Here is a 121,896-nt window from a genome sequence, read left to right on the forward strand (position 1 = left end):
CGGATCCCCAACGTGCGCGTGTGTGTGTTTCGCAGCGCGAAACACACACATACTCATTTATGTTGTGCTTGCCTGCCACGCTGATGGACGCCTATGGTGATTTAAAAAAAAAAAAACTTTGCATAAGACGTTTCCAGCCGGAGTCATTATAAGGGCGAATGAAAAGGGGTGGCTGGATGAAGGGATGATGATCAAGTGGCTGAGACAGGTCTGGAAATTCGGACTGGCGCAACTGAATTAGCGGAGCTCTTTAATGCAGAAACAGAGGATGAGGACTTTGAAGGGTTTGATTAATGCAAAAACTGAAATAAAGTACAATCAAACTAAGTTTTGCTCCCGCTCTATTTTTAAATAAGCACACTTGTGTGTGTGTTCTGCAGCGCGTGTGTGTTTTGCATGTCGGGAACCGAGGATGCGCCAGCCGTGGGGTTGCGGGGCCAGTGCGCCGCATCCCTGGGCAGATCCGGCTGAAATGCCGGCGGTCTTTCCCCGGGAGCCTCTGCTACCAGCCCCGGGTCAGAGCCCCGTCATTCCCTGGCGGGTTGGACCGGGATCCCCCGCTCAGAACCTCCGGTTAGGAACCCCGGATCCTCCACAATGGGGATGCGAGGGATCCGACACAGTGATCTCGGGCTAAATTTTCCTGGTATTTCTGGACTCCGTCCCAGGTCGGATCAGCTTCGGCCTCCAAGATTTTCAGCGATATCTGTCGGTTACAAACCCCGGTACCGGATCCCCGACATGCGCGTGTGTGTGTTTCGCCCCGGGGAGAGACGGGACCAGCGCGGTGGAGATCCACACAACGGGTATGAAAAGTCGTCATTTATGTTGTGCTTGTCTGCCACGCTGATGGACAGAAACGCCTAAGGTGATTTTTAAAAGAAAAACTTTGCATAAGACGTTTCCAGCCGGAGTCATTATAAGGGCGAATGAAAAGGGGTGGCTGGATGAAGGGATGATGATCAAGTGGCTGAGACAGGTCTGGAAATTCAGACTGGCGCAGCTGAATTAGCAGAGCTCTTTAATGCAGAAACAGAGGATGAGGACTTTGAAGGGTTTGATTAATGCAAAAACTGAAATAAAGTACAATCAAACTAAGTTTTGCTCCCGCTCTATTTTTAAATAAGCACACTTGTGTGCTTGTGTGTGTTCTGCAGCGGGTGTGTGTGTTTTGCCGCACGCGTGTGTGCAGCTCCGTGTCTGTAGACTGCGCATTTTGGGTCGGTGCGCCGTATGTGTGTTTTAAAACCAAAAATGACACTGAGGGTGCGCCTTTTCACACGGTGCGCCGTATGGTCGTGAAATACACATTTTTTCTTGTTTTAACATATATAAAGTGGTCTCCCCTCAGCCTGCCAACTCAGAGAAGATGAAATCCCATGAAAATCTGCAAGGTCTGTTTCCCCCCGCCCGACTGAATCCCCCAGTGTCATGTGGTTTCTACGGGCCGTTTAGATTTGTGCATTTTCTTTACGTCACCAAAATGCAAACCATGCCCTCGGTCTCCTCCGCTGCTGAAACCACGCCCACCACTCTCTCCGCCGGCTGGAGCTTCAGCCATTGTTCATAAGCGGTGGCTGTTTGAGCAGCGAGGGACAGTAAAAATGAGGTTTTGCCTCGACATTTACCCTGATAAAAGGATCAGTAGCAGCAGCACGGACCCGGCAACTGCACACGAGTCAGCAGTAAGTGACGTTAATTTTTTATGTTATTTATATTTGTCTATGAGTATGATCTTTGCATGGGCTAAGTATTTAGCTTAGCTCCGGAGCTGCTGGAGCTGCTCATGGACCGGACCGGTGAGGAGCCCCGGGCCCCGGCGGCTCCGGTGTTAGGTAACACCGGAGCTCTAATAGTAATACATTTTTCTTCTATTTATGGTTTCAGGTCTTCCAAGCACCTGAAGCTGTTCAACGACACCTTCAGAAGATACACGGTCCTTCCTTGAGCCAGCAATAGTGCATAAATGTTATTTATATACAACTTGCTGGTTAATGGTTCCGCATTTCACCAACGCAGAGCCTACGGCGTAGGGTACGCGTTGATTTAACGCAGAACCGTAAATCAGGCTTTAAGATCCATTTACACCGTGTAACTGAATGAGAGCGTCCGACTATCGCGTCGAGCTGCGTGACATCGGATGCTCTCTCTCCACACTGAAACCGTTAAACTCGCGGCCAGTTAGGACATTCCAATACAAAAAAATAAAGCAATGGAATTTATTTTGTCGCAGAAGCTTCTCGCATGGGACACGCTTTGTGTACACAGCCGGCTGCTCTCCCCGGAGCTCCCTCCCCTGCTACACGTCATTCAAGCAGCCAATCAGCGCAGAGCCTCATTATCATAGCCTCCCCGCCCCTAAAATGAAGCACAGAAAAAGGGGTTAGAAGCGGTAAAACTAGAGACATGGCCCACAGGCTGAATTTCTGTTTTATGTAGAAAAAACAAGCTTTAGATTGTTTTTAAGACATTCAAAGCCTGTTTAAAATATACATTAAATGTCATAATAGGTCCCCTTTAAATATCCACTGGCCTTACATAAAATACATCAAAACACAACAATAAAAAACTGTTTTCTGAACTTATCAATATGAATCTGTCCTTCACAGGATAAGTAAAATGGATCACTGCAAAAACTCAAATTCTTAAAAAGAATATTTGTCTTATTTCTGGTTAAAATGTCTCATTTTAGTAAAATTAAATTTTAGGGGGGGTACCCCCCTCATCCCCCCATAAACAAAGGCTGTGCTGTATACATGCATGCTTTCGGGAGAATCACTTACACTTACTTTGTCCATGTCTGGACAAAAGTTGGTGTCGGTTGCACGTTGGTTGACGAACTTTTGCAGCCAGCTCAGACGTCGGACGATCGGTGGACAAAACAGCCCATCTGCTCCATCTGCCCTGCATTTTCCGACGAGCTCGGACATACCGGTCACGCAATTGCTTCCACTTAGGCCGCGTTCCGACTGCCAGCCAATATCCGATTTTTAGCCCATCCAGATTGAAACTGAATGACTCTTTTGAAGTCTGAACAGTCCCAAACCGCATGAGATCTGATTTTTGCAAACCAGATCGAAACCACCTACGGGAGGTAGTTTCATATCGCATTTGGGCAGATGTGTCTCAGTCTGAACAGCTCCAAACACTCAGATCGGTTTTGACTGTCCGTGACGTCACTCTACGCGACGCCAGACCAGACCCATGCACAAACCACCCGCCCATTTCGAGTTGTGGAGCTACGTTACAGGTGCCTGGTGCGCCTGACATGCTCTACACCCCTACTAGACAGTGCCAGGGCCACTATGCTGATGTGAGCTGGCTCCATCTTGTTATTGTTTTTGTTGTCGCAATTACATGACGATACACGCGCTGGGTGACGCCTCCGCTCCGACGTCGTTGCTACGGCAACCCGTCAGATCAGTCAATGATGTGGCCCAGTCTGAACAGAGCCAGATGCGATTTGGACACTTGCTAAAAACAGTGTGGACAGTCAGCCCTGAAAATCGGATATGAAAAGGAATCTGATATGAATCAGATTTGCCTGCAGTCTGAACGCGGCCATATTCCTGCATGTCTACATATCAACACCCAGGATGGTGCTGATCTCCCGCCAGCTGTTTTGGCAGGCATGCTTGTCGCTGTGCAGTAGCAGACTCACATCATAAATATGTTCATAATTGCGAACCTGCTCAGCCAGCTTCTCTTCAAATGAGTCCGCCATTTTCACAACTACAACACACGTTGCGGTCGTTGTGTGGGCGTTGTGGAACGTGTCACGTGACCACGACCAGCGCCTCTAGCGGGACCAGCGACACTAGCGGCCAGAGCGAGAACTGCAGGTCACGTACGCATTCAGTGTCTTTTGGAGAACGTGCCTGTCGACGCGCCAAATAAACGCAGGATACGCATGATGTCACGCGTACGCGTTCTGAACTGCAAGCATAGGCTTAAAAAGTGTGGTAACAAGTTTATTTGTTGTTATGTTTTTAAATCCAGATTGTTCCATGATTCTTGCATGGTAAATATAAAACACATTAAACAAAGCGCTTTCACAATTTATTAAATGGCCTATTTTGCCTAAAGTTAAAGAAATACATTTTAAAATTATGAATAAGGTCTATTCTGAGGCAGAATTTCTTTAAAAAGATTTAAATTTGAGGTAGATCATTGTTCCCTCTGCAAAAAGGATGAAGAAACACTGGATCATTTGTTTTAAGAATGTCCTTTGTCTCATTGTTTCTGGACAGACATATGTAACAGTTTTGGATCCGTTGTGACAAATGATGAGTCATATGTTGGTTTTCTACATTTATTTCTGCATAAGACACAAAAACACATTAATAAGTCTTCTGGACCCTCTTTTTACTCCTTCTGCTCCCCTCATCAGAGCAAATCAGCACTGTGTAATTTAATTGATTTTCCTCTACAATGCAGAGAAATACACTCCTACATTTTCTCAAACAAAAGCTACCAAAACAGACAGGAAAATAAAAAATGCCAACATAAATGGATAATTTCTTAAAGAAAATCTGTTAAGAAACGCAGCAGCAGTTCCCAACGCAACTTACCCTCATCAGAGCAACGCAGCACTGTGAGGAGCTGACATATTTATATATTCAGAAATTATCCATTTATGTTGGTATTTTTGGCGCATGTTGTATACTTTAAATGCCACAGACATTACGTGGCTGTTTTGTGTTGTTTTGGTGATTAATATGCTTTTTGTGGATGTTTTTGTTTTCGCGCCTTTTTGTATAGCGGCGGGCGGTGACTGGTTTAAACCAGCAGGTGGTAGTGTGGACCAGACGGCGCTGCAGAGACTCTGACTGCTCACTTTCCCCTTTTTGTTTTGTTTGTTCAGGGAGCAGGAGGAGTAAAAAGAGGGTCCAGAAGACTTATTTATGTGCTTTTGGGTCTTCTGCAGGTATGTTTCCTTTGTCAAATTAATTGTTTTCATTGTGTTTACCCCATATATACGGTGTTTTATTTTGATCGTTGGGTGTCACGGTTCCCATATTGGCTGTTATGATTTAGCGATTTATTAGTTAAAAACAGTATTTTCCTGTCTGTTTTGGTAGCTTTTGTTTGAGAAAATGTAAGAATGTATTTCTCTGCATTGTAGAGGAAAATCAATTAATTTACACAGTGCTGCGTTGGTCTGATGAGGGGAGCAGAAGGAGTAAAAAGAGGGTCCAGAAGACTTATTCATGTTTTTTTGTGTCTTCTGCAGAAATAAATGTAGCAAAACCAACCTATGACTCGTCATTTGTCGCAACGGATCCAAACCTGTTCCACTGGTGCCGTGACCCTTCAGATCAGCTTGATGCTCATAGCCGCGGATGCTGTGCTGCTGTACTGATCTGCGTTTCAGGATTATTGTATTGTCAGGTTTGGATGGACTGTAGATTTTGGCGTAGTGACCTTTTTTTTTTTTTCTTGCATTTGTGACTTTGCTTTCTGTGTTAAAGCGACACTACGTAACTTTTCCACCTTAATATCATATTTCCAGAGTCATTGTGATGGTACATCAACTTACAACAGGTTTAATGACACCTCTGTCATGGTCTGGGGGGGGTCTGTTTCACATTCACTGGCACTATGTAACTTTGAGGAGCATGGTAGGAACCCTGCCACACTAAAAAACTACAAATCGTTACGACTTTGACTGCTTTACGGCATACGTCACTTCCCCCTCCTTCCCGATTCGCAGTCGAGACGAAAATGCGCGGGGCGTGGAGCGCAGCTCCGCAGGAGCTGTTGCTGCGTTGCGGCTGCAGCAGCTCCACACAACAGACGTGGGGAAAGATCCTAATGGTTTAACTTTTCAACGGTTTCCTGCTCGGAGGCAGAACCATGCAGGCCAAGTATCTGATATAACAAAGTAAAAGAGTGAAAGAGTCGTCGGCTCGCTTTGGATCGCGGCTGTAACGACCAAACACACAGTAAAGCCTGAATTATGGTTCTGCGTTAAATCGACGCAGACCTACGGCGTAGAGTACGCGGCGACACGCAACGTACGGTGCGCGTCGCCGCGTACCCTACGCCGTAGGCTCTGCGTCGATTTAACGCAGAACCATAAACAGCCTTAAACCACAAACACTCACACAGACCGGGTCGGATCAAAACACAGGTTTTATTCCCCACTTCTCCAGCTAAACGCAGTTGCTGGCCAGCTCTCTGCGGTCCAATTAACCCCAATCTTCAGATAAAGCTAGTTTGTTGAGGAAAAAATATTAACTCTTATTTGTAGCTGCAGAGGAAAAAAATAATCTCACGAGGAAAACAAAAATAATCACGCCTCGGAGCCTCTTCAGCATAATATAGCAGTCAAAAAAAAGAAAAGAGAAGTAAGAGGGATACAAAACATGTACTGTATGTTGTACTATTATACAAATTTATTGAAACACATGGCTCTTCAGTAGGGATTAATTATTATTATAATTAATAATAATTAATAATCATTATTTTCTCCATATACCGCTCCCTGGCTTCCTTGTTTAAGGTATCCCGGTAAATTCCAGTTCCTTTCCAGCAGTTTAAACATATTTTTTTTTGCGTTCTGTCTGTTCACTTGGTGAAACAGAAAAGTGTCCCGTCTCCTCTCATCAAAACAAATGCAGCGACGGGACAGGAGTTTTCCGGCAATACGCGCTGGTGCTCATGGGAAACGTAGTGTTCTTTCTGGTAAAACAATACCGCTTTTGTCCAAAAGATGCCGCCAAACTCAGAAAAGCTGAAAGTTATGTTGTGCTGCTTTAACTGTTTCTGTGGAAACAAAAAAAAAAAAACACACAACGCAAGTGCTTTTGATGGTTGATAACAGCAGCTAAATTAAATATGGATGGGTTTAATACTTTTAAACGCAGTTTTAAACGCAATTTGAAAACAAAAATGATTAAAGTGGGTTTTCCAACTCTGTTACACATACACAATTGGATTTCTCTTAAAATGAATAATGTTCCACCTTTTGAATTAAGCCATATTATTTTCTTCATGGGTGATTTGGAATTTTCTGTTTCTGATATTATTAATATAATGTTGTTACTGGGTAAGTACTATATTCATTGTGCCAAATGGAGAAATTGTAAACCCTCCTTCCGGGATTTTATTAACGATTTTAAGATTTTTTTCACATGTCTCAAAAGAGTAGAAAACAAAAATGCAAGTAAAATAAGTCTAGACATTGCTCGTTATTTGTTGTTCTAATTTAATAATTCATCTCCTTTTCTATGCTCCATTATGTGAATTTAAATGCTTAATTTATTTTGTTATTCCTAAGGAACTTTTTAATTCTTAGAGTGGCTTGTTTTTTTTTGTTTTGTGTACTCCTTACAAGAATCCCCATTTTTTATTTTCCTTTCTTTTCATATTGCATTTAAATTGATATTTGTCTATTATCTTCTTTGAGACCTGAACACTGACCTGCAGACCAGCGGAGGAAGACTCCGCTTTGGTCCTGCTGCTGGACTCCTGATCCCGGTCCTGGTTCTGACCCCGGTCCTGGATCTGGTCCTGGATCTGACCCCGGTCCTGGTTCTGATCCCGGTCCATCTCCTCCAAACTCGTGTCCACCACTCGAGTGTTTCCTGCTGGTAAATGTAGGATTATCGTCCCGGAGACTAGAATGTTGTATTTAGAGGGAAATGTTCGACATTCATTTGTCAGAGAACCTCCCGCGTCCAACTGCCGCGGGGCTACTGCGCATGCTCCTGATTACTGTGGCATGCTGGGAAATGTGGTTTTCATGTCACATTCGTCATGATATTGCCGTTGTGTTTACTAGCAACTCGCATCCTATTGGAGCAGCGGGATCACGTGACGACCGCGCCTCGACCCGCGGGCCAAAATCTTCCTCCGCTCAGAAGAAACTAGTACCGTTTTGCGGCCCCGATCTCGGGACTCTTGGGGGGTTTTGAGCTCTGGACTTTTACTGATAAGGTAAGCATGAATCAATCTTTTTGATAATACAGACTGTGTCGTCTCCAAAGGTGGGAGCGGGATGAAACGATAACGGAGTTCACCTTACGGCCAATTCTCTCTCAGCTTGATCCAGCCTAGCGTTAGCCTAGCCGTTAGCCGTCAGTGCGAGTTGTGCTCTTATCCACCTTATTCCTAGCCCCCATGAGGCTTTGCGCGAATTGTGGGTGCTACTTCCGATGCTGCCGGAACCGGCGTTTGTTTACATGCTGAGTGAACGCGTAAACCCTCTTTCTCCGAGCGTTGGGGATATAAAACATGTGGAAACACCACCTGTCACAGCTCAAACGGGACAATATCATCTTACCTCTGCCTCCTGCTGTTGAGGGATGGGAGGACGACCTGAAGAAGTGAAGAAATGCTTAGAAGATGAGAAGTATCTCATTCTTCCCAATGGGCAAAGTGGATACTCCTCCAGGTGGGTAAATATTGTTACTTATAATCAGTACTCGAGATGAGGGGGGATGGCATCCCCCCTGAAATAAAACTGGTCCAAATCCCCCCCCCCTGTAAAACTGCCATCCCCCCTTTCCATCCCTTATGTCATTTCATCAATGAATGTGGTTTTACTGCTATTTCAACATTTAGAGTCATCACCAGAAAAATAACACCAGAAAAATAACATTTGACAATTTTCACCTGTTTCAAGTAAATTTTCACCTGAAATAAGTAAAAAAATCTGCCAGTGGGACAAGATTTATCTTCTCATTACAAGCAATAACATCTTGTTCCACTGGCAGATTTTTTTACTCATTTCAAGTGAAAATCTACTTGAAACAGGTGAAAATTGTTGTTTTTTCCAGTGATGTCTTGTTTTAAGTGTAATGAGATTTTTCTTTTACTAAAATGAGACATTTTAACTAGAAATAAGACACATATTCTTGTTAAGATTTTGAGTTTTTGCAGTGATCAATTTTACTTATCCTGTGAAGGACAGAGTCATATTGATAAGTTCAGAAAACTGTTTTTTATTGTTGTGTTTTGATGTATTTGATGTAAGCCCAGTGGATATTTAAAGCTTACAGAAGGCTGCATTTAACTGCTGCTATGTCATTCCTGCAGTATTTCTGCAGCTGTTTTTGGTCAGTGCTATTGTTTGTAATATATTATATTATTTGTAATCGGCACAAATTATCTGTCCCCATATGTGAACCTTCATTAAGACAAACTGTAAGCCATCTTTTATATTTATTCTTTCAGGTCCAGCTGGCAGTGATGTCCAAGCTGGTTATCTGGACACCAACTGAGCACCTGGAGTTCCACATTTCATTTGACAAAGACTTCAGATACACACATGAAACACCTCCAGAACCTTTCACACATACTTCCAACATTTGTTAGATGAATTTGTTGCAAAGAAGATTCCGCTCTGCCCCTCTGTATAAAGCTAGGGGGAAAACAGTACAACAAACTTCATTTTTGTTTTCATTTTTATTAAAAACAGAACCTGAAAGATCCCCTCCTGACATATTAGGACATACAATATAGGGACATGAATCAAAACATTTTAACACAAAAATATTGTTTAACAAAAGCACATTACATTTGTGTCTTACTATTTGCACTTTTATTTCCTCAAAAAAATAACAATTGCAGCCGGACCTCAGTTGTTTTCAGAAAATGTTAAATGAATGAAATATGTAAGTATGTTTTAGTGCAATATTAAATGTCTTTTCACTTGAAATAAACTCAGCTCTTAAATTCACTTAACCAGCACAAATCTTGAGCATTTTGTCAATTTTGGGCACAAAGTTAATTGGCCCTGTTGGAGAAAGAATCTTGTACACCTTCAGGTGCCTTATTCAACATGAATGCAGCCATGAGCAGGTGTGCTTGTGACCTCCTCACTGGTCAGCTGGCATCCTTTGCGTGTGAATGCTGGAATGATTAGCTTCCCCCTACGCTCCTCCAGCAAGTCTCTAACTGTGAAACCACGGTCACCCATCACCTCATCTCCAGCACGTAAATAATAGAATAGGTGTGGTCCTCCATCCCTGGGTCTGACCACTGTGTTTGGGCATCACAGGAAGCTTTGGTGTTGATCACAGCTCCTCCTTCTGATCCATCTGGTCAGGCTCATCTGAGGGAGCAATACAGTACACAATTATTAAGATAAGATATGATACATTAGGGTTTTCCCTACCACTATAACACCCCCAGCCCCCTCATCAAATGTACCTGGGGGAAGACCCACAACCCCCCCCACCTGCAACCACATCACCTAAGCCCTCCAGAAGTTTAGGAAAAACCCAGTACATTATCACAGCTACGATTTAAACTTTAATGAACAAAAAACATTTTTCTTATCAACACGTCTGTAGTGAAACTATTGTAGTTTTATTCTAATGCTGCCCTGCAGTCCGTGCCATAAACGCACTTTGTATTTTAACTGCACAGAAAATAATAATAAATAATACTAAAGGTTGTCATTACCGGACAAATACTACAATGCTGTGTCCTCCATACACCTGAAATCATACCTTATCTTCTCATGACATTACACCTGAAATCACACCTGATGTTCTCATGACATTAACCTGAAATCATACCTGCTGTTCTCATGACATTAACCTGAAATCATACCTGATGTTCTCATGACATTAACCTGAAATCATAACTGATGTTCTCATGACATTAACCTGAAATCATACCTGATGTTCTCATGACATTAACCTGAAATCACACCTGATATTCTCATGACATTAACCTGAAATCACACCTGATATTCTCATGATATTAACCTGAAATCATACCTGATATTCTCATGACATTCCTGTCAATCCTTCTGAGGATTCGGCGTCTCTCCGGTGGTTTGTCGGATCCCAGCCACAAAGTAGGATGCAGGTTTTCCTCCGTAACACGACGTACCCGAGCTCCGCAAGGACATTTTAGTAAATGCTACGGTTGATAAATATGTTAAACATTAAATGACAGAAAACAAAACCGTAACTTCTCTGCTAGATTGAAAGCAAATTGCTTTAAAATAAACCGCTGTTCGCGCTCAGCTGCCATGGTTAGTCAATGGCTTTATGCTACTTCCGGCATCTCACCGGAAGTTACACCCATAACCGTTTCTACAGTAGAGCCCCCAGGAATAAGGTGGATAGAGCTGCATCAGTCAGAGCTGCACTGATGCTTCTCTAGAACAATAGAAACAGAAGAGAAATAGAAAGCCTTTATTATCATTAAACTGCTACAATGAGATTAGGCAGGAGCTCCGTAAAAGTGCACATATGCAAAGACTATGGAAACAAAGACTGTGTAAACAACAAAATGAGAAACAGGAAACATAAATAGAGGACTGTTTCAGAAAATTAGAATATTGTGATGAAGTTCTTTATTTTCAGTAATGCAATTTAAAAAAAAAAAACAAAAGTGACATACATTCTGGATTCATTACAAATCAACTGAAATATTGCAAGCCTTTTATTATTTTAATATTGCTGATTATGGCTTGAAGTTTGCACTTTAAAATGTTCCCAGCAGGCAACACTCGTGTTTGGAGGAGATGGACCGGGATCAGAACCAGGACCAGGATCAGATCCAGGACCAGGATCAGAACCAGGACCAGGAGTCCAGCAGCAGGACCAAAGCGGACTCTTCCTCCGCTGGTCTGCAGGTCAGTGTTCAGGTCAACGTTCCCGCTCCTCCTTGGTCTTTCTGTTGCTGCTGATCATCCAAACGCTTTATTTCATTGTCAGTAGTTTGAACTGAGCAGCAGAAAACACAAACACGTGACCTTCCCAAGAGACTTTTAAACTTGTCTACGTCTGAATATATAATATATATTGCAGTGGCTATTTGTCCTCCAGGTGAATTATAGAAAAAAAAAAGAAAATAAATAACTCAAAGTATCAAACTATAATAAACAAACGGCCACTGAGACACCTAGGGAGTGGATTTACTCTGGATATAAACAAAGTCCTGAGGGGCTAGCCCCTCAGCTCAGTCGCCATGTGTTGGAGTTCACCCCGGTGAACGAGAGGGTCGCTTCCCTGCGCCTTCGGGTCGGGAAGAGGTCTCTGACTGTTGTTTGTGCCTACGGGCCGAACAGCAGTGCGGAGTACCCAGCCTTCTTGGAGTCCCTGGGAGGGGTACTGGATAGTGCTCCAACTGGGGACTCCATTGTTCTACTGAGGGACTTCAACACTCACGTGGGCAATGACAGTGATACCTGGAGAGGCGTGATTGGGAGAAACAGCCTCCCCGATCTGGACCCGAGCGGTGTTTTGTTGTTGGACTTCTGTGCTAGTCACAGTTTGTCCATAACGAACACCATGTTCAAACATAAGGGTGTCCATCAGTGCACGTGGCACCAGGACATCCTAGGCCGGAGGTCAATGATCGACTTTGTTGTCGTTTCATCTGACCTTCGGTCGCATGTCTTGGACACTCGGGTGAAGAGAGGGGCTGAGCTGTCAACTGATCACCATCTGGTGGTGAGTTGGATGCGCTGGCGGAGGAGGAGGTTGGACAGACCGGGCAGACCCAAAAGGATTGTGAGGATCTGTTGGGAACGTCTGGCCGAGCCCTCTGTCAGGGACATCTTCAACTCTCACCTCCGAGAGAACTTCTCTCGGATCCCGGGGGAGGCGGGGGACATAGAGTACGAGTGGACCATGTTCTCTGCCTCCATTGTTGACGCGGCGGCTCAGAGTTGTGGACGCAAGGTCTCCGGTGCCTGTCATGTAGGGTGGCCATTTCCACAACACCAAAAAGGAGGACACTTTGCCGCATTTAGTGAGAAAAGAAAAAATCGCAACATACAACTCTAATGTACTACCCACTACAATATAATTTACAATACCACAGTGATTCTGAGGTACGCTGTTCATCACAAGACAATTTTATCTATCATATATGTGTATGTGTAAGTGAAAGGTGAAAAGTCTTTGTTCACACTATTTGAATTTATTCAATACATTCATCATTCAAAGTGCAGTACCAGTACAGCAGAACATGTATGGTCTGAAATGTGCAAATAATAAATTTACATAAAAATAAATAAATGTTTCCAAAAAATACATTCCAGTTCTTAAATTCATTAAATTGACATAAAAAATAAATTAATGCAAAAAATACACATTCCAGGTCTTAACAAGCATAAAGAACATTTGTTTTATGTAAACAACAAAATACTGAGAAAAAACACCATGTAACAGGTAAATATCGACCTGAAAAATGTGTAAAAAATGTAACGTATTTGTGTGTGTGCAGCAGTCTTCAGTATCCTGTTCTCAGTTTCCTGGAGTCCGTTTCACAAAGCAGGTTTAGTGAAAACTCTGAGTCTGTTAACCCTGAAATGAGGGAAACTGAGTTTTTTGTTTCACAAAGGGAGGTAACTCAAACCAGAGAGAGAGGAGTAACTCTAGCCTGTTTCACAAAGAGAGGTAACTTAAGCTCTCGGTCAGTTACCGTAGTAACAGGGTCTCTGAACCTAACCTGGTTGCTAGCAGGTTTTCTTCAATAAACCCTGAGTTTCTCTCTGTCTCCTCCCTCAGTGGCGTCAATTCAGCCAATGGGCCTTTACGCAATACGCATCTGTTTTCTGCACCATGGACAGCAAGCGGCAGAGTTAGAGAACAGGAAAAGTATCTGACAAACGCAATTTAACTCGTTCACTTTATTCACTATGTCAGTGCAACAATATCACAGGGACATCCGAGTTTAACTTCAACTAGTTAAAGTCCAAATGCAAAAAGGAGAGGGAGAGTAAAAAAAAGACAAATATTTCCCTTAAACAGATTTATAGGAGGATTTATATCTTACTTTAAGATGTACTTGCATAATTAATCCATCAGTGGCTAACAGCCTCGTTAATATCTTCTGGACCCACCACTTGCCTTCTTCCTTTTTTTTTTTAAATTGCGTGGTTGTCTGCTTCCTTTTCATTTTTGTAAGTTGGTAACACTGCAGAGCGCGCTAAAAACGAGATTGATAGCGACCACTGTCGTCAGGGACGCTGGGACATAACATTTCAAGATATGAGGGGGGTACAAGTGTTGGGAAAGATAATACGTAGTGAAATCCATCATGTTGTTCTGATATGCATTTGTAGTTATTTTATATGTATTAAGTAATATGATAAATTAATATAAATAGACACAGAGTAATTCCATAAATGTATTAAAAAAAAAACATTTACATTTTCCCCTGAAGCCGAGGTGTGGCAGCTGCCGTACACAATTGACGGCCCTGATCTAAATGACAATAAAATTTCATTCAAAACCATTCCATCTGTAATATTATAAGACAGTGTGCTTAAATGTTAAATGCATACTGCATTCAAACTTACACATTGACTGCAGCAACTTTCTCCCACGCCAATTGTCTCTGCTTTGCTGCTGCAGCTGTATGCACGCCATATGCACGTATTAACACTTCTAACTCCAGTGGCGTGAAATATGTGGATTTTCAGATGCAAACTAATGTTTCCTCAAAGGGATTTTGTAAATTGAAATGTTAAATAAAGTTTAAAAAAAAAAAAAAGTATGTGGATCTTTTGTTGTCGCCGGTTGCCATGGTGAATCGTTGTATCAGGGCTCCATTAATGCTGGCTTTTGATAGTTGAGGCGCACGCGCTTAACTCCAGGTGAAACTACTTAGAGTTGAGTAAATTAACTCAAATCCGCTGTTTTGGAACCGAAAACTCAGAGTTTCCGATCTCAGAGTAGATCAACTAAGAGTTCAGGATCAGACTCAGAGTTTGTTGAACATGCTTTGTGAAACGGACCCCTGTTCTTCATTATGGCCTCAGCACTCAGCAAAATCCACCTTCAGCTGCTGCAGCAGCTCAGGAGACAACAGCACCTTCAGGTTCATCATAGCCAAGCCTCCACTGCAACAAAAAACATAGCAAAAATACTGTTATCAACCTTCAAAAATCTGTATTGTTTTAAACCTAGTACATATTCATTTCATAAAGCCCATGCATAGAATCAAAATGTTGCATTACAAGTATTAAGTGTATATTTGTTTAATTAAATATAGTACACAAGTAACAAACAAAAGATGACAATATTTTACTCACCAAATAATTGATCCTCTATCTGCAATACTTCTGGCCTTTTCTGGCAGCATCCAAAATTTTTTGGTTTCCAGGGAACTTCTGGTACATGCTTGTGCAGGGAAAGGTGAAGTTGACGCAAACTTTGCCTGCCTTAACGCTGTCCACATCCAGACGATTCCTCTCGTTTCTCCATGCAGATGCCATCATTGAGAAGACTCGTTCTGTGTGTGCATTACTGCATGGGATGGAGAAAATGTAGGAGCTGACCTTCCTGAAATTCACAAGTGGTCCATTTGCTTTGGAAAACAGTTTCAGATACCGCTCCTCACTGGGCAACCTTCCATTTCTGGAGAGCTGAGGGACGCTTCCACTATGGCATATTCCTCGTACAGTCCATCCATATCAATGTCTTTCAGATTGCAGGCCTGGACAGTATCACTGTATTCTTCATATGGCACAGCAGTTGTGAGGCCAAGCTTTCCCATTTTGCAATGAAAGCTGTTCTCAGAGAAGTCATATCTTTCACTTATGTATTTCTTGGCACTTTCATAGAAATCAAGGAAGTCCATCTGACGTTTCTGTGCCTGGTTAGGGGGTAGCTGCTTGAGCTTGTTGTTCACAACAAAGCCAAAGAACCTGTCCTTCAATCTTTTCTCAAGTTTCTGTTTCAGTTCAGTCATCACCTTAAACACAGATGTTATGCTGAAGGACTTGGCCTCAAGTGCTTCAATGGTGTCTTAGAACAGTTTCAGGATGTGACTGAGGAAAAGGAAATATGTCTCAGATACCTCAGTGTTTTGTTCTCCAAAGCATTTCCACAAAATCTTGCTGCATTCCTCTTCACCTTGACTCTGAAAGTAGCTGGTCAGAGGCCTCCAGTACAGCATCCTGTCAATAGATGGAAGCAGGGACAACCATCTTGTCACGACATGCCGCAGCAGATTGCATTCTTCTGCTTCCACAAACTCACAGAATTCCTTCAGTTGTGCTGTTCTGCTTGCTGACATGCTAAAGTGGCTGTGAATCTTGAGTACAGCATTTTCAACATCAAAATCCTGTTTTCCTGCTGCATATCGTGTTGCATTGTGGAGAATATGGGCTAAACAGTTTGCAGGTAACACTTCCTTTTGTGTCAGTTTCAGCTTCTGATAAACACTGTTGTGTTTTCCATTGTTGACGCAGGCGTTATCTGCTGCATAAGCTGACATGTTTTGCACATCTAGACCAGACTTCTCCAGTTTAGCCAGCAGCTGGTTTGTTATAGTCTCTGACGTTTCTTTGCTGTCACTGTAAAAATCTAACTGTGCATGTTGCACGCCTTCCTCAAAGTGGAAATATCTCAGTACAACTGGAAAACACTTGGTCGTACCTTTGTTTGATGCATTGGTTGCCACAGAAAAAGGCAGATTGTTTTCTTTGATGTAGTCTGTATGTGTTTGTACAGAGTAGGGCGCTAGGACATTCTCACACAAAGCCTTAGCTTTTGTTTTTCCACAAGTCATACCCTTGGCTATAGATGAGTCACTGAAGATCTCTATCAACTTTAATTCCACAGTCTACACTCCTGTATGACTGGTGATGCTTGACTGCATGATACACTTTACAAAGTTCTGCAGCGGATATCTTGTCATCTTCAGGGGATGACGCCTCCCGGAGAAACAACCGCAGGGAGGAGGTGCCCGCATCCCGTCTGTTGCTCTTGTGTTTTTCTGTGCCAGCATGCCTCTCAACAGCCGTCTTGCCTTGTGTGCTGACGTCCACATCACAGCGACACAGTGTGCAATAAGCATGCAGATCGTCTTTGCTACTTTTGCTTATAAATGTATGCTCCTTTGACCATTCCGTGTTGAACGAAGTCCGTCTTTTCGGCATGCTAACATTTAGAAACGAGACGACACATGGGAACAGGGGGCGGCTTGTTTACATTTTCAACCAATGAGAAATCAGGGAATTGAGTGAGACCGCTTTTACCCAATCATATTTTAAACCAATCACTGAAAGTCTTACATCATTGGATGATTTGCAGCGTTGCCTTCAAGTGCAACTCCAAAAAGGAGGACAAATAAGCGTCCGGCTTGAGGCTGCGCAGGACGCCGGACAATGCATTTAAATTCCGGACTGTCCAGCCTAAATCCGGACGTATGGCCACCCTACTGTCATGGCGGCAATCCTAGAACCCGGTGGTGGACACCGGAAGTACAGGATGCCATCAGACTGAAGAAGGAGTCCTACCGGGCTATGTTGGCCTGTGGGACTCCTGACGCAGTAGATAGGTACCAGCAGGCCAAGCAAGCTGCAGCTCGGGTAGTCCTGGAGGCAAAAACTCGGGTCTGGGAGGAGTTCGGGGAGAGCATGGAGGAAGACTTTCGGTCGGCCTCGAGGAGATTCTGGAGGACCGTTCGGTGCCTCAGAAGGGGGAAGCAGTACTCTGCCGGCACCAATTACGGTGTGGGTGGGGAGCTGTTGACCTCGATTGGGGACATTGTGGGACGGTGGAAGGGTACTGGAGAAGAGAATACGGCCGATAGTTGAACCTCGGATTCAGGAGGCAACATCTTTTCCCATTGTGATCAGTGGAGGTAATTTTACTGATTGTGTTTTCTTTGATTTTCTGCCTTTTTTCACAACCCACTCCTCTTCACTGTTCTCTTGGCTATTATCCTCAGATTTTGGATGTGGTAAAATCCAGTCATCATCAGAAGTGTCATCGTCACTGTATTCTTTAATCTGTTTTACCCAGGGGTTAATTTGTGCCGGATCCTGCCGGAACAAGATCCGGCACCTCTCGATTTTGGCCTCCCTGCGTTCCGGGACTTATTTGGGCAGATCCGGCACCTCTCGTATATATATAAAACAATAATAATATAAAAAAGGTTTTTTTTAATGTATGAAAAATAATAATGTGCATAAATTCATTTACAGAACAAATCCCAAGCATTTCATGTTGTTTATAAAGATTTAACGTCATTTGAAAGAGTCGGAGATTTGTTGATGCAATGAAAAGATGGGCCAGCAAACCACGCCCCCGACCAAAAAAACTTTGGAAATTTGCTGGATCTGGGGAGCAAGCAGCGAGAAACGCAAACATGTCATAAAGACAGCTGAATTTACTGTCTTTTTTCAAAAAGAAGGAAGAGTTGCATGATTCTTCAAAACGAATCAGCAAAGCAACAAGCCGCGATTAGGGCATCAATGTGGTCCTTGCGCCGCGGAGCACATAGCCTACACATGAATGGATTTGTGTCGGTTGCTGTGGATTATGTTCTCACTACAAATAAAAAAACCGGCTGAAGCCCCCCCAAACTTGATCTCAGAAAATGAAACGAAATAAATGAATTAATAAATCAAGCCTTTATTAAGACACATAACACTAGGCTATAAAAACAGCATTCAGAAAAAGAACAGTTTGCGCTCCAAAGGGCTTTCACACTTTTCCAAAAGTGGACCTTCTCTCAGTTGACCTGCTGATGAATTCTTCAAGCAGGGCCGAAACATCGCATTCATCAATAAGGTCACTATGCGCATTCATAATGGCCAAATGCGTGAGTCTTTCCTGCTTCATAGTATTGCGCAGCCAGGTTTTCAATCTGCGCAAGGCAGAGAAAGAGCGCTCGGATGCCGCGACAGATATGGGCAGGGCCAGACAGAGCTTTATGAGCTTCTCCACCTCCGACAGCATGGAGCGGGTTTGGGGCTGCAAGGTGTGGAGGATGGACACAACATCCTGAATGGTGATAACTTCTCGCCCCCTACACACGTCCCTCAGTATGTCCAGCTCAATGCTTAGCTGCTCTCGTGAGAAGGGGCTCAGTTCCGGGGAACCCACATCAACCTGTTTCCCTTGGGCCGCCTCAAGGACTGCCTGCTCTCGCCCTGCAGCTATGCGGAGTCCCTCCTGATCAAAACGCCGCTCCACCTCTGAGCGCACCACGTCCAGGGCCTCAAACATTTCCCTCTTCCACAGGCTTGGATATTCTGCAATATTAAATATAACATCAATTAAATAACAACCAACCAATAGTTTACACATGGGCTGCTTATTTAAGCTGGGTCAAACTTTTTTTTTTTAAATTAATTAATTTCAAGTTCATTCATTAAGTTCAAATTCATGAATTTGGTTTGTTATGAAAATGAAAAATACACAAACCGTTGTTTGTGTATTATTAATTGCAGGCTCATTTCTCAAATAGGCGTACGTGGATGTACAGTATTATTGAACTATTGTATCGTTTTTTTATGTCATAATCTATGAATAGATACATAATATCTGTCTGTCTATATGTGTGCGTATTTTAGGGGTGGGAAAAAAAATCGATATTTCAATATATTGTTGTGCTCTCTGTTTCAATAAATAATCGATATACTGTCGGCTAATATCGATATTTTATTACAACACACATAATGGTTTACGCGGTTGTCACCGCACTATTGTTCAAGCTCTGCCCCGCCCGCCCCCGCTGCCCTCGTGAACAAAACAAACATATCAAAGCGGCCGCCTGAGAAACCAGCTCAGAAAATACAGAATGGCCGGTTTACTTCGTACAGACAGCGGGCTGAGCAGCACTGTTAATGCTGGAAGTTACTGGTGTTTAAGCTGCCATGTGCGTTAATGTCCGCTCACACAGACAACCAGCTGCGTTAAGAAACGGACCCCGCTCCGCTCGCGCTCCACGTGAGGAGAGCGGCTCGCGTTACACCAACGCAGAGCCTACGCCGTAGGGTACGCGGCGACGCGTACAGTACGGTGCGTGTCGCCGCGTACCTTACGGCGTATATCTGCGTTGGTGTAACGCGGAACCATAAATCAGCCTTTACACACGACACGGACACACTCAGACACACGCCCACCCGTGCAAAACCAGTGTTCAGTGCTTTGGATATTTCAGCTTAAATTTAAAAATGTTATATTAGTTCAATGAAGTTCATATTATTTATATTTATTATAGCTTGTTTGGTTTCTTCTGTTATCGGATACAGTTTGTCATGATAAGTGAAACATGCCTGATGCTTCATGGCAATATGTGTGTGTGGTGACAGAATAAATTAGACAGGCTAAAAGGATATTGGAAAAGAAGGCATATTGAAAAGCCTATTTGAGTTATTTCTTAGTTATTTCACAATAATTATTTGTGAAAGTATTATTTCACTAGTTATTTTACAGTCATATAATTCAGGCAACAGGGCAAACATTTTTTTTAATAACACTAATCCACATCAATATCGGATCAAATCGAATCAAATGGTGATAATAGATTCTGAATCTTAAGAATCGGATCAATTCTTGACATTTTAATAGATACCCAGCCCTAGGAGGCAGTGAGGAACTATGCAAAATTAAGTTGCTTACTGACTTTTCAGTATTAGAAACAAAGCAGTGCACTGTCTTGGTTTATATAAAACATGTTATTAATGTTCATGCACTTTAATTTGTCCAGTTGTACAGTGTTTACATTTACAAGCCTAGGAGACAGTGAGGAAATATACAAATGCACTTTCTTGTATGAAGTTTTAGCATTGAATAAATGCATAACTACAGACGTTTTCCTTTTTATAGGTATTTTTTCTTTTTCAGTCCCATATATCGTGATATATCGCTCTTACCGATATATCAATATATCGATATATCGAATATCGAAAATATCGTGATATTATCGATATCCTGGGCCACATATCGCCAAAGTATCGAATTGGGACTTACCCGTATCGTCCCACCCCTAGCGTATTTGTTGCATTATTTCAACATATACAATTACAGGCTGATGAGTTAAGCTATGTGTTATTTAAAAATACTGTTGGCATTATTATTATTTATTTATTTACCCTCTATGTTCCCCAACTCCCGTTCCTCCTCCTCCGCTGTATGGCGAAAACGCGCTGGGGTCTTGCTCGTGCGCGCTGGATGAGGAGGCTTTAAGTTGTAGCGCTCTGCGTACTGCTTGGTCTTGTCCACAAGGTCAGCGAAGGTGTCATCCTGTCGCAGTGAGTTGAGTCGCTGGCAAAGAAGTTTCGCAGCTTCCACTGATCCAAGGGCTGTGACCTTGATGCCTTGCAGTGACCGAGCCACGGATTCACACGGAGTAAACATGGTAACGCAGGTAAACAAACCAAAGACTGTGCGCGTAGTGGTGCCCTTTTTGAGCAATCCTGCCACTTTGGCACGCGTCTCCCCCTTGACAGTCCTGTCACTCTCCAGGGTCCTGAATGTCTGCAGCATCTCTCCATAGCAGGCCAGCAACCGTGACAGTGCCACAACTCTGACGCACCACCGAGTTGGACACAGGGCAAGCAGGTTTATCACTTCTCCACATCCAAAAAGAGACTGGTATAATGTTTTTCTCTTTGCTGAATCATTAATAACAACAGTGACTAAATCCAGAGAGTGATTTGCGCAGTGAACAAACACGGAGTCAGGACATGTTTCCTTTAATCTTGCCTGCACTCCCGTGAACCTCCCAGACATGTTGCTGGCTCCATCAAAACAGTAGCCTTTCAGCTTCTCCATTGGTAAATTGAGCCGAACAAGGACATCTTTTTATGCACAAAAACAGCATCTCTGCTGTTGTGTCTGGGGGGTTGTAAAAGCCTAGAAAGAAATTCTGAATGTCCAGATTGTGATCAGCAAACTGTATATTGCATGAAAACTGTTCTTTGCCACTGAGGTCGGTGGTCCCATCAGCAGTTAAGCCAAAAAAAGGACTTTGGGATGCTTTAGCTCCGATTTTTCTCTGAATGTCATGCGCAAACAGCTCCAGAATTTCATTTTGGATGCTGCCAGACATCCAATTGTCTCTTCTTTTCATCCAGTTCTCCAGGTCAGGATCAGTGCGTACCCTTTCCACCATTAGCTGCCATAACACCCCATCCCGATTTGCAGCCCCTCTCAGAGGGAGTCCCTGGCGCCCCAGGAATCTTACGCAGCTGAAAATGAGCTCCAGCATTTTCCGCGCTGTTCTCTGCTCTTTAGCAGCGGCCTCAGAGAGTAGTGCATTAATTGGCGTTGTTTTCAATGCAGCCAATCTTTGCATCGCATCTAAATGAATGCGAGTCTTCTCGTGGTCTCTGATCTTCTCCGTTGCTTTTCTCTAATTTGAAAAGCCTTTATCTTTCAAAAACAGACTGTCAGTGTCTGACCCGACCAACTTGCTTTTGACAGCTGACCTGCACACACCACACACAATGCCATCACTGACCGCAATGTACTCCAGCCACCGCCACTCTCTGAACCAGGCGGCCTTGCAGGAATGACTGAAGTTCTCACCGCTGAACTTCCTGGCAGGAAAATTGTAATCCTGTGGTGGTTTGAATGATATTGCCTCTTGGCTAGCACCGGGTGGCGCTGGGGAGGGAGGACGAGGACCGCCGGGTCTTTCGGCTGCCTGCTGCTGTCCGGTTGCTGGGACACAGGGTCCAGGTGTCTGTCTCGGACGTTTAGCTGGGTCAGGCGGTTTTAAAAAAAAATCTGAAATTCTTTTCTGAGACATAGCTGGTTCATTGAACTCACATTGTCATGTAAGCTAACAACAATGCGCGCGATCATATCAAAACAACAATGCCCGTGAAACAAAAGACTTTGTTTGTTTATTTAGCCTACGTCACACTGAGCTGTCAGATGCAGCCTGGCTCCGTACAGTAGCCTATGCCAGGCTGCATGTCACATAGCCTAGATCTGTGCATTATGAGATAAATGTAGTAAGTCAGACAAATTCAGTTTAAATTCAGATTCTTTATTTTTATTTTTTAAGCATAATGCTGTGGGTAGGGAGGCTGATGGGGGGGGGGGCGGATGGGAGGGAATGCGTCCGCACCCCCCGCACCCCTAGTTCCGACGTCTATGTACGTTTCCCATGAGCACCAGCGCGTACTGCCGGAAAACTCCTGTCCCGTCGCGTGCATTTGTTTTGAGAGAAGACGGGACGCTTTTCTGTTTCACCAAGTGAACAGACGGAACGCAAAAAAAAAGATGTTAAACTGCTGGAAAGGAACTGGAATTTACCTTAAACAAGGAAGCCAGGGAGCGGTATATGGAGAAAATAATGATTATTAACGGTCTGGATCCATATGAAATCCCTACTAAAGAATGGAGCTCCTCGTCGGAGCACCACTCTTTAGAAGGATTTACTGCCGCAGTTCTGCACAACCCACGTCTCCGGCTACCTTGTTTAGGAGTATTTGACAGCTACTTTGGTAAATGTTTGACTCGCCATGTGTTTCAATAAATTAGTATAATAGTACAACATACAGTACATGTTTTGTATTACTCTTACTTTTCTTTTCTTTTTTTTTGACTGCTTTGAAGAGGCTCCGAGGCGTGAGCAATATTTTTTTTTTTTCTCGTGAGATTATTTTTTTCCTCTGCAGCTAAAAATCAAATAGTTAATATTTTTTCCTCAACAAAATTAATCGCACCGCAGAGAGCTGGCCAACAACTGCGTTTAGCTAGAAAAGTGGGGAATAAAACCCGTTTGAATGATCCGACCCCGGTCTGTGAGTGTTTGTTTGTGGTTTAATAAACCCGTGTTTTGATCCGACGCCCGTCTGTGTGCATGTTTGTTTGTTTACTGAGGAACGTTATGTTTGGTCGGACTCGTTACAGCCGCGATCCAACCGAGCCGACCACTCTTTTACTCTTTTAATTTGTTATCTCAGATAATTGGCCGGCCTCCGTGGTTCTGCTTCCGAGCAGGAAAGCGGTGAAAAGTTAAACCATTAGCGATCTTTTCCCCACGTCTGTTGTGTGTGGAGCTGCTGCAGCCACAACACAGCAACGGGTTACCAGCTTCTGCGGAGCTGCGCTCCAAGCCCCGCCCATTTTCATCTCGACTACGAATCGGGGAGGAGGGGGAAGTGATGTATGCCGTAAAGCAGTCAAAGCCGTAAAAAATTGTAGTTTTTTAGTGTGCTAGGGTTCCTACCATGCTCCTCAAAGTTACATAGTGCCAGTGAAGGTGATACAGACCCCCCCAGACCATGACAGAGGTGTCATTAAACCTGTTGGAAGTTGATGTACCATCACAATGACTCTGGAAATATGATATTATGGTGGAAAAGTTACGTAGTGTCGCTTTAACTGGTTCTTTAATTTCATTCTTGTCTGCGTTGTGTTTTCAAGTTCTTCTAATTGAGCCATTAGCTTTTTATTTTGATCTGTAAGCAAAGCTATTTGGGATTTCGCATTACGGCAACGTGTACTTTCCTCCCTCCAAAGTCTGAGGGAGTTGAAGTGCTAGTGTCCATTTGTTTGAGGATTTAATTTTTCCTTTAAATTTTCAAATCTAATCCGGTCGAATGTCCCACTTGGGGGAAATTTTAGGAGACCGTCGACTTTAGTTATTTTAACCCATGTTTTAACAAACTTAATACTATTGGTACCATAATTATCGTACATGTACTTAATAGGACCAGTCAAATCTTCCTCTGACTCTCTACAGAAAAAACTTCCCATTTTTCTTTCTGTAAGATCCCTCCCAAAACAACCTTTAATTACAATTACTTTTACCCATAAATCACTAGCTAATTCTTCCAATCCAGGGCTCCAGACTAACTTTTTCCAGGATTGATGAGTGCCAGTCTCCAGAAAAAAAAGATGACATGCGGAGCTGTAAACTCTCCTACTCTGTTAAAATCGTCCTGTGTTTATCCTCATATTTTCGTTTGGCCGTGCATTTTTCCCTGCCATTTTGAGAGTGCACCACAAACGCAAAATTCAACACGAGCGCGCGCCCGTATGGTTCAACGGGTTGAGCAGACTTATATAAACCTTCCCCTGTACAGCGACGCGGGTTGGATTCCAGTCGCTGCATATTTTTCCCCCACTTCCTACGTGTCTGTCTTTCACTGCACCATCAAATAAAGTCGCAAGAGCCGCATGACACCAGGCAAAGAGCCGCCGGTTGCCCATCGCTGCTATAGTTCGTTTCATAGCGTCACTTTATGGTCAAACGACACAGCACTTTCTACTCAACATCGACTCTTGAATCCTGTAACCATAGACATATATAAAGGCCTTTATATATGTCTATGCCTGTAACCCCTAATCACGTGCACAGTTCACATGTACTAAAAATGCTGCGCTATGGTTACTGGCGCGCCCCCCCAACCCCGCCCCCCGCCTCGCAGCGCGCATCCAGACACACATGACAGGCACACACACACACACACACACACACACACACACACACACACACACACACACACACACACACACACACACACACACACACACACACACACACACACACACACACACACACACACACGCACGCTTCCGCTCCTCCACATTATTATGAAAAAAAAGAAAAAGAAATGGGGGTGAGGGGTGGATTTGTAAGTCGCACTGGTGCTCCTAGTTAAAAAACTATGTTGCACGGCCTCCAGAAAAGGTCGCAAAATGCGACCAATTGGTCGCAGTCTGGAGCCCTGCAATCATCATTCTACTTCAGAGAATACCAATCATTCCTGTTGATGTAAGGAGAGCAAGTCAGATCCTTACTGAAATGAAATATATCTCCAAGTATTTGGGAGTGCAAATCATCCCCACTTAAAAAAACAGTTCCTCTACATATATGCCTATTTCCCACAAAATTTCCAAACACTTCTTATGGACCTCAAGTCCTGCATATGCTATAAGTCCCACTGGACTATTCTCTTGGTACCCAGACCAACCTGGCACTCTGGCCATCCTCTCTTAAATGTTACCCGAGATATTAAACCGTTTTTTAGAAGAGCGAGTCAAATTCTAAGGCAGGAGAAGCAAAACATTCTCACAACATAATCAAATTCAAGTGTGATGACGTCAACCTTTCTCTGGCACTCCAGTTCACAGACTTTCGACAACAACCCAGCAACAATAATTTGGGATTTTGTAAATGGACCCCTTACCTCTGAATAATTTGGATAGAAGTCACTGGTGTGTTGTTGGTCTGGAAAAAGGAGTTTCCATCGAAGGTCTATTGTCATCCGGGTCACGGCACCAAATTGTTGAAGAATAATATGGAATCCAGTTCAGGAATCCGCTGTGGGGTTGAGAGTTTTATTCAGTAAGCCGGCGGTGAGCAGGACCAGCACAGATCGTGTCTGAATTGGTGTGCCGACCCAGAGTGGTTTGACAACAGGACTTTTATACAGTTAAGTTCAAAGCACAAAAGGCAGGAAATACACAAGCCAAGTGACAGACGAAAAGCAATTCACAGTCGGATGTGATCTGTGGACAAATGTCACCATCGGGCATTTGCAGAGGAGGATTAAGGTAGTCATGCGCCCCTAGGCTATTTTTTCTCTGGGGCCCCCCTTATGCATCATGTTTTCCCAGAAATTTTTTTTTTTGTGCCATGTGTAACAGTGCACATGGCAGTAGCACTCATTTACTATAACAGCCTTTAGTTGTAACAAAAATACTACAGAAAGCCATTTAAAGTACATCTGCAAGCTTAACAACCATTAAGCTTTCTGAACCAAGGCACATCTGCAGCAGCACACACACACACACACACACACACACACACACACACACACACACACACACACACACACTCACACTCACACTCACACACTCACAGAGGCACGAATCAAGCAGTGGGGCAGAGGAATACAATTTCAACGTGTGTGTGTGCGCGTGCGTGCGTGTTGCAGCAATGCAACACAACTGCAGCCCAGTAAATAAACACAACTTACTTTCACAGGGCTCTCTTTCTTGTTTTCCTGGATTCATAAAGTGTTTGATGAGGCTGGTAAAATCCAGTTTTCTAAGAATATCACTCTCAATGCTCATTAAAGACGATGATTGAGTCTGTTTTGGCCCATTGTGGATCTCAGTTTATTCTTTACAAGTCCAAGTTTTGAAAATGAACGCTCCCCACTGCCATTGCTAACAGGTAAAGTCAAAAAGAGTCTGTTGCTCTCAACCTGTCACAGCCCGACTGCTCACCCCCCCCCCCACACACACAGGTAAAATGAAGTTGGTATGTCCTACACCCCTGTTAATTAGTTTGAGCTTCCATCTTAGTCAGATGACAAAGCAGTGGAGAGTCAAAATGTATCCTCTACCATCCTTCTGATTACACCTTTGATTTGGCACAGTCTGTGAATGTTGTAATATTGAAATGTTTTTCTACACAGTAAACTGATCATTTTGATTACTATGTTTAATAATAATAATAATAATGACTTGGATTTATATAGCGCCTGTTTGTTCAATTGTCACTACATTGTTTATGATGAGGTATGGCATGGTCAGAATGTCCATATTAAGGTAATTTTGCAAAGATGGTCATACTACAATTGGTGTTTATCTAATGTAATTACTGTGGCTGACATTTATTGATGTTTCTGTGTCGCTTTTCCTGTTGCAGTTTCACTAAAATACTTCAACAATAGATACCTAAATTATCCTTATTGTGTCAAGGTCTGTATTGGAGTGTGTTTAGCTCGCTGTCTACACTGTGTACTGCTTACACAAGGTCAGGGCAGAAGAAGTGCTGAATGATGACATTTTGAGTTTGTACAGAATCTCAAGGAATTTCTATAAACGATTTATGATTTTGTTCTGAGGGTGGGTAGCTTTAGCCCTTTACACTTTTGTTTTAAAATATTGAGATGTTTTATGTGAATATTTATGGCTGTCAAGAGCCATTGATAACAGAACATGCTTAACATAGCACTCAGACATAAAACTCTTCATTGTTTCACTGCGAACATAAGAGACAGCACTTGACTTTAACTGAAAACGGATTTGTCAAGTCAGCCAACAACAGGCTCTAAGTCTTTTTCTCTTTCCTTACAGAAACATAAAGCCAAAGAGAGAAAAAATAGGAGGGATAAATTCCTCACCACTTCACCAGGTCTGAAGGTCCGAAAGAGGATTCATACTGAAGAGAAGCCGTACACCTGTGATCAGTGTGGGGCAGCTTTTACCACATCAAGTATTTTAAGGCGTCATCGGCGTATCCACACTGGAGAAAAGCCGTACAAATGTGATCAGTGTGGGGCAGCTTTTACCCAACAAGGTAATCTAAGGACTCATCAGCGTATTCACACTGGAGATAAGCCGTACAGATGTGATCAGTGTGGGGCAGCTTTTACCGAACAAGGTAATCTAAGGAATCATCAGCGTATTCACACTGGAGATAAGCCGTACAGATGTGATCAGTGTGGGGCAGCTTTTACCGAACAAGGCAGTCTCAGGCGCCATCAGCGTATTCACACTGGAGATAAGCCGTACAGATGTGATCAGTGTGGGGCAGCTTTTACCGAACAAGGTAATCTAAGGAATCATCAGCGTATTCATACAGGAGATAAGCCGTACAAATGTGATCAGTGTGGGGCAGCTTTTACCCAACAAGGTGATCTAAGGCGTCATCAGATTATTCATACTGGATTTAAGCCGTACAGATGTGATCAGTGTGGGGCAGCTTTTACCAAGTCAGGTGATCTAAGGAGTCATCAGCGTATTCACACTGGAGAGAAGCCTTACAGATGTGATCAGTGTGAGGCAGCTTTTACCCATCAAGGTGATCTAAGGAATCATCAACATATGCACACTGGGGATAAGCCTTACAGATGTGATCAGTGTGGGGCAGCTTTTACCCACCAAGGTAATCTAAGGAGTCATCAGCATATACACACTGGATTTAAGCCTTACAGATGTGATCAGTGTGGGGCAGCTTTTACCAGACAATGTAGTCTAAGGCGTCATCAGCGTATTCACACTGGATAAAAAATTGTCTGTGATCAGTGTGGGGCAGCTTTTACTCGGAGAGTTCAGTTAAAGGTACCAATTTAGACATGTTATGTTGTACTGAAAAAAAAAGTTTTTTTTTCAGTTTCAACTGAAAAATTTGTTTAAATTTGATTTTTCACCAGTTTCTGTTCCATTGATCCATTGTTCCATCATTTAAATAAAAACGTTCTTTGTTTGCCTGCTGGATTTCAGTTTCCTGCTCACTGCAAACTCACAAGACATCGGTTTCAGAATATTAGAAAAGAGTCACACAGTAGTGCGTTTTTCATGTGTTTTTTATCACCATATCTACTATTTGTGCTGGATTTAAAGGGGACCTATTATGAAAAACACGTTCTTTCTTGCTTTAACATATATAAAGTGGTCTCCCCTCACCCTGCCAACTCAGAGAAGGAGGAAAGCAACCAAATTTTGCAGTGTCTGTACAGCCGCCCAGATGAGCCATCCAGTGTCATGTGACTTTTATGAGCCGATTCTGCTCCTGTCATTACGCAATGACGGGAGCGATTTCCATAGGTCGGCCTCCGCTGCATGAAACCATGCCCTCAACTAACTCCGCCGGGACAAGATCTCCGCCATTGTTTCGAAGTGGTGTATCGTGTGGCTGTTTGAACAACGAGGGACAGTAAAAATTAGGTTTTGCATCAACATTTACCCTGATAAAAGGATCAGTACCAACAGTACTGATCCTTTAAACAATTGTTTATAAATATAAATTACTGCATTAAAATGCATTTATTTGCCCTCTAGTGGACATATAAATTACTGCATTTAAATGTATTTATTTGCCCTCTAGTGGACACATTAATTATCGCATTTAAATGCATTTAAATGCATTTATTTGCCCTCTTATGGTGATTACTGCATTAAACTTACTTATTTGCTCTCTAGTTGACATATTAATTACTGCTATTTTTTTAACATGTTTCTTTATTGGGTAGTCCATGTAGATTATATTACACAATAAACATTTTTTAAAGGGTTCGACAGAATACCCCGTTTTATATTTTACCACACACAAAAAAAAACTAATAAAATAAATAAGGACACAAAACTTAACATAACAAACACCCCAAAACACACACACTGCAAAATACGTAATTATAAACAGGTCCCAAAGTAAGTACCAATTACCAATCAAACTCTGACTGAAGACAATAATAATAGGAAAAATAAAGTAATAAAATACAGGACACTCAAAACAACCACAAAAAAAAAAATAAGATAAATAAATAGAAATTTAAAATAAACAGACATGAGAGGAACCCTAAAAAAATTAGACATGTTTAGCAATATCATACTTCCCTGTAATTAAATTAAATCAGATTAAATTAATCTTCCAAGGATGCCAAAGAGTTAAAGGAGCTTGAGGCCGGATTGTGGCAGGATTTATGAAAAAAATCCGTATACATTTTAAGTTTTCTAGTAATAATGTCAGATGAAGCGTTCCAAACCCAAAAGAATGAGCCCTCTAGTGTATCTCTCCTTTGCCTTGAACAGGCTGTGTGCTGCAAAATGTGCTGCAATTCGGTCCCGAATTTCCCGCGCTGTCCTGCGGATGTGACGTCAAATGACGCTGCATGCGCGTTCTCCCCATTCTCCCGTGCCGGCTTCGCTGTTGGCTGCAGTACCCCCGACGGCCGTTGTGGTGAAGGGTGGCGCTAATGACTCTCATTTATTAAAAGGAGCCTCATGCTCCTTTAAGCACACTGTCTTATAATATTACATATGAAAACAGTGGCGGAATGGTATTGAATGAAATTTTATTGTCATTTAGATCAGGGTCAGCCGCCACACCTCGGGGAATTTTTTTTTTTTTTTAATACATTTATGAATTACTCTGTGTCTATGTGTATTGATTTATTCTATTCAGTGTTTCCCCTAGAATTTTTTTCAGGCTCGGTGGTACCCACCGGGCCCGTTCTCGTCTGTTAAGGTAAAAACCCTTAACAGACGAGACGCGTGGGACGGCATATTGGTACGCGCCGACGCGCAACGTACGGTGCGTGTCGCCGCGTACCCTACGCCGTAGGTTCTGCGTTGGTGTAACGCAGAACCATAAAGCAGACTTGACGCTCACACGTCTGCCGGCGCTAGGACCCCGCGGACGCATGGTGTCGTCGGGCTGTTTTTTCCTTCATGCTTCCCTGCAGCGTCACATGCAAACACAAACACGTACATGGCAGAAAGATGTTGTCTGTCGCCCGCCATATTTTTTGATGGCGGCATTGTTGGCTAGCTACAAACTCGATACATCCCATAATATAATAATATGCCCGCGCTCTCAGCAGCGGTACTCGCATCATTACTAGGCAACGAAGCAGGTTGACTCACGTTGCAGAACAGAACAGCTGCAGAGGCTCCTAAACCTAAATGATCATTGATTTTTTTTTTTGTAGGCCTGGCCGGGGGTCTCGTTGGCCTGACGGCCCCGCCAGGCCTATACAATGGTAGGGGAAACACTGCTATTACTTAATACATATAAAATAACTACAAATGCATATCAGAACAACATGATGGATTTCACTAGGTATTACCTTTCACAACACTTGTACTCCCCCTCATATCTTGAAATGTGATGTCCCTGACGACAGTGGTCGCTATCAATCTCGTTTTTAGCTCTGCAGTGTTACTAACTTACAAAAATGAAAAGGAAGCAGACAACCACGCAATTTAAAAAAAAAAAAAAAAAAGAAAGAAGGCAAGTGATGGGTCCAATATTGCCCCAGCAGCAGAAGATACTAACGAGACTGTTATGGCCCTTTTCCACTAGTACCACCTCAGCTCGCTTCTACCCGCCACGCCCCCGTCTTGTGCTTTTCCACTACGGGCCAAGGCGGGCCGAGCCGCGCAAAGCAGATACTTTTTCTGTAACCATTCTGCCGAGGTTCTAACCGGGCTGAGACGGCACTATATGACGTCACCACCCTCCACGCCACTGATTGGTCGGGGGGCGGGGCCGTCAGATGTTTGAATCAGGAAGCGGGAGTCAGCGCGAGAGCGACTCGCGGCCCTTGCTTGCTGCGATTTTATTATACAGCGCAAACGTCTGTTTCGTGATCCAACTGAGGTGCAGATGTTCATAAACCTGGTGGCTAACGAGAGAATTAAAAAAGGGATCTAGACGGGCTGTTTTACTCTCAGCCGCTCGTGGCTCCAGCTGATTTCTCATCAGCACCGACACGAACAAAGGCTTGCGCAATCGAGTACATCACAGCAGCTTCACCCCAACCTGCCCACCTCTCACCTGGGGGTGGAAAAACAAACGGGGACAAAGCGGGTAGAGGCGAGATGAGCCGTGTCGGGCTGAATAGGTACTAGTGTACTAGGTAAAATATCAAATCACCCTACCCTCTTATAAATCTGTTTAAGGGAAATATTTTACTTTTTTTACTCTCTCTCTTTCTCTCTTCTGCTCCCTCCCTCTCCTTTTTTTCATTTGGACTTTAACTGTTTAAAGTTAAACTTGGATGTCTCTGTGATATTGTTGCACTGAAGTAAAGGATTAAAGTGAACCGAATGAGTTAAATTGCGTTTGTCAGATACGCTTTTTCTGCTCTCTAACTGCCGCTTGCTGTCCATGGTGCAGAAAACGGATGTGTATTGCGTAAAGGCCCATTGGCTGAATTGACGCCACTGAGGGAGGAGACAGAGAGAAACTCAGGGTTTATTGAAGAAAACCTGCTAGCGAGCAGATTAGGTTCAGAGAGTCTGTTACTACGGTAACTGACCGAGAGCTTAAGTTACCTCTCTTTGTGAAACACGCTAGAGCAGGGGTGTCGGACTCCAGTCCTCGAGGGCCGGTGTCCCTGCAGGTTTTAGATGTTTCCCTGCTTCATTGCACCATGATACAAGTGGCTGTGTCATCAACAGAACTATCCAGACTTTGATGACAAGCTGGTGACGATGATTAATTAGAATCAGGTGTGTTAAAGCAGTGAAACATCTAAAACATGCAGGACACCGGCCCTTCTGGGATTCAGTTTGACACCTGTGCGCTAGAGTTACTCCTCTTTCTCTGGTTTGAGTTACCTCCCTTTGTGAAACGGAAAACTCAGAGTTTCCCTCATTTCAGGGTTAACAGACTCAGAGTTTTCACTAAACCTGCTTTGTGAAACGGACCCCAGATTTCCATTGAAAACCTAACCCACGGACTCTGGATATCATGTTTTGTAGCTGGTGTGTATCCTAGTAAACTCTGAAGGGGCTTATCTAAGAATGATAGCTCGATAACTTTCCATTTTGCAAAATATTCCTGATCACTGAGTATCCTGAGTATCAGCAGTCTTATTTGTGATACCAGATAGTAGTCCTTGAGGCTTGGAAGGCTCATCCCTCTTTGGCAGTTGTAAGGTTGTGTATCTTAGAGGGGCCTTGCCACTCTATTTTAATCGGGATATTGACTTATCCCAGTCACAAAACTTGTTATCAGGGATTGGAATAGATAAAGACTGAAATAAGTACAGTAATCAGGGCAAAATCAAGGGGCAGGGAAGCCCATCTATCCAGATCCTCTTTTATCTTTCCAGTAATATGGTTATAATTATTAGTGTATATTTAGGATATGTCATTAATTAGTATCAGCAGAAGTATTTAATCATTGTTGAGTCCTAGTAAAAAACGTGTATTCATTTTTAAGGTCTGGTACTGGGGTAACACAAAATGATGATGGGGCCCTTGAATATTGTTGCCCAGGGTACAGCGACGTGTTAATATGGCCCTGACTGCAGCAGACCCCCGTGACCCTGTGTAGGACTAAGCGGGTATAGAAAATTAATGGATGGAATATATAATTGCAATTTTTGCACACCTCGGTATGAGGAATGGGATTTTGTACAGCTTAATATACAGTTATCCTTGTACCAAGTATTTTTTTTTTCTTAAACATTTTTATACTTTCAAGTCCATCCTGTAGCGTTCATGTTAAAGTCTTTTCCAGACTTTTCTCTGTACATATGACATAGAAAATACACACGCACTTTTTTAGACAGCAAATGACACACACACTTTAAATAAGACGTTCGCAAGATGTCTTTTGACAGCAGTACATGCTTCCTTAAAATGAGTGTGGACCTATTTTTCCTGAGTAAAATATAATTATGGTGGAGGCATTTCACTTTCTTAAGATGTTCTTCAGGTCTTGAAGGTAACAGTTAGAGGGAATATGAATGTTCAAGATAACATGAGAACCTGCAGATGGAAGTTGACTGAAAACCATTGGAGGTGCAGAGTTCAGTAAGACTACAGCTGTGGTCGTACATGCAGGGATCCTGGATGGAAGATCTGGAAGAGGACCTTACATGCTACTATATGATTTCATGTATCAAGATAAGGTAAGATCAAGATAAGATAAGATAACTTCCCGTACCAAAGCGCACTCGAGGCAGCCCAGCATTTGTGCAGCAGCCCCTCCCTGCTCCAGTCATACCCCTTTTACACCAAGCTGGTTCCAGGGCTGGTTCTGGGCTAGAGCCAGACTTAGCACCAGTTCTTTGGTTTTACACAGCCTAAGCACCGGCTCCTGGCTCTCAAAACTAGTGCTAGGCACTGGCGGTTCTAGGATTTTTCTGAAACAGGGGCCATTATGGGGCCAAATGTAACCTTCAGGGGCCAACAGTATTAAGCCCCTTTCACATAGAGGGCGCAAAGCAGCGACCGCCGCCGGCTTTCCCATTCATTGTGTATGTGCTACCGCGGCACAAGAGTGGAACGCTCTGCTGGCGAGCTTGGTGGCGCGGGAGAGGCCACCTGCCACGGGCGTTTCACCTGCCTGCGCCTGAATTGAACATTTTTTAATTTCACCGCGCTGTGAGGGCATCTCGGTGCGACCAATAGGAGAGAAGATGGTTGTCATCCTGCTGAGGACCCACTCCCCAACAGGCTGTCAAACTGCTCCCTGTTCAATCTGAAGTAGACCTGGTCCTCATGGAGCTGTAGCTCCAACGAGCCTGGATTCCCCCAAATCCTGTCTTCTCATGAGGATTTCATTGACCCTCCTTGCTGCTGCTGCTCGTCTCCTCCTCAGAAGAACTAAAGCCAGGGCTTGTCTTTGACTTTATTTCAAGTGAAAATCTACTTGAAACAGGAGAAAATTGCAGTTTTTTCCAGTGATGAGTCTTGTTTTAAGTGTAATGAGATTTTTTTTACTAAAATTATACATTTTAACTAGAAATAAGACAAATATTCTTGTTAAGATTGTGAGTTTTTGCAGTGATCCATTTTACTTATCCTGTGAAGGACAGAGTCATATTGATAAGTTCAGAAAAGTGTTTTTTATTGTTGTGTTTTGATGTATTTGATGTAAGCCCAGTGGATATTTATTTACTGAACAACCAAAGCAGAATAAACACGGAAGAGCGCCGTTTTTAAACAACGGAGCGTTGAAGACGGCGGTTAAGTTAGCAGACTCTCTTATTATGAATCCATTTATTTAATAATGGATGTAAAACAGAAGCAGCAGTGGTCTACGGTACAATCCACCAACAGTAACGTCTGCGGGCTCCGTGCCCGCCGATGCAGCGGCAGCCTCGTCCGAGCCCGCGGGGAAGCGTTCCAGCCCTGGGACGCTTCCCCGGGGGCTTGGACGTGAGGCTGCAGCTGCTGTCCCCCGGGGCTGCCGGCTCTCGAGTCAAATTTCTTAACAGGCGTTATTTGGATAAACTGAGCCCAGGTTGGGGATCTTAAAGGGTTACTTTACCTGAAAAAAATATTAAAACTTAATAAAGTGCCATATTAACAGCGCTACAGCAGGAATTAAAACAGCTTTTAACTGTCGGCTTCCTCATATGGTGTGACGATCGACGCAGAGCCTACGGCGTAGGTTACGCGGCGACGGGCGCCGTACGCCGTACCCTACGCCGTAGGCTCTGCGTCGATTTAACGCGGAATCATAAATCAGCTCCGGAGCCTGCAGTCAGCCAGAAATTCCGAAATTTTCAGAGCAAATTTCTTAACAGGCGTTATTTGGATAAACCGAGCCCAGGTTGGGGATCTTAAAGGGTTACTTTACCTGAAAAAATATTAAAACTTAATAAAGTGCCATATTAACAGCGCTACAGCTGAAATTAAAACAGCTTTTGGCTCTCAGCTTCCTGATCAGGGTGGGGATGAAAACGAGGGGGAGTGGTGACGTGATGACGTGGCTCTCTGGCCAGCTGCAGGCCAGCACCAGCTGTGTAAAAGCAAACGGTTCTTACTTAGAACCAACCGCGAACCGGCTCTAGCACCAGCACTAGCACCAGCCCTGGAACCAGCTTGGTGTAAAAGGGGTATCAGAGCTGGAGATGTTCACTCCATAGGCTTATACACTTAGATGCCGCATTCGGGCCTGTCATGCACGTCAACACGGCTGCCAACTTGGGCCAGGGTTTCTGACAAGCAGTTGGACCAGTCAGATCGCTTCTCGTGTCCCAATGTGCGTCTGACACCAAAATGCTAGACGTTTGTGCCACATATGGATGTTATTGTGAAAGAAACACAGAAACCAAGAAATAGGGAGTAAAATTTGTTTGTGTAAGAAGTTGTTTCATCAAATCAAATCAAATCAAATCAAACTTTATTTATAAAGCACCTTTCATACAAAAAAAATGTAACACAAAGTGCTTTCCATAAAACATAAACATAAAATGTATTAATGCTCCCCCCCCGCCCTCCCCCTCCCCCCCTCCCCACAGACACACACAGACACACGGTGCAGACATGGCTAGGCACAGAGGATCCAGGTGAGGAAACGGTAACGGGGAGCCGTCCACGCCAGGAGGTCTCATAGCCCGCAGCTACAAGGGGGGGGGGGGGGGGGGCCCACAGAGACCATCCCGGCCCGGACGGAAAGAGGAGTCCACACCCCAGCGGTGAAGCCGTGGTGCAGAGCTGCACAACCATCCAGGCCAGAACCACCCTCAGGACGACCCCCTGCAGGCCAGAGTCACTCCCAGCATGGAGGCTCCCCATGAGGAAACACTGGAGCTAAAAGCTACAAGAAAGCAGGATAAGATACACTAAAAGAGTTTTAAAAAGTATAACATAACATAAAATCCTAAAAGTATGTCTAAAAAGCAAGACATTAAAAACTAAAGGAATAAGACAGTAAAATGTATAAAATAGACCATAAATAATGACTAAAATATTTAGATAAAACATTAAGATAAAACAATGAAAATAAAATATGATAAAAAAGGATAAACTAAATATAAAACAGAGCAGTAAGATCCAATAAAAATAAGGGTGAGCATAAGAAATTTAAAAGAGTTAAATGAGTCAGTTAAAAGCCTGATTAAAGAGATGGGTCTTGAGCCTCTTTTTAAAAACATCAACAGTCTCTGCGGCCCTGAGGTTCTCCGGGAGGCTGTTCCACAATCGGGGACCATAAAAACTGAAAGCCGCCTCCCCGTGTGTCCTGGTTCTAACTTTTGGTATGGTTAAAAGGCCAGCACCGGAGGACCTCAGGGTCCGTGAGGGTTGATAGGGTAAAAGTAGTGCAGACAAATAAGAAGGCCCAAGACCATTAAGACACTTAAAAACTAGTAAAATAACCTTAAAATCAACCCTGAAGCGCACGGGGAGCCAATGCAGCGATTTTAAAACAGGTGTAATGTGCTCCCGCCCTCTGGTCCTCGTCAGCACGCGTGCGGCTGAATTCTGTAATAATTGTAGATTGTACATGTTCTTTTTGGGAAGACCAGAGAGCAGGGCGTTACAATAATCTAAACGACATGAGATAAAAGTATGCATTAGCACCTCCGTACTAGCCTGAGTTTCATACTATTTAACTGTTATGAACGTGTTCAATGTGATGTATCTATGAAACTAACGTAAATAAAACTAGCTCATGTTAGTATAAGAAAACTAAATGTGTTTTTGTTAGAAAAACATCAGTACCCGGGTGCCCGGGTCCTGGCGGGGCTCGCCGTGCAGCTTGGGGGGCTACCTGGCGGTGCTGGACCCCCCGGGGAGGGGGACATGATGAGTGAATGAGTGTCCTGGTCTTTGTCGGTGAGTGTGGGTATGAAAAGCTCCTGCGATGGATGACGCACACATTTTGGGCCTCCATCGGCAGGACAAAAAATAAAAATAGATATTATTATAATTATAATAACATGGATGGTTATTATTATTATTATTATTATTGTTATTATACTATATTATTATTATTATTATAGAATATGGATGAATGGGATGCCTGGGTCTGGGGCCCTCCGTCGTCGGGCCTGCGCAGGTGTCGCCCTGTTGGGGGGTTCCCTCTGAAAAACACGTTTTCTCTTACTTTAACATATATAAAGTGGTTTCCCCTCAGCCTGCCAACTAAGAGAAGGAGGAAAGCAACCAAATTCTGCTTTATGTGTCCACTAGAGGGCAAAAAAAGCATTTAAATGCAGTAATTAATATGTCCACTATAGTTCAAATAAATGCATGTAAATGCTGTAACTTATATGTCCACTAGAGGGCAAATAAATGCAGTAATTTACGTGTCCACTAGAGGGCAAATAAGTCATTTTAATGCATTAATTAATGTGTCCACTAGAGCATTTAAATGCAGTAATTAATAAGTCATCTAGAGGGCAAATAAATGCATTTAAATACAGTAATTAATATGTCCACTACAGTGCAAATAAATGCATGTAAATGCTGTAACTTATATGTCCCCTAGAGCAGTGGTCCCCAACCTTTTCTGTACCGCGGACCGGTTGAATGTCTGACAATATTTTCACGGCCCAATGTAAAGTGTAGCTGATAAATACACACATATATATATATATATATATATATATATATATATATATATATAAATATAAATGACAAGATCGGCATTAAAAAACTGTGGTATTTTCTCTATAGTAATAATAATAATAATGAACGTAAATCCACTGTGTAATCATGTGCAACTTTATTAGCGGTGTCCTCGTAACGTCACACCAACAACAGAACATCACATGAGCAACATCGTTTCAACCCCAACACAATGCAACACACTCTGGTCGCTATGGTAATGTTTAAATTCAAAATAAGACACAACACAAAAACAAAGTGCATGAAAATGCTCACTAATCACAGCAGCACTGAATCAGTGGGAGCCCTGAGCTTGTTTTCCTGCAACGAGACGGTCCCATCTTGGGGTTATGGGAGACAATGATACCCGAAGTGTGCTACTTAGGTCCAGTCTGCTCCGTAATTTGGTTTTGGTTGCCGTCACTGCAGAAAACCCAGCTTCACACAGATACGATGTTGGAAATGGCAACAGGGTTTTCAGTGCTGTTGTGGCGATCTCGGGGTATTCTGCCATGACTTTCATCCAGAACAACGGCAGAGTTGATGTCTCGAACAGATGTTTAAGGCCCCCGTCATTTGCGATCTCCAGCAGTTGATCTTCTTCACACATCGACATGCTGGATTCACCCGGTTTGTTGACAAATGGGTTGCGGATCCATTCCTTGGCAGTTCGTGGATCTTTTGTGGTTGGGAAGTAGCGCTCAAACTCTTCTGACAGGAAGGACAGGTGTCCGTGCACCAGCTGGGAGAACGAAGGTGCAGGCTCATTCTCATCCAAAATCCCTGTCAGTGTATGAAACATGCCAAATGCGCCTCTGCTCACACGCCGTCCCCACAAATCCAGTTTGGCTTTGAATGCGGCTACTTTATCTGCTAACTTGAAGACAGTTGTCATTTTCCCTTGAAGTGACAGGTTCAGTTCATTGAGCAGGTTGAATATGTCACACATGTAAGCCAGTTTTGTGATCCATTCCTCATCGGTGAAGTGGTGCGCCAGCGGTGACTCTTTTTCAGAGAGAAATCTCTGCAGCGGCTCTCTTAATTCAAATACTCTGGCCAGCGATAACCATGTTATCTCTGTGTATAAGAGAAGGCGTTTGTGGTCCGCATCCATCTCTTCACAAAGCTGTTCAAACAGGCGTGAATTAAGGGCGTGTACTTTAATGTGGTTGATGACTTTAACCACATCGTTCAGTACGACGCTCAGCTCCTGTGGCATTTTTCGGCTAGCCAGCATTTCTCTGTGAATGACACAATGCGTAGACTCGCATTCAGGTGCAAACTCCTTGATCCGAGCAGTTAAACCAGACAGCCGTCCAGTCATGGCAGCAGCTCCATCCGTGCATATGCCGACACAAAAGGACCATTTTAGTTTTCCTGACATATAACCATTCAGCGACTTGAATAGTTCTGCAGCTGTAGTTTTAGTTGGCAACGATAGTGCACACAACATATCTTCGTGCGTATCCTCCTGATAAAGATATCGCACATAAACAAGAAGTAGAGCCTTGTTGTCAATATCTGTTGACTCGTCAACCTGGAGAGCATACCACGGTGAATTATTAATTCTCTCCAACAGCTGTGCCTCAATGTCCTCTGCTATTTCTTCAATGCGCCGAGTGACGGTGCTCGCTGAAAGAGGTACCTGTGCAATCTTTTTAACAGCAGCCTCTCCTAGAAGTTCACGGCAAATGTCTTTGGCGGCGGGTAGAATAAGGTCTTCACCAATAGTGAATGGCTTCTTGGCCTTAGCAATACGATTAGCCACCAAATATGATGCTCTCAGCGCACTCGCATTCGTTGACGTGGTGGCCATCAGTAACTGCTTCTGCCCTTCATGTTCACGTTTTTTCCTTTGAAAATACTCCAAAGGCTTGTCTTTTATCGTCGGGTGCTTGCTCTCCAAGTGGCGAACCAATTTTGAAGGCTTCATCGCCTCATTAGAGAGCCGGTCACCGCATATTACGCACAGTGGGTTTGGTGCGTGGGAATCGCCTGTGGCTATGAATCCATATTTTAAATATGTTTCTTGATACTGCCTGTTAAAGGCAGCTTTCCCTTTTTTAGCGGGTGCAGGTTCCTGTTCTGTCTCTTCATTGGACCGTTTCCCCTTTGCAAAGAAACTTTGTAAAGAAGTTTGTTTTTTGCTAATTTTTCTCGTTTGGGATTGAATAAAATTTAGTGGGATGTATCACGTGACATTTGGTGTCGCGGCTTTGACGTGCGTCAAGTGAGACGGGTGTAACAGAGAGAATCCGGTCACTGTTCAAAATAAAACATCCTTTTCTAAAAAATAAAATAAAATAATGGAAATTGTAAATTACCTTTAATATGAGTATTTCTATAAGTGTGTTTTTATGTTTGTTTCTTCATTAACGTTATTTAAAGCCAGTCCTCTAATTTATTTTTTATATATATTAACGAGACAGATATTTGGCGCTTTTATTTTGAAGGCGACTCGCCGAGACCTTGTAAACATCCGGTGCTTCGGACGGTAAAAATTTAACAGCTCTAGAAAGTTTGTCTGAAAGACTAAAAGAGTGTCGGGAAAAAGTGTGCCTAACTGACACAAAAAGCACCTGGCTGATAAGGATTTGTTTTCTTTGCAAATGTTATGCTGTATTTATGTCCAGCTTATATTGTGGCTAACGAGCTGTTATTACCGACCCAGGGAGCAGCTGCGTCGGCCGAGCGAGCGAGCTGCTGCGTCGGTCTGTATTAAACTTAAAATGAAACTTATATGAATGTAGAAAGACTAACTCTATTTTATTCCTTTATAGCTCTTACAGTGTGTTTGCTGTGTATTTACTGTACATCCAAGGAATAAAAACATTGTGAACCATCAGTTTGAGAGTCATCCATCATCAGTCAGGGATTCTACAGAAATATTTTTTTCTCTCTGCGCGGCCCGGTACCAAATGTCCCACGGACCGGTACCGGGCCGTGGCCCGGGGGTTGGAGACCCCTGCCCTAGAGGGAAAATAAATGCAGTAATTTACGTGTCCACTAGAGGGCAAATAAGTAATTTTAATGCATTAATTAATGTGTCCACTAGAGGGCAAAGAAATGCATTTAAATGCAGTAATTTACGTGACCACTAGAGGGCAAATAGGTGCATTTAAATGCAGTAATTAATAAGTCATCTAGAGGGCAAATAAATGCATTTAAATGCAGTGATTAATATGTCCACAAGAGGGCAAATACATGCATTTAAATGCAGTAATTAACGTTTCCACTAGAGGGCAAATAACTAATTTTAATGCAGTAATTAATGTGTCCACTATAGGGCAAATAAATGCATGTACATGCAGTAACTTATATGTCCAGAATAGGGCAAATAAGTCATTTTAATGCATTCATTAATGTGTCCACTAAAGGGCAAATAAGTCATTGTATTGCATTAGTTTATATGTCCACTAGAGGGAAAATAAATGCATTTAAATGCATTAATTTATATGTCCACTAGAGGGCAAATACATGCATTGTAATGCAGTAACTTATATGTCAACTAGAGGGCAAATAAATGCATTTACATGCAGTAATCTACGTGTCCACTAGAGGGCAGATAAGTAATTTTAATCCAGTAATTATTGTGTCCACTAGAGGGCAAAGGAATGCATTTAAATGTAGTAATCTATGTGTCCACTAGAGGGCAAACAAATGCATGTAAATGCAGTAATGAATGTGTCCACTAGAGAGCAAATAAGTCATTTTAATGCAGTAATTAATGTGTCCACTACAGGGCAAATAAATGCATTTAAATGCAGTAATTTATGTTTCCATTAGAGGGCAAATAAGTCATTTAAATTCAGTAATTAATAAGTCATCTAAAGCACAAATAAATGCATTTAAATGCAGTAATTAATATGTCCACTAGAGTGCAAATAAATGTATTTAAATGCAGTAACATATATGTCCACTATAGGGCAAATAAGTCATTTAAATGCAGGAATTCATGTCTAAACTAGAGGGCAAATAAGTCATTTTAATGCAGGTAATGCAGTTAAATGCAGTAATTTATGTGTCCACTAGAAGGCAAATAAAGCATTTTAATGCAGTAATTATGTGTCCACTAAAGGGCAAATAAGTCATTTTATTGCATTAATGTATATGTCCACTAGAGGGCAAATAGATACATTTAAATGCAGTAACTTATATGTCCACTAGAGGGCAAATAAATGCATTTAAATGCAATGTCATATTTCCAATAGAGGGCAAATAAATGCATGTAAATGCAGTAACTTATATGTCCACTAGAGGGCAAATACATGCATTTAAATGCAGTAATTTACGTTTCCACTAGAGGGCAAATAAGTAATTTTAATGCAGTAATTAATGTGTCCACTAGAGCAGGGGTTCCCAACCTTTTTTGTGCCGAGGACCAGCAGAAGTATAAACAAAAAGCTCAGGGACCGGTTGACAATTTATGTCAATTTTAATAAACATTTTAGAAAAAAACAATGCATTTTAAAATGCAGGCTATTATTGTTTTACTAACTTTACAATGGTTTCAGGTGCATATATTTATCCACCAACAGGTGGCGACTCATTTTACGAAAATAACAGCCTATTTCAATTGCCAGACCGCTGCAACACTTTGCCAGCTGCTTTTTCCCCCAAAAGTTCGAAGCAGATGTCTTTTGCAGTGGGCAGTATTAGCTCCTCTCCAATCGTAAAGGGCTTTTTAGCTTTTGCAATCTGGTGAGCAACGAGATATGAAGCCCTCGTTGCAGCGACGTTAGCTGATGTTGTGGCCTTTAAAACTTGCTTCTGCAAATCTAACTCACGTTTTTTCCTTTCGAAAAAATCAACTGGTTTGTCTTTGAGAGAAGGATGTTTTGTATTTAAGTGTCTTTGAAGCTTGGATGGCTTCATTGCTTCGTTGGCGAGCGTTTCTCCACATAAAATACATAGTGGGTTTGGCGCCTCCAAATCGCCAATTGCAACAAATCCGTATTTTATATACATAATGTCGTACTTGCGATTAAAGCTTTTGCTTTTCTCTTTGGTAGGATTTTCCACTTGTTCATCACTATTTCTTTTACTCGAACAACCAGTAAAGAAACGGCTCATGGAGGTTTGCTGAGGTCCGCTCATCTCTGCAGCTGACTGTACCTAACCTGCATACAGCACCTGTGCATTGTGCTGTTCAGTCCGGTCGGGTAACAGAACTTATTGTCCGCCAAGCCATGACAGGGCTGCCACTCAAAGAAACACATTTTGATTTATACAAGTTTTGGATGAAATTATATGACAAAAAAATGCTTCAGGTGAAGAATATGGTGTAAAAGTTAACTTATTTCAATAATTCAACTAGAATATGGTGTAAAAGTTAATCTATTTCAATAATTCAACTAGAATTTGGTGTAAAAGTTAATCTATTTCAATAATTCAACTTAAAAGGTGAAACTAATATATTACCTAGTCTTATTACATGCAAAGCATGATATTGTGAACCTTTGTTATAATTTCGATATATATATAATTATACATAATCAGAGAGCAGCGTCTTGCTGGCGCAGGTAACTGCTGCACGGAGATGCGTGACGGACACTGGCTGATTTATGGTTCTGCGTTGCACCAACGCAGAGTTTACGGGGTAGGATACGCGGGGACGCGGACGTACGGTGCGCCTCGCACGCGTACCTATCGCCGTAGCCATGCCGTTGATTTAACGCGGAACCATAAATCAGGCTTAACGCGGGCGCATTGTCAGTTTTCTTTTCGTCTTTTCAACTGAGCACGCAAACACAAACTGAGGGTGCAATGCTTGCTTATGCACCCTCGTAGAACCGGGCCTGGCATAATATATGTCCGTATTGGTTCAATACGGAACTTTTAATTCCCAATTCCCAACTCCTACCTGGAGGTGAAGCCCGAGTCCTCCCCGCTGTCTGGCACACACACATAAAGATCTGGGCACAGACGCAGCAGGTCCTGTTGTCCCGCCACAAAGATTTTGCTGGCCTTAATGTTTCCTGTGTTTTATTTTGTTATTATTGATCAATTTAGTGTTGATGTGTGTGTGACAGACGTGTGTATGGGGCGTTAATGAAAACACGGGACAAATCGCGTCCCGTTCAATACGGGACGCAACATTTTTTTCTCAAATAAAGGACAATTCCGTATTTTACGGGACGGGTGGCAACCCTACTTGCAAGTCTTCTTTTATTCGCCGTATCCAGGCTAAAATGCTCCTGAACTTTTTTTTTTTTTTTTTTTTTTTTTTTTATATTTTTATCCCGGTTTTTTTCCCATTTTTACCACCCCGTGCTCCTACCTACTGACAGTCCTGGGCATTGCGCCCCTCTACCAACCCCAGGAGGGCCCTGCACTGAGCTCAGGTCTCCTCCTTAACCTGAGGAGTGAGCAGGCCGCATCTTTTCACCAGACAGGGTGGGGTTTCTCCGGCCGAATGTAGCGCGTGGAAGGATCACGTTATTCCGGCCGGATCCTCCCCACCCCATCTGGCGCCCCGGTTGGCCAGAGGGGGCATGTATAGCCCAGGACTGTGTGCATGTTTTTGTGAGGGTAGCTCACACTAGCTACCCAGGGGAACACGGGGAGAACATACAAACTCCACACAGAAAGATCCTTTCGCCAACCCCACCCATGGTGTGGGCACTGAAGTCATGGGGGAACTAACACGCACTTCAGCACCCACAGCGTCCCCCGGCAGGAATCGAACCCAGGACCTTCTTGCTGTGAGACCGCTGCACTACCAGCTGCGCCACCGTGCCCCCTCAATGCTCCTGAACTTTTGAAGTTTTGTTACCCGCAGCTGCGCTGGGACGCAAAAAAAAAGGCTGCGCTGAGACGTCCTGCAGCGCGGCTGTCGGAAGATATTGTATGAGGTGAAGTGAAGTGAGATGCCTCACTCCATTGGGAAAAAAAACGTCTGGTGAGTGAGAAATGCCGACAATTTTGATTATCGCTTTTTTGTCGACAACGTCGACGAATCATTGCAGCCCTAATTATGATCGGAACACAAGCCATTCCACGGCCCGGTAGTAACGGCTCTACGGACCGGTACCGGTCCGGGGACCGGGGGTTGGGAATCACGGCACTAGAGGGCAAATAAATGCATGTACATGCAGTAACTTATATGTCCAGAATAGGGCAATTAAGTCATTTTAATGCATTCATTAATGTGTCCACTATAGGGCAAATAAGTCATTTTATTGCATTAGTTTATATGTCCACTAGAGGGCAAATAAATGCATTTAAATGCAGTAACTTATATGTCCACTAGAGGGCAAATACATGCATTGTAATGCAGTAACTTATATGTCAACTAGAGGGCAAATAAATGCATTTACATGCAGTAATCTACGTGTCCACTAGAGGGCAAATAAGTAATTTTAATGCAGTAATTATTGTGTCCACTAGAGGGCAAAGAAATTCATTTAAATGTAGTAATCTATGTGTCCACTAGAGGGCAAATAAATGCATGTAAATGCAGTAATGAATGTGTCCACTAGAGGGCAAATGAATGCATTTAAATGCAGTAATTTGTGTGTCCACTACAGGGCAAATAAGTAATTTTAATGCAGTAATTAATGTGTCCACTAGAGCAGTGATTCTTAACCAAAGGCCCCGGCCCACACTTGGGCCGCGAGCGCCATCTAGTGGGCCGCCAAAAAAAATTCAGTTTTGTACATGTGGGCCGCGAGGGCCGCGGGACTGCATAGCAACTCCCAACCAAATGAGGAGGAGAAGACACTCAGCTAGCTGTACGTGTAATAGTAAGAGAAATGGTGTGTCTTTACCAGCCCCAGTTTTATAATAGATCCATGGTCTTTACAATGTATATATGCAAAAACTAAATTTAATGCTGCTATCCTATCCTCTGTATCTCGCAGCAAACAATTTGAATTCCTTGCCCTAAAATTGGAGCTTCTTAAGGACCACTTTATCACAGTTGTAGGTTGTTACAGACCCCCCTCAGCGAGCAGTGAGGCTTTATTGTCACTGAACAACCAACTTTCAACCTTAAAGTTCAATGAAATTATTCTTATTGGAGATTTTAACTGGGACTGGTTGTCCTCTGCCTCTGACAATTTTAAATCAACCTGTGATTCTTTTAATCTCACACAGCTTATTAGTAGCCCAACCCGTCCGAATCTTAAGTGTCCAGAGAAATCTTCTCTTCTTGATCTGCTTTTAACAAACGCTCCTCATAAATACTCTGATATTGGTATTTTTGCAAATGATTTGAGTGACCATTGTGTTATAGCCACTGTCAGGCAAGCTAAGCTACCAAAAGCAAGACCACACATTGTCCTTAAACGTGATTTTAAGCATTTCTGTGAGCAAGCTTTTCATCATGATTTATGGCTCTTTGAGTGGTCCAGGATCACTCATTTAAATGACGTCGAGCTGGCTTGGAAATATTTTCATGATGCTTTTATTAATATTATAAATAAACATGCCCCTTTCCGTAAATTCAGAGTGAAAGGTAGAAACAATCCCTGGTTTTCTCCTGAGCTGTCCAGTCTCCTAAAAGAGAGGGATGCTGCTTGGGCTAAGGCCAGAAATACCAAATCCCAGGCTGACTGGCTGCTTTTTAGACAACTTATAAATCGTTTTACTTCTTTGGTCAAGAAGGCCAAGTCTGAGTTTTATCTTGCTAAAACCACTAGTAACTTAAATGATCCTAAAAAGTTCTGGAAAGTAATGAAAACGTCTTATGGGAGTGAAGCTCCAAATGAGCTACCAACATGCATTGTAAAAGACTCGTGTAGTCTAACTGATAAATCAGCCATTCTTAATTGTTTTAATGAACATTTTATTTCTTCAGGCTCGTTATTTGACTCCTTAGCTCCACATCCAAACCAGCTGAAAGTGCAGAAGGCTTGCACCTCACCACCCCTTAACAACTCTGTGGCTCAAACATTCAGTTTTACTCCACTTGATGTAGTGGAGGTTCACAGGGCCTTAAAACAAGTGGATCCTGGTAAATCTGCAGGTCCTGACAAACTTGACCCCTTCTTTTTGAGGTCAGCCGTTGATTTTATTGCAGAACCTCTCACCTATATTTTTAATCTTTCCTTGTCCAGCAATGAGATTCCTAACATATGGAAATCTGCCTATGTTCTACCTATGTTGAAAGGAGGTGATCCTACAGCTGTTGATAATTATAGGCCCATTTCTAAATTATGTGTTATAGCTAAAGTTCTTGAAAAGTTTGTAAGCGAACAACTTAAAGAATTTTTAGACACAAACAGTCTTCTTTCTCAACATCAATCTGGTTTTAGAAAACAACATAGCACAATAACTGCTGCTATTAAAGTTGTGAACGATATTGTTGAGGCACTGGATTGCAAGAAATACTGTGCAGCTCTATTTATTGACCTGTCAAAGGCGTTTGATACAGTCGACCATATCATTTTGGCAGATAGACTACACAGGATTGGTTTATCTCGGCATGTCATTCATTGGTTCTCTAACTATCTGTCTGACAGATCCCAATGCGTCCAGTTTGCTGGCTCCTCTTCTTCGTTCCTCCCTGTATTAAAGGGGGTGCCTCAGGGTTCCATATTAGGACCGCTGCTGTTTACCATTTATGTAAACAATATATGTGACAATGTATCAGATGCTGCTTTCCATTTTTATGCAGATGATACGGTATTATACTGTTCATCCCCTTCTGTAGTGCAAACTCTTGAACTTTTGCAGTCTGCTTTTGATGTTGTTCAGTCCCATCTGACCCAGCTTAAACTAGTCCTGAATGCAAGTAAATCGAAGCTGATGTTATTTTCAAATGGCAAACGGCTACCATTAAGTGTTCCAAGAATATTAACTGCTCATGGAGTTGAACTTGAAACAGTCAAAACATATAAGTATTTGGGAATTATCATTGACGAGAACTTGTCTTTTAAACCACACATAGAAAAGCTGGTCTGTAAGCTTAAGATGAAATTGGGTTTCTTCTTTAGAAACAAATCTTGTTTTTCCCTACACGTTAGGAAATATTTAATTTCAACCACGTTTGTTCCTTTACTGGATTATGGAGACTTGCTGTTTATGAACGCACCTGTCACTTATTTGAGAAAGCTGGACACTCTATATCACTGTGCCCTACGTTTTATTACAGGATGTGGAAATCTTGTTCACCACTGCACTTTGTATGCAACTGCAAATTGTCCGTCTCTATCTGCCCGCAGACTTTCTCGATGGTTAGCGTTCATTTATAAATCTCTTCTTGGGCTGGTTCCCTCTTATTTATGTTCTTACATGTGTAGAGTCTCTAATCCTTACAGTTTACGCTCACAGGACGTTCTGCGCATGTTGGTTCCTAGAGCCAACACTGAACTTGGGAAAAAAGCCTTCAGTTACGCTGCTCCCCGGTCATGGAATGACATACAGAACGATCTGAGATTACCTCAACTGATCACTCTGGGGGAATTTCGATCAATTTTAAAGGATCGAGAAACTAGTTCTCTCGGGCAATGTGCTTGTTTTTAATTCAAATGGTGCCAAAAAGTTTTCAAATTATATGGACCCGTTTATGTTGTATGTAATTTGTGTTCCTGACTACAGTGTGCGATTGCTGTTTGTTGTTTTTTGTTGTTGTGTTTTCTGTTGTAATTTATGCTGCCCTCTTGGCCAGGTCCCTCTTGGAAAAGAGATTTTTAATCTCAATGAGTCTTACCTGGTTAAATAAAGGTTATTATTATTATACAGAGAAAATCCTTCATTTTGCACAGAGTAGGTTTAGATCCGCCAGGATTAGGGATCGATTACTTGGGTCTGCGCCCAGAGCGAGCGAGCGCGGCGTGATCATTTATCCCGGCGCGTCCCCGCGGCCGGGGAGGTCGGCTGAGGCTGCCGCTCGGGTGGCGGCTCCGTCGTTACTGCTGAAGGATGGTAGATGTAGATGCGTGGGCTGTCGTGTCTGCTGGACTGGACTGTTTGGGCTTTCTCAAAAGCATCGGAAAGTAACTGCTGCAGCGCGACCAGAGAGCTGCGGTGCCGGCTGTGCCCGTCGCAGCTGATCAGGCTCGGATGAAACCCGACACACTGAGTCCTGACAACTTATTAATGTAAATAACTTAAAGTAAAATCAAACTAAGTTTTGTCCTCGCTGTATTTTTAAATATGCAACCCGGAATGGACAAATTCATCCTGTTCAGTCTTCCCACTGGGACAAAACCAGTGTCTCATACGTTCAGAGACCGTGGCGTTCAAAGTGCGAAAGTGAAACGCCACTGAAATAAAGCACAATGTTTTTCATCAAACATATCCACTCAAGTCTGAACTGAAGTCACAGAAAAAATAAACTGACCATCTTAAAACATCCTGCCCATGTTTGGGTCCAGATACAGCTGTGAAGCAGCTTTCTCCACAGTGAACATAATTAAAACTAAATATCGTTTCAGGCTCATCAATGAGCACCTCCACATGCATATGAAAACCTGACACCATCCAGCCCAGATTTAAAGTCCTGACAGGAGAAGTTTGAGCTCAGTTCTCTCACTGAATGACAGAAAGTGGGGGCATAAGATTATAAGAGGGGAAGAAAGAAAAACTGCAAAACTGTTAAATTGTTAAGATGTGTTTATATTAATTTAGTATAAAAATGTGTTGAGACAATTAACAAAGAAAAGGGGAAATTCAAACTGCTAGTAGAGAAATAAAATAAGATAGCATTTGAAAAATAAAATAAAATCTACTTTACTTTTAAGAGAAAAAAATATGTTTAATTCAAGTTAAACATGTTAATTGGCAAATATGTACTTTTTTTAATATAACAGTCAGATGCAGATGTTGATACAACTATGAGGCTACTTGAATATATACACACACACACACATATATATATGTATATATATATATATATATATATATATATATATATATATATATATATATATATATATATATATATATAAAATTATGTTCTGGACCTTCGCTTGAGTAAAGTTTCTCTAAATGGACCTTTAGTTGAATACCCCTGCTATACAGTGTTTATATTTAATGGGCCCCGGGCCACTCTGTACTGAAAAAATTGGGCCCCAAGGTCAGAAAGGTTAAGAACCCCTGCACTAGAGGGCAAATAAATGCATTTAAATGCAGTAATTTATGTTTCCACTAGAGGGCAAATAAGTCATTTAAATGCAGTAATTAATAAGTCATCTAAAAGGGCAAATAAATGCATTTAAATGCAGTAATTAATATGTCCACTAGAGTGCAAATAAATTTATTTAAATGCAGTAACATATATGTCCACTGTAGGGCAAATAAGTCATTTTAATGCAGTAATTAATGTGTCCACTAGAGGGCAGATAAGTCATTTTAATTAGTGATGCACCGATTGTTCGGTAACCGAAATTGTTCGGCCGAAAATGGCAAAAAAAACACTTTCGGTGTTCGGTGGAATAAGTGGGAAAAAAAAGAACAATTAATAACGGCATTGTAATATAAATAGACTGGCCGCTCCGTAACTGTTGCGCACCACATAAATCGTTGGCCAACCAAAAACTAACCACATAACGCTCCCGTAATGGTTGCGCACCACATAAATAGTTGGCCAACCAAAAACTAACCACATAAGAATTTTACCTAACATTCACCAGCAGGTGGAACCAAAACAACATAAATCAATCTATTACAGGTTTAGATGAGGAAATCAAACAGCGAAGAGCGTGGAGTGAAGTGGTGCGGTGCAAACATGTCAGCAGTGTGGAAGTATTTTAGAGTGGCAAAGAATAATACAAGAATGGCTGTTTGCAATGAATGTTCTGCTCAAATATCTAGAGGGGGCACATCTGCAAAGTGTTTCAGCACTACAAGTTTGATTTATCATTTGAAATGATAAAAAACCCTGAGGTCGGCGCTTAAATGTGCTTTAATGCATTTTTATTGTTTTAAGGCCTATGTTACAATGTTCAGTCAGTTAAGCCTAATGTAAGCTCAAAGATGGCCAAAAAATGTATTTTGCTAATTTTTTTATGTTAAGTTATTGTTCTTAGCTGGTATAATGTCAGCTGGAATATTTAAGAAATGCTGGGAAATTAAAAAATGTTCAGTTTTTTATGTTCAACAAATGTTTTCTACCTTGTAATTTTGTAAAAGATTGTTTTCTTTTAAAAGCATGCCTAAATCAAATTTATTTGATTCATGCAATGGTGAAAAAATTGGCAAAATAAATGAAAAACTGCGAAGAACCATGTTCGGTATTGTTCGGTATTCGGCCAAGTGTTGATTATTATTTTCGGTTTCGGTTCGGCCACAAATTTTCATTTCGGTGCATCACTAATTTTAATGCATTAATTTATATGTCCACTAGAGGGCAAATAAATGCAATTTAATGCAATAATTAATATTTCCAATAGAGGCCAAAGAAATGCATTTAAATGCAGGAATTAATGTCTAAACTAAAGGGCAAATAATTCATTCTAATGCAGTAATTAATATGTCCACTAGAGGGCAAATAAGTCATTTTAATGCAGTAATTAATGTGTCCACTAGAAGCCAAATAGCAGCATTTAAATGCAGTAATTAATGTCTCAACTTGAGTGCAAATATATACATTTAACTGCAGGTAATGCAGTTAAAAGCAGTAATTTATGTGTCCACTAGAAGGCAAATAAGGCATTTTAATGCAGTAATTAGTCCAGTTCAGTCTTCCCACTGGGACAAAACCAGTGTGTCATACGTTCAGAGACCGTGGCGTTCAAAGTGCGAAAGTGAAACGCCACTGAAACAAAACACAAAGTTTTTCATCAAACATATCCACTCAAGTCTGAACTGAAGTCACAGAAAATAAACTGACCATCTTAAAACATCCTGCCCATATTTGGGTCCACATACAGCTGTGAAGCAGCTTTCTCCACAATTAACATAATTAAAACTAAATATTGTTCCAGGCTCACCAATGTTTATATTCATTTATTATAAAAATGTGACAATTAACAAAGAAAAGGGGAAATTCAAACTGCTGGTAGAGAAATAAAACAAGATAGCATTTGAAAAATGAAATAAAATGTATTTCATTTTTAAGAGAAAAAAATATGTGTAATTCAAGTTACACATGTTATGATGTTGCTACAATATATATATATATATATATACATATATACATACATACATACATACATACATACATACATATATACTGTATATTATGATGTTCTGGAGGCAGCACGGTGGCTTAGTGGTTAGCACTGCCTCACAGCAAGAAGGTCCCCGGTTCGACTCCCAGGCCCAGCAGGGGCCTTTCTGTGTGGAGTTTGCATGTTCTCCCCGTGCTTGCGTGGGTTTTCTCCGGGTACTCCGGCTTCCTCCCACAGTCCAAAAACATGCATATTAGGTTAATTGATGATTCTAAATTGCCCGTAGGTGTGAGCGTGAGTGTGATTGTGAGCATGGTTTGTGTGTCTATTGTGTACCTAAAATGAGCTGGGATAGGCTCCAGCAGACCCCCGTGACCCCGCAAGGGATAAAGCGGGTAAGATAATGAATGAAAAAAAAATGATGTTCTGGACCTTCGCTTGAGTAAATTTTCTCTAAATGGACCTCTTAAAGTTTTTCTTGAATACCCCTGCTATAAAGTGTTAATATTTAATGGGCCCCGGGCCGCTCTGTACTGAAAAAATTGGGCCCCAAGGTCAGAAAGGTTAAAGGGAACCCTGCATATTAAGACATGTAGTCCCTAATTAGCCACAATTGTTCTCTTATACTAAAATATGTTATTAGAAACACATAAAATAATCTAATTGCTTTAAAAATCTACAATGTTTATTACATATTTTGACCTGCGGGAGGCGCCATGTTTTACCTGCGCAATGTATTCTGGGGGCGATGACGTACGACGGTGGCTCTGGGAAGATAAGCCCCATTAGTTTAACTGGGACAGGTATCTAAAACATAGTTGAGCAGCTCTCTCCCGGCCGTGGAGGCTGACGAGGGAGCCCATAAGACGTCTCGGTTCAGGCAAACTGGATCAAAGTTCTGTGATGCACGGGAGATCTGCAAAAATGATCAATGTTGTGCGCATCTTACCAGTGCATTAGGCTCCTGCGTAGACGGCGTAGCCTACGCAGGCTACGGCGTAGGCTACGCCGTAGCCTGCGTAGGCTACGCCGTAGCCTGCGTAGGCTACGCCGTAGCCTGCGTAGCCGGGGCTCTACAGCCCGCAGCGCTCCGCCACCCGCTCTCCGCTCTCCGCTCTCGCTGCCGCCGCCGGGATGGAGACGCCGGTGGGCAATATGCACGTTTGAGTGGGCATAGCCCCCCCCCTCTCCCCCCTAAAACCGGCTTCGGTGCTGGGTGATGACAGACCAGAGGCTGAGGGGAGTGGCCCGGGACTTTGACCAAACGGGAGGCGCAGACTTCGCTTCAAATAGGCAAGAAAATCTTTATTTAATTTAATGACGCCAGATCTGGCTGGGGTTTTTATTGTAGCATCGGTTATCTGCTAGTTGAAACGTGTGGTCTGTTAGTCTATCTGAGTTTTATGGTGTTTTTATAGTTCATGCTGTATGGGGCTGCACTTTTTTTAAATTTTATTTTACTTTTTTGTAGGTGCGCCGTCACCTTAATGTTCAGCTGTGTTTTCATCTGTGTTTCTGGTGCGCCGTCACCTGTTTAGCTGTGTTTTCATCTGTTTCTGGGTGTCAGAACAGTGGACGGGGGTTAGCAGGTGCCACCGTGTGACGTACTACCCAGAACGTAAAAAACAATGGCGACCTACATGTTAAATTATATTTTCAAATTTTATAAAAACGAAGACATCAACAAGGTTTTTTATATCACATTGTTATAATTGATACCAACATTTATCTTTTAAGACCTACATGTCTTAATATGCAGGGTTCCTTTTAAGAACCCCTGCACTAGAGGGCAAATAGATGCATTTAAATGCAGTCATTTATGTTTCCACTAGAGGGCAAAATATGTGCATTTAAATGCAGTAATTAATAAGTAATCTAGAGCGCAAATAAATGCATTTAAATGCAGTAATTAATATGTCGACTAGAGTGCAAATAAATGCATGTAAATGCAGTAACTTAAATGTCCACTAGAGGGCAAATAAATGCAGTTAAATGCAGTAATTAATTTGTCCACTAGAGGGCAAATAGTAATTTTAATGCATTAGTTTATATGTCCACTAGAGGGCAAATCATTTATTTTAATGCAGTAATAAATGTGTCCAATAGAGGGCAAATAAGTCATTTTAATGCATTAATTTATATGTCCAGTAGAGAGTATGAACACATATGGCACATATGAGTTGATGTGCCATAAAAAAGAGAGACTGGAATTTGCAAAAATTCATGTTGACAAGCCACAAAGCTTCTGGGAGAATGTCCTTTGGACAGATGAGACCAAACTGGAGCTTTTTGGTAAGGCACACCAACTCTATGTTCATAGACTCAAAAACCAAGCATACGAAGAAAAGAACACTGTCCCTACGGTGAAACATGGAGGAGGCTCAGTAATGTTTTGGGGCTGCTTTGCTGCATCTGGCACAGGGTGTCTTGAATGTGTGAAAGGTAAAATTAAATCTGAAGACTATCAAGGCATTCTGGAGAGAAATGTGCTGCCTAGTGTAAGAAAGCTTGGTCTCAGTTGCAGGTCATGGATCTTACAACAGGACAACGATCCAAAACACACAGCCAAAAACACTCAAGAATGGCTGAGAGAAAAGCGTTGGACTATTCTAAAGTGGCCTTCCATGAGCCCAGATCTGAATCTCATTGAACATCTGTGGAAGGAGCTGAAACATGCCATTTGGAGAAGACACCCATCAAACCTGAGACAACTGGAGCAGTTTGCTCATGAGGAGTGGGCCAAAATACCTGTTGACAGCTGCAGAACGCTCATTGACAAATACAGAAATCGTTTAATTGCATTGATTGCCTCAAAAGGTTGTGCAACAAAATATTAAGTTATGGGTACCATCATTTTTGTCCAGCCCTATTTCATTAGTTTTTTTTTTTTTTTTTTAATAATTATGTTAATCAACAATTCAAAAGTAATGGCTGATTTTGATTATTTAATTTTCAATACATTTTTATTTATTGTTACTTTTGTAAGTTTCAAGTGATTTCAGTGAGAATTGTGGGTTTTTCCTTCTTTAACTGAGGGGTACCAACAATTTTGTCCACGTGTGTATGTATATATATATATATATATATATATATATATATATATATATATATATATATATTTATTAAATATAGTAATAATGCATATATATATGCCTTAGGTTTTTACCGGCATGGTATCAACCATTAATATGTGTGCAGACAAGGTTGAAAAAAAAATTATTGCAGGTCCAGAGGTAATTTAAATCCAGCATGAATAGTACATATGGTGATAAAAACCACATGACAAATGCACTACTGTGTGACTCTTTTCTAATATTCTGACACTGATGTCTTGTGAGTTTGCAGTAAGCAGGAAACTGAAATCTAGCAGGCAAACAAAGAACTTTTTTATTTAAATGATGGAACAATGAATCAATGGAACATAAACTGGTGAAAAATCAAATTTAAACAAATTTTTCACTTGAAACTGAAAATAAAACTCCAGTTTTTTTTTTCAGTAACTGAACTAACTAAACTGAAATCCAGCAGGCAAACAAAGAACATTTTTATTTAAACAATGGAACATAAACTGGTGAAAAATCTAATTTAAAGTGGACCTATTATGAAAAACACGTTTTTTCTTTTTTTTTAAACATATATAAAGTGGTCTCCCCTCACCCTGCCAACACAGGAAAGATGAAATGCCATGAAAATCTGCAAGGTCTGTACAGCCCCCCCCATATTAACAATATGTCGCTAAATAACACTTGTTTTTATGTGTTTTCAATATCATCCGTGAAGTACTGATAAAAAAAAAAAAACATGGTTTGGCGGGATTTAATGTTTATTGTTCATACTTTGCACAACGTAACACACTTAAACACTGGGTATATATATATATATATATATATATATATATATATATATATAGTCAAGTCAAATCAAACTTTATTTATATAGCACTTCTCATACAAATAATGCAACACAAAGTGCTTAACAAAAAAACAAATAAACATAAAACTTATTAATGCCCTGCCCCCCTCCCCGCACACACAAGCACACTACAATTCACCCAGGTTATACACACAGACACACGGTGCAGACATGGCTAGGCACAGAGGATCCAGGTGAGGAAACGGTAACAGGGAGCCGTCCACGCCAGGAGGTCTCATAGCCCGCAGCTATGAGACCTCCTAGCTGCGGGCTATGCATTAGCACCTCCGTACTAGCCTGAGAGAGAAACGGGCGGACTCTGGCTATGTTCTTAACATGGTAAAAACCTATCTTCCACAGAGACCATCCCGGCCCGGACGGATAGAGGAGTCCGCACCACAGCGGTAAAGCCGTGGTGCGGAGCTCCACAACCATCCAGGCCAGAACCACCCCCAGGACGACCCCCTGCAGGCCAGAGTCACTCCCAGCATGGAGGCTCCCCATGTGGAAACACTGGAGCTAAAAGCTACAAGAAAGCAGGATAAAATACCCTAATAGAGTTTAAAAAGTATAAAATAACATAAAATCCTAAAAGTATGTCTAGAAAGCAAGACATTAAAAACTAAAAGAATAGGACAGTAAAATGTATAAAATAGACCATAAATAACAACTAAAATATTTAGATAAAACATTGAGATTAAACAAAAATAAAATATGATAAAAAAGGATAAACAAAATATAAAACAGAGCAGTAAGATCCAATAAAAATAAGGGTGAGTATACAAAATTTAAAAGAGTTAAATGAGTCAGTTAAAAGCCTGATTAAAGAGATGGGTCTTGAGCCTCTTTTTAAAAACATCAACAGTCTCTGCGGCCCTGAGATTCTCCGGGAGGCTGTTCCACAAACGGGGACCATAAAAACTGAATGCTGCCTCCCCGTGTGTCCTGGTTCTAACCTTTGGTATGGTTAAAAGGCCAGCACCGGAGGACCTCAGGGTCCATGAGGGTCGATAGGGTAAAAGTAGTGCAGACAAATAAGAGGGCCCAAGACCATTAAAGGAGCATGAGGCTCCTTTTAAGAAATGAGACTCTCTAGCGCCACCCTTCGCCACGACGGCCGTCGGGGGTACTGCAGCCAACAGCGAAGCCGGCACGGGAGAACGGGGAGAACGCGCATGCAGCGTCATGTGACGTCACATCCGCAGCCCAGCGCGGGAAATTCCGGCCCGGAATTGCAGCACATTTTGCAGCACACAGCCTGTTCAAGGCAACGGAGAGATACACTAGAGGGCTCATTCTTTTTAGTTTGGAACGCTTCCTCTGACATTATTACTAGAAAACTTAAAACGTATACGAATTTATTTCATAAATCCTGCCTCAATCCGGCCTCATGCTCCTTTAAGACACTTAAAAACTAGTAAAAGAACCTTAAAATCGATCCTGAAGTGCACAGGGAGCCAATGCAGCGATTTTAAAACAGGTGTAATGTGCTCCCGCCCTCTGGTCCTCGTCAGCACGCGTGCGGCTGAGTTCTGTAATAATTGTAGGTTGTACATGTTCTTTTTGGGAAGACCAGAGAGCAGGGCGTTACAATAATCTAAACGACATGAGATAAAAGCATGCATTAGCACCTCCGTACTAGCCTGAGAGAGAAACGGGCGGACTCTGGCTATGTTCTTAACATGGTAAAAACCTATCTTTGTTATGTTTTTAATATGTGGAATAAAAGTGAGCTCAGAGTCAAAAATCACACCCAGATTTTTAACTGATTTTGAGGGTTTAAAATCCTGTAACTTTGGTAAAAGTTTCTCTCTCTGGCCTTTGGGACCGATGAGTAAAACCTCTGTTTTGCCCTGGTTGAGCTGTAGGAAGTTTGCTGCCATCCATGACTTGATGTCTAAAATACAGTTAAAGAGGGCATCAATTGGCCCAGTGTCATCAGGAGACACGGCGATGTACAGTTGCGTATCGTCAGCATAACTATGGAAGCTGATGCCGTGTCTCCTGATGACATCCCCAAGGGGCAGCATGTACAGATTAAAAAGAGTTGGACCTAAAATTGACCCTTGGGGAACCCCACACCTTATCTTATAGATTCCTGAGGAACATGTATCCATACTTACAAAGAAACATCGATCAGTGAGGTAGGACGTGAACCATTTAAGAACAGTACCAAAGAGGCCGACCAGGTGCCTTAGTCTATTTAATAAAATGTGATGGTCTACTGTATCGAAGGCGGCGGTTAGATCCAGCAGAAGCAAGACTGTGAGTTTTTGGTTATCTAAATTGCACCTGATGTCATTTAAAATCTTTAAAAGTGCTGTCTCTGTACTGTGGTTCATCCTAAAACCGGACTGATGAGCCTCTAAAATGTGTGTTGAGTTTAAAAATTCATTCACTTGATTAAAAACAAGTTTTTCTAAAATTTTACTTAAAAACGGTAAGTTGGACATTATATATATATATTAGGGCTGTCAAACGATTATTTTTTTAATCGCGATTAATCGCAGAATTTCAAAAGTTAATCGCGATTAATCGCATTTTGAATTGCATGTTTAAAATTCTGTTATTTCGCATTTCAAGGCAGTTTTAAGCCCATAATGTAAATCATTTCTTACCATTGTGTCTTAATTGGGAATCAAATGAACACAAAGAAAGAATTTCCTTTTTGACCTTTTGTATTTTCTTTCAAAAAAGTGCCATGTTAGACCAACTTAAAACACTGTCTACTTCAAATACAGTTTTTCAAATTAAACAAAGTGCCATATAGACAGGGCTGCACATAATTATTTTGGTCTGGTGCTCAGAGGAGCCCCTGGATATGTGACTTGGGCCTCCAAAAACGCGGTGACCCGTCTCGCCGGATCGATAAAAGAGGGATGCAGGAATAAGTTATAGGCAAAACGATATTTATTCACTTATAAAGATGAATGGCTCAATATGGTCCTTTACAAAGTTAATTTATTTCAATAATTCAACTAGAATATGGTGTAAAAGTTAATCTATTTCAATAATTCAACTAGAATATGGTGTAAAAGTTAATCTATTTCAATAATTCAACTAGAATATGGTGTAAAAGTTAATTTATTTCAATAATTCAACTAGAATATGGTGTAAAAGTTAATCTATTTCAATAATTCAACTTAAAAGGTGAAACTAATATATTACCTAGTCTTATTACATTCAAAGCAAGATATGTTGAACCTTTATTTGTTATAATTTTGATGATGGAATTGTTTATTGATTTCATAAAATATTCTCTAATTTATTTTTTATTTGGGGTTTTCATAAACTTTGAGCCATAATCAGAGCAGCGTCTTGCAGGTAACTGCTGCTGCACGCAGTGACGGACATTGGCTGATTTATGGTTCCGCGTTGCACCAACGCAGAGCTTACGGGGTAGGATACGCGGGAGCGCGAACGTACGGTGCGCGTCGCCGCGTAACATCATGCAGCCACTTCTCGGCGAACACACATTTTCTGTTTCTATCAACGGGTAGTGGTTCAGTTTGGCGTCTCTTTGTAGTTGGTGGTGGTGGAAGTTTACTTTAGGAAACAGCAAACATGGCGCTACAGAGGAGTCTTCTTCTTCTTGAGGTTTATTGGCGGTTGGCATCCAGTTTTTTCCGGTGCATTACCGCCCTCTTCTGGATCATTACAGAAGAGTCGACTACGGGTGAGTAGAAGGGACAAAAAGGTTTGCGATTAAAATGCGATTAAAAAAAAATAACGCATTATGGATTGCATTAATCTAATCGCGATTAACGCTGACAGCCCTAATATATATATATATATATATATATATATATAAATAATCATATATAACCAACCAACCAGTACTGGAGTTGAGGGGGGATGAGGGGGGACGGCACCTCCCCCTGAAATAAAAACGGTCCAAATCATCCCCCCTGAAATAAAAACGGTCCAAATCATCCCCCCTGTAAAACTGCCATCCCTCCTTTCCATCCCTTATGTAATTTCATCAATGAATGTGGTTTTACTGCTATTTCAACATTTAGAGTCATCACCAGAAAAACAACACCAGAAAAATAACTTATTTGACAATTTTCACCTGTTTCAAGTAAATTTTCACTTGAAATTAGTAGAAAAATCTGCCAGTGGGACAAGATTTTTCTTCTTATTACAAGCAAACAAATCTTGTTCCACTGGCAGATTTTTCTACTTATTTCAAGTGAAAATCTACTTGAAACAGGTGAAAATTGTTGTTCTTTCCAGTGATGAGTCTTGGTTTCAGATCTTCCAAGCACCTGAAGCTGTTCAACGACACCTTCAGAAGACGCACGGTCCTTCCTTGAGCCAGCAATAGTGCATACATGTTATTTATATAAAACTTATGTTTTATTTTTTTAACAATAAAGTTGCCATTTGTGAAAATTCAGTTTTGTGATTTATTTACAGTTAACATGATTCATTTGTCTTGTAACATAAGAAATTAAATGATGAATCAGAGTAAAGAACTATGGTGTAACTGTTTAGAATTCAATTAAATCTTCCCGTGTGGATTAGTGTGAAGACGAGGTGACCCGGATCCCTTTTCAGGTAACTAAAGGCTGATTTATGGTTCTGCGTTACACCAACGCAGAGCCTACGGCGTAGGGTACGCGTCGATTTAACGCAGAACCGTAATTCGGGCTTAAGATCCGTTTACACAGTGTCATAACTGCCGTCGAGCTGCGGGACATCGGACGCTCTCTGTCCACACTAAAACCGTTAAGCCAGTTAGGACAGTCCAATACAAAAAAAATAAAGCAATGGAATTGATTTTGTCACCGAAGCTCCCTCGCATAGGACATGCTTTGTGTACGCAGCCGGCTGCTCTGCCCGGAGAGGCTTTGTCTCCCCCCCTGCTACACGTCATTCAAGCAGCCAATCAGCACAGAGCCTCATTATCATAGCCCCGCCGCTCAGAATTACTCACAGAAAAGACGTTAGAAGCGGTAAAACTAGAGACATGGCCCACAGGCCCGAATTTCTGATTTATGTAGAAAAAACAAGCTTTAGATTGTTTTTAAGACATTCAAGGCCTGTTTAAAATATACATTAAATGCCATAATAGGTCCCCTTTAAGATAAACACATTTTTCAGTTGAAATTGAAAACAAAACTAAAGATTTATTTTTTTCTCAGAACATAACATGTCTAAATTGGTACCTTTAACGGTGCTTTCCGAGTAAAAGCTGCCCCCGCTGATACCAGACATAATTTTTTATCTTGTGTGAATACGCTGATGACGCCTTAGATGACCTTGTCGGGTAAAAGCTGCCTCACACTGATCACATCTGTAAGGCTTTTCTCCAGTGTGAATACGCTGATGACGCATTAGATTACCTGACATGTTAAAAGCTGCCCCACACCGATCACATCTGTAAGGTTTAAATCCAGTGTGAATACGCTGATGATTCCTTAAATGATGTTGTCGGGCAAAAGCTGCCCCACACTGATCACATCTGTAAGGCTTATCCCCAGCGTGAATACGCTGATGACTCCTTAGACTACCTTGTTGGGTAAAAGCTGCCCCACACTGATCACATTTGTACGGCTTTTCTCCAGTGTGAATACGCTGATGACTCCTTAGATGACCTGACAACGTAAAAGCTGCCCCACACTGATCACATCTGTAAGGCTTATCCCCAGTGTGAATACGCTGATGACTCCTTAGATGACCTTGTTCGGTAAAAGCTGCCCCACACTGATCACATTTGTACGGCTTTTCTCCAGTGTGAATACGCTGATGACTCCTTAGATAACTTGACGTGGTAAAAGCTGCCCCACACTGATCACATCTGTAAGGCTTATCCCCAGTGTGAATACGCTGATGACTCCTTAGATGACCTTGTTCGGTAAAAGCTGCCCCACACTGATCACATTTGTACGGCTTTTCTCCAGTGTGAATACGCTGATGACTCCTTAGATTACCTTGTTCGGTAAAAGCTGCCCCACACTGATCACATTTGTACGGCTTTTCTCCAGTGTGGATACGCTGATGACGCCTTAAAATACTTGATGTGGTAAAAGCTCGCCCACACTGTTCACAGGTGTACGGCTTCTCTTCAGCATGAATCGTCTTTCGGACCTTCAGACCTGGTGAAGTGGTGAGGACTTTATCCCTCCTATTTTTTCTCTCTTTGGCTTTATGTTTCTGTAAGGAAAGAGAAAAAGACTTAGATCCTGTTGTTGGTTGACCTGACAAATCCTTTTTCAGTTCAAGTCAAGTGCTGTCCGTCATGTTCGCAGTGAAACAATCAAGAGTTATGTCTGAGTGCTATGTTAAGCATGTTCTGTTATCAAAGGCTCTTGACAGCCAGAAACATTCACATAAAACATCTCAATATGTCAAAACAAAAGTGTGAAGGGCTAAAGCTACCCACCCTCAAAACAAAATCATACATTTTTTATAGAAATTCCACTGAAAAGATGTGGGGATTAATGGTGTAATTTTTGTAAAGCAAATGTTCAGATTTTGGCCGTTGTTTGTATTGTTGTTGTTTCAATCTCTGTGAGCTGGTCAGGTTGAAAATCTATTTTTACAGAGCTGGACAATTTTTTAGCATATATGTTCAATATATGAAATAAATTGCAGATGTGTGTGTGTGTGTGTGTGTGTGTGTGTGTGTGTGTGTGTGTGTGTGTGTGTGTGTGTGTGTGTGTGTGTGTGTGAGAGAGAGAGCGTGTGTCGGGGCTTGAAAATTCTGTTATGTACAAAAGACCTGGCAAAACGGTTTGGGAACCACTGCAGCACCACAAGGACACGGCCTGAAAACTGGGCTGTCTTAAGTGTTGCGTCCTTTGTTCAGGGCTTGTGGACAAACTCAGTGAACCCAGCATGGATTTTTTTTGTACCTTTGGAACTTTCATTTATTGAGGTGAAGTTTATTTGGTTTTGTCTGATTTGAAGCCAATTTAAGGTGTTTCATGTTCATTTAAAATTATATGTTCATTGTTACTACTACTGATGAGCCCAAGTTATTATTATCGTGCATTCCTTGACTGTTAAAAGTATTGTGTTGCATTCAATACATTAACATAAGAATAAAGTTATTAATCTCCAAATGGAAATGTTTATTCAGAGGTTCGCTCATTACATGAATAAAAATACTTTTGAATTTGAATCCCATTCACTAATGCCCTGCCTACAGTATACATCTATATTATATATTCAGACGTAGACAATTTTAAAAGTCTCTTGGGAAGGTCACGTGATTTGTGTTTTCAGCTGCTCAGTTCAAAGCTACTGACAATGAAGATCTAAGATGGCGGAGTGAGTGGCAGCATTTTTGCAGGCTCCGTTAAGAGGCACTAATTAGTCCTTGAAAATATTTATATTTTTAGGTAACAACCCAAACTTATTCACTTGGACATTGTTGCTCACTTAAATTTACCAAAAGAAAGCACACTTCTTCAAGCTTTCTCTTTGGACACTTAAGAAGACTGTTGGCAAGTAGATCTGTTCTGGGTCTCTGGAAAGCGCCTAGAGACAACTTTTGTTGTATTAGACGCTGTATAAATTAGGGCTGAACGATTAATTGCATTTGCGATAATATCGCGATGTGATAAAACAAGATTTTCTAATCGCAAAGGCTGCGTAGGGTACGCGTACCGCGTACCCTACGGCGTTGGCTCTGCGTTGGTGTAACGCAGAACCATAAATCAGCCTTAAACCACACCTGCAGCCCGTCAGCTCATCAGGAGGAGAGGATAAACAGCGGGGCTGCGAGTTGTTCATTGCTGGTTCGTTTTGTTAACTCTGTGAGCTTTGTTGGTTTGTTTGTTAGTTTGCTGGTGGTTTTTTTTCTCTCTGTGATTTTTTTGTTATTTATGAAGAAGTTCTGAGTTCCCTGTGAGGAAGGTTTTTTTTTTGCTCCCTGTGGGAGTTTTTCTGTGTTTTTCTATTAAACTACGCCTCATTTTGGCTAAAGTTTAACCCGGTTTGGTGTCCTGTGATTGGGTTCAGAGAGAACGACCCATAACACTTGTGTACAGCCGTGTGTAGACGTGTTAAAGAGGTAAAGCCACAGATTTGTTTTTTCTTTATGGTTGTAATCTGTGCTTTAAATAAATCTGACATTGTTTATTATAAAACAGACTGATTTATTGCTTGTGTAGTTGAAAAATACATGAGAACAGGACCTTGAAAAAAATAATCGCATATTAAATCGCAATATAGAGGAAAAAAAATCGCAATTAGATTATTTTCAAAAATCGTTCAGCCCTAGTATAAATACAATTGAATTGAATCTGGAGCAAATATGTCCGAACACGACTACTCTTTAACTGCTCTCCTGGAGGCGTGTGGGGACAGCGATATCGAGGACATTGAGGTCTACGTAAACTCCTCTAAAGGAGGCAAACTTAATTTGAGTCACACGCCTAATAAAAGTCCACACGCAAAGAAGACGAAAAATAGGGGGAAACAGGATGGCGAGGAAGAGGAGGCGACCAGCGCTGCTATTCTCCATGCAGTTACGGCTCTAACTGGAAAAGTGGATACGCAGTCTGAACTGCTGAAAAGTCCCTTCGGTTGGGTGGGCTTGAGTCTTTTTCTAATGTTATAATGGAAGTTTAAGTCTTCTTGAACATGAAGAATTTTGTAATAAAACTAAAAATCTGGTAAAAGAAATTGATGACTTGGACATGTCACAAAAAATGAAAACAGCAAGGCTTTATTAGTAGTATAAACAATTTTTGTCACAAATCAGATTTAACAGAAGAAGAACAAGTCAAACTGCAGGATCTACAAAACCAACTGGATAATCTTTATGTGGAAAAAGAGAAAGGGGCATTTATTCGCTCAAGAGCTCGTTGGCTAGAGGTGGTGAAAAAAACACTTCTTGTTTCTTAAGTCTGGAAAAACACAGACAGACGAAAAAGAAAATTCATAAACTGTTGATTAATAATACCAGCATTGATAACCAAAATCAAGTGAATGAGGAAATAAAAATGTTTTATAATAATTTGTAAAGGTCAAAATTTTCAAGGGAGGATTGTGAACAGTTTTTTTTTTAAATAAGGGGGTGTGGAAAAGAAATTGATGAGAGTTTTGTGCAAAATATGGAGGATGACCTTAAAATTGAAGGACTCAATATAGCAATTAGACGAATGTCAAAAGGGAAGTCTCCAGGGCTTGACTGTAGGGGTGGGGGGGAAAGTGACTGTATTGAAACTGACAGTTATGTGATGTTTCTTGATTTTTTCCAAGGTGTTTGATACTGTTGAACATTCTTTTTTGTTGACAGCTCTGCACTTTTTGGGTTTTGGGATTCATTTCTGTAATATTGTTAAAATGCTATACACCGACATCAGCAGCTCTGTTTCTCTTAACCCTGGAATGACTCCTAGATCTGCAGTGTTGCGTGGTATTCGCCAAGGCTGCCCGATTTCACCAAAACTTTTTATACTGCCAACACAACTACTAACATTGCTTATTAATAATTCTAAGGATATTCAATGAGTCACAATCTTCAGCAAAGAATTTAAGATAAGTCAATTCGCAGATGATACGTCTATGTTTTTAAAAGATAATTCAATGGTGAATGAGGCTTTTAATACCATTTCAATCTTCTCCAAAGCATCCGGATTATCTCTTAATATTATAAAATGCAAACTTCTCCCTATACATACAAGCTCTGAATCCTCTATTGCTTCAATTGAAGTCAAACCGGAAATTAAATATCTAGGATTAACAATATCTAAAAATCTAATTAGAAGAGAAGACACTAATATCTCCAGCCATATATTAGATATGAAGAAATCACTCAGCCACTGGTTAACTAGAGACCTTACTATTTTTGGCAGAACCAATTTATCTAAAGCGGAAGGTATTTCCAAACTTATTTATCCTTGTCACTCATTATATATCTCCTCAAATAATGTTAATAAAGCCAACACAGTTATTTACCAGTTCTTGTGGAGGAATAAAACACATTACATCAAAAGATCCTAGCTGGTTAAGGAGTATGTCAATGGTGTTATTAAAGCTCCAGAATTCCAATCTATGATCGGCACATTTAGAGTGAACTGGATAAAAGCCTGTCTGTCACAACGAAACTCCATGTGGTTTCACATCCCAAGATCTTTGTTTAAGAAGATAGGATGTCTAGATTTCGTTTTGAAATGTGATTTTGATGTGAACAGGATCCGCATTAAGTTGACTAATTTTCACAGACAAATACTTAGTTTTTGGAAAAATGGTATTTGTCCACAACTTCTCTCCTCATAAGTCAACCAGGCTGTGGTGCAGGGTCGGCGCCAGAGTAAATATTCAGAGGGGGCACAAGGCTTATTAGGGCGGGCACCAAATCAGTCGTGTAGGACAAAATTTTAAGGAAAAAAGTGCATTCTCACTGTTTTCCTATTAATAATCTGTCTAAAACAGCCTTTCTCAACCTTTTTTCAGTCATGACACCTTTCAAAAGTGAATAAAATCTCACGACACCCCAAAGTAAAATATAATTAAAAACCGCACTGCATCGCTCTGACTGTAAATGCATAAGTCCTGTTTATTTTGTATCAATAACTTGAACACGATAACTGCAACAGAGTAGAAGTCATCGTTCACTGTTGTGCTTGTTTGCCACGCTGATGGACAGAAACTATGGTGATTTTTAAAAGAAAGACTGCCTAAAGAGACTTTTCCAGCCGGCTTCACTTTGAACGGCCGGTGTGAACCGGCTGTTCAAAGTGAAGCCTGATTTGTGGCTCCGCGTTAAATCGACGCAGAGCCTACGCCGTAACGTACGCGGCGAAGCGCACTGTACGTGCGCGTCGCCGCGTAAGCTATGGCGCAATCTCTGCGTTGGTTAACGCGGAACCATAAATCAGCCTTAAGGCTGCGAGCGGCGACTGAGGGGGAACAGTTTCACCAAGAGTAGAAGGCAGCGCCGGGCAAGTTATGCCACAGTTTGCAGATGGATTGTTGATGCGTGGGCTAACGTGTCTGCTGGGACTATTTTGTGAGCTTTTGCAAAAGCGTGCATTTCCGAGGCGCCGCACGGCACGGAAAGTGACTCTGACAGCGAGGAAATTCGGACTGGCACAGCTGATTTAGCGGAGCTCTTTAATGTGTGCTTGTGTGTGTGTTCTGCGGCGCGCGCGCGCACGTGTGTGTGTAGACGGCGCCTTTTCGGTCGGTGCACCGTGTGTGTGTTTTAAATACAGAAATGACACTGAGGGTATGCCTTTCCACACGGCGCCCGTATGGTCGATAAAATACGGTATTTATATATGAAATGTCAGAATAGGTAATTTTTTGACGACACCCCTGAAGCAGTCAGACGACACCCCAGGGTGCTGCTACTGAGCACGCGCCGTCTCCTTTCACTTCCGGGTGAATCCCCTCCCCCGGGGGAAAACCCCACCCGGGGGAAATTCTCAAGCATGCGCAGACTGCAATATCAGATGCAATATCAGATGTCCCCGTATACATGGCGTTAACAACCCAGTAATATGACACTATTGACAACATTTGTTGAATTCATTGACCTGATGTGCTTGGTAATGTATTTTTGGGATAATTGGATCTTTATAATTTCGAGCCTGGTTAGATATGGATGATCTCTGTGTCGAATTATACATTTTTTTCTGCAAAATTTGGATTAGCAACTGTAGAATTTCTAAGACGATTTGTTATATCTTATAGGACTCATAATATGTATGCATCAAAATGTTAATTCAAGGCTAAGGCAAAATATCGAGATATATATCGTGTATCGTGACATGGCCTAAAAATATCGAGATATTAATAAAAGGCCATATCGCCCAGCCCTAGGCTAACGTTAGATAGCATTTAGGAAACTAAACTACACTACCACTAAACTATAACCATAACCAGCACATTAATTACAGAAAGTAAGGCATTATTTAGAGGAGTGTATTTAGCTGGCACTGAACCCCATGCTGAGTTTCACAGCAGTGGTGTTGCCAGTGTGCCCTGGCTGAGCTTCAACATCCACCCTATTACTTATCCATTCATTGGATGGTTCAGTTCTTGCAGATATGAGGATCTTTTTTGGTTTATTAGTTCAAAGTTTGTTTTTATGTATAATAGATCTATTTTCATGAAAATACGGTATATATTTTATTTTGGCTAATATGGCTGTTATCATGAAAGAAACGGTTGTCATGTTCAGTTTTGAGGTAGAAGGAAGCTTCTGGCCAATTCCAATGTTTCAAATGTGATTTCTGCATCATAAATAATGACTGATTAGACACCAAGATCATCCATATCAGACAGTCCCGCAAATGATGGCTGCCATCTTTAAAAAATGGCGGCCATCTTGAATATTAAATGACAACTTCTCAATTATCCAAGAGACATCTACCAAGTATTATATGTGGTAAATATGTCCAAAATATCATATTATGTCCCTAAGTCACATAAAGAGAGTAGTTTCTGGCATCCATTTTGAAAAATGGCTGCCTTGGGCGCCATGTTGAAAATTCACGATGGCTCCACTTCCATATCTTTTTGGAATGCCTTTGGCTATGTGTGTACCAAATTTCATGCTTGTATCACAAACTGAACGATTGTTTTGGTTATCTCCTGCACTAGTTTTATTAACAATTTTAAGATTTTTTTCACATGTTTCAAAAGAGTAGAAAACAAAAATGCAAGTAAAATAAGTCTAGACATTACTTGTTATTCTAATGTAATAATTCATCTCCTTTTCTATGCTCCATTATGTGAATTTAAATGCTTAATTTATTTTGTTATTCATATGCACCTTTTAATTCTTAGAGCGCCTGTTTTTTTGTTTTTTGTATTCCTTACGAGAATCCCCATTTTTTATTTTCCTTTCTTTTCATATTGCATTTAAATTGATATTTGTCCATTATCCTCTTTGAGAGCTTGTATATTTACAATAAAGTTTTGTTACAAAAAGAAAAGAAATAAAAAAAGCTACTGACAATGAAATAAAGCGTTTGGATCATCAGCAGTAACCCCCTTTACACCAAGCTGGTTCCAGGGCTGGTTCTGGGCTAGAGCCAGACTTAGCACCAGTTCTTTGGTTTTACACAGCCTAAGCACCGGCTCCTGGCTCTCAAAACTGGTGCTACGCCAGCCCTCTTTGGTTGCTGGGCCAGCTCAAAGAACCAGTTACGTCAAGGGCTGGGGGCGGGGCTGGGGGCGGTGTTACTGAACAACCAAAGCAGAATAAACACGGAAGAGCGCCGTTTTTAAACAACGGAGCGTTGAAGACGGCGGTTAAGTTAGCAGACTCTTTTATTATTACATCCATTTATTTAATAATGAATGTAAAACAGAAGCAGCAGTGGTCTACGGTACAAACCATCAACAGTAACGTCGGTGGAGCCCGCCGATGGAGCGCAGCCTCGCGTCCGAGCCCGCTCCCAGCCCGTCCCCGCGGGCCGGGAATTTTTATTAAATAAATGGATGTCATAATAAAAGAGTCTGCTAACTTAACCGCCGTCTTCAACGCTCGATCCATTTATTTAATAAAAATTCCCGTCCCGCGGGGACGCCTCCCAGCCCGCGGTTCTGGTTCCGCGTTACACCAACGCAGAGCCTACGGCGTATGTTACGTAGGAGGAGAGGAGAGGAAAGGAGAAGAGCTCCTCAGGAGAGGAGCTCCTGTCCCCCGGGGCAAAATATTAAAACTTAATAAAGTGCCATATTAACAGCGCTACAGCAGGAATTAAAACAGCTTTTAATTGTCGGTTCCTCATATGGTGTGACGATCGACGCAGAGCCTACGGCGTAGATTACGTGGCGACGGGCGCCGTACGCCGTACCCTACACCGTAGGCCTGCGTCGATTTAACGCGGAACCATAAATCAGCTCCGGAGCCGGCATTCAGCCAGAAATTTTCAGATCAAATTTCTTAACAGGCGTTATTTGGATAAACTGAGCCCAGGTTGGGGATCTTAAAGGTTACTTTTACGCCTGAAAAAATATTAAAACTTAATAAAGTGCCATATTAACAGCGCTACAGCTGAAATTAAAACAGCTTTTGGCTCTAAGCTTCCTGATCAAGGTAGGGATGAAAACGAGGGGGAGTGGTGACGTGATGACGTGGCTCTCTGGCCAGCTGCAGGCCAGCACCAGCTTGTGTGAAAGCAAACGGTTCTTACTTAGAACCAACCGCGAACCAGCACTAGCACCAGCCCTGGAACCAGCTTGGTGTAAAAGGGGTAGAAAGAGCGAGGAGGAGCGGGAATGTGGACCTGAACACTGACCTGCAGACCAGCGGAGGAAGAGTCTGCTTTGGTCCTGCTGCTGGACTCCTGGTCCTGGTTCTGATCTCGGTCCTGGATCTGGTTCTGGTCCATCTCCTCCAAACACGTGTCCACCACTCGAGTGTTTCCTGCTGGTAAATGTAGGATTATCGTCCCGGAGACTAGAATGTTGTATTTAGAGGGAAATGTTCTCCCCCGACAGCGCTGTATTCACTCTAGTGTCTAATAGAGTCCAACACAAACTCACCTCTTGGTAGCGACATTCATTTGTCAGAGAACCTCCCGAGTCCGACTGCCGCGGGGCTACTGCGCATGCTCCTGACTACTGTGGCATGCTGGGAAATGTCGTTTTCATGTCACCTTCGTCATGATATTGCCGTTGTGTTTACTAGCAACTCGCATCCTATTGGAGCAGCGGGATCACGTGACGACCGCGCCTCGACCCGCGGGCCAAAATCTTCCTCCGCTCAGAAGAAACTAGTACCGTTTTGCGGCCCCGATCTCGGGACTCTTGGGGGGTTTTGAGCTCTGGACTTTTACTGATCAGGTAAGCATGAATCAATCTTTTTGATCATACAGACTGTGTCGTCTCCAAAGGTGGGAGCGGGATGAAACGATAACGGGGTTCACCTTACGGCCTAAAACTCTCTCAGCTTGATCCAGCCTAGCGTTAGCCGGTAGCCGTTAGCCTAGCCGTTATCCGTCAGTGAGAGTTGTGCTCTTATGCTGGCGAGAAGAAGTCCATAGTACCATAAAAATATACATATAATGCCGCTTTCCATTTGTGCTCGGAAGTGGGGATGTCCCAGTTCCCAGTCGGAATTTTCAACTGGAACGCCCCTCGAAGTGGGATTTCCCACTGGGAAAGTGGGAGAGTCTTCACCACCCCCGAGTTCACATTCCAAGATGGCTGCCCCGGTTGTAAACAGTAGAAGAGAGCTCTGTAAAAATTCGTAGCACTTCATTCTAGTTTTGGTCACACTAAATCAGTCGTATACAAGTATTTTTCGGCATATATATGCTGCTATAGTGTAATTTACATTTTTCATGTGGTATATGCGAACTACAAACTTGTTTACCTACTTTGTAACTGGAACGCTGATAACTCGGCTGTGACGTCATTCCCAGTTCCAAGTTCCGACTTCCGAGGTAAATGGAACGCAGGATGTTTCTGAATTGAATTGAATTAAACAAACCCGTATTTAATTATTTTATAAACCATGGCTCATATTTTAACTGGGCTAAAGTTATCTGTTGTTTTTCACAAGCTGAGAGTTTGGTTTGCTGTTCATTCCACGTGAGCAGATCGTGCTAAACTCAAGTTTGACTCCACAGTTGGACTTTTGAGGTGGTTCATCCGTTGTTTTGGCCTGGAGGACACAAAGAGGAGACCAGTATAGAGCTGCATCAGTCAGAGCTGCACTGATGCTTCTCTAGAACAATAGAAATAGAAGAGAAATAGAAAGCCTTTATTATCATTAGACTGGTACAATGAGATTAGGCAGCAGCTCCGTGAAAGTGCATATATGCAAAGACTATGGAAACAAAGACTGTAAACAACAAAATGAGAAACAGGAAACATAAATACAACACTGTGAAAATGAGAGAATAATGATGCACATGAATGAGTAAAGACTATTGCACATAATGAATGAATAATATTGCACAGTGTGAGGAGCTTATGAGTTGAGAAAGTTCCCAGCTTTGGGAAAGAATCTGTCCCTGAGTGTGTTTGTTGGGATCCGTAAGGACCTGAAATCCTCCCAGAGGCAACAGGTCAACGTGGGACGAGAGGACAGAGAGAGACTTTCAGGATTTTTATTCCTACCTCTGTTTTGAGTCACCGTCTTGTTGTTGTTTTGAATACTTGAAGTTTGCACTTTAATATTTTCCCACCAGGCAACACTCGTGTTTGGAGGAGATGGAGCGGGACCAGATCCAGGACCAGGATCAGATCCAGGACCAGATCCAGGATCAGATCCAGGACCAGATCCAGATCCAGGACTGGGGTCAGAACCAGGACCAGGAGTCCAGCAGCAGGACCAAAGTGGACTCTTCCTCCGCTGGTCTGCAGGTCAGTGTTCAGGTCCACGTTCCCGCTCCTCCTCGCTCTTTCTGTTGCTGCTGATAATAATAATAATAATAATTCATTTTATTTAGCGGCGCCTTTCATGTCACCCAAGGTCACCTTACAGAATAAAAACAAAACAATAAAATACAGGAAATACAATAGAAATACAATAGAAATTATAATACATACACACATACACAATACATACAATAGACAACCGAGGAGCAACAGTACAGATAACAGAGCAGTATGGTGGGAAGTAGTGTGTGGTGACCGGTCAAAGTGAATGGGCAAGTTTAAACAGGTGAGTCTTGAGTTGCGTTTTGAATGTGGTGATGGAGTCTATTTGTCTTATGTATGGGGGGAGGGAGTTCCAGAGTCTGGGTGCCGTGCAACTGAAAGCTCGGGCACCCATGCTGCTAAGGTGTGAGGTGGGAGTGAAAAGAAGTCCAGCAGAGGTTGAGCGGAGGGTGCGGGAGGGAGTGTAATCTTTTAGTAGGTCACAGAGGTAGGTGGGGGCTAGGTTGTGAAGGGCTTTGTGGGTGAGGAGGAGGTTTTTGTAAATGATACGGTATTGGACTGGGAGCCAGTGGAGTTGGATAAGGACGGGGGTGATGTGGTCAGATGACTTGGTGCGGGTGATGATCCGGGCGGCCGAGTTCTGTATGAGTTGTAGTTTGTTGGTGAGTTTGGTTGGGAGGCCAGTGAGGAGAGCATTACAGTAATCGATACGGGATGTGACGAATGAGTGGACCAGGATTTCGGTGCTGGATTGGGACAGTGCTGGACGGAGTCTGGAGATGTTGCGGAGGTGGAAGAATGCAGTCCGGGCGATGTTATGGATGTGAGGTGCAAATGAGAGTGTATTGTCCAGAATGACGCCGATGATCCAAACGCTTTATTTCATTGTCAGTAGTTTGAACTGAGTCAGCAGAAAACACAAACACGTGACCTTCCCAAGAGACTTTTAAACCTGTCCATGTCTGAATATATAATATATACAGGACTGTCTCAGAAAATTAGAATATTGTGACAAAGTTCTTTATTTTCTGTAATGCAATTTATAAAAAAAAAAAAAAAAAAAATGTCATACATTCTGGATTCATTACAAATCAACTGAAATATTTTATTATTTTAATATTGCTGATTATGGCTTACAGTTTAAGATTAAGATTCCCAGAATATTCAAATTTTTTTGAGATAGGATATTTGATTTTTCTTAAGCTGTAAGCCATGATAAACATTTAGACATTTCCGTGAACTTTTAGATAGAACTTCACATTTTTAGGTCGTTGTCACAACTATTCCATATTTCTCTCGCCTTAATTGATGTCCATCTCTTTTTAATATTTGTTCTTGCTGTAGTCATCCCAAACTGAGTTTCCCCCTCAGGTCAGAGTGGTTTCTTTTATTTAGAACAAATCCTGAATGCAGTTTGGAAGCAGTTCCTGCTGCTTTAAAGGCTCTGCTATATCATGTAATTTTAGAATATTTAATAAAGAGATTATTTGGTGGTTTATAATAGTCAGATTTATTAATTGTCCTTAAAGCTCTTTTCTGTAATAAGAAAATAGGGTTTGTTTTATGGGTGTTACCCCATACCTCCACACAAGTCATGTATGGAACTATGAGTGAGTTATACATCAAAAACTGTGCTCTTTGACAAAAAAAAATAATTTGTTTTACTTAATATTGCTAGGGTTTTAGACATTTTGGATTTTACACTATTTATATGTGATTTCCAGACAAGTTTATCATCAATAATTACCCCCAGAAACTTATTTTCATATACTCTTTCTATTTCCATACCACAGATTTTAATTATTTGATTTTTTTTTTCTAGTGCCAAAAATTATGAACTTAGTTTTAGTTAAGTTTAATGATAGCTTATTGATATCAAACCATGCCTTCACATTTTTCAGTTCTCCTTCCACCACTTTCAGCAGCTGTTCCAAATTCTTCCCTGAACAATAAAAAGAAAACAAAAAAACGTAGGATGGATAATAAAGGTTTTTGTCGTCAGCAAACAAGACACATTTTATTATTTTAGACACTTTACAAATATCATTTATATATAATATGAACAATTTAGGACCTAATACGGAGCCTTGTGGGACACCAAAGGTGACTCTTCCTAGTTCTGATTTCACATTATTTAATTCAACATATTGAAATCTATCAGCGAGATAACTCTTTATCCATGAATTGGCAATCCCTCTGACACCATATCTCTCTAGTGTATTTAATAAAAGATTATGATCTACGGTATCAAATTCTTTCTTCAGGTCAATAAACACCCCCACTGTATATTCCCCGTCCTCGATAGCAGTTGAAATTTCCTCTACTAGTTCCATCACAGCCATTGAGGTGGACCTATTACCTCTGAACCCCTATTGATGATTGCTCAGCAGATTGTGTTTCTAATACCTCACATACCCCTCTTCAGGACTACAATAACTACAGACACACTGAGTTTCAAACAAATTAACTGTGGAAAAATTGAAACATTAAGATCTAAACTTCAAACACTTTATTTTTCTAAAAAGGTCAGTCGCCTTTTTCACTTCAGGTTCTCTGTTGCAGAGAATGTACAAACTAATTCTTCCATAATTTCACCTAATACCTCACATACCCCTCTTCACAACTGCAATCACTACAAGCATGCTTAATTTCAAACAATTTAACTGTGGAAAAATTGAAATATTAAGATCTAAACTTTAAACACTTTACTTTTCTAAAAAGGTCAGTCGCCTTTTTTGCTTCAGGCTCTGTTTTGTAGAGACTATAAAAATGAATTATTCCATAATTTCACCCAATACCTCATATACCTCTCTTCACAACCACACGCACTACAAGCATGCTTAATTTCAAACAATTTTACTGTTCTGATTACACCTTTTGATTTGGAACAGTCTCTGAGTGTTGTAATATTGAAATGTTTTTCTATACAGTACACTGATCATTTTGATTAGTATGTTTGTTCGATTGTCACTACATGGTTTATGATGAGGTAGCACATGGTTGTCGAATGGCTATGGCATGGTCAGAATGTCCATATTAAGGTAATTTTGTAAAGATGGTCAAACTACAATTGGTGTTAATCTATCTAATGTAACTACTTTGGCTGACATTTATTGTTGTTTCTGTGTTGCTGTTTCTGTTACAGTTTCACTAAAGTACTTCAACTATAGATGCCTAAATCATCCTTATTGTGTCAAGGTCTTTATTGGAGTGTGTTTAGCTCGCTGTCTACACTGTGTACCACACACACAGGTCAGGGCAGGAGAAATGCTGAATGATGACATTTTGAGTTTGTACAGAATGCATTAAACACACCATCAGTCATCTCAAGGAATTTCTATAAATAATTTATGATTTTGTTCTGAGGGTGGGTAGCTTTAGCCCTTCACACTTTTGTTTTGACATATTGAGATGTTTTATCTGAACGTTATCTACACATGTTTTGCCTAATAAAGGTGCCTGTGATATGCAAAAAAATATTTGGTAACTATTTTGATTCCCTGAATCATGCAAATAAAATTAAACAGCATTAAATAGTAGCCTTATATTGTAAACCAACTGTAAAAATGTAATTTTTCAGTAAGCTTTATCTGGTTTCAAACTGACACAATGCACCCCTTGAACTAACTGAAAGAATAAGTAAAACATAATATTACAAGACCTCTTTTTGGGTTGATAAAATAAAGTGCAAACAAAACTTTTACTTGAACATGTTTTGCATAATAAAAAAGGTGCCTGTGATATACAAAAAGTATTTGGTCAGTCACTATTTTGATTCCCTGAATCATGTAAAGAAAATTAAACATCTGCATCAAATAAAATTTGATTCGCGACGCGCACCCTAAGCCTTACCCTACGGCGTAGGCTCTGTGTTAGTGTAACGCAGAACCATAAATCAGGCTTAAAAGTAAACAGACAACATGCGCGCACATACCCGTGCATGACAGGCAGATACACAAGGGGAGAAGGGACTATTTCTTTCATTTTTATTTTTCAAACAACTTTATCCTTATGAACGCAATTGTTATATAGTCCAACTTTCCTTATTTTGCTCAGAACCCTTTTTTTTCTCCTCTTCGGCGTGAGCCCCCACAGAGCAGTGGGCCCGGGGCGACTGCCCCCTCTGCCCCCCCGCCTGCTCTGTTAGTGCATTTACTTTAACATATTTTGCACAGTAATTGCACATCAAATAGTAGTGCATGAGGGGCTTCTTTGCTGTTTCTAAACATTTTTAGCCAGGAAGACAAGCCTGTCTACAACGTTTGGCTTGAGGCATGCACGGTGGCATGTAACAATGCCCCCACAAACACAACCCAGTGTGACGGTTCCCTGGTATATGATATGGGGTTATGTTATATTATTGTGTCATAGAATATGGTGGTAGTGTGTTATTTGATTGGTCTGGTGTAGCATTTTATATATTATATATTGGTTATTTAGATTCTCTTTGCTTTTCAGTCCTAATCCTTTTTTCCTTGTTTTTCAGTGGACTGGGGAGCAGAGCAATCATGGCCAGCATTAATCAGCCAAGTGTCGGCACCTGGGCCCGGGTGGCCGACACCCAGTATAAAAGCCTGTCTCCCCAGTCCCTACAAGAGTTCTGTTGTATTCAGTTCTCCTCTACCCTCTTCCACTATGCACCTTTTTCATCATTTCTGTTAATACATCCAACATGCACCCACATACATTCCACTCATGCATACACACACTACACTACTGATTACTGACTTCCACACCTCATCTGTTTGTTTGCTCACTCATTTGTTCGTTTGATTATTTACCTTTGCTTATTTAATAAATTTATAGTATTTTGAGTACTGCGTCTCCCCTGTTTTTTTGTTGTACCCTTGGCTCCCCTAGGCCAGGGTCTAACAAATGGGGGCTCGGTCCTTTGAATTTGGAGTAGTTTGGCTGTAAGTTTGGAGAGTCAAGTGACTCGCCCTTCTGCCTTTTGTTCTACTTATTGTTCTCTGCTGCGGTTGATTGATGGCTCGTTTGCCTTAATTAATGGCTCATCAACACCGTGGTTTTGTGAATGAACGTGCGGTGACGTCATTTGGGAATCATTCCGGGGGTTCCTTTTGTCCATTCATCAGTCCGGTGAGTACAGACTAAGCGATGTTTACTTCAGCGTACACGCTGGTGCATGTACTCGGACTTTGGGAGATGCAGTCATTTGTTTGATCGTTTGAATTTGATTTATTGAAAAGTTTGGTTACTTTGCATTAAGTTTGATTAAGTTGTGCTAGTGGAGAGGTTTTCTGGTTGCGGTGCTGCTTAATTTAAATACATATACTGTGTATATATATATAAGTGTTATCATAATATAGCCTATATATAGATATATATTGTACAGTTTGCGTAACTGGTTTTGTTTTTTTTGTTTAATATGAGTGTCCCTAGTAGGCGCGGTTAGTTTTCTGGGTTAAATAGCTCGCTGGGTCTAGGCCAAGGGGTGGTTTAGGTGCACAGAGCGGCTGTAGCGGCTGTGTGTAGGCCTTTTTGGCCTGTACATAGTCTGTCTCGGGGGCACAGCTGAGGGGTGTACGCGGGTCGCCAGTTTCTGGTTGCCCTACCTGCCTCTCGGTATTCAGTGCATAAGTACCTACCGCAAACCGTGCATGAAGACGGGTGGAGTTTAACTTGGGGATTATATAGGCTAGAGGGGCACTTGTATTTTTCTTTTTTTTTTTATATTATTACCAGCTGAGGAAGTTGTAAGCGCACGCAGCCAGGATGGTAACTTTAGAGGCATTTATTGCCTGTCCATCTGAGGACCTGTTAATACAATGCACTAAAGACCAATTAATTAAAATAGCAGACCATTATAGAATTAAACTTGATACAAATGATAAGAAAACTAAGGAATCCATAATAGCAATTTTGAGACACCATTTATTTGAGAAGGGTTTGGCAGAGCCAGAGAAGGTGTCTCCTCCTCCATTAAAGGTTGCATCGGCAGTGCCTACATTCATCATGCCGCAGACAGGTCTGACTTTTGAACAGCAAAAAGAGTTAATTTTGTTACAAGCTCGAGTGCAGGCTGACCAGGAGAAAAGTAGGTTAGACGTGCAGTATGCGATTGAAAAAATGAAATGGGAAGTAGAGCAAAACAGGCTGGACCTGATAAGGGATGGTAAAATTCCAGGTGCTGCACAAATGTCCATTAAAGAACCGGCAGAGTCCGCAGTGGGTTTTGATATTAACGGTAACTTACGTCTGGTCCCCAAATTTAATGAGCGTGATCCGGAGGCATTTTTTGCCATGTTTGAACGTGTGGCAGACGTTCGTAATTGGCCTGACTCTGCGCGCACTTTGTTGTTGCAGTGCGTGTTGACTGGCAGGGCGCAAGAGGTGTTCTCGGCTATGAGTGTGGCTGACAGCCAGGATTATTCTCGGGTCAAAGCAGCAGTGCTCAAGTCTTTCGAGCTCGTCCCCGAGGCGTATCGCCAGCGTTTTAGGTTCTGGAAAAAACATGACAAGCAAAGTCATTTAGAATTCGCACGTGATCTGACTACCAGTTTTACACGCTGGCGTAATTCCTCGGGTGTAGAAACCTTTGAAGAGTTGTGTGATCTGATGATTTTGGAACAGTTCAAGAACTCTATTCCACCTCGAGTGGCAATGTACCTAAACGAGCAGAAGGCACGCAACGCAGCAGACGCGGCAGCACTGGCTGATGACTATGTTTTGACGCACCGGGGAGAGTTTAAGGCGGGCAGTGGTAACACTGCTAATAATGAATCTCGTGGCCGATCAGATAGACCTCTTCATGTTGAACAAGCTAAAAGTGATGTTAATGGCGGTAGTAAGTTGCGTGAGCCAGACAAGGTTTGCAATTACTGTCATAAACGGGGCCATTGGAAATTTGAGTGTTTTAAGTTAAATGGAAACCCCAGGACTCAATTGGCTGGTCATTCGCAGCAAAAAGGGGCTGGCGCAGCCGCTCCACGTCCGGTGTCCACTTGTGCTACGCCTAATTGCGGCCCTAATAAGGACACAGCAGTGGCAGCTCTGGATTCTTACCGACCGTTTATCATGAAAGGCTCTGTGGCTTTGCTGCAAAATGGGGAAGAAGTACCAGTAACTATTCTGAGGGACACGGGTGCTTTTGACTCGTTTATTCAGGCTGGTATTCTGCCTTTAACTCAGGATTCTGACACGGGTGACAAGGTGCCTATCCGTGGCATAGATATGAACATTCTGTGGGTTCCCTTGCATAAAGTGTTGCTCAAATGTGAATTATTCCAGGGGGAAGCAAGGCTTGCTGTGCGCCCAGCGCTGCCAATCCCAGGGGTGACTGTGATCCTGGGGAACGACTTGGTTGGTGCTCGGGTGTGGGCGGAGGTTCTTCCACCGGCAGTGGTGACGTCTGTGCCTTTGATAACTGATGGTATGGATAAAAGTGAACGGGACTTTCCAGAGGTTTTCTCAGCGTGTGCAGTGACACGGGCAATGGCCAAGTTAAAGGGGAAATCTGAGTCAAAAGAATCACTTAAGCCTAACATATCAGAAAAGTTTTCTATACCTCTTGCTGATTTTCCCCTATCCATAACGCGTTCAGATCTGGTGGAAGAACAGCAGACGGACCCCTCTCTGAAGGAGCTGGTGCCGCTGATACGACCAGAGGATGAGATCGTTGACAGTGCTTGTGGGTATTTTCATCAGAACTCGGTGTTGGTGAGAAAATGGCTGCCACATGATGGAAGGTTTGTGGGTGAACCAGTGTTTCAAATTGTCTTGCCAGCTAAACTTCGACAGGCAGTGTTAAAAGTAGCGCATAATGAATCTGGACATGCAGGTGTGAAAAAGACTTATGACAGACTACTTAGGCAGTTCTTTTGGCCTCGTATGAAGAGAGATGTGGCAGCATACGTTAAAACATGTCATACATGCCAGTTAACTGACAAGCCTAACCAGAAGTTGAAACCAGCTCCATTGTATCCCATTCCGGCCATAAGCCAACCTTTTGAACATCTAATCATAGACTGTGTTGGTCCTCTACCACGCTCAAAGTCTGGAGCAGTGTATTTGTTAACAGTAATGTGCCAGGCAACTCGCTACCCTGCTGCCTATCCTCTCCGTACTATAACAACGCGGTCAGTGGTGCGGGCTCTTTCTCAATTTATCTCTGTTTTTGGTGTTCCGCAGGTCATTCAGTCGGACAGGGGTTCTAATTTCTGTTCACATATGTTTTCTCAGGTCCTGAAACAGTTACGGGTGCGCCACAATCTGAGCTCGGCATATCATGCACAGAGTCAGGGGGCCTTGGAGCGTTTTCACCAAACGTTAAAGGCGATCTTGCGTGCCTACTGTACAGAGATGGGTAAAGACTGGGAAGAGGGTCTGCCGTGGCTGATGCTTTCTACTAGAGAGGTAACACAGGAGAGCACAGGTTTTAGTCCAAACGAGCTTGTATTTGCTCATACAGTGAGAGGCCCTTTGGCAGCATTGTCTGGTGATTGGGTGGAGGCACAGCCTCCCAAAAATTTGATTGACTACGTTAATGGGTTTCGTCATCGGTTGTACACAGCCGGGTTGATGGCTAAAGAAAATTTAGCGGCAGTTCAGGGTAAGATGAAACAGTGGTATGATACTAAAACCGAGCGCCGTGAGTTTAGTCCGGGAGACCAGGTGTTAGCCCTACTCCCCATTGTCACTTCTCCTTTTCAGGCCAAATTTTCCGGTCCACACACGGTGGTTAAAAAGGTCTCGGAGCTAAATTATATTATTTCAACGCCTACACGTAAGAAAGCAACCCAGCTCTGCCATGTGAACTTGCTGAAGCCATATTTTGCTCACAATTCTGAAACACCTGTGTTGTGTGTGCAGCCAGAGGTTGGCTTGGCTCATGCCGTTTGCATGGCAGCTCCGGTGGTTCCTCCTATTCGGGAAATGGAGGAGGATGGTCTGAGTACACCTGATCCAGCGTTGGTGCACGGTCGGGTGAAAAATTCAGAAGCGCTTGCGTGCCTTGATACGCTCTTGGCTCATTTGCCTGCGTCCGGCCGGAAGGAGCTTGCGGGGTTAATCCGTGAGTTTCCGTGCGTATTTGGTGATACACCGAGTTGTACTCATTTAATTGAACACGACATTGACGTTGGTGACGCGAAACCAATAAAACAGAGGTTTTACAGGGTAAATGCTGATAAGCGTCAATATTTGGAAGCCGAGGTTGATTACATGTTAACAAACGGTATTGCGGAGCCTTGTGCATCTAGTTGGTCTTCACCTTGTATATTGGTTCCTAAGTCGGATGGTACATTTCGTTTTTGTTCAGATTTTCGTAAGGTGAATAATGTCACTAAGCCTGACTCTTTTCCACTTCCTAGAATGGAAGACTGCATTGATCAAGTGGGCTCCGCTAAGTTTGTGAGTAAATTTGATCTACTGAAGGGGTACTGGCAGGTGCCTCTGTCAGCACGAGCGCGGGAGATAGCTGCGTTTATAACACCCAATGGTCTTTATTCTTACAAGGTCATGCCATTCGGACTGCGCAATGCGCCTGCTACATTTCAGCGCCTGATGACTCAAGTAATTTGGGACATGCCAGGGTGTGCAGTGTACCTCGATGACGTGGTAATCTATTCAGATACCTGGGAAGTTCATTTGGCACGCATTCGGGAGCTGTTCAGACGCCTGAAGGAGGCAAGGCTCACAGTCAATCTTGCAAAGTGTGAGTTTGCGAGGGCGACTGTGACGTACCTGGGTCGGGTGGTTGGGCAGGGCCAAGTCTGTCCAGTTGAGGCTAAGGTTCAAGCTGTTGAGCGGTATCCGGTTCCAACCACAAAGAAAGAGCTTATGCGTTTCCTTGGTCTGATAGGTTATTATCGGAGTTTTTGTAGGAATTTTGCAACGGTTGTGGCACCTCTCACTAACCTACTTAGGTCTAAGGTACAGTTTGACTGGACACCAGTTTGCCAGGAAGCATTTGAGCAGGCTAAATCACTTTTGTGTACCGCTCCTGTTTTGTCGGCTCCACGTTTGGACAGGCCGTTTACGATCTACACAGATGCCAGTCATGTGGGGGCGGGGGCCGTACTTATGCAGGAGGACAATCTAGGAATAGATAAGCCTGTTAGCTTTTATTCCAAGAAATTCAACTCTTACCAGCTAAACTACTCAGTCATTGAGAAAGAAGCATTGGCTTTGATTTTAGCTTTACAACACTTTGACGTTTATGTTGGCGGTAGTGCCCCTGTTGTCATTTATACGGATCATAATCCATTGACTTTTCTCAACTCTCTACAGTGTCCGAACCAGAGGTTGATTCGATGGTCACTATTCCTGCAGTCCTATGCCTTGGACATTCGCCATGTTAAAGGGACGGAGAACGTGGTGGCCGATGCGTTATCACGGGCTCCTCATGACTGAAGTCCTAGTCTTATTCATCTCCAGTGGTCCTCCATTTGCTTCTGTCTTTCACCCCTTAAAAATGCTTCATTGGATCCGGTTGCTGGGGTGGAGGTCTGTGACAGGTGGTTGGTGGCCTTTGGAGTAGAGGTTCAGTACACCAGATAGGATTGTTTTTTTGTTTTTTTTTGTAAATAGGTTTCCGGTGATCCCGTTGGGACCCCGTCTTTATGGGGGGGGGTGTGACGGTTCCCTGGTATATGATATGGGGTTATGTTATATTATTGTGTCATAGAATATGGTGGTAGTGTGTTATTTGATTGGTCTGGTGTAGCATTTTATATATTATATATTGGTTATTTAGATTCTCTTTGCTTTTCAGTCCTAATCCTTTTTTCCTTGTTTTTCAGTGGACTGGGGAGCAGAGCAATCATGGCCAGCATTAATCAGCCAAGTGTCGGCACCTGGGCCCGGGTGGCCGACACCCAGTATAAAAGCCTGTCTCCCCAGTCCCTACAAGAGTTCTGTTGTATTCAGTTCTCCTCTACCCTCTTCCACTATGCACCTTTTTCATCATTTCTGTTAATACATCCAACATGCACCCACATACATTCCACTCATGCATACACACACTACACTACTGATTACTGACTTCCACACCTCATCTGTTTGTTTGCTCACTCATTTGTTCGTTTGATTATTTACCTTTGCTTATTTAATAAATTTATAGTATTTTGAGTACTGCGTCTCCCCTGTTTTTTTGTTGTACCCTTGGCTCCCCTAGGCCAGGGTCTAACACCAGTCTCACATAAAAACGTACCCTGCCTACGTTGGTCAAAGTGCAAAAACGTAGAGGGGTTACAATAATAGCCCTTGAATTGTATAACTGTTACATTTTTCTGACTTATTTGTTTCGTAATCGATTAATCTGTCGATTATTTTTTCGATTAATCAATGAATCGGATAAAAAAAAAGCATTAAATTCCAACCATTTATTTGAAAACAAAACTGACAGTGCAAATTCACAGTGCAGATAATGTTCAGAAAGTTCACAAACAGGTTGCTCCTTGAACATCCCTAAGCTTTTAAAGTATTGATTAAAAAAAAACAAAACTAAATGGACTAACACAGAAAACATACACATGTATGCTTTACATCTGCCAAATATATAAAAAATAAAGTGCACAAAAGAGGCATACTTTGTTTAAAAGGGACCTGAGCTGTCAGAACAATAAATAAATTATAAAAAATAAAGAAAAATACAAATCAGAAACAGGATTTGTTTGAACATTACAATTTGTTCTCTCACTGCCTTCACTCAAAAAACTAAGGATCTTACCAAGAAGTTTTCTTATTTCTAACTTAAAAATGCCATTACACCTGATAACACACATAACTTAAAAGGTTAGGTGTTTTTCCTACGTGTTTCTATTGAACTTGCATTTGTGTCAAGCAAATTTTAAGTTCTAGTTAAGTTTTAAGTTAAAGTCTTTATAAGATTGTGAGTTTTGGCAGTGTTCAAAATAAAATTATGAGAGTTGCTGTATTGGAGCACATTTTCTTTTAGTTAAAACTGTAGCGGGAACAGATGTTTAGAGGAACCTATGTATGTACCGGGTTAGAGGGGGAACATATAGGAGAACGGACCACAAGAATATAGCGTGGATTAAAAATAAAAGTTAAGCACTGAGCTACATGTTTCTCCCATCTGGGCCATTGCAGACTGCCTGAGCATGCCATGTTACAAAAACCAAACACATCCTCCGCCTCTTTTTTTATTCCTTTACGCGCGGGGCGTCAGCGCGTTGTGCCGCATTAAATGTAGTCCGGGCGAAATACCTGCTTTGAGCTGGCAAAGCACAAGCTCCTCTACTTCCGCTCCGCGCTCAACTCAACTTCAGCTCCGCGATTGTGAAGAGAACCATTCTATATTTTTTGGACTATGATGATGCCTATGTATGTTTGCGTTTTATATTATTGAATGATGTCTGCCATTTATTTTAATGTTATTATATTTTCTGGAATTGAAATGCAGTTTCATACAAAAACAAAAACCTTCAGCTCCGCGACTTAGTGAGTGACGTAATACTCGCGCAACACAACGAATCAATAATGGAATTCGTTGCCAACGCTTTTAATAATCGATTTTTAGCGATTTTTAGCGATTCGTTGTTGCAGCCCTAGCCGTGACACCAAAAAACATGGCAGACATTTCTCATTTTTTAGTGAAACTAATCAATATTTTGAGTTAGGTTCTGCATAAAAATCTGTTTTGATTACATTTCTAGCGAGAAATAGCCCAACACTGAAAACCCTCTCAGAGGGGGGACTAATAGCTGGGACCAATAGGTATTTCTTTGCCAAGTGAGTTAGCCTTTGAAAGTTAGGTTGGTGGCGCTTCCACCAGTCAAGTAGCTCGGTCTCTGGGTCAACCTCAGGGATCAATTACGTTGCCAGCTCAGTCTCTATTTTAATTGTCTCTGACTGGTGGGGAGATGCCACTGATGTGTTCTTCTTGAAGAAGGCAGCTAAAGTAATTTTTTTCTTGGCAGAGGCTGTTCTTCTTTGCACACATGCATGGCTGGACTGGGCTGCTGTGGTGTGCGCTTGTCACCAGCAACAGGTAGAGATATGAGTTCAGTGACTGCTCTTTTTTTGACTTGTTCAACCTTGTCTGGGTCAATGTAGGTTGTACGGAACCTTGGGTCCATCAGTGAGGACATGTCCAAGAGTTCATCTTGCACAGTGTTGCTGTATTTATCATTGAGGTACTGCATTATGTTTGTTTTTATTGTTGCAGTGAGCTCTGTGTCTTTTGCCTCTGGCTGTAGGAGACTGGTTTTGAACAAATGGAGCACCGGTTTAATGCATGAAACGCTAACATATGAGTCCTCAGAGAGTGCGTTGGTAAAGTCTTGGAGTGGTTTTACAGCTTTATTTATTGATTCTAAGACCTCAAGATCTTGCCAAGTGGCCACAAGATGGCGACTTTTCTTGTCCGAACCCAGGGCCTTCTCCTGTTCGAAGAACCTCTCGATCATCTTCTGGCGTGGGCCCCATCTGGTCGAGGACTCTGTTACTAGCTGATGTGTGGGTAGACCAAGCTCGGTCTGCACTTAAGCCATCTCTTTCCTTTTTTTCCAGCTGTAAGAAAAGGCAGACACTTTTTGCCTTTTTGCAAACCCCAACAGCACGATTGTCCCTTCACACCATTCTCTGTGATAGATATAGAATATACAAGCAAAACAAATTTTAGTGGAAACCTATATTCAAACTTTCTTCACATATCTGCATTTTATTAATGCACACAAAGCACATGCACACAAGAGTTATTATAGTTTTGTATATTTACCATTAGTTTTCATTTTTATTTAGATATTTTTTGTTTTCTATTCAGTTTCAGTAATCTGTTTCCTTGTTTCAGTTTAAATTGTTTAAAATGTTTTAGTTATAGTATTTTTATTATGTGCACACACACGTATGCATGTGCGCGCATACACACACACATAGTGTATACCATTATATAATTAATCATGCAAATTTTGAGGAAATATGTTGGTTTAATACAATGCATCAATTACATCATGCATTAATTAAGCTGTTCGTGTTCAAATGGTGAAATAGATATGTTCCGTTTTTTTTCAAATCCCCCCCGGACAGGGTGTAAGGAGAGTGGACGTGGAATAACTCAGCTTTTCTTTTGTTTTTATTTTCTTGAAATTAATTTACCGCTTCTGTGGCAGCAAGACATACATCAGGTTGTAGCAGGTTATAAACCTGTGAAAAAAGGAAAATCCAAGTACAACGTAAGTTAATTGCCTCAAATATAATCAATAACAACAATAAGCAATAACCATCGTCATCCTCATTGTCATCATCCATCACAATTAAATGGGGATTTACAAATACAAAATAAATTGCATTGCACGTTTGCAAGTAAACACAGGAAGTCACATCTTAAGCTTTTGGCCACGATGTTCAAAACGGCGTGCTCCGCCACACACACACACATCTCCGGGTGCCGACAGCGCAGCAGCGCAACATCGGCACAGCAACCATGACATACACAAGCGATCGTGGCCGCGAGATACGGATCCAGCACAGCAAAAAACAAACCGTCGCATTAACGAGCTGAGCCCTTACCGGTGCCGCATCACTCTCCCGACAATGTGACGTCATCGCACGGATCGCTTCCACTTATGGCGCAGCCGGCGGCACACAGCTGGTAAATAATCACACCACACCCGGATACGTGGACCACCCACCTTACACCCCGTTCCTCCTACCGCGATTTTAAAAGCTTATTCGTAATGTTAATAATTGAAAGTGATTCCTAACTTAACACTTGGGTTGATTCTTACCTATAGCACAGTTCAATTTATGTCCAAAGCACTGAAGGCTGGGCCACCCATTGTCTTTCAGAGCTTTTATCATGTTGGTGCCACTGTCTGTAGTCATACAGGTGAGTCGGTCCTTGTTATGACCACCTGGCTCACGGTAGATCACAACAAGTAGGGAGACCACACAGGTAAACCATTTCATGTATTTATTAAAAATAAGGCCCTAAGGTACAAGGTAACTAAAGATAATAATGTGCAAAGTAACAAGAAACAACTAAGGGAAAAATGGTTGGCCGTTGTTGTCACAGGCAGGGAGGGAGAGAGAGTGGCGGCCCTGGAACCCTCTCCTTAAATACCCTCCCAGGCAATCAGACCCAATCCTGTGCACCTGGATTGGACCTGACCTGAAAGGCAAAAATGAGGAAAGCACCAAGGCACCAGGGAAACAGCGCCTCCCCCACCACACAGGAGGAGGACCGCTATTCCCAATACAGAGATACATAACACCCCCCCCCCCTTAAAACAGAGGCCCCACACCATGGCCTCTGTAAATAAGGCTTTCAGTACTGCCTACACCAACAAAAAAACATGACCCACTATTACCATTTACCAGTACTGGTGGTAACTAGTTTGACTATGTACACATAGAACTCATGGTCAATTGGGGGTCGGACCCCACCCTGCTGGTTCACCCCTACACACCTCCACCCACCACTGCCCAGCCACCCGCAACTCCTGGTACCGGGAGAGCATCTTTAAGGAAGAAAGACAAGGTTAGATGGGATATTGTGAAGAGCAACTGAAAGGGGAGGAACCGGCTCACTCCAACCCTTCGGGCGCACGTGACAACGCATCTGCTATTACGTTGTCCACACCACGTATGTGCCGGATGCTCAGGTTGTATGGCTGTAGAAAAAGCGTCCACCTCATCAGCCGCTGGCTCGGACTCTGCAAAGAGTGAAGGAAGGTTAGGGGATTGTGGTCTGAATACACGACTACTGGATGGACTCCCCCACCCACATACACATCAAAATGCTGCAGAGCCCACACCAGCGCTAACGCTTCCTTCTCTATCGTCGAGTAGTTTAGCTGGTGGCGGTTAAACTTCTTTGAAAAATAGCTGACTGGCCGATCCACCCCTTCACCATCAGTCTGCAAAAGGACACCCCCAGCCCCAACCTGACTAGCATCTACTTGTAACCTGAATGGCTGATCTAGTCTAGGCGCTGCCAGGACAGGAGCTGTACTCAACAGCATCTTCACCTGGTCAAAAGCCTACTGGCTGGCAGAAGACCAAACAAACTTCGCCTTTGCTTTCAACGAGTCCGGGACACACAAGTCCGGGACACCAAAAGTCCGGGACACCAAAAGTCCGGGACACCAAAAGTCCGGGACACCAAACTCTCTCTGTATGGCCGCCACCACTTCCGGCTTCTTCGACCGACCAGGCACAACATCAAGACTCAGTTTATAATGCTCAATAATTCGCCACAACTCCTCAACCTTTAACTGCTGTAACAACTTAATTGATGGGGCTCCCAAAAATTCCCTCACAGGATCCATTTCACCCCAACTCTTATGACTACAAACGCCCAACCAGTAACTGATAACCAGCAATCAATAGGCAACCAAGGCCACAATGTCAAACCAAATTCAAACCATTTACCAGGCCATCACTATCATAAGTATAGACAAAAGACCCTGTTATCAACTATAATACCCCAACATGGGACGGCGAGTAGCTTTACTTAGCGAGAGAATGAAGCGAAAGAGCTGCCCCGCGTCTAACTCAAAAAAAAAAAATCCCTGACTAACCACAACCTAGTCTTCAGTGCGCTCATAGCAGCTTAACTACCAACAGTACCCTAATGGCACTGCTGAATAGCACCCCGGCTTACAGCACACATAAAAACAACAAACTAAAACAAAAAACAAAAAAAACAAACAAGCGTTAAGCGCTTCTCCTCCTACCACGGGGGTTCATGTAGCTCATGGTATCTAAACCACACGCTTCAGACAAAAGGTGGGCGACAACAGTAACCCCGTCTACTCACCATCCAGCTGAGGATCATAACCGATAACCAGGTCACCACTCAAAGGAGGAAAGTGGCCACAGTCCTCCCCTGCTGCAAGCCAAGCAAATCAAAGTTTACTAAGGAAAACCAAACCACTTATTGAGCAATCAAACAAACTAACCAAACACTGTGAGTCTCCTACACAAGTACTACCGAACTATCCAGGCATTAGTAAGGTACTGACAACCTTACCAATTTCCTGGACGAGCCCCCATTTGTTATGACCACCTGGCTCACGGTAGATCACAACAAGTAGGGAGACCACACAGGTAAACCATTTCATGTATTTATTAAAAATAAGGCCCTAAGGTACAAGGTAACTAAAGATAATAATGTGCAAAGTAACAAGAAACAACTAAGGGAAAAATGGTTGGCCGTTGTTGTCACAGGCAGGGAGGGAGAGAGAGTGGCGGCCCTGGAACCCTCTCCTTAAATACCCTCCCAGGCAATCAGACCCAATCCTGTGCACCTGGATTGGACCTGACCTGAAAGGCAAAAATGAGGAAAGCACCAAGGCACCAGGGAAACAGCGCCTCCCCCACCACACAGGAGGAGGACAGCTATTCCCAATACAGAGATACATAACAGGTCCTCGACAAGATTCCAGGAGATCAAAGCGTCTTTTAGCCCCTGGGCAATTATTTCGCCTTTGTGCTCATCGGGGAAAAGTAAGCCGTTTGGAGGGGATGGTAATGAAATGCACCGTTAAACTTAAGTAGGGCTGCATCACTTTGCTGGACCACAGATCGGTTGTTGCTGAGTAGAACGACACCCCTTTCAGCTCCGTAGCGATTTTTTGGCGTGTATTGTTATACAGCTGAGGCAAGGCAACTTCAGAAAAATGTTTGTGGCCTGGTAGCACGTACCTCGGGTCCAAAACTTTCAGCAGGTGAATAAACCCCGATTTTTCCACGGTGTATATGGGTACCATATCTTTTGCAATATACATTGTGACTGCATCCGTGACCACTTTCCACTGGGCTCCTTTCTTATCATAAGGGATACAGTTTGTAAATGTCTCCATGACGCTAGGTTGTGTTTTGGTGGCGGTGCTTGGGCTGCCGCGGTCTTGTTCTTTTCGGAGGTAGCAACACTTCTCCCACTCGGCAGCATGCCTCTGTTTGAGGTGCTGCTGTAAATTAGTAGTACTGCTACCTTTGGTAGCAACAGCCTTTAAGTAAACTTTGCAGTGAGGTGTTGTTTGTTCTATGTCTGACGCTGAAAATCTAAACCAATTCCAAATAACTGAAGATACATTTCCTTTCTTCTGAATGAGCTCTTCATCGTTTGTCGCCATGTTGTTTGTACATGAAACGCACGGGGGCGCGCGCGTGCACTCTGAACTACGGTAGTCCAGCAGGGAGTGTTGGTGGCCGATATTGAAGATAAAATCGATTTTCATTAAAACAAATTGAGGCAAGGTACAAATTTGAATTAATCAATTTATCGCCATCACCTATGTCACATGCTTGTTGGCATGGTTTCACAATTATTGTTGTACGGCTTGAAATGGTGGTGTTGGTGGTAGAAGTATGTTCCCTTCGTGGCACCTTTCTCGTTGGTAACAGCCAATGGTGCCAGGCCACACGTGCCACGGCTCCACTATTAAACATGTTCCCAAATTTTCTGAGATGCACATCTAATCCATGGAGATCTATTGTGTTCTTGCTGACTTTGCTCATGATGGTGCCACAAGATTGACAGCAGAATTGAATACATATTTAATATTGCAATTATTTTTTTGGTGTATTGAGTTGTGTACAGTTGTGTGTAGAGCAAATTATTTTGTGTAAGCTTTAGAAACCCATTAGTTTATGTTTGGATACTTTCAATTTCCACAGTTCAACTGTAGATCAACTCAACTTGTATTTCTTATGACAGTTTTCTTTTGTTGAGGACATCACAGTTGTCATATAGTGCACCTGAAATGTTTTTTTTTTTTTTGGCACTTGATAGTAAGAGGGGGGAAGACGCACAGGAAAGAGCAACAGGCCATGGGCCTCAGGTACAAAATGTACGGCGAACAAAAAAACGCCACTTTCTACGCTCACGGTCGGATGTTTAGAAAGTGATTTGAACGTGGAAAGTTGCGGTCCTTCACGCACAAATCGTATCATACGCACTTTTTAGGTTTTGTCCGTTGGCAGGGGCGGAGCAGGGGTCTCAGCCCAGGGGGGGCGAAGCATTCTTGATGGGCCTTTGTGGCCTAAACATTCCCGTTAAAACATAATCGCTAAAAAAAAAAAAAAAAAAGGACACAGATCAGCCCCTCGACACAGAACTACAGCAGGCAGGAACACAGTCAGAACCATTCACATGAAGTTTCAGCACCAGGGATTCTGCCAGTCATGATGTCAACCCTAATTATAAGTCTAATGCAGACTTTAAGATAGGCATCAAACTGGAGATAAAAATCAAATGACATCCAGTGATGTTGGATTCAATACAGCTGAGTAACACAATTCAGACACACGTGTTCAACCTACACGACAACAGTTTACAATGTGTGACTACATGTATTTAACACAATGACCGAGCAGACACGGCGGTCAAACGGCAACAAACAATATAGGAAAGGCCATATATTCAGCATTATGACAATGTTATCGGAAATAATGAATATTATGACAGTTTACCAATGATGGTTTCATCCAGTGGTGGACAGAGAACCACAACAAAAAATATTTATGTTGGGTCCAAATCAACATTACATAAATTCATAACGAGGAAAGACACAGACTACATTGGAATGGGTTTTTAACGCACTTCTGCAGAAGGGGGGAAGCAGAGGAGTTGCAGGGCAACATGGCCCTCATTGAGAACTCCTGAGCTTCCCAAAGATCCTCCTCCTGCATTATGCTTTTATTGAGAAACTTGACAGGAAATGACCATATAAGGACAGTCAACAGTGAACGGTAGACAGTGGACAATGGACAATGGGAAGATACAGAAGCTTTAAGTTTTAAAAGGACAAAAAAGGTCAATGGGTCAATGGGGCCCCTTCCGGACAAAACGGGAAGTCTTGAACAGATGCACCAGGCTAACCTTTAGTAAACCCAACAATTTCCCTCCTGTTGTTCTTTTGAAACTTCAACTAATATCCGTCCATTAGGCTTAGAATAATAGCCTCACACATTTAAGAAATAGCTAGGAGAGTTTATAACACACTTAATGCAAGCTTGTCAACAGGTGGTTATATGTCAAGGAAATATGTCAAGGGAGAGGCGAAAACCCGGTTATATGGGGCAAAATTCCTCTCCGACCCTCCTAGTGAGCTATCACTCATGGCCAAGACACATACAAGCTTAAAACATTTCACAGTAAACAAAATGAAACGGTCTAGTGTCATCATAAACATCCTTGTCATCAGTTAGAGTTTGTTGGAGTTGTTGGTAAATAGACCTCAGAATACTGGACTATGGAAGTTTGCAATGGTCCATTGCACGGAGACACAGAATGATACAGGTAGTGAAAACACAGAACAGTACCAGGACAGTGATGAACGGAATTATAATTTTAGTCATTATGTCAGTCCAGGGGTCGGAAGTCAGCCAGGACCCAAAAGTGGTGCCTGCTGAGCGTCTGTCTTCTGACACGACTTTGACCAACTGACGTAATTCGGCTATAGCTTTGGTAATATTACTTTCAGCACCACATTCATCATTCATTAGTTAACCCCACAATTTACATCCAAGGGGGGGAAAAGTACACCTTGAACGATCCAAAATGCAAAAACTTTAGTTAAGGCTACACTTCTGATGTGACAACTGGCTAAAAGTAAACCGACAACATGCGCGCACATACCCGTGCATGACAGGCAAACACACAAGGGGAGAAGGGACTATTTCTCTAATTTTTACTTTTTTTAAACAACTTTATCCTTATGAACCTAGGTGTTATAAGTAATCCCTTGCTATAACGCAGTTCACCTTTCACGTCTCGCTGCTTCATGGATTTGCATTGTGCATCGTGTTCTGCATTCTAATTGGCTAATCAGTCTCCCCGCTTCTTCACTTCCTGTGTTAATAACGTCGGTCGCTTAGCAACAAGCTGAGAACGGCCAATGAGCTTCAGCAGCAGCTCAAGAACGAGATTCTTTGATGAATCGTTTATTACAGTTCTCAGATATAATCGATGGTGGCATGTCGGTTTATAAGAATCTTTTTGCCCAGAAGAAAAAAGAGCAACAACGAGCCATAACTTTGTTCTTCTCTCGGAAAAACACACCTGCACCGCAGGCCTTAGAAGAGAAAGACACTACAAAGCGAAGTCGGGATTCAGCAGCAGCTTCTCTGGTGACGGAGGCCGGGACTAAGACCCGTCTCTCCTCCTGGTGATGGAGCCCGGGACCTAGACCGGTCTCTCCTCCCGGTGACGGAGGCCGGGACCCGGACCGGTCTCTCCTCCCGGTGACGGAGGCCGGGAGCCGGACCGGTCTCTCCTCCCGGTGACGGAGGCCGGGACCCGGACCGGTCTCTCCTCCCGGTGACGGAGGCCGGGACCCGGACCGGTCTCTCCTCCCGGTGACGGAGGCCGGGACCCGGACCGGTCTCTCCTCCCGGTGACGGAGGCCGGGACCCGGACCGGTCTCTCCTCCCGGTGACGGAGGCCGGGACCCGGACCGGTCTCTCCTCCCGATGACGGAGGCCGGGACCCGGACCGGTCTCTCCTCCTGCAGCTGCACAACTCCGAGTTACAGCAACTTTGCTCTTTATTTCTCACATTTGCACCTCGATAATCCCGTTGGTACAACTTGTCTTTATTTTTGCAACAGAGGAATCAGATCGTGATGCGTCGTGTTTTAAATATAAGTTTAAGTTGTTCACGTTGTTATTCTTATGAGAGAGGTGATCGCGGACATCCACAATGTGTAAGACTCAATAAACGTGTACATTGGGCTTAATCCGCTAGTATATAATACGCCTGACAATAAAGCGGGACGATGAGCTGTTTTTCGTCCCACCGACTTCAGTTCTGGTGTCGGTTCTCAAAATACAAACAAGAAAAGGAAGTGTATTGATGCACTAACGCTGCCCATAAACATTCACAAATCCTTAAGATCATAATAAAACCACAACTCTTCATGGAACTCAACACAAAGCAAAGAACAACAATAGCCATACTGCAATGCAGCTTAAATTATAAGAAATGCTCCCAAATAAATAATTTTTTCCAGGCCTCAACTTCTGACAGGATTGTTTTTTATTTTTTTAATTAGTTTTACTTGTTTTTGCAAGTTCCTTGTTAAGATGAGCAGTTTTTAATGGATAATTATTCTCATTATCATATTCAAATATATCTATTGAGGGAGGAGTGTTGTTCAAAGAAACATGTGGATTTGGGCGTACGCACAGTTTTGAGAATCAGAATTTTTTTTTTGCGTACGCAAGAATTCCAGGCACGGATTCACATTAAAATCCATGCACTCTTTGTAAATGAGGCCCCAGGATTCAAACCTGCGCTCCCTGCATGCGGGCAATAGCCTTGTAAATGGGGCCTGCCTAACCCCCCACCCCCCCCCACCACCACGTCGGTCGGGCTAGTTTCCCCGGTGTGTCCCGCATGTCGCCACAGGTCAGGCGCCCGTCGGGACCTTTTCAGCCGATTCGACATGTTAAATCGGCGTCGGCCGTCGGTCAAACAGCTCACTCTGTGATTGGCTGTTCAGGTAGCGAATCAGTGCACGAGAAGAGAAACGGAAGTGACGAAAGTAAACAAACTGCGAAGGATAAGAGGACCATGGATGTATTATATTAGAAGAGGATCAGAATTCGGCTGTATCAGAATTCGGATCCCCAACCTGGGCTCAGTTTATCCAAATAACGCCTGTTAAGAAATTTGATCCGGTGTTTCGGGGATCAGAAGAGCCGGCGGCCCTGGGGAGCAGATCACGGCCGGGGAGACAGACGTGATCGCTGGGTCTTCCCGGGGAGAAACCTGCAGCTCTGTGGAGAATTATCGCTGGCTGAAATAAATCATTTAGGAAGATAAATGTTGGTTTAATAGATTAAATCTAACAGTTGTATCTGCCACATTAGTTTTTCTGAATATAAAGTTAAGCTTCATGTTTTTACTAGATAGATAGAACTTGAAGAAAACATGAAGCTTCACTTTATATTCAGACAAAACTACAAACTACAGACAAAACAAAGCTACAACTGTTAGATAATTTATATATATATATATATATATATATATATATATATATATATATATATATATATATATATATATATAATCTCCAGTACTCGAGTTGTACGAAATGTCAGGGGGGATGGTGGATTCTATCATATGAGGACAGATAATTTGTGCTGATTACAAAATAATATAATATATACCGTATTTTCACGACCATATGGCGCACTGTGTGGAAAGGCGCACCCTCAGTTTTGTGTGTCATTTTTGGTTTTAAAACACACATACGGCGCACCGACCCAAAAGGCGCCGTCTACAGAGACGGAGCTGCACACACACGCGTTGCAAAACACACGCGCTAAAAATAGAGCGGAAGCAAAACTTAGTTTGATATTTTATTTCACTTTTCACATCAATCAAACCCTTCAAAGGTTCATATTCTGTTTCTGCATTAAAGAATTTAAAAAAACCACCGGGGCGCTGCACATAAACCTGTCTCAGCCACCAGCCCTTTTCATTTCCCTGAGACAGACCCCAGAAATCCCTTCTCGCAAAGCGGCCGGGAACCAGGTCGATCGGAGCCCGCTTGGGGAACCAGGAACTCGGGCTGCAGCAGCGCCCATCACCGCGGCTTTAACCGGGGAAAGTGACCGGTTCCGACCGGCCGGGACCGGAGGAGCCCGCCTGCACTGTCTGGTAGTGGGGGCTCCCGGGGAAAGAGCACCGGCATTTCAGCCGGATCTGCCCCGGGGATGCGGCGATCGGACCCCGCAAACCCACGGCAGGTGCATCCTCTGTTCCGACATGCAAAACACACGCGCGCTGCAGAACAAGTGTGCTTATTTAAATAGAGCGGAGCAAAACTTAGTTTGATTGTATTTTATTTCACTTTACACATCAAGCAAATCCTTAAAAGTTTTCATCTTCTGTTTCGCATTAATCAGCTCAGTGAATGGTCTCATTCACGTCCGCAACTCAAGGCTTCACCCGCCCCCTTCTCTTTTTACCGTTCTCATGGTGGCCGGCCTCACATTACCGTAATTCAGGTAATAGACACGGCGCACTGTTTCATAAGGCGCCCGGCACATTTAAAAAAAATAAAATAAAAAAAAATGTGCGCCTTATGGTCGCGAAAATACGGTACTACAAATAATAGCACTGACCAAAGCACCTGCAGAAATACTGCAGAAATGACATAGCAGCTGTAAATGCATCACTGGAAAAAACAACAATTTTCACCTGTTTCAAGTAGATTTTCACTTAAAATAAGTAGAAAAATCTGCATGTTGAACAAGATTTTATTGCTTGTAATGAGAAGATAAATCTTGTCCCATTGGCAGATTTTTTTGACAAGACCGTTTTTATTTCAGGGGGGATGCCATCCTCCCTCATCTCGAGTACTGTGTATATGTATATATATGTGTGTATGTGTATGTATATGTATATGTATATATATATATGTATGTATGTATGTATGTATGTATGTATGTATGTATATATATATATATATATATATATATATATATGAGAGAGAGAGAGAGATTATTGATTATTGCGCTGCTGCACTGTCGGTACATCAAAGCTGTCACAATTTTAATAAAGATAGAATCCTATAGTTAGATAGTTAGAATGAACATACCAGTCTATTGAATTTCATTTTATTATTAATTAACAAAGTTCTTCTCCTCTCTGGTGAGTTGCTCTCTCTGCAGCTCCTATTTCAGCTCCCGGACATATTCTCTGTCAAAACACAGCAATGAAAAGTAGTTATTTCATGAAAATACAACGAACTCCCGATATATAACGTTGTCATAACACTTTTTAATCGTTGTCCTTACACTAAATTGAATTAAAAAAAGTTATATAATAACGTTACTTACTTTTGTATTGCACTTGTGTTTTCTCAATAAAGCTTTGAAAAAAAAAGCGCTTCCCAGAACTTCTGATTTTCCCTTGTTTTTGAGTTAATACAGACTACCGCTGCCTGCTGGTATGGAGGGGAATTACCTCTCACGCATGCGCAGAACGTACGTGCCAGTCAGGCCGTCGGGTGTCGTCTTTAAAGTGTGTTCAAAAAGCCCGACAGAGCCCGACGCGAGCCGACACAGCAGTCGGCAGAGAGCGGGGGAAGTCGGGTTGGTGTGTCAAGACCTTTAGTCAAATGACAAAGCAATGGAGAGTCAGATTGTATCCTCTACCATCCTTCTGATTATACCTTTGATTTGTCACAGTCTGTGAGTGTTGTAATATTGGTTTATTTTTATTATTATTATTGATATTGTTTTTCTACACAGTACACTGATCATTTTGATTAATATGTTTGTTCGATTGTCACTAGATGGTTTATGATGAGGTAGCACATGGTTGTCAAATGGGTATGGGATAGTCAGAATGTCCATATTACGGTAATTTTGTAAAGATAGTCATACTACAATTGGTGTTAATCTATCTAATGTAACTACCGTGGCTGACATTTATTGATGTTTCTGTGTTGCTGTTGAAGTTTCGCTAAAATATAGATAGATATAGATACCTAAATTATCCTTGTTACGTCAAGGTCTTTATTGGAGTGTGTTTAGCTCCGTGTCTATACTGTGTACCGCACACACAAGGTCAGGGCAGAAGAAGTGCTGAATGACTGAATTTTGAGTTTGTACAGAATCTCAAGGAATTTCTATAAACAATTTATGATTTTGTTCTGAGGGTGGGTAGCTTTAGCCCTTCATACTTTTGTTTTGACATATTGATATGTTTTATGTGAATATTTCTGGCTGTCAAGAGCCATTGATAACAGAACATGCTTAACATAGCACACATAAAACTGTTCATTGTTTCACTGCGAACATGACAGACACCACTTGACTTGAACTGAAAAAGGATTTGTCAGGTCAACCAACAACAGGATCTAAGTCTTTTTCTCTTTCCTTACAGAAACATAAAGCCAAAGAGAGAACCACAAGTTACTGCTGTGATAGGAGGGATAAAGTCCTCACCCATTCACCAGGTCTGAAGGTCCAAAAGAGGATTCATACTGAAGAGAAGCTGTACAGCTGTGATCTGTGTGGGACAGCTTTTACCCGACAAGGTAGTCTAAGGAGTCATCAGCGTATTCACACTGGGGATAAGCCTTACAGATGTGATCAGTGTGGGGCAGCTTTTACCGAACAAGGTAGTCTAAGGAGTCATCAGCGTATTCACACTGGGGATAAGCCTTACGGATGTGATCAGTGTGGGGCAGCTTTTACCCGACAAGGTCATCTATTGAGTCATCAGCGTATTCACACTGGAGAGAAGCCTTACAGATGTGATCAGTGTGGAGCAGCTTTTACCGAACAAGGTACTCTAAGGAGTCATCAGCGTATCCACACTGGAGAGAAGCCTTACAGATGTGATCAGTGTGGGGCAGCTTTTACCCAACAAGGTCATCTAAGGAATCATCAGCGTATTCACACTGGATTTAAGCCTTACAGATGTGATCAGTGTGAGGCGGCTTTTACCCAACAAGGTAGTCTAAGGCGTCATCAGCGTATTCACACTGGATAAAAAATTGTCTGTGATCTGTGTTGGGCAGCTTTTACTCGGGAGAGCTCAGTTAAAGTAACCAATTTACACATGTTACATTGTTCTGAAAAAAGAAAAACTGGAGTTTTGTTTTCAGTTTCAACTAAAAAATGTGTTTAAATTAGATTTTTCACCAGTTTATGTTCCATTGTTCCATCATTTAAATAAAAAAGTTTTTTGTTTGCCTGCTTGATTTCAGTTTCCTGCTCACTGCAAACTCACAACAAGACATCAGTGTCAGAATATTAGAAAAGAGTCACGCAGTAGTGCGTTTTTCATGTGGTTTTTATCACCATATGTACTATTCGTGCTGGATTTAAATTACCTCTGGACCTGCAATCCACTGCCAATCCAGGAAGCAGGAACACACGGAGGCACACGTCAAGCACTGGAAATCTGCAACAAAAACCACAAACAAAACACAAAACCAACAAAACCAATATGGAGCCGACCAAAACACAAGCAGCAATCAACCCAAATCACAGTCTGAGCTAAGCTACCGCTAACTAACCCCAAAAACTACAGAGCGAGCATGCAGGTGAACGTGTGTGTGTGTGTGTGTGTGTGTGTGTGTGTGTGTGTGTGTGTGTGTGTGTGTGTGTGTGTGTGTGTGTGTGTGTGTGTGTGTGTGTGTGTGTGTGTGTGTGTGTGTGTGTGTGTGTGTGTATGTTTGTGTGGCTGTGTGTGTATGTGTATGTATACGTGTGTGACTGAGTGGCTATATATGTGTGAGTGTGTGTGTATGAGAGTGTATATGTATGTGTGGCTAAATATAACTGTGTGTGTATGTGTGCATGCATGAATGTATGAATATGTATACGTGTACGTGAGTATGTGGGTGTGTGTGTATGTGTGTGTAATAAACCAAACAAAGCTCCACCTGAAGTGTATCTATAGTGGGGGAGGAAGGGGGGGGAGCAACCCCGCCACCCGCGAGACCAGGGGCCGACCAGGAAGAACCCGGAACACAGGCCACCAGCAACCCCATAGAGGGGAGGGGTAGGAAGGAGGTAACCCACTGCCAGCGAGGCGAACATGGAGGGGAAGGACAGGGTATCAAGCTGACAATGATCCCCCCCCCCCAGAACTAAGTGTCCTTGTTAAATATATTTATTAAATGTTAAATGTGCAGTGTCTACAGTGTTATTAAAACCGTGAGGCGGGGAGTGCCGGGCCACGCGGGACAATGCCCCCCACGCCCCGGACCCCACGCCCCTTCGCCTATGTGCGTATGATTCAGGTAAGGAGGGGAAGGAGGGGGAGCAGAGGCCGAAGCCAGGAGGCAGGAACAGGGGAGCCGGCCCTGGAAGGACGTCCACGCTCCCCCACCGGCCATCCAGTTGACGGGGGGCGGCCCTCCGAGCCGAACCAGGCCCCACCCTACCTCCACGGGCGCCGCCGGAGCCCCTAGGCGGAGGGGGAAATGGTCCAGCATTCCTCCATTCATACCCGGCCCCACCCCCCCCTGGGGCCACCCCGGCGGACCCCCAAAAGCTCACGGAGTCCCCACCGATGCAGGGGCACGCGGCCCCCGCCCAGCGACGGAGGACCAAGGCAGAAATTTTGCAAAGTCAGCTACTGCCCCTACTGGCCACACAGAGAAGCAACAGATAAAAGCTCAAAGAGCTGCACAGTTGCAGCAGTGTTGTTTCCATCATCCTATTGTCAGCCTGGCAGGTTTTTACCCATCTATGGTTTTTAATCCGAAATGGGAGCAAATTCAGCTACAAGAGCGGCCTGGGGTTGATTTACACTTAATATTTAAAGTGATATAGTACTAAGTGTGATACTGAGTGTCATCTAGTGTAGGCCCGCTGCCCGAGCGGCAGCCGACCTCCCCGCCCGCGGGACGCGTCGGCTCCCGCTCAGCCGGGCGGTTCCTCCGGCCTTCCGGCCCGCCTCTGCGGGGCAGCTCCCCCCCGGAGTCTCGCAGCGAGCCCCAGGTCTCCCCTTCCACCCCAGGTGTCCCGCCACGGAGCCGCCGCCGGGCAATTCATGCGCCCCCCTTAACTTCTCATGGTGGCTTCAATTACGTCCTCTTAAGCCTGAATTATGGTTCTGCGTTAAATCGACGCAGAGCCTACGCCGTAGGATCCCTGATCCTGGTGGATCTAAACGTACTCCGTGCAAAATAAAGGATTTTTTCTGTAAATACACACCATTTCTCTTACTATTACACGTACAGCTAGCTGAGTGTATTCTTCTCCTCATTTGGTCGGGAGTTGTTATGCAGTCCTGCCGCCCCCGCGGCCCATAAGTACAAAACTGAAATGTTTTTGCGGCCCTCTAGGTGGCGCTCGCGGCCCAACGTTGGGCCGCGGCCCTATGGTTAAGAATCACTGCACTAGAGCGCAAATAAATAGATTGAAATGCAGTAATTAATATGCCCACTAGAGGGCAAATAAATACATTTAAATGCAGTAATTGATATGTCCAAAAGAGGGCAAATAAATGCATTTAAATGCAGTAATTTACGTGACCACTAAGGGGCAAATAAATGCATTTAAATCAAGTAATTTATGTGTCCACTAGAGGGCAAATAAATGCATTTAAATTAAGTAATTTACGTGTCCACTAGAGGGCAAATAAGTAATTTTAATGCAGTAATTTATGTGTCCTCTAGAGGGAAAATCAATGCATTTAAATGAAGTAATTAATATGTCCATTAGAGGGCAAATAAACGCATTTAAATGCAGTAATTATAGTCCACTAGAGGACAAATAAATGCATTTAAATGCAGTAATTTACGTGACCACTAGATGACAAATAAGTGCATTTAAATGCAGTAATTAATAGGTCATCTAGAGGGCAAATAAATGGATTTAAATGCAGTGATTAATATTACCACTAGAGGGCAAATAAATGCATTTAAATGCAGTATTTTATGTGTCCTCTAGAGGGCAAGTAAATGCATTTAAATGCAGGAATTTATGTGTCCACTAGAGAGCAAATAGATGCATTTAAATGCAGTAATTTACGTGTCCACTGGAGGGCAAATACGTGCATTTAAATGCAGTAATTTATATGTCCACTAAATAAATGCATTTAAACGCAGTAACTTTTATGTACACTAGAGGGCAAATAAGTAATTTTAATGCAGTAATTTATGTGTCCACTAGAGGGCAAATAAATGCATTTAAATGCAGTAATCGATGTCTACACTAGAGGGCAAATATGTCCTTCTAATGCAGTAATTAATATGTCCACTAGAAGGCAAATAAGTACATTTAATGCAGTAATTTATATGTCCACTGGAGGGCAAATAAGTGCATTTAAATGCAGTAATTTATATGTCCACTAGAGGGCAAATAAGTGCATTTAAATGCAGTAATTTATATGTCCACTAAATAAATGCATTTAAACACAGTAACTTTTATGTACACTAGAGGGCAAATAAGTAATTTTAATGCAGTAACTTATATGTCAACTAGAGGGCAAATAAATGCATTTAAATGCAGTAATTAATATGTCCACTAAAGGGCAAATAAGTGCATTTAAATGCAGTAATTGATATGTCCACTAGAGGGCAAATACATGCATTTAAATGCAGTAATTAATGTCTACACTAGAAGGCAAATAAGTAATTTTAATGCAGTCATTTATATGTCCACTAGAGGGCAAATAAATGCATTCAAATGGAGTAATGTACGTGTCCACTAGAGGGCAAAAAATGCATTTAAATGCAGTAACATATATGTACACTAGAGGGCAAATATGTACATTTATTGCAATAATTAATATGTCCACTAAAGGGCAAATAAATACATATAAATGCAGTAATTTATATTTCCATTAGAGTGCAAATAAATGCATTTAAATGCAGTAATTTATATGTCCACTAGAGTGCAAATAAATGCATTTAAATGCAGGTAATGCAGTTAAATGCAGTAATTTATGTGTCCACTAGAGGGCATGTTACACCCGCAAACGTAATAATAATAATAATAATAATAAACCACAAACGTAATACAAATCTGCAGCTTTGAATGTAATAATACCGCAAATGTAATACATTTCCCACAAATGTAATACAATTTGCCTACTGCAAACGTAATACTGAATTTCCTGCAAATGTAATAACTGTTACATTTGCAGGAAATTATTACATATGTGGGAAGGTGAAAATCTGTAAATGTAATAACTTCCCACAAATGTAATATGAGACGAAATAATGATCTTTATGGTTGTTGTTGTTTGTTCTTTCTTCTTTTAATGAGGGAGGTGTAGATGTCATTTTGAGTATTTTAACAAGATAATTATTTTTTTTGGGTACAAATTATTATTCAAAGAGAAATATTTGAATACATTAAAGGAATCTGTAATGATTAAATTATAATCTATTTTAATAAAAAAAGAATAATTGTGATAATCACAATTGTTTTAATAAAATTATTATTACTATTATTATTATATTTTATTATTTCTTCCCCATATACACACATATACAAAATCACACATACAATAATATAACTAAAACACACATTGTACGCCCACAAACAGAACAAGCTTTAACAGTACAATGCAACTCTTTTCTTGATTTAATTCATGAAATTCATTCATTTTTGTTTAATTTATTTTTGATGCTTTGGTAATATTGTTGTGATATTTACCATTGAAGCAAATTTGAATCTAATTGAATGAAAGAAAAAACATGAATACTAAAAATCTTCTCTGTATACAAGTTGCTCACTAAATGTCTTCAACAGGCTGACATTTTCTTGCCACATATTCTTGTTCTTTAGATTCTTGCTTATTTTATTGTGTTGTGTATACAAATGAGCAATAAATTCCAGATTTTTAGGAAAATCTGTTATTGCAAAGTGCAAAAAACACAGATTTAGCAAAAACAGGCTAAAGCTCCACTTGCTGCTAAACCAGTGAAAATAAATAAAGAATAGTGTCCACGGGTGCAAAATCCAGGTAATTCAATTCAATTCAATTCAATTGTATTTATATAGCATCTAATACAACAGATGTTGTCTCTAGACGGTTTCCAGAGATCCAGAACATGAACTTAGACATAAACATAAACCCCCGAGCAATTATTACATAAACAATGGCAGGTAAAAACTCCCATAGTGGGAGAAAAGCCTTAAGCCAAACAGTGGCAAGGAAAAAATCCCCTTTAGGAGGGAAGAAACCTTGAGCAGGACCAGGCTCATAAGGGGGGACCCTCCTGCCGAAGGCCAGACTGGGGGAGTCGGGGACGTAGGTAAGGACGGCAAAAAGCAAAACAAAACACTCAGTGAAGCCCCTGACATCCACTGAGACCCAACCTTTGGTGGCATCAAATCCTCTCTTAGCTAGTTCTGGGATATCCGATTTCTTCACGACTAACCTCCTGTTGCACAAAATGGACTTTCCATCATCACTCAAGGAATACTTGTCCCTATTTCTCCATACTCTGACCGAAGCTGACCGTTGAATTTTCGCCTTGTCTGCAACCGGGACATCAAATTCCCCCTTGAATACCTTAAGTATAGTACTGTAGGTCTCATCATCCATTGGGCATACGCTTTGTCCAGCACATGTCATACAGAGTGTGGACAGTAGAATCAACGTTATGCTGAGATTAATCTTCAACCTGCGAGAACACAAATATGATTTGGTATAAATCTTTTTTTCTTAGACAGTAGTGCAATGTGCAATGCAACAAGCACTTATTATATATATGCAATTAAAATAGCACTTTATATCTAGTGTGCAATTGGGCAAGTTGCAATATAATACGCACTCAACACGTAACTTTGTGTGTTTTATTAATAATGTGATTTCTATGTTCAAAACCAACCTGCCAATGGGACTAGAAATGGAAATTAGCCATACGGCTATAATCTCACATGTTCACATGAATATGTGCATCAGCATGTCCCATTTTTTCAAAAATAAATCAATTTAGAAATCTACAAATGTCTTACATATAGTACCTTTAAGACTGACAGCAGTCAGTCTGTGACCATCGCTGTCTATGGTCCTGAAGTCTCAGACAGGTCACAGCCTAGAAGGTCCTACAATAAAACACATAAGATTTCTGAGCATTTACACCTCTGACCACAACGGTCTTATAGACCACAACTGTAATATAAAGTATTACAATATCAAACTGCATTTTGTGAAAACAAACCAAATGCTGATGTTGTAAATAGTACAGGCTATAAACATTATGCATAACATCTTAAAACAACATAAACATCTAAAATGATCCTTACTAATAACAATTAATGAATTATAATGTTTTCAAACATTATAATTGAGGGGATCCTAGAGTGCTGCAAAAGAAAAAAAAATGTAACATCGACATGTTTGACAATCTAGCGGACTGAATGTTTAAGGTAGATTTCAACGAATCCATTGATACCAAATACATCATGCTGGCTGACCGGGAAAGGAGTGAAAGTTGTTGCAAAGTTGAACTGCTTTACCGCGAAGTGACTATCGACTTCATTTTAAGCTGGCATGTTGTGCAGCTAATTATGGTGGAGTATCATGCTACATAAGAGGAAAAAATACAAGAGTGACACTTTTGACAATGTAGCAGACTGAGCTTTAAAACTACCGTGAAACCATCATATATCTTGAGATTTCAATGAATTAATCGATACATCATGCTGACTTACTGGGAAAGGGGTGAAAAGTTGTAGCCTGTTTTACTGCGAAGTGACCATTGCCTGTGCATCTTCTTTGTTCCTGATTGGCAGAGTGTTGGTGCATACCCATACATTCATTTATTTGCAGCAACAAATCATTAACAAATACATCACACTTAATTGAAAGGCCGTTTATTTAAAATAATGTAACATTGGGAAATTTTCTGGTACTTACCGTAGCCTACATGGCAATTCTCACTTTCCTGCATTCACATAGGGTAGATTAATTTAAGTTCACCAGTCATTATTTATTTGCAAGCCTTTAATTGTCAGTGTTCAGACAGTCTTGGCCCATGTACCTATCAAAAAGAACACGGACCAGTCTTAAATCTTGACAAATGTTTTTATTAGGCCTACTTCAAAGAATGGACTACCTATTCAAGTTTTTGGCTTTTGATATGCAGACATTAAATGGTTCAAATATTGGCTCATAAGCCACCAGCATAGGCTCGCATCCATAGCCCTTAAAATCATATGAGCATGAATGAGCTGTGTGTGTGTGTGTGTGTGTGTGTGTGTGTGTGTGTGTGTGTGTGTGTGTGTGTGTGTGTGTGTGTGCGTGTGTGCGTGTGTGTGTGTGTGTGTGTGTGTTATTAATAACTTAACACTGCTCTGTCACTTTCTGACCTGCCCCACCTGACATGCGGGTTGCTTGTCAACATTCCAGTCACTATTGGAAGGTGTATTGGAAGTAAACAAATAAACAACAACAACCACAAAGATCATCAATTTGTCTCATATTATATTTGTGGGAAGTTATTACATTTACAGATTTTCACCTTCCCACATATGTAATAATTTCTGGCAAATGTAATAGTTATTACATTTGCAGGAAATTCAGTATTACATTTGCAGTAGGCAAATTTTATGACGTTTGTGGGAAATATATTACATTTGCAGGATTATTACATCCAAAGCTGCAGATTTGTATTACGTTTGTGGGCTGTTATTACGTTTGCGGGTGTAACAGGACAAATAAGTAATTTTAATGCATTAATTTATATGTCCACTAGAGGGAAAATAAAATACATTTAAATGCAGTAATAAATAAGTCCACTAGAGGGCAAATACATGTATTTAAATGCAGTAACTTATATGTCCACTAGAGGGCAAATAAATGCATTTAAATGCAATAATTAATATTTCCAATAGAGGGCAAATAAATGCATGTAAATGCAGTAACTTATATGTCCACTAGAGGGCAAATAAGTCATTTTAATGCGGTAATAAATGTGTCCACTAGAGGGCAAATAAGTCATTTTAATGCATTCATTTATATGTCCACTAGAGGGCAAACAAATGCATGTAAATGCAGTAACTTATATGTCCAGAAGAGGGCATCTTCTGGACATCTTTGTATAGTAATAATATTAATGAATTATTACATTTTGTTGTCCTGCCGATGGAGGCCCAAATCCTCCATGGCAGGATCCTTTCATACCCCATTCTCACCGACAAGGACGCTCATTCACGCACCGTTTCCCCCTCCCCGGGGGGGTCCAGCACCGTCCGGAAAGCACCACAGGCCGCGCGGCGAGCCCCGCCAGGCCCGGGCAATGCGACCCGCCTGTACCAGGCCGGCGAGGGAACGCGGGTGGTGTTGGCCCCTCTCCCGCCCCTGGTGTTGAGTGCATGTAATTAATGCAATAAAAACAGGGAGGGGGAGGTCAGGGTATCATACTGACAATGACATTGTGACTCTAGTTTAAGTCTTTTCTTTACTCTGCCACTATTTTTTCTTTATTCTGGAAAGCACCTTGAACTGCTTTGGTGCTAAAATGTGCTGTAAATAAACTTGCCTTAAGTTGATTCTTTTGGTTTGGACATTGGAAAACATACATGATGTCACTATTCCTGTCTTCCACTGTTTGATTGAAATGTGCCTGACTAAAGTCAGTGTTGGGCAAGTTACATCCAAAATATAATACATTATATATTACTAGTTACTGTCATTTGAAAGTAATTAGTTACATTACAATATTACTATATCTGAATTGTAATGCGTTACACTACTTGTGTATTAATTTTGAGTTACTTTCAACAAAATAGCAAAAAAAGATAAATCTTGTTCCACTGGCAGATTTTTCTACTTATTTCAAGTGAAAATTTACTTGAAACAGGTGAAAATTGTCAAATAAGTTATTTTTCTGGTGTTATTTTTCTGGTGATGACTAACTGTTGAAATAGCAGTAAAACCACATTCATTGATGAAATGACATAAGGGATGGAAAGGAGGGATGGCAGTTTTACAGGGGGGATGATTTGGACCGTTTTTATTTCAGGGGGGATGATTTGGACCGTTTTTATTTCAGGGATGATTTGGACAGTTTTTATTTCAGGGGGGGATGATTTGGACCGTTTTTATTTCAGGGGGGGATGATTTGGACCGTTTTTATTTCAGGGGGGGATGATTTGGACCGTTTTTATTTCAGGGGGGGATGATTTGGACCGTTTTTATTTCAGGGGGGGATGATTTGGACCGTTTTTATTTCAGGGGGGATGATTTGGACCGTTTTTATTTCAGGGGGGGGGGGGGGGGGGGGGTGATTTGGACCGTTTTAATTTCAGGGGGGTGCCATCACATCACCCCTCATCCCCCCTCAACTCGAATACTGCTCACACGGAACTCAGAACTTCTTCATAAATAACTCCCAGAGAGAAAAAAAACACCAGCAAGCTAACAAACAAACCAATAAAGCTCTCAGAGTTAACAAAACGAACCAGCAATCAACTCGCAGCTGTTTTAACCTCTCCTCCTGATGGGCTGCAGGTGTGGTTTAAGGCTGATTTATGGTTCCGCGTTACACCAACGCAGGCCATACGCCGTGGGTTACGCGAACGACTGCGTACCCTACGGCGAAAGCTCTGCGTCGATTTAACGCGGAACCATAAAACCATAAACCATAAAACAGCGCGACTGACTGTGAGCCCGGCTCGGGCTCCTCGCCGCGCGCAGCTCCTCGCCGACTCCGCGCTCATATATATTTAATAAATGTATAAAGCCCATATATTAATAAAGCCTCACTTGGCCGAGCCCTAACGCTGAGACCATGGTAGATTTAGGTTACACGCGGACACGCCGCACTGTTGACTTTTCCCTGCCGGCTCTGCTCACTGAACAGTCCCCACACAAACAGTGTCCAGCGGCGCTACGTTCCGCCGCGCCGCGTTCCCAACGCTTTTTTCTGTTGTCGGGATGTCTCGCGGACGCGGTGTTGGTGAATTCTTTAAAAAACAACAGCTAAACGGGTTAAAATGCGTTGTAACGCGCGTTACTTAGATTGTAACGAGTAAAATATTACCGAAAATGTATTAGTAATGCGTTATATTACTGCGTTACAGCAAATAGTAATACATTACTGTAATTGCGTTACTTTTGTAACGCGTTACCCCCAACACTGACTAAAGTTTACCATAAGAAGTTACCTGTTGAACCCCCCGTGGAGAAGACTGATGATTTTCCATTTGCAGATATTCTGGTGTGATTGCTGCAGTGTGATTAGTCTATTCTTTTGAGCGAGAGTATAATGATAGAAAGGGTGGAATGGAATAAGGAAAAATATATTTTATGATATGCGAGTGACCTTATTAAATGATTCTCTGTCACACCACAGTCATGCCCGCATACTCATATCTCCTGCTACATTTAAATCATGCATACATACTCATATCTGCATACATCATTCACATATCTTTATATCTACATGTTATGTACATGTCAGATGAACACCACATTAGTCTATATGCACCCCATACAGTGTAGTGATCTGATATTTTTAGATGATAATCATACAGAAACTAACCATCATCAAGCTTCAGACGGGGTCTTTGAAGAAATCCAGATCAGCGGAATAACGAGAGGACACATGTGGCCGCATCATGCAGTAAAAAAAACACACACACAGACAAAGAAACAGCTTTTTTATCTTTCTTCAAAGTCAAAGCAGCGCAAAACATATAGGGATTCATCAGAAGCTCTGATTACATTTACCATTAAGTTTACTGTTAGCATAGCAACTTAAAACATACTGTATGCCAATAACGCTTTTTCTTGATTTGGTCCCATTTCAGAATGTGACATGGTAGTCACTGAAATCTAATGCTTAAGTGTCTGCTCAGTTGATTTTGGCTAAATATTAAAATATAGTGTTAAATAAAGGGAATTGTTGAACAGAATGAGGACAGTACAACACAGACTTCAATTATGTAGTATGAATCAGCTGAACGAAATACAGATGTCATGGTGTCATTTTAGAATTATTGCAGGTCCAGAGGGAAATTAAATCCAGCATGAATAGTACATATGGTGATAATAACCACAAGAAAAACCCACTACTGTGTGACTCTTTTCTAAAATTCTGACACTGATGTCTTGTTCTGAGTTTGCAGTGAGCAGGAAACTGAAATCCAGCAGGCAAACGAAGAACTTTTTTTATTTAAATGATGTAACAATGATACATAAACTAGTAAAAAATCTCAAAACTGAAAACAAAACTCCTGATTTCTTTTTTCCTCAGAACATAACATGTCTAAATTGGTACCTTTAACTGAGCTCTCCAAGTAAAAGCTGCCCCACACTGATCACAGACAATTTTTTATCCAGTGTGAATACGCTGATGATTCCTTAGATGACCTTGTTGGGTAAAAGCTGCCCCACATTGATCACATCTGTAAGGCTTATCCCCAGTGTGAATACGCTGATGATTCCTTAGATTACCTTGTTGGGTAAAAGCTGCCCCACACTGATCACATCTGTAAGGCTTATCCCCAGTGTGAATACGCTGATGGCTCCTTAGATTATCTTGTTGGGTAAAAGCTGCCCCACACTGATCACATCTGTAAGGCTTATCCCCAGTGTGAATACGCTGATGACGCCTTAGACTACCTTGTTCGGTAAAAGCAGCCCCACACTGATCACATCTGTAAGGCTTATCCCCAGTGTGAATACGCTGATGATTCCTTAGATGACCTTGTTCGGTAAAAGCTGCCCCACACTGATCACATCTGTAAGGCTTTTCCCCAGTATGAATACGCTGATGAATCCTTAGATGACCTTGTTGGGTAAAAGCTGCCCCACACTGATCACATCTGTAAGGTTTTTCTCCAGTGTGAATACGTTGATGGCTCCTTAGGTGACCTGACATGGTAAAAGCTGCCCCACACTGATCACATTTGTACGGCTTTTCTCCAGTGTGAATACGCTGATGACTCCTTAGACTACCTTGTTCGGTAAAAGCTGCCCCACACTGATCACATCTGTAAGGCTTATCCCCAGTGTGAATACGCTGATGACGCCTTAGATGACCTGACATGGTAAAAGCTGCCCCACACTGATCACATCCGTAAGGCTTCTCTCCAGTGTGAATACGCTGATGACTCCTTAGATGACCTGACATGGTAAAAGCTGCCCCACACTGATCACATTTGTATGGCTTTTCTCCAGTGTGGATACGCTGATGACGCCTTAGATGATCTTGTCGGGTAAAAGCTGCCCCACACTGATCACATCTGTAAGGCTTTTCTCCAGTGTGGATACACTGATGACTCAATAAATGACCTTGTCGGGTAAAAGCTGCCCCACACTGATCACATCTGTAAGGCTTATCCCCAGTGTGAATACGCTGATGACGCCTTAGACTACCTGACATGGTAAAAGCTGCCCCACACTGATCACATCTGTAAGCCTTATCCCCAGTGTGAATACGCTGATGACTCCTTAGATGACCTGACATGGTAAAAGCTGCCCCACACTGATCACATTTGTACGGCTTTTCCCCAGTGTGAATACGCTGATGACTCCTTAGATGATCTTGTCGGGTAAAAGCTGCCCCACACTGATCACATCTGTAAGGCTTAACCCCAGTGTGAATACGCTGATGACGCCTTAGGTGACCTTGTTCGGTAAAAGCTGTCCAACACTGATCACAGCTGTACAGCTTCTCTTCAGTATGAATTGTCTTTCGGACCTTCAGACCTGGTGAAGTGGTGAGGAATGTATCCCTGCCATCCCAGCAGTAACTTGTGGTTCTCTCTTTGTCTTTATGTTTCTGTAAGGAAAGAGAAAAACACTTAGATCCTGTTGTTGGCCGATCTGACAAATCCCTTTTCAGTTCAAGTCAAGAGCTGTCTGTCAAGATCGCAGTGAAACAATGAAGAGTTTTCAATTCAATTCAATTCAATTTTATTTATATAGCGTCCAATACAACAGATGTTGTCTCTAGACGCTTTCCAAAGATCCAGAACATGAACATAAACATAAACCCCCGAGCAATTATTACATAAACAATGGCAGGTAAACAATGGGGGGGCGGGGGGGGGGCACATTTATCCTGAGCTTTGCCACAACAAAACTCCATACTTTGATGCACTGGCAAAAAAAAAAAAAAAAACGGAGACCAACAACACTATTCCCACTGAAAGAAGACAGGATTTGGGGGAATACAGGCTCGTTTGGGAGCTACAGATGGCCAGGTCTACTTCAGGCTGAATCATATTTTATTAAAAAAACCTTTCTGAACTATGTTGTTGTTTTTTAGCTCATGTCAGTCATCTAGATTTTTATACTGAGTGGACATGTAGTGCTTCAGTTTGAAAAAGTATTGACACGTGGTCTTTTCATAACCATATTGTTCTATAATTCATAACCAAGATCATTCTATCTTCCATCTTGATCTTCTCTGTTCTACAACAGTGGTCCTCATTGCTGGTCCTCGAGAGCCGCTGTCCTGCATGTTTTTGATGTTTCCCTGGTCCAGTAAACCCTGATACAGATGACTGTGTCACCAACGGCACCAACGGCAGCTGTCGCCGGCTTTCCCATTCATTGTGTATATACTGCCGCTGTGCAAGGGCACAGGGCTAAGCGCCAAGGTCGGCGACGCGCAACAGGGCGCACGCCGCCGGGTTGCCGCGGCGGCAAGGGCGCAAGCTGCCCATGCGAATCGAAACATTTTTAATTTAACTGTGCGCCCTGTGACGGCATCTCGGCAGTGTCCAATATGAGAGGTGGTGGAGGGAGAAAAAAACTTTTGCAAAAAGCATTTTGTAGATCAGCGACGATCAAGGGTGGAAGAAAGAATGATCTTGGCTGTGAGTGTGAGGAGCTGTGGGATGCGAGACTGCAGGCCTATCGGGACATCAATAAAAAGGGACACAAGTGGAGAGAAATCTCCCAGAATTTGGACATACCTGGTGTGTTTAAAAGTGGTAGAAATGTGATATTCTTTTGCTCTTTTAACAATAAAATGTTAATTTAAAATAAAACCTAGCATTTCCATGCCTCATATCAGGATCAATTGAATCATTTATCAATATATGGTTATGAAAAGACCACGTGTCAATACTTTTGCAAACTGAAGCACTACATTTCCACTCGGTATACAAATCTAGATGACTGACATGAGCTAAAAACATAGTTCAGAAAGGTTTTTTAATAAAATATGATTCAGCCTGAAGTAGACCTGGCCATCATGGAGCTGTAGCTCCTGAAAGAGCCTGTATTCCCCCAAATCCTGTCTTCTCATGAGGATTTCATGGACCCATCCCCTCCTTGCTGCTGCTGCTCATCTCCTCCTCAGAAGAAGAACTAAAGCGAGGGCTTTTCTTTGAAGCAGGGACAGATGCATTGTGCAAACCGTAGCTACTGTACGTTGAAACGAGTGGGAAAACGGCGCCAGACCGGAAAAACTTTTTTCGGTCGCCTAGCAACTTGCAACGAATATGCGCGCTGCTCTGCGCCGAGTCTGCGCCCACTCGCCGCCGACTCTGCTCCCACCTGCGCCGTCTCTGCGCCCACCCCGGCGGTGTTGCCACGTTCTATGTGAAAGTAGCTTTTTTCTGCTGAAAAAATGCATATGGAAATTTCGGAAGAGTGTCTTTTAATTAAAAGTAATACGTGTTTACGCACAACAGCGCTACAATGGCTTCATTAATACGCAGCATATCGCTCTTAATTTTAATTTCTAGTTTTTGCTGCAGATAAGATATTTACTCCAGCCTATGTCTGTGTGCTTGGCGACGGACACTTGTACTGTTTGTGCGTGAAGGTGAGGGCATCCGTGGCGTGTCTGTAGAGCGTTGTCAGGATGATCCATCCATGATTTTGCGGGGTTTAACACAAATACACAATTGAGCTTGAGTATTTCGTTGAGTAATAGTATGTTTTGTTGAAAATGATTCCATTCCTTTTTTAATAAATGTTGATTTCTTTAACTTTGTACCTTTGATTGAAACGTACTAAAAACAGAAGTAATCTCCAGGTTTGATAAATCACAGTGCAAATGCTATTTTAATCTATTTACATTTTCTTCCTTCCAGTATTGTGCAAAATAGTGTGTAAATGCCATATCTTGCATATTCCTTGAGACAAACTTATTAACTAATAAGGGCTATTTTGCATATTTGAAAGACAGTGCAAATCTGTGAATAAATCGGGTTGTACATTTACAGTATTTGCGTGTCATTACTGTGCTATGAGGTTTGCACACACCACAGGACTGTCTCAGAAAATTTGAATATTGTGATAAAGTTCTTTATTTTCTGTAATGCAATTAAAAAAACAAAAAATTCATACATTCTGGATTGATTACAAATCAACTGAAATATTGCAAGCCTTTTATTATTTTAATATTGCTGATTGTGGCTTACAGTTTAAGATTAAGATTCCCAGAATATTACATTTTTTTGATTTTGATGATCAGCAATATTAACATAATAAAAGACTTGCAATATTTCAGTTGATTTGTAATGAATCCAGAATGTATGACGTTTTTGTAATTGCATTACAGAAAATCACAATATTCTAATTTTCTGAGACAGTCCTGTACATGCAATGCTTTAGTAGATTCAGCCCAAACACTGCATCCAAATGCTCCTGGCCTGGCCCCTCTGTCACATTTTAGAACCGATTGTGGCCCGTAATCAGAAAGGTTTGCCCACACCTGGCCTGGAGGGTAGACGGTGGCCTATTTTGCCTAAAGTTAAATAAGTACATTTTAAAATTTTGAATAAGGTCTATTCTGAGGCAGAAGTTCTTAAAAAAATATTTTAATTCGGGGGGCACGGTGGCGCAGCTGGTATTGCAGCCATCTCACAGCAAGAAGGTCCTGGGTTCGACAGAGCCTTCTGCCCGCGGCTCTGTCTCTCCGGGCAGCCGGGTGGGGGCGGCAGTAGCTTAGGTGGTAGAGCGGGTCGTCCAATGATCGGAAGATTGGCGGTTCGAATCCCGCTCTGTCCCAGTTTGCTGTCGTAGTGTCCTTGGGCAAGACACCTTACCCACCCCGTGTGAATGTCAATGTCAATTTTATTTATATAGCACATTTAAAAACGACCGAGGTCGACCAAAGTGCTGTACAGTATACAATAAAATGAAATACCAAAAGAAAATACAGTACAAAGTGTAGAAACAATAAAATCACTAACATGCTAGAATGATCAATAAAATAGTAATACAAAATAGAAAATAGAGAATAGACGGCAAAGAACAGACACAAAGTGCACAATCACTTCTCACATTCGGCAACTAATTTATCATACACTAAAAGCCATAAATAAATAAGTTTTCAAAGAAGACTTAAAAACCTCTATGGTCTGAGCAGATCTAACATTCAGTGGCAAACTATTCCACAGCTTAGGGCCGGCCACCGCAAAAGCTCGGTCACCTTTAGTTTTGAGCCTGGATTTAGGGACGTCCAAAAGCCTGAGAATGTGTTTGAATGTGTATGAATGTTTGGTGGTGGTCGGAGGGGCCGTTTGGCGTGATATGGCAGCCTGCTTCCGTCAGTCTGCAGGGCAGCTGTGGCTACAAAACGTAGCTTACCACCCCCAATGAGAATGTGTATGAATGAATAATGATCTCTGTAAAGTCCTGGGTGCCTTGAAGGGCGCTATATAAAACCAGGTCATTCATTTTCCTGCATACAAAATTAGGAGGCGGACGCCCCCAGTTCTCAAAACTCCGACGTCATGAAAATAGTTATTTTCTGCATTTAAAAAGTAATAAATCCTGTTACCGACGAGAAGCGGCAATTTTGTCAGGGCTGAAAGTAGTGCACAAATATGCATGAAAGGTGATAGCGAGGGTCAGAGTGCAGGACAGGACGAGCTGGAGAGGCAAGGGTAACTTTAAGCCTGAATTATGCTTCTGCGTTAAATCGACGCAGAGCCTGCGGCGTAGGGTACGTGGCGACGCGCAACGTACGCCGTAGGCTCTGCGTTGATGTGACGCAGAACCATAAATCAGCCTTTAGTCAAGTTTCTAAGTCATTAGGAGCATATCAACGCGAAGCCAACGTGTACGTGATTTAAACATGACTTTTTATTCATCTTTACAGATCTCAAAAACACAGAGCCAGTCGGTTTGACAAACGGTGGCTGAACCAATTTACCTGCTCAGGCAAACTGAGGAAGGTTTGGTCTGTTATTTATGACAAAAGCACTGTGAGCCCCATGCAGCAGGAACTATCACTATTTATGTCTGTATCAAAATAAATACAAAAATACTTAATGCATGAATTGTTTTGTTTAAGGTGAAGACACCTCTGCACAGCGGACTGAAGGAGAGGCACTTGGATGTTGTGAGGAGACCATGATGGACCAGACCAGACCAGACCAGATCAGACCAGGACCATCCATGGACCAGACCAGGACCAGACCAGACCAGGACCATCCATTGACCAGACCAGACCAGGACCATCCATGGACCAGACCAGACCAGGACCATCCGTGGACCAGACCAGGACTAGGACCATCCATGGACCAGACCAGGACTAGGACCATCCATGGACCAGACCAGGACTAGGACCAGGACTACAAGGAGCATGAGGTTCTACAGATGGAACAATAGGAGGCTGAAATGCTCTCTGTGTGGTTGCGAGATTTGTCAGTAAATGTCTGAAACCCTACATAAAGTCAAAATCATACCAAGACTACTTGTCTTATATCCAGTCAGAATGTTTTATTTCTAATCCAAAAAAAGTCATTACATTTAAAATAAGACAGTCATCTAAAAAGTATCTCGTTCTAGAAAACCATTTTCACTCATTTCAAAGACATTTTTTTCCTGTTCCATTGGCAGTTTTTTTTTTTACTTTTTATTTTTGGTAAGATTGAGTTCTTATATTTGTATTTATATTTTTATGTTAATAAAATAATGCGTTAACATGATAATTGTCATATTTTTTACATGATTTTCATATAATTTCCATGCTTTGTAAATTGATTTCTTGGGAAAAAGGGGCAGATTAAATAAGATTCTTCTTCTTTCTGCTCCCTTTCATTCAGAATTTAGGAACGTTTGTGTTTATATTAATTTGTTTTATTTTATCAATTAATGAAATAAAGAATAAAGAAATATATTTTTAATCATATTCGAACTCCCAAAATACAAAATATCTTGTAAAAAGTGTTTGCTTGAGCCAGTTGAAGGCACAGTTTACCCGCACACGTGTGATCAGGATGGTGCCATTTCTGCTTCAATTAGAGCCAGGAAAAACCCTGTATATATACATAAAATATAGTAACATTGCACATATGCCTTAGGTTTTTACCAGCATGGTATTAACCATTAATATGTGTGCAGACAAGGTAAAAAAAAAAAGATAGGATGTCTAGATTTCATTTTGAAATGTGATTTTGATGTGAACAGGATCCCCATTAAGTTGTCTAATTTTCACAAACAAATACTCGGTAAATGGTATTTGTCCACAACTTCTCTCCTCATAAGTCAACTTTATGGAACAATAGAGTAATTACAATTAGTAGAAAATCAGTATTTAAAATTAATTGGTTTGATAAAGGCATTATATATGTAACTGACTTAATGGATAGTAAAGGGATTCTTTTAAGTTAGACAGATTGACAAAAAAAAAAAAAAAAATTAAATTGTTCTCATAAAGAATTCAACAAAATATGTAGTGTTATTCCTCTACCATTAATTCACCTAATTCAGAACTTTTTGGTGTATAATACAGCTTCAAATGTATTACCAAATCTATTAATTGAAGGATGTACTCTGACTGATAAAAAGTTTGGTAACAAGTTTTCTTGTAATGTTTTTAAATCCAGATTGTTCCATGATTTTTGCAGAAGGATAATTCAACAGGATTCTTGCATGGTAAATATAAACACATTAAACAAAGCGCATTCCCAATTTATTAAATGGCCTATTTTGCCTAAAGTTAAAGAAGTACATTTTAGAATTATGAATAAGGTCTATCCTGAGGCAGAAATTCTTAAAAAAGCTTTAAATTTGAGGTAGATCAATGTTCCTTCTGCAAAAAGGATGAAGAAACACTGGATCATTTGTTTTATGAATGTCCTTTGTCTCATTGTTTCTGGACAGACATATGTAACAGGTTTGGATCCGTTGTGACAAATGACGAGTCATAGGTTGGTTTTATACATTTATTTCTGCAGAAGACACAAAAACACATTAATAAGTCTTCTGGACCCTCTTTTTTTACTCCTTCTGCTACCCTCATCAGAGCAACGCAGCACTGTGTAATTTAATTGATTTTCCTCTACAATGCAAAGAAATACACTCCTACATTTTCTCAAACAAAAGCTACCAAAACAGACAGGAAAATAATATTTTTAACGAATAAATAGCTAAATCATAAAAGCCAATATGGGAACAGTGACACCCAACGATCAAAACAAAACACTGTATATATGGGATAAACACATAGAAAACAAATAATTTCACAAAGGAAACATACCTGCAGAAGACACAAAAAACACATTAATAAGTCTTCTGGGCCCTCTTTTTACTCCTCCTGCTCCCTGAACAAACAAAACAAAAAGGGGAAAGTGAGCACTCAGAGTCTCTGCAGCGCCGTCTGGTCCACACTACCACCTGCTGGTTTAAACCAGTCACCGCCCACCGCCATACAAAAAGGCGCAAAAACAAAAACATCCACAAGAAGCATATTAATCACCAAAACAACACAAAACAGCCACGTAATGTCAGTGGCATTTAAAGTATACAACATGCGCCAAAAATGCCAACATAAATGGATAATTTCTTAAAGAAAATCTGTTAAGAAACGCAGCAGCAGTTCCCAACTTACACTCATCAGAGCAACGCAGCACTGTGAGGAGCTGACATATTTATGATATTTGTATATTCAGAAATTATCCATTTATGTTGGCGTTTTTGGCGCATGTTGTATACTTTAAATGCCACTGACATTACGTGGCTGTTTTTGTGTCTTCTGCAGGTATGTTTCCTTTGTCAAATTAATTGTTTTCATTGTGTTTACACCATATATACAGTGTTTTGTTTTGATCGTTGGGTGTCACTGTTCCAATATTGGCTGTTATGATTTAGCGATTTATTAGTTAAAAATACTATTTTCCTGTCTGTTTTGGTAGCTTTTGTTTGAGAAAATGTAGGAGTGTATTTCTCTGCATTGTAGAGGAAAATCAATTAAATTACACAGTGCTGCGTTGCTCTGATGAGGGGAGCAGAAGGAGTAAAAAGAGGGTCCAGAAGACTTATTAATGTGTTTTTTTTTGTCTTCTGCAGAAATAAATGTAGAAAACCAACCTATGACTCGTCATTTGTCGCAACGGATCCAAACCTGTTCCACTGGTGCCGTGACCCTTTGGATCTTCAGATCAGCTTGATGCTCATCGCCGCGGATGCTGTGCTGCTGTCCTGATCTGAGTTTCAGGATTATTGTATGGTCAGGTTTTGATGGACTGTAGATTTTGGCGTGACTTTGCTTTCTGTGTTAACTGTTTCTGTGGAAAAAAAAACACAACGCAAGTGCTTTTGATGGTTGATAAAAGCAGCTAAAGTAAATATGGATGAGTTTAATACTTTTAAATGCAGTTTTAAACGCAATTTGAAAACAAAAATGATTAAAGTGGGTTTTCCAACTCTGTTACACATACACAATTGGATTTCTCTTAAAATTAATAATGTTCCACCTTTTGAATTAAGCCATATTATTTTCTTCATGGGTGATTTGGAATTTTCTGTTTCTGATATTATTAATATAATTTTGTTACTGGGTAAGTACCATATTCATTGTGCCAAATGGAGAAATTGTAAACCCTCCTTTCGGGGTTTTATTAACGATTTTAAGATTTTTTTCTCATGTTCAAAAGAGTAGAAAACAAAAATGCAAGTAAAATAAGTCTACACATTGCTTGTTATTTGTTATTCTAATTTAATATTTCATCTCCTTTTCTATGCGCCATTATGTGAATTTAAATGCTGAATTTATTTTGTTATTCATATGCACCTTTTAATTCTTAGAGCGCCTTGTTTTTTTGTTTTGTGTATTCCTTACAAGAATCCCCATTTTTTTATTTTCCTTTCTTTTCATATTGCATTTACATTGACATTTGTCCATTATCCTCTTTGAGAGTTTGTATATTTTCAATAAAGTTTTGTTACAAAAAGAAAAGAAAGAAAAAGCTACCGACAATGAAATAAAGCGTTTGGATGATCAGCAGCAACAGAAAGAGCGAGGACGAGCAGGAACGTGGACCTGAACACTGACCTGCAGACCAGCGGAGGAAGAGTCCACTTTGGTCCTGCTGCTGGACTCCTGGTCCTGGTTCTGGTACTGGTCCTGGATCTGATCCCGATCCTGGATCTGGTCCTGGTTCTGATCCTGGTTCTTATCCCGGTCCTGGATCCGATCCCTGTCTTGGATCCGATCCCGGTCCATCTCCTGGTCCTGGATCTGGTCCCGGTCCATCTCCTCCAAACACAAGTGTTGCCTGCAGGGAAAATATTAAAGTACAAACGTCAAACCATAATGAGCAATATTAAAAGGCTTGCAATATTTCAGTTGATTTGTAATGAATCCAGAATGTATGACATTATTTATTTATTTATTTATTTTTTTTAAATTGCATTACAGAAAATAAAGAACTTTATCACAATATTCTAATTTTCTGACAGTCCTGTATTTATGTTTCCTGTTTCTCATTTTGTTGTTTCCATAGTCTTTGCATGTGTGCACTTTTACGGAGCTGCTGCCTAATCTCATTGTACCAGTCTAATGATAATAAAGGCTTTCTATTTCTCTTCTATTTCTATTGTTGTAGAGAAGCATCAGTGCAGCTCTGACTGATGCAGCTCTATACTGGTCTCCTCTTTGTGTCCTCCAGGCCAAAACAACGGATGAACCACCTCAAAAGTCCAACTGTGGAGTCAAACTTGAGTTTAGCACGATCTGCTGACGTGGAATGAACAGCAAACCAAACTCTCTCAGTTTGATCACCCTAGCGTTAGCCTAGCCGTTAGGCGTTAGTGCGAGTTGTGCTCTTGAAAGATCGTTGTATAAACTCTCTACAAACACAATAAACACACTGGTTTGTGATGGCTAACGAAATAAAACAGATTCCTCTGAATTATTACTTTTATCTGTGCACTCTGTGCAGTGTGCACTGACGGCTACCGGCTAACGCTAGGCTGGATCAAGCTGAGAGTTTTAGGCCGTAAGGTGAACCCCGTTATCGTTTCATCCCGCTCCCACCTTTGGAGACGACACAGTCTGTATTATCAAAAAGATTGATTCATGCTCACCTTATCAGTAAAATTCCAGAGCTCAAAACCCCCCAAGAGTCCTGTGATCAGGGCCGCAAAACGGTACTAGTTTCTTCTGAGCGGAGGAAGATTTTGATCCGCGGGTCGAGGCGCGGTCGTCACGTGATCCCGCTGCTCCAATAGGATGCGAGTTGCTAGTAAACACACCGGCAATATCATGACGAATGTGACATGAAAACCACATTGCCCAGCATGCCACAGTAGTCGGGAGCATGCGCAGTAGCTCCACGGCAGGCGGACGCGGGAGGTTCTCATGATGCCGCGTTCCATTTGTCCTCGGAAGTGGGGATTTCCCAGTTCCCAGTCGGAATTTTCAACTGGAACGCCCCTCGAAGTGGGATTTCCCACTGGGAAAGTGGGAGAGTCTTCACCACCCCCGAGTTCAGATTCCAAGATGGCTGCCCCGGTTGTAAACAGTAGAAGAGAGCTCTGTTAAAATTTGTAGCACTTCATTCTA

The 121,896-nt window shown here is 41.8% G+C and overlaps 4 protein-coding genes across 6 annotated transcripts; 2 read left to right on the forward strand and 2 right to left on the reverse strand.

The window, feature by feature from the left end:
- Positions 1 to 7,691: 7,691 nt before the first annotated feature.
- On the forward strand, positions 7,692 to 28,766 carry LOC133422663 (zinc finger protein 239-like). 2 transcript variants are annotated; one of them, XM_061712685.1, is made up of 3 exons: positions 7,692 to 7,941; positions 11,464 to 11,599; positions 27,768 to 28,766. In XM_061712685.1, the coding sequence occupies exons 2-3, from the start codon at positions 11,489 to 11,491 to the stop codon at positions 28,698 to 28,700; spliced, it is 1,044 nt and encodes a 347-aa protein (XP_061568669.1). In that variant the 5' UTR covers positions 7,692 to 7,941; positions 11,464 to 11,488; the 3' UTR covers positions 28,701 to 28,766. The 2 variants fall into 2 exon arrangements, with proteins under 2 accessions (XP_061568669.1, XP_061568670.1); XM_061712686.1 differs by having other exon boundaries at positions 11,467 to 11,599.
- Positions 28,767 to 60,677: 31,911 nt separating this feature from the next.
- LOC133422633 (zinc finger protein 501-like) lies at positions 60,678 to 71,102 on the reverse strand. Its single transcript, XM_061712659.1, has 3 exons — positions 70,919 to 71,102; positions 70,672 to 70,802; positions 60,678 to 62,617 (listed from the first exon to the last, which is right to left on the reverse strand). Exons 1-3 carry the CDS (start codon positions 70,932 to 70,934, stop codon positions 61,685 to 61,687), a joined length of 1,080 nt encoding a protein of 359 aa, XP_061568643.1. The 5' UTR covers positions 70,935 to 71,102; the 3' UTR covers positions 60,678 to 61,684.
- LOC133422669 (zinc finger protein 239-like) lies at positions 70,714 to 99,378 on the forward strand. Its single transcript, XM_061712692.1, has 3 exons — positions 70,714 to 71,218; positions 72,571 to 72,745; positions 98,598 to 99,378. Exons 2-3 carry the CDS (start codon positions 72,593 to 72,595, stop codon positions 99,207 to 99,209), a joined length of 765 nt encoding a protein of 254 aa, XP_061568676.1. The 5' UTR covers positions 70,714 to 71,218; positions 72,571 to 72,592; the 3' UTR covers positions 99,210 to 99,378.
- A 10,470-nt stretch (positions 99,379 to 109,848) lies between these two features.
- LOC133422626 (zinc finger protein 665-like) lies at positions 109,849 to 121,541 on the reverse strand. Of its 2 annotated transcripts, XM_061712652.1 has the most exons (3): positions 121,419 to 121,541; positions 120,385 to 120,607; positions 109,849 to 111,921 (listed from the first exon to the last, which is right to left on the reverse strand). In XM_061712652.1, exons 2-3 carry the CDS (start codon positions 120,583 to 120,585, stop codon positions 110,470 to 110,472), a joined length of 1,653 nt encoding a protein of 550 aa, XP_061568636.1. In that variant the 5' UTR covers positions 120,586 to 120,607; positions 121,419 to 121,541; the 3' UTR covers positions 109,849 to 110,469. The 2 variants fall into 2 exon arrangements, 1 of the variants encoding a protein (XP_061568636.1); XR_009770751.1 differs by lacking the exons at positions 109,849 to 111,921; positions 121,419 to 121,541 and adding an exon at positions 116,696 to 119,617 and having other exon boundaries at positions 120,385 to 120,522.
- Positions 121,542 to 121,896: the final 355 nt, after the last annotated feature.

Source organism: Cololabis saira, chromosome 21, assembly GCF_033807715.1.
Source record: "Cololabis saira isolate AMF1-May2022 chromosome 21, fColSai1.1, whole genome shotgun sequence".
Lineage (NCBI taxonomy): Eukaryota > Metazoa > Chordata > Actinopteri > Beloniformes > Belonidae > Cololabis > Cololabis saira.

Excerpts from the sequence above, each read along its gene's own strand:
- LOC133422626 (XM_061712652.1), bottom strand. The coding sequence starts at position 120,585 with ATGGACCGGGACCAGATCCAGGACCAGGAGATGGACCGGGATCGGATC. Across the intron at positions 111,922-120,384 it reads CTTCCTCCGCTGGTCTGCAG|AAACATAAAGACAAAGAGAG; the intron begins GTCAGTGTTCAG and ends CTTTCCTTACAG.
- LOC133422663 (XM_061712685.1), top strand. The coding sequence starts at position 11,489 with ATGGACCGGGATCAGAACCAGGACCAGGATCAGATCCAGGACCAGGAT. Across the intron at positions 11,600-27,767 it reads CTTCCTCCGCTGGTCTGCAG|AAACATAAAGCCAAAGAGAG; the intron begins GTCAGTGTTCAG and ends CTTTCCTTACAG.
- LOC133422669 (XM_061712692.1), top strand. The coding sequence starts at position 72,593 with ATGGAGCGGGACCAGATCCAGGACCAGGATCAGATCCAGGACCAGATC. Across the intron at positions 72,746-98,597 it reads CTTCCTCCGCTGGTCTGCAG|AAACATAAAGCCAAAGAGAG; the intron begins GTCAGTGTTCAG and ends CTTTCCTTACAG.
- LOC133422633 (XM_061712659.1), bottom strand. Across the intron at positions 62,618-70,671 it reads CTTCCTCCGCTGGTCTGCAG|AAACATAAAGCCAAAGAGAG; the intron begins GTCAGTGTTCAG and ends CTTTCCTTACAG.